Consider the following 144,179-nt stretch of genomic DNA (forward strand, 5'->3'; position numbering starts at 1 on the left):
TATGCCCCCAATCTCTATAGGCCGCCCCCCATGGCACTGCTCCCTGCGTTCACCTATATGAGGCTGCGCCATATGGTGCAACAATCAATACCGCCACCTCACTGCCTGCAATTATCACAAGATAAGAAGGATGGAGAAATCAGCGTCAAGACGGGAAACAGCTGAGCATCATGGGAAACTCTTCAGTCTATGAATCCTCACTTCCATCATACAAGAATTTTGATTGCTATATTTTACTTATAAACTAAACATGCTCCAGACCATCCGTATAATGTCCCTATCCCCTCATTATATCCTCCCCTATATAAAAGAACAAGGGGTCTGGAGGAGGAGCACAAAGGAGTCTGGAGGAGGAGGACAGAGGAGTCTGCAGGGAGGAGGACAGAGGAGTCTGGAGATGAGGACAGATGAGTCTGGAAGAGGAGGAGGACAGAGGGGTCTGGAGGAGGAGGACAGAGGGGTCTGGAGGAGGAGGACAGAGGAGTCTGGAGGAGGAGGAGGACAGAGGAGTCTGGAGGAGGAGGAGGACAGAGGAGTCTGGAGGAGGAGGACAGAGGAGTCTGGAGGGAGGAGGACAGAGGAGTCTGGAGGGAGGAGGACAGAGGAGTCTGGAGGGAGGAGGACAGAGGAGTCTGGAGGAGGAGGAGGACAGAGGAGTCTGGAGGAGGAGGACAGAGGAGTCTGGAGGGAGGAGGACAGAGGAGTCTGGAGATGAGGACAGATGAGTCTGGAATAGGAGGAGGACAGAGGAGTCTGCAGGGAGGAGGACAGAGGAGTCTGGAGGAGGAGGAGGACAGAGGAGTCTGGAGGAGGAGGAGCACAGAGGAGTCTGGAGGGAGGAGGACAGAGGAGTCTGGAGGAGGAGGACAGAGGAGTCTGGAGGAGGAGGACAGAGGAGTCTGGAGGAGGAGGACAGAGGAGTCTAGAGGGAGGAGGACAGAGGAGTCTGGAGATGAGGACAGATGAGTCTGGAAGAGGAGGAGGACAGAGGGGTCTGGAGGAGGAGGACAGAGGGGTCTGGAGGAGGAGGACAGAGGAGTCTGGAGGAGGAGGAGGACAGAGGAGTCTGGAGGAGGAGGAGGACAGAGGAGTCTGGAGGAGGAGGACAGAGGAGTCTGGAGGGAGGAGGACAGAGGAGTCTGGAGGGAGGAGGACAGAGGAGTCTGGAGGGAGGAGGACAGAGGAGTCTGGAGGAGGAGGAGGACAGAGGAGTCTGGAGGAGGAGGACAGAGGAGTCTGGAGGGAGGAGGACAGAGGAGTCTGGAGATGAGGACAGATGAGTCTGGAATAGGAGGAGGACAGAGGAGTCTGCAGGGAGGAGGACAGAGGAGTCTGGAGGAGGAGGAGGACAGAGGAGTCTGGAGGAGGAGGAGCACAGAGGAGTCTGGAGGGAGGAGGACAGAGGAGTCTGAAGGAGGAGGAGGACAGAGGAGTCTGGAGGAGGAGCACAGAGGAGTCTGGAGGAGGAGCACAGAGGAGTCTGGAGGAGGAGGACAGAGGAGTCTGGAGGGAGGAGGACAGAGGAGTCTGGAGGAGGAGGACAGAGGAGTCTGGAGGAGGAGGACAGAGGAGTCTGGAAAAGGAGGAGGACAGAGGAGTCTGGAGGAGGAGGACAGAGGAGTCTGGAGGGAGGAGGACAGAGGAGTCTGGAGGGGGGAGGACAGAGGAGTCTGGAGGGAGGAGGGGGGCAGAGGAGTCTGGAGGAGGAGGACAGAGGAGTATGGAGGGAGAAGGACAGAGGAGTCTGGAGGAGGAGGACAGAGGAGTCTGGAGGAGGAGCACAGAGGAGTCTGGAGGAGGAGGACAGAGGAGTCTGGAGGGAGGAGGACAGAGGAGTCTGGAGGAGGAGGACAGAGGAGTCTGGAGGAGGAGGACAGAGGAGTCTGGAGGAGGAGGACAGAGGGGTCTGGAGGAGGAGGAGGACAGAGGAGTCTGGAGGAGAAGGAGGACAGAGGAGTCTGGAGGGAGGAGGACAGAGGAGTCTGGAGGGAGGAGGACAGAAGAGTCTGGAGGGAGGAGGACAGAGGAGTCTGGAGGGAGGAGGACAGAGGAGTCTGGAGGGGTAGGACAGAGGAGTCTGGAGGGAGGAGGGGGGCAGAGGAGTCTGGAGGAGGAGGACAGAGGAGTCTGAAGGGAGGAGGACAGAGGAGTCTGGAGGAGGAGGACAGAGGAGTCTGGAGGAGGAGAGGACAGAGGAGTCTGGAGGAGGAGGACAGAGGAGTCTGGAGGGGGAGGACAGAGGAGTCTGGAGGGAGGAGGGCAGAGGAGTCTGGAGGAGGAGGACAGAGGAGTCTGGAGGGAGGGGGACAGAGGAGTCTGGAGGGAGGAGGACAGAGGAGTCTGGAGGAGGAGGGCAGAGGAGTCTGGAGGAGGAGCACAGAGGAGTCTGGAGGGGGGAGGACAGAGGAGTCTGGAGGGGGGAGGACAGAGGAGTCTGGAGGAGGAGGAGGAGAGAGGAGTCTGGAGGAGGAGAGAGGAGTCTGGAGGAGGAGGAGAGAGGAGTCTGGAGGAGGAGGAGAGAGGAGTCTGGAGGAGGAGGACAGAGGAGTCTGGAGGAGGAGGACAGAGGAGTCTGGAGGGAGGAGGACAGAGAAGTCTGGAGATGAGGACAGATGAGTCTGGAAGAGGAGGAGGACAGAGGGGTCTGGAGGAGGAGGACAGAGGGGTCTGGAGGAGGAGGACAGAGGAGTCTGGAGGAGGAGGAGGACAGAGGAGTCTGGAGGAGGAGGAGGACAGAGGAGTCTGGAGGAGGAGGACAGAGGAGTCTGGAGGGAGGAGGACAGAGGAGTCTGGAGGGAGGAGGACAGAGGAGTCTGGAGGGAGGAGGACAGAGGAGTCTGGAGGAGGAGGAGGACAGAGGAGTCTGGAGGAGGAGGACAGAGGGGTCTGGAGGAGGAGGACAGAGGAGTCTGGAGGGAGGAGGACAGAGGAGTCTGGAGATGAGGTCAGATGAGTCTGGAATAGGAGGAGGACAGAGGAGTCTGCAGGGAGGAGAACAGAGGAGTCTGGAGGAGGAGGAGGACAGAGGAGTCTGGAGGAGGAGGAGCACAGAGGAGTCTGGAGGGAGGAGGACAGAGGAGTCTGAAGGAGGAGGAGGACAGAGGAGTCTGGAGGAGGAGCACAGAGGAGTCTGGAGGAGGAGCACAGAGGAGTCTGGAGGAGGAGGACAGAGGAGTCTGGAGGGAGGAGGACAGAGGAGTCTGGAGGAGGAGGACAGAGGAGTCTGGAGGAGGAGGACAGAGGAGTCTGGAGGAGGAGGACAGAGGAGTCTGGAAAAGGAGGAGGACAGAGGAGTCTGGAGGAGGAGGACAGAGGAGTCTGGAGGGAGGAGGACAGAGGAGTCTGGAGGGGGGAGGACAGAGGAGTCTGGAGGGAGGAGGGGGGCAGAGGAGTCTGGAGGAGGAGGACAGAGGAGTATGGAGGGAGAAGGACAGAGGAGTCTGGAGGAGGAGGACAGAGGAGTCTGGAGGAGGAGCACAGATGAGTCTGGAGGAGGAGGACAGAGGAGTCTGGAGGAGGAGCACAGAGGAGTCTGGAGGAGGAGGACAGAGGAGTCTGGAGGGAGGAGGACAGAGGAGTCTGGAGGAGGAGGACAGAGGAGTCTGGAGGAGGAGGACAGAGGAGTCTGGAGGAGGAGGACAGAGGGGTCTGGAGGAGGAGGAGGACAGAGGAGTCTGGAGAAGGAGGTCAGAGGAGTCTGGAGGGAGGAGGACAGAGGAGTCTGGAGGGAGGAGGACAGAAGAGTCTGGAGGGAGGAGGACAGAGGAGTCTGGAGGGAGGAGGACAGAGGAGTCTGGAGGGGGAGGACAGAGGAGTCTGGAGGGAGGAGGGGGGCAGAGGAGTCTGGAGGAGGAGGACAGAGGAGTCTGAAGGGAGGAGGACAGAGGAGTCTGGAGGAGGAGGACAGAGGAGTCTGGAGGAGGAGAGGACAGAGGAGTCTGGAGGAGGAGGACAGAGGAGTCTGGAGGGGGAGGACAGAGGAGTCTGGAGGGAGGAGGGCAGAGGAGTCTGGAGGAGGAGGACAGAGGAGTCTGGAGGGAGGAGGACAGAGGAGTCTGGAGGGAGGAGGACAGAGGAGTCTGGAGGAGGAGGGCAGAGGAGTCTGGAGGAGGAGCACAGAGGAGTCTGGAGGAGGAGGACAGAGGAGTCTGGAGGGGGGAGGACAGAGGAGTCTGGAGGAGGAGGAGGAGAGAGGAGTCTGGAGGAGGAGGAGGAGAGAGGAGTCTGGAGGAGGAGGACAGAGGAGTCTGGAGGAGGAGGACAGAGGAGTCTGGAGGAGGAGGAGGACAGAGGAGTCTGGAGGAGGACAGAGGAGTCTGGAGGAGGACAGAGGAGTCTGGAGGGAGGAGGACAGAGGAATCTGGAGGGGGGAGGACAGAGGAGTCTGGAGGGAGGAGGACAGAGGAGTCTGGAGGGAGGAGGACAGAGGGGTCTGGAGGGAGGACAGAGGAGTCTGGAGGGAGGACAGAGGGGTCTGGAGGAGGAGGAGGAGGAACGAGGAGTCTGGAGGGAGGACAGAGGAGTCTGGAGGAGGAGGACAGAGGAGTCTGGAGGGAGGAGGACAGAGGAGTCTGGAGGGAGGAGGACAGAGGAGTCTGGAGGAGGAGGAGGACAGAGGAGTCTGGAGGAGGAGGACAGAGGAGTCTGGAGGGAGGAGGACAGAGGAGTCTGGAGATGAGGACAGATGAGTCTGGAATAGGAGGAGGACAGAGGAGTCTGCAGGGAGGAGAACAGAGGAGTCTGGAGGAGGAGGAGGACAGAGGAGTCTGGAGGAGGAGGAGCACAGAGGAGTCTGGAGGGAGGAGGACAGAGGAGTCTGAAGGAGGAGGAGGACAGAGGAGTCTGGAGGAGGAGCACAGAGGAGTCTGGAGGAGGAGCACAGAGGAGTCTGGAGGGAGGAGGACAGAGGAGTCTGGAGGAGGAGGACAGAGGAGTCTGGAGGAGGAGGACAGAGGAGTCTGGAAAAGGAGGAGGACAGAGGAGTCTGGAGGAGGAGGACAGAGGAGTCTGGAGGGAGGAGGACAGAGGAGTCTGGAGGGGGGAGGACAGAGGAGTCTGGAGGGAGGAGGGGGGCAGAGGAGTCTGGAGGAGGAGGACAGAGGAGTATGGAGGGAGAAGGACAGAGGAGTCTGGAGGAGGAGGACAGAGGAGTCTGGAGGAGGAGCACAGATGAGTCTGGAGGAGGAGGACAGAGGAGTCTGGAGGAGGAGCACAGAGGAGTCTGGAGGAGGAGGACAGAGGAGTCTGGAGGGAGGAGGACAGAGGAGTCTGGAGGAGGAGGACAGAGGAGTCTGGAGGAGGAGGACAGAGGGGTCTGGAGGAGGAGGAGGACAGAGGAGTCTGGAGGAGGAGGACAGAGGAGTCTGGAGGGAGGAGGACAGAGGAGTCTGGAGGGAGGAGGACAGAAGAGTCTGGAGGGAGGAGGACAGAAGAGTCTGGAGGGAGGAGGACAGAGGAGTCTGGAGGGAGGAGGACAGAGGAGTCTGGAGGGGGAGGACAGAGGAGTCTGGAGGGAGGAGGGGGGCAGAGGAGTCTGGAGGAGGAGGACAGAGGAGTCTGAAGGGAGGAGGACAGAGGAGTCTGGAGGAGGAGGACAGAGGAGTCTGGAGGAGGAGAGGACAGAGGAGTCTGGAGGAGGAGGACAGAGGAGTCTGAAGGGGGAGGACAGAGGAGTCTGGAGGGAGGAGGGCAGAGGAGTCTGGAGGAGGAGGACAGAGGAGTCTGGAGGGAGGAGGACAGAGGAGTCTGGAGGGAGGAGGACAGAGGAGTCTGGAGGAGGAGGGCAGAGGAGTCTGGAGGAGGAGCACAGAGGAGTCTGGAGGAGGAGGACAGAGGAGTCTGGAGGGGGGAGGACAGAGGAGTCTGGAGGAGGAGGAGGAGAGAGGAGTCTGGAGGAGGAGGAGGAGAGAGGAGTCTGGAGGAGGAGGACAGAGGAGTCTGGAGGAGGAGGACAGAGGAGTCTGGAGGAGGAGGAGGACAGAGGAGTCTGGAGGAGGACAGAGGAGTCTGGAGGAGGACAGAGGAGTCTGGAGGGAGGAGGACAGAGGAATCTGGAGGGGGAGGACAGAGGAGTCTGGAGGGAGGAGGACAGAGGGGTCTGGAGGGAGGACAGAGGAGTCTGGAGGGAGGACAGAGGGGTCTGGAGGAGGAGGAGGAGGAACGAGGAGTCTGGAGGGAGGACAGAGGAGTCTGGAGGAGGAGGACAGAGGAGTCTGGAGGGGGAGGAGGACAGAGGAGTCTGGAGGAGGAGGAGGACAGAGGAGTCTGGGGGATGAGGATAGAGGAGTCTGGAGGAGGAGGACAGAGGAGTCTGGAGGAGGAGGATAGAGGAGTCTGGAGGGGGAGGAGGATAGAGGAGTCTGGAGGGGGAGGAGGACAGAGCAGTCTGGAGGAGGAGGAGGACAGAGGAGTCTGGAGGATGAGGATAGAGGAGTCTGGAGGAGGAGGAGGAGGACAGAGGAGTCTGGGGGAGGAGGACAGAGGAGTCTAGAGGAAGGAGGAGGACAGAGGAGTCTGGAGGGAGGACAGAGGGGTCTGGAGGAGGAGGAGGAGGAACGAGGAGTCTGGAGGGAGGACAGAGGAGTCTGGAGGAGGAGGACAGAGGAGTCTGGAGGAGGAGGACAGAGGAGTCTGGAGGGGGAGGAGGACAGAGGAGTCTGGAGGGGGAGGAGGACAGAGGAGTCTGGAGGAGGAGGACAGAGGAGTCTGGAGGGAGGACAGAGGAGTCTGGAGGAGGAGGACAGAGGAGTCTGGAGGAGGAGGACAGAGGAGTCTGGAGGGGGAGGAGGACAGAGGAGTCTGGAGGGGGAGGAGGACAGAGGAGTCTGGAGGAGGAGGAGGACAGAGGAGTCTGGGGGATGAGGATAGAGGAGTCTGGAGGAGGAGGACAGAGGAGTCTGGAGGAGGAGGATAGAGGAGTCTGGAGGGGGAGGAGGATAGAGGAGTCTGGAGGGGGAGGAGGACAGAGCAATCTGGAGGAGGAGGAGGACAGAGGAGTCTGGAGGAGGAGGAGGAGGACAGAGGAGTCTGGGGGAGGAGGACAGAGGAGTCTAGAGGGAGGAGGAGGACAGAGGAGTCTGCAGTATGATGCGGTGTATCTGTAGCACTATTGGGAGGTTACAGTATGATGCGGTGTATCTGTAGCACTATTGGGAGGTTACAGTATGATGCGGTGTATCTGTAGCACTATTGGGAGGTTACAGTATGATGCGGTGTATCTGTAGCACTATTGGGAGGTTACAGTATGATGCGGTGTATCTGTAGCACTATTGGGAGGTTACAGTATGATGCGGTGTATCTGTAGCACTATTGGGAGGTTACAGTATGATGCGGTGTATCTGTAGCACTATTAGGAGGTTACAGTATGATGCGGTGTATCTGTAGCACTATTGGGATGTTACAGTATGAGGCGGTGTATCTGTAGCACTATTGGGATGTTACAGTATGATGCGGTGTATCTGTAGCACTATTGGGAGGTTACAGTAAGATGCGGTGTATCTGTAGCACTATTGGGAGGTTACAGTATGATGCGGTGTATCTGTAGCACTATTGGGAGGTTACAGTATGATGCGGTGTATCTGTAGCACTATTGGGAGGTTACAGTATGATGCGGTGTATCTGTAGCACTATTGGGAGGTTACAGTATGATGCAGGGGATCTGTAGCACTATTGGGAGGTTACAGTATGATGCAGGGGATCTGTAGCACTATTGGGAGGTTACAGTATGATGCGGTGTATCTGTAGCACTATTGGGAGGTTACAGTATGATGCGGTGTATCTGTAGCACTATTGGGATGTTACAGTATGATGCGGTGTATATGTAGCACTATTGGGAGGTTACAGTATGATGCGGTGTATCTGTAGCACTATTGGGAGGTTACAGTATGATGCGGTGTATCTGTAGCACTATTGGGATGTTACAGTATGATGCGGTGTATCTGTAGCACTATTGGGAGGTTACAGTATGATGCGGTGTATATGTAGCACTATTGGGATGTTACAGTATGATGCGGTGTATATGTAGCACTATTGGGAGGTTACAGTATGATGCGGTGTATCTGTAGCACTATTGGGATGTTACAGTATGATGCGGTGTATATGTAGCACTATTGGGAGGTTACAGTATGATGCGGTGTATCTGTAGCACTATTGGGATGTTACAGTATGATGCGGTGTATCTGTAGCACTATTGGGAGGTTACAGTAGGATGCGGTGTATCTGTAGCACTATTGGGATGTTACAGTATGATGCAGTGTATCTGTAGCACTATTGGGAGGTTACAGTATGATGCGGTGTATCTGTAGCACTATTGGGATGTTACAGTATGATGCGGTGTATCTGTAGCACTATTGGGATGTTACAGTATGATGCGGTGTATCTGTAGCACTATTGGGAGGTTACAGTATGATGCGGTGTATCTGTAGCACTATTGGGAGGTTACAGTATGATGCAGTGTATCTGTAGCACTATCGGGAGGTTACAGTATGATGCGGTGTATCTGTAGCACTATCGGGAGGTTACAGTAGGATGCGGTGTATCTGTAGCACTATCGGGATGTTACAGTATGATGCGGTGTATCTGCAGCACTATAGGGAGGTTACAGTATGATGCGGTGTATCTGTAGCACTATTGGGATGTTACAGTATGATGCGGTGTATCTGTAGCACTATTGGGATGTTACAGTATGATGCGGTGTATCTGTAGCACTATTGGGATGTTACAGTATGATGCGGTGTATCTGTAGCACTATTGGGAGGTTACAGTATGATGCGGTGTATCTGTAGCACTATTGGGAGGTTACAGTATGATGCGGTGTATCTGTAGCACTATTGGGATGTTACAGTATGATGCGGTGTATCTGTAGCACTATTGGGAGGTTACAGTATGATGCGGTGTATCTGTAGCACTATTGGGTGGTTACAGTATGATGCGGTGTATCTGTAGCACTATTGGGAGGTTACAGTATGATGCGGTGTATCTGTAGCACTATTGGGATGTTACAGTATGATGCGGTGTATCTGTAGCACTATTGGGAGGTTACAGTATGATGCGGTGTATCTGTAGCACTATTGGGATGTTACAGTAGGATGCGGTGTATCTGTAGCACTATTGGGATGTTACAGTATGATGCGGTGTATCTGTAGCACTATTGGGATGTTACAGTATGATGCGGTGTATCTGTAGCACTATTGGGAGGTTACAGTATGATGCGGTGTATCTGTAGCACTATTGGGATGTTACAGTAGGATGCGGTGTATCTGTAGCACTATTGGGATGTTACAGTATGATGCGGTGTATCTGTAGCACTATTGGGATGTTACAGTATGATGCGGTGTATATGTAGCACTATTGGGATGTTACAGTATGATGTGGTGTATCTGTAGCACTATTGGGAGGTTACAGTATGATGCGGTGTATCTGTAGCACTATTGGGAGGTTACAGTATGATGCGGTGTATCTGTAGCACTATTGGGATGTTACAGTATGATGCGGTGTATCTGTAGCACTATTGGGAGGTTACAGTATGAGGCGGTGTATCTGTAGCACTATTGGGAGGTTACAGTATGATGCAGTGTATCTGTAGCACTATTGGGAGGTTACAGTATGATGCGATGTATCTGTAGCACTATTGGGAGGTTACAGTATGATGCGGTGTATCTGTAGCACTATTGGGAGGTTACAGTATGATGCGGTGTATCTGTAGCACTATTGGGATGTTACAGTATGATGCGGTGTATCTGTAGCACTATTGGGAGGTTACAGTATGATGCGGTGTATCTGTAGCACTATTGGGATGTTACAGTATGAGGCGGTGTATCTGTAGCACTATTGGGAGGTTACAGTATGATGCGGTGTATCTGTAGCACTATTGGGATGTTACAGTATGAGGCGGTGTATCTGTAGCACTATTGGGAGGTTACAGTATGATGCGGTGTATCTGTAGCACTATTGGGAGGTTACAGTATGATGCGGTGTATCTGTAGCACTATTGGGAGGTTACAGTATGATGCGGTGTATCTGTAGCACTATTGGGAGGTTACAGTATGATGCAGTGTATCTGTAGCACTATTGGGAGGTTACAGTATGATGCAGTGTATCTGTAGCACTATTGGGAGGTTACAGTATGATGCGGTGTATCTGTAGCACTATTGGGAGGTTACAGTATGATGCGGTGTATCTGTAGCACTATTGGGATGTTACAGTATGATGCGGTGTATATGTAGCACTATTGGGAGGTTACAGTATGATGCGGTGTATCTGTAGCACTATTGGGATGTTACAGTATGATGCGGTGTATCTGTAGCACTATTGGGAGGTTACAGTATGATGCAGTGTATCTGTAGCACTATTGGGAGGTTACAGTATGATGCGGTGTATCTGTAGCACTATTGGGATGTTACAGTATGATGCGGTGTATATGTAGCACTATTGGGAGGTTACAGTATGATGCGGTGTATATGTAGCACTATTGGGAGGTTACAGTATGATGCGGTGTATCTGTAGCACTATTGGGAGGTTACAGTATGATGCGGTGTATCTGTAGCACTATTGGGATGTTACAGTATGATGCGGTGTATATGTAGCACTATTGGGAGGTTACAGTATGATGCGGTGTATCTGTAGCACTATTGGGAGGTTACAGTATGATGCGGTGTATCTGTAGCACTATTGGGAGGTTACAGTATGATGCGGTGTATCTGTAGCACTATTGGGAGGTTACAGTATGATGCGGTGTATCTGTAGCACTATTGGGAGGTTACAGTAGGATGCGGTGTATCTGTAGCACTATTGGGATGTTACAGTATGATGCGGTGTATCTGTAGCACTATTGGGAGGTTACAGTATGATGCGGTGTATCTGTAGCACTATTGGGAGGTTACAGTATGATGCGGTGTATCTGTAGCACTATTGGGAGGTTACAGTATGATGCGGTGTATCTGTAGCACTATTGGGAGGTTACAGTATGATGCGGTGTATCTGTAGCACTATTGGGATGTTACAGTATGATGCGGTGTATCTGTAGCACTATTGGGAGGTTACAGTATGATGCGGTGTATCTGTAGCACTATTGGGATGTTACAGTATGATGCAGTGTATCTGTAGCACTATTGGGAGGTTACAGTATGATGCGGTGTATCTGTAGCACTATTGGGATGTTACAGTATGATGCGGTGTATATGTAGCACTATTGGGAGGTTACAGTATGATGCAGTGTATCTGTAGCACTATTGGGAGGTTACAGTATGATGCGGTGTATCTGTAGCACTATTGGGAGGTTACAGTATGATGCGGTGTATCTGTAGCACTATTAGGAGGTTACAGTATGATGTGGTGTATCTGTAGCACTATTGGGATGTTACAGTATGATGCGGTGTATCTGTAGCACTATTGGGATGTTACAGTATGATGCGGTGTATCTGTAGCACTATTGGGAGGTTACAGTATGATGCGGTGTATCTGTAGCACTATTGGGATGTTACAGTATGATGCGGTGTATCTGTAGCACTATTAGGAGGTTACAGTAAGATGCGGTGTATCTGTAGCACTATTGGGATGTTACAGTATGATGCGGTGTATCTGTAGCACTATTGGGATGTTACAGTATGATGCGGTGTATCTGTAGCACTATTGGGAGGTTACAGTATGATGCGGTGTATCTGTAGCACTATTGGGATGTTACAGTATGATGCGGTGTATCTGTAGCACTATTGGGAGGTTACAGTATGATGCAGTGTATCTGTAGCACTATTGGGATGTTACAGTATGATGCGGTGTATCTGTAGCACTATTGGGAGGTTACAGTATGATGCGGTGTATCTGTAGCACTATTGGGATGTTACAGTATGATGCGGTGTATCTGTAGCACTATTGGGAGGTTACAGTATGATGCAGTGTATCTGTAGCACTATTGGGATGTTACAGTATGATGCGGTGTATCTGTAGCACTATTGGGAGGTTACAGTATGATGCGGTGTATCTGTAGCACTATTAGGAGGTTACAGTATGATGCGGTGTATCTGTAGCACCATTGGGATGTTACAGTATGATGCGGTGTATCTGTAGCACTATCGGGATGTTACACTATGCTGCAGTCATGGAGCGGAGAGCAGACAGATGTTAGGGCCCCCTGGAGGGTCCGGACAGAGATGAATGAGCTCATGCCTCAGTCAGCTCCACAATGTTTATCAGCATAATGTAGAGGGCGATTTACTTGCACAGGACTGAGCCCCAAGAGAGTCTGGAGTCTTAAAATAGCAGCCGGGACGTATTCTCAGAATGTCGCCGCTTTGTTTGTGTGTGTGGATGTATGGGAAATACCTGGCACGGGATCTTCCATACTGCGCCATGACCTCAGGAGTGTATAGTAGATCTCACTGACAAGTTGTATCCTGACTACGACTACAACTTTAAGCAATCCTGTGCGCTGCAATGTCCTAGCAACCCACTACTCTGCGCTCCTCGACGCTCATATCCATGCTGCCTTCAGCTGGTATTGGGGGGGTTCACTATTGAAAGGATCTGCAGCTGGAGGGGCTCATGTCTGGAGCTGGAGGGGCTCATGTCTGGAGCTGGAGGAGCTCATGTCTGGAGCTGGAGGGGCTCATGTCTGGAGCTGGAGGGGCTCATGTCTGGAGCTGGAGGGGCTCATGTCTGGAGCTGGAGGGGCTCATGTCTGCAGCTGGAGGGGCTCATGTCTGGAGCTGGAGGGGCTCATGTCTGGAGCTGGAGGGCTCATGTCTGGAGCTGGAGGGGCTCATGTCTGCAGCTGGAGGAGCTCATGTCTGGAGCTGGAGGAGCTCATGTCTGGAGCTGGAGGGCTCATGTCTGGAGCTGGAGGGGCTCATGTCTGGAGCTGGAGGGGCTCATGTCTGGAGCTGGAGGGGCTCATGTTTGCAGCTGGAGGGGCTCATGTCTGGAGCTGGAGGGGCTCATGTCTGCAGCTGGAGGGGCTCATGTCTGGAGCTGGAGGAGCTCATGTCTGGAGCTGGAGGGGCTCATGTCTGGAGCTGGAGGGCTCATGTCTGGAGCTGGAAGGGCTCATGTCTGGAGCTGGAGGGGCTCATGTCTGGAGCTGGAGGGGCTCATGTCTGGAGCTGGATGGGCTTATGTCTGCAGCTGGAGGGCTCATGTCTGGAGCTGGAAGGGCTCATGTCTGGAGCTGGAGGAGCTCATGTCTGGAGCTGGAAGGGCTCATGTCTGGAGCTGGAGGGGCTCATGTCTGGAGCTGGAGGGGCTCATGTCTGGAGCTGGAGGGCTCATGTCTGGAGCTGGAAGGGCTCATGTCTGGAGCTGGAGGGGCTCATGTCTGGAGCTGGAGGGGCTCATGTCTGGAGCTGGATGGGCTTATGTCTGCAGCTGGAGGGGCTCATGTCTGGAGCTGGAGGGGCTCATGTCTGCAGCTGGAGGGGCTCATGTCTGGAGCTGGAGGAGCTCATGTCTGGAGCTGGAGGGGCTCATGTCTGGAGCTGGAGGGGCTCATGTCTGGAGCTGGAGGAGCTCATGTCTGGAGCTGGAGGGGCTCATGTCTGGAGCTGGAGGGGCTCATGTCTGGAGCTGGAGGGGCTCATGTCTGGAGCTGGAGGGGCTCATGTCTGCAGCTGGAGGGGCTCATGTCTGGAGCTGGAGGAGCTCATGTCTGGAGCTGGAGGGCTCATGTCTGAAGCTGGAGGGGCTCATGTCTGGAGCTGGAGGAGCTCATGTCTGGAGCTGGAGGGGCTCATGTTTGGAGCTGGAGGGGCTCATGTTTGGAGCTGGAGGAGCTCATGTCTGGAGCTGGAGGGGCTCATGTTTGGAGCTGGAGGGGCTCATGTTTGGAGCTGGAGGAGCTCATGTCTGGAGCTGGAGGGGCTCATGTCTGGAGCTGGAAGGGCTCATGTCTGGAGCTGGAGGAGCTCATGTCTGGAGCTGGAGGGCTCATCTCTGGAGCTGGAGGGGCACATGTCTGGAGCTGGAGGGGCTCATGTCTGGAGCTGGAGGGCTCATGTCTGGAGCTGGAGGGCTCATGTCTGGAGCTGGAGGGGCTCATGTCTGGAGCTGGAGGGGCTCATGTCTGGAGCTGGATGGGCTCATGTCTGGAGCTGGAGGAGCTCATGTCTGGAGCTGGAGGGGCTCATGTTTGGAGCTGGAGGGGCTCATGTTTGGAGCTGGAGGAGCTCATGTCTGGAGCTGGAGGGGCTCATGTCTGGAGCTGGAAGGGCTCATGTCTGGAGCTGGAGGAGCTCATGTCTGGAGCTGGAGGGCTCATCTCTGGAGCTGGAGGGGCACATGTCTGGAGCTGGAGGGGCTCATGTCTGGAGCTGGAGGGCTCATGTCTGGAGCTGGAGGGCTCATGTCTGGAGCTGGAGGGGCTCATGTCTGGAGCTGGAGGGGCTCATGTCTGGAGCTGGATGGGCTCATGTCTGGAGCTGGAGGGGCTCATGTCTGGAGCTGGAGGGGCTCATGTCTGGAGCTGGATGGGCTCATGTCTGGAGCTGGATGGGCTCATGTCTGGAGCTGGAGGGGCTCATGTCTGGAGCTGGAGGGCTCATGTCTGGAGCTGGATGGGCTCATGTCTGGAGCTGGAGGGGCTCATGTCTGGAGCTGGAGGGGCTCATGTCTGGAGCTGGAGGGGCTCATGTCTGGAGCTGGAGGGCTCATGTCTGGAGCTGGAGGGGCTCATGTCTGCAGCTGGAGGAGCTCATGTCTGGAGCTGGAGGAGCTCATGTCTGGAGCTGGAGGGCTCATGTCTGGAGCTGGAGGGGCTCATGTCTGGAGCTGGAGGGGCTCATGTCTGGAGCTGGAGGGGCTCATGTTTGCAGCTGGAGGGGCTCATGTCTGGAGCTGGAGGGGCTCATGTCTGCAGCTGGAGGGGCTCATGTCTGGAGCTGGAGGAGCTCATGTCTGGAGCTGGAGGGGCTCATGTCTGGAGCTGGAGGGCTCATGTCTGGAGCTGGAAGGGCTCATGTCTGGAGCTGGAGGGGCTCATGTCTGGAGCTGGAGGGGCTCATGTCTGGAGCTGGATGGGCTTATGTCTGCAGCTGGAGGGCTCATGTCTGGAGCTGGAAGGGCTCATGTCTGGAGCTGGAGGAGCTCATGTCTGGAGCTGGAAGGGCTCATGTCTGGAGCTGGAGGGGCTCATGTCTGGAGCTGGAGGGGCTCATGTCTGGAGCTGGAGGGCTCATGTCTGGAGCTGGAAGGGCTCATGTCTGGAGCTGGAGGGGCTCATGTCTGGAGCTGGAGGGGCTCATGTCTGGAGCTGGATGGGCTTATGTCTGCAGCTGGAGGGGCTCATGTCTGGAGCTGGAGGGGCTCATGTCTGCAGCTGGAGGGGCTCATGTCTGGAGCTGGAGGAGCTCATGTCTGGAGCTGGAGGGGCTCATGTCTGGAGCTGGAGGGGCTCATGTCTGGAGCTGGAGGGGCTCATGTCTGGAGCTGGAGGAGCTCATGTCTGGAGCTGGAGGGGCTCATGTCTGGAGCTGGAGGGGCTCATGTCTGGAGCTGGAGGGGCTCATGTCTGGAGCTGGAGGGGCTCATGTCTGCAGCTGGAGGGGCTCATGTCTGGAGCTGGAGGAGCTCATGTCTGGAGCTGGAGGGCTCATGTCTGAAGCTGGAGGGGCTCATGTCTGGAGCTGGAGGAGCTCATGTCTGGAGCTGGAGGGGCTCATGTTTGGAGCTGGAGGGGCTCATGTTTGGAGCTGGAGGAGCTCATGTCTGGAGCTGGAGGGGCTCATGTTTGGAGCTGGAGGGGCTCATGTTTGGAGCTGGAGGAGCTCATGTCTGGAGCTGGAGGGGCTCATGTCTGGAGCTGGAAGGGCTCATGTCTGGAGCTGGAGGAGCTCATGTCTGGAGCTGGAGGGCTCATCTCTGGAGCTGGAGGGGCACATGTCTGGAGCTGGAGGGGCTCATGTCTGGAGCTGGAGGGCTCATGTCTGGAGCTGGAGGGCTCATGTCTGGAGCTGGAGGGCTCATGTCTGGAGCTGGAGGGGCTCATGTCTGGAGCTGGAGGGGCTCATGTCTGGAGCTGGATGGGCTCATGTCTGGAGCTGGAGGAGCTCATGTCTGGAGCTGGAGGGGCTCATGTTTGGAGCTGGAGGGGCTCATGTTTGGAGCTGGAGGAGCTCATGTCTGGAGCTGGAGGGGCTCATGTCTGGAGCTGGAAGGGCTCATGTCTGGAGCTGGAGGAGCTCATGTCTGGAGCTGGAGGGCTCATCTCTGGAGCTGGAGGGGCACATGTCTGGAGCTGGAGGGGCTCATGTCTGGAGCTGGAGGGCTCATGTCTGGAGCTGGAGGGCTCATGTCTGGAGCTGGAGGGGCTCATGTCTGGAGCTGGAGGGGCTCATGTCTGGAGCTGGATGGGCTCATGTCTGGAGCTGGAGGGGCTCATGTCTGGAGCTGGAGGGGCTCATGTCTGGAGCTGGATGGGCTCATGTCTGGAGCTGGATGGGCTCATGTCTGGAGCTGGAGGGGCTCATGTCTGCAGCTGGAGGGGCTCATGTCTGGAGCTGGATGGGCTCATGTCTGGAGCTGGAGGGGCTCATGTCTGGAGCTGGAGGGGCTCATGTCTGGAGCTGGATGGGCTCATGTCTGGAGCTGGAGGAGCTCATGTCTGGAGCTGGAGGGCTCATCTCTGGAGCTGGAGGGGCTCATGTCTGCAGCTGGAGGGGCTCATGTCTGGAGCTGGAGGGGCTCATGTCTGGAGCTGGAGGGGCACATGTCTGGAGCTGGAGGGGCTCATGTCTGGAGCTGGAGGGGCTCATGTCTGCAGCTGGAGGGGCTCATGTTTGGAGCTGGAGGGCTCATGTCTGCAGCTGGAGGGGCTCATGTCTGGAGCTGGAGGAGCTCATGTCTGGAGCTGGAGGAGCTCATGTCTGGAGCTGGAAGGGCTCATGTCTGGAGCTGGAGGGGCTCATGTCTGGAGCTGGAGGGGCTCATGTCTGGAGCTGGAGGGGCTCATGTCTGCAGCTGGAGGGGCTCATGTCTGGAGCTGGAGGAGCTCATGTCTGGAGCTGGAGGGGCTCATGTCTGGAGCTGGAGGGGCTCATGTCTGGAGCTGGAGGGGCTCATGTCTGGAGCTGGAGGAGCTCATGTCTGGAGCTGGAGGGGCTCATGTCTGGAGCTGGAGGGGCTCATGTCTGGAGCTGGAGGGGCTCATGTCTGGAGCTGGAGGGGCTCATGTCTGCAGCTGGAGGGGCTCATGTCTGGAGCTGGAGGAGCTCATGTCTGGAGCTGGAGGGCTCATGTCTGAAGCTGGAGGGGCTCATGTCTGGAGCTGGAGGAGCTCATGTCTGGAGCTGGAGGGGCTCATGTTTGGAGCTGGAGGGGCTCATGTTTGGAGCTGGAGGAGCTCATGTCTGGAGCTGGAGGGGCTCATGTTTGGAGCTGGAGGGGCTCATGTTTGGAGCTGGAGGAGCTCATGTCTGGAGCTGGAGGGGCTCATGTCTGGAGCTGGAAGGGCTCATGTCTGGAGCTGGAGGAGCTCATGTCTGGAGCTGGAGGGCTCATCTCTGGAGCTGGAGGGGCACATGTCTGGAGCTGGAGGGGCTCATGTCTGGAGCTGGAGGGCTCATGTCTGGAGCTGGAGGGCTCATGTCTGGAGCTGGAGGGGCTCATGTCTGGAGCTGGAGGGGCTCATGTCTGGAGCTGGATGGGCTCATGTCTGGAGCTGGAGGAGCTCATGTCTGGAGCTGGAGGGGCTCATGTTTGGAGCTGGAGGGGCTCATGTTTGGAGCTGGAGGAGCTCATGTCTGGAGCTGGAGGGGCTCATGTCTGGAGCTGGAAGGGCTCATGTCTGGAGCTGGAGGAGCTCATGTCTGGAGCTGGAGGGCTCATCTCTGGAGCTGGAGGGGCACATGTCTGGAGCTGGAGGGGCTCATGTCTGGAGCTGGAGGGCTCATGTCTGGAGCTGGAGGGCTCATGTCTGGAGCTGGAGGGGCTCATGTCTGGAGCTGGAGGGGCTCATGTCTGGAGCTGGATGGGCTCATGTCTGGAGCTGGAGGGGCTCATGTCTGGAGCTGGAGGGGCTCATGTCTGGAGCTGGATGGGCTCATGTCTGGAGCTGGATGGGCTCATGTCTGGAGCTGGAGGGGCTCATGTCTGCAGCTGGAGGGGCTCATGTCTGGAGCTGGATGGGCTCATGTCTGGAGCTGGAGGGGCTCATGTCTGGAGCTGGAGGGGCTCATGTCTGGAGCTGGATGGGCTCATGTCTGGAGCTGGAGGAGCTCATGTCTGGAGCTGGAGGGCTCATCTCTGGAGCTGGAGGGGCTCATGTCTGCAGCTGGAGGGGCTCATGTCTGGAGCTGGAGGGGCTCATGTCTGGAGCTGGAGGAGCTCATGTCTGGAGCTGGAGGGGCTCATGTCTGGAGCTGGAGGGGCTCATGTCTGGAGCTGGAGGGGCTCATGTCTGGAGCTGGAGGGCTCATGTCTGGAGCTGGAGGGCTCATGTCTGGAGCTGGAGGGGCTCATGTTTGGAGCTGGAGGAGCTCATGTCTGGAGCTGGAGGGGCTCATGTCTGGAGCTGGAGGAGCTCATGTCTGGAGCTGGAGGGGCACATGTCTGGAGCTAGAGGGGCTCATGTCTGGAGCTGGAGGGGCTCATGTCTGGAGCTGGAGGGGCTCATGTCTGGAGCTGGAGGGGCTCATGTCTGGAGCTGGAGGGGCTCATGTCTGCAGCTGGAGGGGCTCATGTCTGGAGCTGGAGGAGCTCATGTCTGGAGCTGGAGGGGCTCATGTCTGGAGCTGGAGGGCTCATGTCTGGAGCTGGAGGGGCACATGTTTGGAGCTGGAGGGGCTCATGTCTGGAGCTGGAGGGGCTCATGTTTGGAGCTGGAGGGCTCATGTCTGGAGCTGGAGGGGCACATGTTTGGAGCTGGAGGGGCTCATGTCTGGAGCTGGAGGGGCTCATGTTTGGAGCTGGAGGAGCTCATGTCTGGAGCTGGAGGGCTCATGTCTGGAGCTGGAGGGGCTCATGTCTGGAGCTGGAGGGGCTCATGTCTGGAGCTGGAGGAGCTCATGTCTGGAGCTGGAGGGGCTCATGTTTGGAGCTGGAGGAGCTCATGTCTGGAGCTGGAGGGCTCATGTCTGGAGCTGGAGGGGCTCATGTCTGGAGCTGGAGGGGCTCATGTCTGGAGCTGGAAGGGCTCATGTCTGGAGCTGGAGGGGCTCATGTTTGGAGCTGGAGGGGCTCATGTCTGGAGCTGGAAGGGCTCATGTCTGGAGCTGGAAGGGCTCATGTCTGGAGCTGGAGGGGCTCATGTTTGGAGCTGGAGGGGCTCATGTCTGGAGCTGGAAGGGCTCATGTCTGGAGCTGGAGGGGCTCATGTTTGGAGCTGGAGGGGCTCATGTCTGGAGCTGGAGGGCTCATGTCTGGAGCTGGAGGGGCTCATGTTTGGAGCTGGAGGGCTCATGTCTGGAGCTGGAGGGGCACATGTTTGGAGCTGGAGGGGCTCATGTCTGGAGCTGGAGGGGCTCATGTTTGGAGCTGGAGGAGCTCATGTCTGGAGCTGGAGGGCTCATGTCTGGAGCTGGAGGGGCTCATGTCTGGAGCTGGAGGGGCTCATGTCTGGAGCTGGAGGAGCTCATGTCTGGAGCTGGAGGGGCTCATGTTTGGAGCTGGAGGAGCTCATGTCTGGAGCTGGAGGGCTCATGTCTGGAGCTGGAGGGGCTCATGTCTGGAGCTGGAGGGGCTCATGTCTGGAGCTGGAAGGGCTCATGTCTGGAGCTGGAGGGGCTCATGTTTGGAGCTGGAGGGGCTCATGTCTGGAGCTGGAAGGGCTCATGTCTGGAGCTGGAAGGGCTCATGTCTGGAGCTGGAGGGGCTCATGTTTGGAGCTGGAGGGGCTCATGTCTGGAGCTGGAAGGGCTCATGTCTGGAGCTGGAGGGGCTCATGTTTGGAGCTGGAGGGGCTCATGTCTGGAGCTGGAGGGCTCATGTCTGGAGCTGGAGGGCTCATGTCTGGAGCTGCCAAGAGGCTGGAAAGTTTCTGAAAGGAGGTTATATAACGCTCCCCTTATCCTTTACCCATCAATTCTAATACCCCTATTCTTGGTCTCACCAGCTATAATGTCCCCTCTTCTCACAGCCCCCAGTTATTATACCCCCTCTTCTCACAGCCCCCAGTTATTATACCCCCTCTTCTCACAGCCCCCAGTTATTATACCCCCTCTTCTCACAGCCCCCAGTTATTATACCCCTCTTCTCACAGCCCCCAGTTATTATACCCCTCTTCTCACAGCCCCCAGTTATTATACCCCCTCTTCTCACAGCCCCCAGTTATTATACCCCTCTTCTCACAGCCCCCCAGTTATCATACCCCGTCTTCTCACAGCCCCCAGTTATTATACCCCCTCTTCTCACAGCCCCCCAGTTATCATACCCCGTCTTCTCACAGCCCCCAGTTATTATACCCCTCTTCTCACAGCCCCCAGTTATTATACCCCCTCTTCTCACGGCCCCCAGTTATTATACCCCCTCTTCTCACAGCCCCCAGTTATTATACCCCTCTTCTCACAGCCCCCAGTTATTATACCCCCTCTTCTCACAGCCCCCAGTTATTATACCCCCTCTTCTCACAGCCCCCAGTTATTATACCCCCTCTTCTCACAGCCCCCAGTTATTATACCCCCTCTTCTCACAGCCCCCAGTTATTATACCCCCTCTTCTCACAGCCCCCAGTTATTATACCCCTCTTCTCACAGCCCCCAGTTATTATACCCCCTCTTCTCACAGCCTCCAGTTATTATACCCCCTCTTCTAACAGCCCCCCAGTTATTATACCCCCTCTTCTCACAGCCCCCCAGTTATTATACCCCCTCTTCTCACAGCCCCCAGTTATTATACCCCCTCTTCTCACAGCCCCCAGTTATTATACCCCCTCTTCTCACAGCCCCCAGTTATTATACCCCCTCTTCTCATAGCCCCCCAGTTATCATACCCCGTCTTCTCACAGCCCCCAGTTATTATACCCCTCTTCTCACAGCCCCCAGTTATTATACCCCCTCTTCTCACAGCCCCCAGTTATTATACCCCCTCTTCTCACAGCCCCCCAGTTATTATACCCCTCTTCTCACAGCCCCCAGTTATTATACCCCCTCTTCTCACAGCCCCCAGTTATTATACCCCCTCTTCTCACAGCCCCCAGTTATTATACCCCCTCTTCTCACAGCCCCCCAGTTATCATACCCCGTCTTCTCACAGCCCCCAGTTATTATACCCCCTCTTCTCACAGCCCCCAGTTATTATACCCCCTCTTCTCACAGCCCCCAGTTATTATACCCCCTCTTCTCACAGCCCCGTTATTATACCCCTCTTCTCACAGCCCCCAGTTATTATATCCCCTCTTCTCACAGCCCCCAGTTATTATACCCCCTCTTCTAACAGCCCCCCAGTTATTATACCCCCTCTTCTCACAGCCCACCAGTTATTATACCCCCTCTTCTCGCAGCCCCCAGTTATTATACCCCCTCTTCTCACAGCCCCCAGTTATTATACCCCCTCTTCTCACAGCCCCCAGTTATTATACCCCCTCTTCTCACAGCCCCCCAGTTATCATACCCCCTCTTCTCACAGCCCCCAGTTATTATACCCCCTCTTCTCACAGCCCCCAGTTATTATACCCCCTCTTCTCACAGCCCCCAGTTATTATACCCCTCTTCTCACAGCCCCCAGTTATATACCCCTCTTCTCACAGCCCCCCAGTTATTATACCCCCTCTTCTCACAGCCCCCAGTTATTATACCCCCTCTTCTCACAGCCCCCAGTTATTATACCCCCTCTTCTCACAGCCCCCAGTTATTATACCCCCTCTTCTCACAGCCCCCCAGTTATCATACCCCGTCTTCTCACAGCCCCCAGTTATTATACCCCCTCTTCTCACAGCCCCCAGTTATTATACCCCCTCTTCTCACAGCCCCCCAGTTATTATACCCCTCTTCTCACAGCCCCCAGTTATTATACCCCCTCTTCTCACAGCCCCCCAGTTATCATACCCCTCTTCTCACAGCCCCCAGTTATTATATCCCCTCTTCTCACAGCCCCCAGTTATTATACCCCCTCTTCTAACAGCCCCCCAGTTATTATACCCCCTCTTCTCACAGCCCACCAGTTATTAAACCCCCTCTTCTCGCAGCCCCCAGTTATTATACCCCCTCTTCTCACAGCCCCCAGTTATTATACCCCCTCTTCTCACAGCCCCCAGTTATTATACCCCCTCTTCTCACAGCCCCCAGTTATTATACCCCCTCTTCTCACAGCCCCCCAGTTATCATACCCCGTCTTCTCACAGCCCCCAGTTATTATACCCCCTCTTCTCACAGCCCCCAGTTATTATACCCCCTCTTCTCACAGCCCCCAGTTATTATACCCCTCTTCTCACAGCCCCCAGTTATATACCCCTCTTCTCACAGCCCCCCAGTTATTATACCCCCTCTTCTCACAGCCCCCAGTTATTATACCCCCTCTTCTCACAGCCCCCAGTTATTATACCCCCTCTTCTCACAGCCCCCAGTTATTATACCCCTCTTCTCACAGCCCCCCAGTTATTATACCCCCTCTTCTCACAGCCCCCAGTTATTATACCCCCTCTTCTCACAGCCCCCCAGTTATTATACCCCCTCTTCTCGCAGCCCCCAGTTATTATACCCCCTCTTCTCACAGCCCCCAGTTATTATACCCCCTCTTCTCACAGCCCCCAGTTATTATACCCCCTCTTCTCACAGCCCCCCAGTTATCATACCCCGTCTTCTCACAGCCCCCAGTTATTATACCCCCTCTTCTCACAGCCCCCCAGTTATCATACCCCGTCTTCTCACAGCCCCCAGTTATTATACCCCTCTTCTCACAGCCCCCAGTTATTATACCCCTCTTCTCACAGCCCCCAGTTATATACCCCTCTTCTCACAGCCCCCCAGTTATTATACCCCCTCTTCTCACAGCCCCCCAGTTATTATACCCCCTCTTCTCACAGCCCCCAGTTATTATACCCCCTCTTCTCACAGCCCCCAGTTATTATACCCCTCTTCTCACAGCCCCCCAGTTATTATACCCCCTCTTCTCACAGCCCCCAGGTGCGGCGGCCTGGTCCATGACGCAGGAGAGGGCTCAGTGTGCAGCTATTACCTTGTATTATCCTCTGGCTATGAGCCGGCAGCCGCAGTATCTGTCACTCTTATACCTAGCAGCAAACACAACACAGTATTATGACAAAAAATCTGATCTACGTCCCCTCACACATCAACAAGTACCTGCGTATAAGCCCCAGTTTATATACGGCGTGTTGTGACCACCCACACTGCGCACGGCGGTGTTATCCTTACAAGTAAACCCAGGCGACATACACGTCCGACCGACTCCACCCTAACACAAATATTTGCTAAAAAGGAGAATTTCCTAAAGAGACGCAAGTGTATATATCTGCCAGATACACCAGCACGGTCACCGGGTGCAAGGGGGTCAGTGCACAATCATCATCATATAGACGACAATCATCCAGGATTTTATATCAATGTATCCTGAGCCACAACAGCATTATTATTTATATGTGGGGGCACAGTGTGGTCAGTTGTGGTGTGAGGGGTATATATGATATATGTGGGGGCACAGTGTGGTCAGTTGTGGTGTGAGGGGTATATATGATATAAGTGGGGTACAGTGTGGACAGTTGTGGTGTGAGGGTTATATATGATAAATGTGGGGTACAGTGTGGTCAGTTGTGGTGTGAGGGGTATATATGATATATGTAGGGTCATGGTGTGGTCAGTTGTGGTGTGAGGGGTATATATGATATATGTGGGGGCACAGTGTGGTCAGTTGTGGTGTGAGGGTACATATGATATATGTGGGGGCACAGTGTGGTCAGTTGTGGTGTGAGGGGTATATATGATATATGTAGGGTCATGGTGTGGTCAGTTGTGGTGTGAGGGGTATATATGATATATGTGGGGACACGGTGTGGTCAGTTTTGGTGTGAGGGGTATATATGATATATGTGGGGTACTGTGTGGTCAGTTGTAATGTGAGGGGTATATATGATATATGTAGGGTCATGGTGTAGTCAGTTGTGGTGTGAGGGGTATATTTGATATATGTGGGGGCACAGTGTGGTCAGGTGTGGTGTGAGGGGTATATATGATATATGTGGGGGCACAGTGTGATCAGTTGTGGTGTGAGGGGTATATATGATATATGTGGGAGCACAGTGAGGTCAGTTGTGGTGTGAGGGGTATATATGATATATGTGGGGGCACAGTGTGGTCAGTTGTGGTGTGAGGGGTATATATGATATATGTGGGGGCACAGTGTGGTCAGTTGTGGTGTGAGGGTATATATGATATATGTGGGGGCACAGTGTGGTCAGTTGTGATGTGAGGGGTAAATATGATATATGTAGGGTCATGGTGTGGTCAGTTGTGGTGTGAGGGGTACATATGATATATGTGGGAGCACAGTTTGGTCAGTTGTGGTGTGAGGGGTATATATGATATATGTGGAGGCACAGTGTGGTCAGTTGTGGTGTGAGGGGTATATATGATATGTGGGGGCACAGTGTGGTCAGTTGTGGTGTGAGGGGTATACATGATATATGTGGGGGCACAGTGTGGTCAGTTGTGGCGCGAGGGGTATATATGATATGTGGGGGCACAGTGTGGTCAGTTGTGGTGTGAGGGGTATGTATGATATATGTAGGCGCGCAGTGTGGTCAGTTGTGGCGCGAGGGGTATATATGATATATGTGGGGGCACAGTGTGGTCAGTTTTGGCGTGAGGGTGTATATGATATATGTGGGGGCACAGTGTGGTCAGTTGTGGTGTGATGGGTATATATGATATATGTGGGGGCACAGTGTGGTCAGTTGTGGTGTGAGGGGTATATATGATACATGTGGGGGGGCACAGTGTGGTCAGTTGTGGTGTGATGGGTATATATGATATATGTGGGGGCACAGTGTGGTCAGTTGTGATGTGAGGGGTATATATGATATGTGGGGGGCACAGTGTGGTCAGTTGTGGTGTGAGGGGTATATATGATATATGTGGGGGCACATTGTGATCAGTTGTGGTGTGAGGAGTATATATGATATATGTGGAGGCACAGTGTGGTCAGTTGTGGTGTGAGGGGTATATATGATATGTGGGGGCACAGTGTGGTCAGTTGTGGTGTGAGGGGTATACATGATATATGTGGGGGCACAGTGTGGTCAGTTGTGGCGTGAGGGTGTATATGATATATGTGGGGGCACAGTGTGGTCAGTTGTGGTGTGATGGCTATATATGATATATGTGGGGGCACAGTGTGGTCAGTTGTGGTGTGAGGGGTATATATGATACATGTGGGGGGCACAGTGTGGTCAGTTGTGGTGTGAGGGGTATATATGATATGTGGGGGGCACAGTGTGGTCAGTTGTGCTGTGGGGGGCATATATGATATATGTGGGGGCACAGTGTGATCAGTTGTGGTGTGAGGAGTATATATGATATATGTGGGGGCACAGTGTGGTCAGGTGTGGTGTGAGGGGTATATATGATATATGTGGGGGCACAGTGTGGTCAGTTGTGGTGTGAGGGGTATATATGATATATGTGGGGGCACAGTGTGATCAGTTGTGGTGTGAGGGGTATATATGGTATATGTGGGGGCACAGTGTGGTCAGTTGTGGTGTGAGGGTATATATGATATGTGGGGGCACAGTGTGGTCAGTTGTGATGTGAGGCGTATATATGATATATGTAGGGTCATGGTGTAGTCATTTGTGGTGTCAGGGGTATATATGATATATGTGGGGGCACAGTGTGGTCAGTTGTGGTGTGAGGGTATATTTGATATATGTGGGGGCACAGTGTGGTCAGTTGTGATGTGAGGGGTAAATATGATATATGTAGGGTCATGGTGTGGTCAGTTGTGGTGTGAGGGTACATATGATATATGTGGGGGCACAGTGTGGTTAGTTGTGGTGTGAGGGGTATATATGACATATGTGGAGGCAGAGTGTGGTCAGTTGTGGTGTGAGGGGTATATATGATATGTGGGGGCACAGTGTGGTCAGTTGTGGTGTGAGGGGTACATATGATATATGTCGGGGCACAGTGTGGTCAGTTGGGGTGTGAGGGGTATATATGATATATGTGGGGGCACAGTGTGGTCAGTTGTGGTGTGAGGGTATATATGATATATGTGGGGGCACAGTGTGGTCAGTTGTGGTGTGAGGGGTAGATATGATATATGTGGGGGCACAGTGTGGTCAGTTGTGGTGTGAGGGGTATATATGATATATGTGGGGGCACAGTGTGATCAGTTGTGGTGTGAGGGGTATATATGATATATGTGGGGGCACAGTGTGGTCAGTTGTGGTGTGAGGGGTATATATGATATATGTGGGGGCACAGTGTGGTCAGGTGAGGAGTGAGGGTGTATATGATATACCTGGGGGCACAGTGTGGTCAGTTGTGGTGTGAGGGGTATATAAGATATATGTGGGGGCACAGTGTGGTCAGTTGTGGTGTGAGGGGTATATATGATACATGTGGGGGGCACAGTGTGGTCAGTTGTGGTGTGATGGGTATATATGATATATGTGGGGGCACAGTGTGGTCAGTTGTGATGTGAGGGGTATATATGATATGTGGGGGGCACAGTGTGGTCAGTTGTGGTGTGAGGGGTATATATGATATATGTGGGGGCACAGTGTGATCAGTTGTGGTGTGAGGAGTATATATGATATATGTGGGGGCACAGTGTGGTCAGTTGGGGTGTGAGGGGTATATATGATATATGTGGGGGCACAGTGTGGTCAGTTGTGGTGTGAGGGGTATATATGATATATGTGGGGGCACAGTGTGATCAGTTGTGGTGTGAGGGGTATACATGATATATGTGGGGGCACAGTGTGGTCAGTTGTGGTTTGAGGGTATGTATGATATATGTGGGGGCACAGTGTGGTCAGTTGTGATGTGAGGGGTATATATGATATATGTAGGGTCATGGTGTAGTCAGTTGTGGTGTGAGGGGTATATATGATATATGTGGGGGCACAGTGTGGTCAGTTGTGTGAGGGTATATATGATATATGTGGGGGCACAGTGTGGTCAGTTGTGATGTGAGGGGTATATATGATATATGTGGGGGCACAGTGTGTGCAGTTGTGGTGTGAGGGTATATATGATATATGTGGGGGCACAGTGTGGTCAGTTGTGATGTGAGGGGTAAATATGATATATGTAGGGTCACGGTGTGGTCAGTTGTGGTGTGAGGGTACATATGATATATGTGGGGGCACAGTGTGGTCAGTTGTGGTGTGAGGGGTATATATGATATATGTGGAGGCAGAGTGTGGTCAGTTGTGGTGTGAGGGGTATATATGATATGTGGGGGCACAGTGTGGTCAGTTGTGGTGTGAGGGGTATATATGATATATGTGGGGGCACAGTGTGGTCAGTTGTGGTGTGAGGGGTATATATGATATATGTGGGGGCACAGTGTGGTCAGTTGTGGTGTGAGGGTATATATGATATATGTGGGGGCACAGTGTGGTCAGTTGTGGTGTGATGGGTATATATGATATATGTGGGGGCACAGTGTGGTCAGTTGTGGTGTGAGGGGTATATATGATACATGTGGGGGCACAGTGTGGTCATTTGTGGTGTGATGGGTATATATGATATATGTGGGGGCACAGTGTGGTCAGTTGTGATGTGAGGGGTATATATGATATATGTGGGGGCACAGTATGGTCAGTTGTGGTGTGAGGGGTATATATGATATATGTGGAGGCACATTGTGGTCAGTTGTGATGTGAGGGGTATATATGATATATGTAGGGTCATGGTGTGGTCAGTTGTGGTGTGAGGGGTATATGTGATATATGTGGGAGCACAGTGTGGTCAGTTGTGCTGTGAGTGGTATATATGATATATGTGGGGGCACAGTGTGGTCAGTTGTGGTGTGAGGGGTATATATGATATATGTGGAGGCACAGTGTGGTCAGTTGTGGTGTGAGAGGTATATATGATATATGTTGGGGCACAGTGTGATCAGTTGTGGTGTGAGGGGTATACATGATATAAGTGGGGGCACAGTGTGGTCAGTTGTGGTGTGAGGGTATGTATGATATATGTGGGGGCACAGTGTGGTCAGTTGTGATGTGAGGGGTATATATGATATATGGAGGGTCATGGTGTAGTCAGTTGTGGTGTGAGGGGTATATATGATATATGTGGGGGCACAGTGTGGTCAGTTGTGTGAGGGTATATATGATATATGTGGGGGCACAGTGTGGTCAGTTGTGATGTGAGGGGTATATATGATATATGTGGGGGCACAGTGTGGTCAGTTGTGCTGTGAGGGTATATATGATATATGTGGGGGCACAGTGTGGTCAGTTGTGATGTGAGGGGTAAATATGATATATGTAGGGTCATGGTGTGGTCAGTTGTGGTGTGAGGGTACATATGATATATGTGGGGGCACAGTGTGGTCAGTTGTGGTGTGAGGGGTATATATGATATATGTGGGGGCACAGTGTGGTCAGTTGTGGTGTGAGGGGTATATATGATATATGTGGGGGCACAGTGTGGTCAGTTGTGGTGTGAGGGGTATATATGATATATGTGGGGGCACAGTGTGGTCAGTTGTGGTGTGAGGGGTATATATGATATATGTGGGGGCACAATGTGATCAGTTGTGGTGTGAGGGGTATATATGATATGTGGGGGCACAGTGTGGTCAGTTGTGGTGTGAGGGGTATATATGATACATGTGGGGGCACAGTGTGGTCAGTTGTGGTGTGAGGGGTATATATGATATATGTGGAGGCACAGTGTGGTCAGTTGTGGTGTGAGAGGTATATATGATATATGTGGGGGCACAGTGTGATCAGTTGTGGTGTGAGGGGTATACATGATATATGTGGGGGCACAGTGTGGTCAGTTGTGGTGTGAGGGTATGTATGATATATGTGGGGGCACAGTGTGGTCAGTTGTGATGTGAGGGGTATATATGATATATGTAGGGTCATGGTGTAGTCAGTTGTGGTGTGAGGGGTAAATATGATATATGTGGGGGCACAGTGTGGTCAGTTGTGTGAGGGTATATATGATATATGTGGGGGCATAGTGTGGTCAGTTGTGATGTGAGGGGTATATATGATATATGTGGGGGCACAGTGTGGTCAGTTGTGCTGTGAGGGTATATATGATATATGTGGGGGCACAGTGTGGTCAGTTGTGATGTGAGGGGTAAATATGATATATGTAGGGTCACGGTGTGGTCAGTTGTGGTGTGAGGGTACATATGATATATGTGGGGGCACAGTGTGGTCAGTTGTGGTGTGAGGGGTATATATGATATGTGGGGGCACAGTGTGGTCAGTTGTGGTGTGAGGGGTATATATGATATATGTGGGGGCACAGTGTGGTCAGTTGTGGTGTGAGGGGTATATATGATATATGTGGGGGCACAGTGTGGTCAGTTGTGGTGTGAGGGGTATATATGATATATGTGGGGGCACAATGTGATCAGTTGTGGTGTGAGGGGTATATATGATATGTGGGGGCACAGTGTGGTCAGTTGTGGTGTGAGGGGTATATATGATACATGTGGGGGCACAGTGTGGTCAGTTGTGGTGTGAGGGGTATATATGATATATGTGGAGGCACAGTGTGGTCAGTTGTGGTGTGAGAGGTATATATGATATATGTGGGGGCACAGTGTGATCAGTTGTGGTGTGAGGGGTATACATGATATATGTGGGGGCACAGTGTGGTCAGTTGTGGTGTGAGGGTATGTATGATATATGTGGGGGCACAGTGTGGTCAGTTGTGATGTGAGGGGTATATATGATATATGTAGGGTCATGGTGTAGTAAGTTGTGGTGTGAGGGGTATATATGATATATGTGGGGGCACAGTGTGGTCAGTTGTGTGAGGGTATATATGATATATGTGGGGGCATAGTGTGGTCAGTTGTGATGTGAGGGGTATATATGATATATGTGGGGGCACAGTGTGGTCAGTTGTGATGTGAGGGGTAAATATGATATATGTAGGGTCACGGTGTGGTCAGTTGTGGTGTGAGGGTACATATGATATATGTGGGGGCACAGTGTGGTCAGTTGTGGTGTGAGGGGTATATATGATATGTGGGGGCACAGTGTGGTCAGTTGTGGTGTGAGAGGTATATATGATATATGTGGGGGCACAGTGTGGTCAGTTGTGGTGTGAGGGGTATATATGATATATGTGGGGGCACAGTGTGGTCAGTTGTGGTGTGAGGGGTATATATGATATATGTGGGGGCACAATGTGATCAGTTGTGGTGTGAGGGGTATATATGATATGTGGGGGCACAGTGTGGTCAGTTGTGGTGTGAGGGATATATATGATACATGTGGGGGCACAGTGTGGTCAATTGTGGTGTGAGGGGTATATATGATATATGTGGGGGCAGAGTGTGGTCAGTTGTGGTGTGAGGGGTATATATGATATATGTGGGGACACAGTGTGATCAGTTGTGGTGTGAGGGGTATATATGATATATGTGGGGGCACAGTGTGGTCAGTTGTGATGTGAGGCGTATATATATGATATATGTAGGGTCATGGTGTAGTCATTTGTGGTGTCAGGGGTATATATGATATATGTGGGGGCACAGTGTGGTCAGTTGTGGTGTGAGGGTATATTTGATATATGTGGGGGCACAGTGTGGTCAGTTGTGATGTGAGGGGTATATATGATATATGTGGGGGCACAGTGTGGTCAGTTGTGGTGTGAGGGTATATATGATATATGTGGGGGCACAGTGTGGTCAGTTGTGATGTGAGGGGTAAATATGATATATGTAGGGTCATGGTGTGGTCAGTTGTGGTGTGAGGGTACATATGATATATGTGGGGGCACAGTGTGGTTAGTTGTGGTGTGAGGGGTATATATGATATATGTGGAGGCAGAGTGTGGTCAGTTGTGGTGTGAGGGGTATATATGATATGTGGGGGCACAGTGTGGTCAGTTGTGGTGTGAGGGGTATATATGATACATGTGGGGGGCACAGTGTGGTCAGTTGTGGTGTGATGGGTATATATGATATATGTGGGGGCACAGTGTGGTCAGTTGTGATGTGAGGGGTATATATGATATGTGGGGGGCACAGTGTGGTCAGTTGTGGTGTGAGGGGTATATATGATATATGTGGGGGCACAGTGTGATCAGTTGTGGTGTGAGGAGTATATATGATATATGTGGGGGCACAGTGTGGTCAGTTGGGGTGTGAGGGGTATATATGATATATGTGGGGGCACAGTGTGGTCAGTTGTGGAGTGAGGGGTATATATGATATATGTGGGGGCACAGTGTGATCAGTTGTGTTGTGAGGGGTATACATGATATATGTGGGGGCACAGTGTGGTCAGTTGTGGTGTGAGGGTATGTATGATATATGTGGGGGCACAGTGTGGTCAGTTGTGATGTGAGGGGTATATATGATATATGTGGGGGCACAGTGTGGTTAGTTGTGGTGTGAGGGGTATATATGATATATGTGGAGGCAGAGTGTGGTCAGTTGTGCTGTGAGGGTATATATGATATATGTGGGGGCACAGTGTGGTCAGTTGTGGTGTGAGGGGTATATATGATATATGTCGGGGCACAGTGTGGTCAGTTGGGGTGTGAGGGGTATATATGATATATGTGGGGGCACAGTGTGGTCAGTTGTGGTGTGAGGGTATATATGATATATGTGGGGGCACAGTGTGGTCAGTTGTGGTGTGAGGGGTAGATATGATATATGTGGGGGCACAGTGTGGTCAGTTGTGGTGTGAGGGGTAGACATGATATATGTGGGGGCACAGTGTGATCAGTTGTGGTGTGAGGGGTATATATGATATATGTGGGGGCACAGTGTGGTCAGTTGTGGTGTGAGGGGTATATGTGATATATGTGGGGGCACATTGTGGTCAGGTGTGGTGTGAGGGTGTATATGATATACCTGGGGGCACAGTGTGGTCAGTTGTGGTGTGAGGGGTATATAAGATATATGTGGGGGCACAGTGTGGTCAGTTGTGGTGTGAGGGGTATATATGATACATGTGGGGGGCACAGTGTGGTCAGTTGTGGTGTGATGGGTATATATGATATATGTGGGGGCACAGTGTGGTCAGTTGTGATGTGAGGGGTATATATGATATATGGAGGGTCATGGTGTAGTCAGTTGTGGTGTGAGGGTACATATGATATATGTGGGGGCACAGTGTGGTCAGTTGTGGTGTGAGGGGTATATATGATATATGTGGAGGCAGAGTGTGGTCAGTTGTGGTGTGAGGGGTATATATGATATGTGGGGGCACAGTGTGGTCAGTTGTGGTGTGAGGGGTATATATGATATATGTGGGGGCACAGTGTGGTCAGTTGTGGTGTGAGGGGTATATATGATATATGTGGGGGCACAGTGTGGTCAGTTGTGGTGTGAGGGGTATATATGATATGTGGGGGCACAGTGTGGTCAGTTGTGGTGTGAGGGGTATATATGATACATGTGGGGGCACAGTGTGGTCAGTTGTGGTGTGAGGGGTATATTTGATATATGTGGAGGCACAGTGTGGTCAGTTGTGGTGTGAGAGGTATATATGATATATGTGGAGGCAGAGTGTGGTCAGTTGTGGTGTGAGGGGTATATATGATATGTGGGGGCACAGTGTGGTCAGTTGTGGTGTGAGGGGTATATATGATATATGTGGGGGCACAGTGTGGTCAGTTGTGGTGTGAGGGGTATATATGATATATGTGGGGGCACAGTGTGGTCAGTTGTGTGAGGGTATATATGATATATGTGGGGGCACAGTGTGGTCAGTTGAGTTGTGATGGGTATATATGATATATGTGGGGGCACAGTGTGGTCAGTTGTGGTGTGAGGGGTTTTTATGATACATGTGGGGGCACAGTGTGGTCATTTGTGGTGTGATGGGTATATATGATATATGTGGGGGCACAGTGTGGTCAGTTGTGATGTGAGGGGTATATATGATATATGTGGGGGCACAGTGTGGTCAGTTGTGGTGTGAGGGTTTATATGATATATGTGGGAGCACAGTGTGGTCAGTTGTGATGTGAGGGGTATATATGATATATGTAGGGTCATGGTGTGGTCAGTTGTGGTGTGAGGGGTATATGTGATATATGTGGGAGCACAGTGTGGTCAGTTGTGGTGTGAGTGGTATATATGATATATGTGGGGGCACAGTGTGGTCAGTTGTGGTGTGAGGGGTATATATGATATATGTGGAGGCACAGTGTGGTCAGTTGTGGTGTGAGAGGTATATATGATATATGTGGGGGCACAGTGTGATCAGTTGTGGTGTGAGGGGTATACATGATACATGTGGGGGCACAGTGTGGTCAGTTGTGGTGTGAGGGTATGTATAATATATGTGGGGGCACAGTGTGGTCAGTTGTGATGTGAGGGGTATATATGATATATGGAGGGTCATGGTGTAGTCAGTTGTGGTGTGAGGGGTATATATGATATATGTGGGGGCACAGTGTGGTCAGTTGTGTGAGGGTATATATGATATATGTGGGGGCACAGTGTGGTCAGTTGTGATGTGAGGGGTATATATGATATATGTGGGGGCACAGTGTGGTCAGTTGTGCTGTGAGGGTATATATGATATATGTGGGGGCACAGTGTGGTCAGTTGTGATGTGAGGGGTAAATATGATATATGTAGGGTCACGGTGTGGTCAGTTGTGGTGTGAGGGTACATATGATATATGTGGGGGCACAGTGTGGTCAGTTGTGGTGTGAGGGGTATATATGATATATGTGGAGGCAGAGTGTGGTCAGTTGTGGTGTGAGGGGTATATATGATATGTGGGGGCACAGTGTGGTCAGTTGTGGTGTGAGGGGTATATATGATATATGTGGGGGCACAGTGTGGTCAGTTGTGGTGTGAGGGGTATATATGATATATGTGGGGGCACAGTGTGGTCAGTTGTGGTGTGAGGGGTATATATGATATGTGGGGGCACAGTGTGGTCAGTTGTGAGGTGAGGGGTATATATGATACATGTGGGGGCACAGTGTGGTCAGTTGTGGTGTGAGGGGTATATATGATATATGTGGAGGCACAGTGTGGTCAGTTGTGGTGTGAGAGGTATATATGATATATGTGGGGGCACAGTGTGATCAGTTGTGGTGTGAGGGGTATACATGATATATGTGGGGGCACAGTGTGGTCAGTTGTGGTGTGAGGGTATGTATGATATATGTGGGGGCACAGTGTGGTCAGTTGTGATGTTAGGGGTATATATGATATATGTAGGGTCATGGTGTAGTCAGTTGTGGTGTGAGGGGTATATATGATATATGTGGGGGCACAGTGTGGTCAGTTGTGTGAGGGTATATATGATATATGTGGGGGCATAGTGTGGTCAGTTGTGATGTGAGGGGTATATATGATATATGTGGGGGCACAGTGTGGTCAGTTGTGCTGTGAGGGGTAAATATGATATATGTAGGGTCACGGTGTGGTCAGTTGTGGTGTGAGGGGTATATATGATATATGTGGGGGCACAGTGTGGTCAGTTGTGGTGTGAGGGGTATATATGATATATGTGGGGGCACAGTGTGGTCAGTTGTGGTGTGAGGGTATATATGATATATGTGGGGGCACAGTGTGGTCAGTTGAGTTGTGATGGGTATATATGATATATGTGGGGGCACAGTGTGGTCAGTTGTGGTGTGAGGGGTTTTTATGATACATGTGGGGGCACAGTGTGGTCATTTGTGGTGTGATGGGTATATATGATATATGTGGGGGCACAGTGTGGTCAGTTGTGAAGTGAGGGGTATATATGATATATGTGGGGGCACAGTGTGGTCAGTTGTGGTGTGAGGGTATATATGATATATGTGGGAGCACAGTGTGGTCAGTTGTGATGTGAGGGGTATATATGATATATGTAGGGTCATGGTGTGGTCAGTTGTGGTGTGAGGGGTATATGTGATATATGTGGGAGCACAGTGTGGTCAGTTGTGGTGTGAGTGGTATATATGATATATGTGGGGGCACAGTGTGGTCAGTTGTGGTGTGAGGGATATATATGATATATGTGGAGGCACAGTGTGGTCAGTTGTGGTGTGAGAGGTATATATGATATATGTGGGGGCACAGTGTGATCAGTTGTGGTGTGAGGGGTATACATGATACATGTGGGGGCACAGTGTGGTCAGTTGTGGTGTGAGGGTATGTATGATATATGTGGGGGCACAGTGTGGTCAGTTGTGATGTGAGGGGTATATATGATATATGGAGGGTCATGGTGTAGTCAGTTGTGGTGTGAGGGGTATATATGATATATGTGGGGGCACAGTGTGGTCAGTTGTGTGAGGGTATATATGATATATGTGGGGGCACAGTGTGGTCAGTTGTGATGTGAGGGGTATATATGATATATGTGGGGGCACAGTGTGGTCAGTTGTGCTGTGAGGGTATATATGATATATGTGGGGGCACAGTGTGGTCAGTTGTGATGTGAGGGGTAAATATGATATATGTAGGGTCACGGTGTGGTCAGTTGTGGTGTGAGGGTACATATGATATATGTGGGGGCACAGTGTGGTCAGTTGTGGTGTGAGGGGTATATATGATATATGTGGAGGCAGAGTGTGGTCAGTTGTGGTGTGAGGGGTATATATGATATGTGGGGGCACAGTGTGGTCAGTTGTGGTGTGAGGGGTATATATGATATATGTGGGGGCACAGTGTGGTCAGTTGTGGTGTGAGGGGTATATATGATATATGTGGGGGCACAGTGTGGTCAGTTGTGGTGTGAGGGGTATATATGATATGTGGGGGCACAGTGTGGTCAGTTGTGAGGTGAGGGGTATATATGATACATGTGGGGGCACAGTGTGGTCAGTTGTGGTGTGAGGGGTATATATGATATATGTGGAGGCACAGTGTGGTCAGTTGTGGTGTGAGAGGTATATATGATATATGTGGGGGCACAGTGTGATCAGTTGTGGTGTGAGGGGTATACATGATATATGTGGGGGCACAGTGTGGTCAGTTGTGGTGTGAGGGTATGTATGATATATGTGGGGGCACAGTGTGGTCAGTTGTGATGTTAGGGGTATATATGATATATGTAGGGTCATGGTGTAGTCAGTTGTGGTGTGAGGGGTATATATGATATATGTGGGGGCACAGTGTGGTCAGTTGTGTGAGGGTATATATGATATATGTGGGGGCATAGTGTGGTCAGTTGTGATGTGAGGGGTATATATGATATATGTGGGGGCACAGTGTGGTCAGTTGTGCTGTGAGGGGTAAATATGATATATGTAGGGTCACGGTGTGGTCAGTTGTGGTGTGAGGGTACATATGATATATGTGGGGGCACAGTGTGGTCAGTTGTGGTGTGAGGGGTATATATGATATATGTGGAGGCAGAGTGTGGTCAGTTGTGGTGTGAGGGGTATATATGATATATGTGGGGGCACAGTGTGGTCAGTTGTGGTGTGAGGGGTATATATGATATATGTGGGGGCACAGTGTGGTCAGTTGTGGTGTGAGGGGTATATATGATATGTGGGGGCACAGTGTGGTCAGTTGTGGTGTGAGGGGTATATATGATACATGTGGGGGCACAGTGTGGTCAGTTGTGGTGTGAGGGGTATATATGATATATGTGGAGGCACAGTGTGGTCAGTTGTGGTGTGAGAGGTATATATGATATATGTGGGGGCACAGTGTGATCAGTTGTGGTGTGAGGGGTATACATGATATATGTGGGGGCACAGTGTGGTCAGTTGTGGTGTGAGGGTATGTATGATATATGTGGGGGCACAGTGTGGTCAGTTGTGATGTGAGGGGTATATATGATATATGTAGGGTCATGGTGTAGTCAGTTGTGGTGTGAGGGGTATATATGATATATGTGGGGGCACAGTGTGGTCAGTTGTGTGAGGGTATATATGATATATGTGGGGGCACAGTGTGGTCAGTTGTGATGTGAGGGGTAAATATGATATATGTAGGGTCACGGTGTGGTCAGTTGTGGTGTGAGGGTACATATGATATATGTGGGGGCACAGTGTGGTCAGTTGTGGTGTGAGGGGTATATATGATATATGTGGAGGCAGAGTGTGGTCAGTTGTGGTGTGAGGGGTATATATGATATGTGGGGGCACAGTGTGGTCAGTTGTGGTGTGAGGGGTATATATGATATATGTGGGGGCACAGTGTGGTCAGTTGTTGTGTGAGGGGTATATATGATATATGTGGGGGCACAGTGTGGTCAGTTGTGGTGTGAGGGGTATATATGATATATGTGGGGGCACAGTGTGGTCAGTTGTGGTGTGAGGGGTATATATGATATATGTGGGGGCACAGTGTGGTCAGTTGTGATGTGAGGGGTATATATGATATATGCAGGGTCATGGTGTAGTCAGTCGTGGTGTGAGGGGTATATATGATTTATGTGGGGGCACAGTGTGGTCCGTTGAGGTGTGAGGGGTATATATGATATATGTGGGAGCACAGTGTGTACAGGTGTGGTGTGAGGGGTATATATGATATATGTGGGGACACAGTGTGATCAGTTGTGGTGTGAGGGGTATATATGATATATGTGGGGGCACAGTGTGGTCAGTTGTGGTGTGAGGGGTATATATGATATATGTGGGGTACAATGTGATCAGTTGTGGTGTGAGGGGTATATATGATATATGTGGGGGCACAGTGTGGTCAGTTGTGGTGTGAGGGGTATATATGATACATGTGGGGGGCACAGTATGGTCAGTTGTGGTGTGAGGGGTATATATGATATATGTGGAGTACAATGTGATCAGTTGTGGTGTGAGGGGTATATATGATATATGTGGGGGCACAGTGTGGTCAGTTGTGGTGTGAGGGGTATATATGATACATGTGGGGGGCACAGTATGGTCAGTTGTGGTGTGAGGGGTATATATGATATATGTGGGGGCACAGTGTGGTCAGTTGTGGTGTGAGGGGTATACATGATATATGTGGGGGCACAGTGTGGTCAGTTGTGGTGTGAGGGTATATATGATATATGTGGGGGCACAGTGTGGTCAGTTGTGGTGTGAGGGGTATACATGATATATGTGGGGGCACAATGTGGTCAGTTGTGGTGTGAGGGGTATATATGATATATGTGGGGGCACAGTGTGGTCAGTTGTGGTGTGAGGGTATATATGATATATGTGGGGGCACAGTGTGGTCAGTTGTGGTGTGAGGGGTATACATGATATATGTGGGGGCACAGTGTGGTCAGGTGTGGTGTGAGGGGTATATATGATATATGTGGGGGCACAGTGTGGTCAGTTGTAGTGTGAGGGGTATATATCATATATGTGGGGGCACAGTATGGTCAGTTGTGGTGTGAGGGGTATATATGATATATGTGGGGTACAATGTGATCAGTTGTGGTGTGTGGGGTATATATGATATATGTGGGGGCACAGTGTGGTCAGTTGTGGTGTGAGGGTATATATGATATATGTGGGGGCACAGTGTGGTCAGTTGTGGTGTGAGGGGTATATATGATATATGTGGGGGCACAGTGTGGTCAATTGTGGTGTGAGGGGTATATATGATATATGTGGGGTACAATGTGATCAGTTGTGGTGTGAGGGGTATATATGATATATGTGGGGGCACAGTGTGGACAGTTGTGGTGTGAGGGGTATATATGATATATGTGGGGGCACAGTGGTCAGTTGTGGTGTGAGGGGTATATATGATATATGTGGGGCACAGTGTGGTCAGTTGTGGTGTGAGGGGTATATATGATATATGTGGGGGCACAGTGTGGTCAGTTGTGGTGTGAGGGGTATATATGATACATGTGGGGGCACAGTGTGATCAGTTGTGGTGTGAGGGGTATATATGGTATATGTGGGGGCACAGTGTGGTCAGTTGTGGTGTGAGGGGTATATATGATATATGTGGGGCACAGTGTGGTCAGTTGTGGTGTGAGGGGTATATATGATATATGTGGGGGCACAGTGTGGTCAGTTGTGATGTGAGGGGTATATATGATATATGTAGGGTCATGGTGTGGTCAGTTGTGATGTGAGGGGTATATATGATATATGTGGGGCACAGTGTGGTCAGTTGTGGTGTGAGGGGTATATATGATATATGTGGGGGCACAGTGTGGTCAGTTGTGGTGTGAGGGGTATATATGATACATGTGGGGGCACAGTGTGGTCAGTTGTGGTGTGAGGGGTATATATGATATATGTAGGGACACAGTGGGGCAAATTTACTTACCCGGTCCATTCGTGTTCCAGTGGCGGCTTCTCTGAAGAGCGTTCGGGTCTTCCGGCGATTCATGAAGGTCCTGCGCCCGATGTCCACCAGGTGGCGCTGCTGCGCCGATGTCCGCCGAGATGCCCGGGAGTTCATCCTCTTCATCGTGGTGCATGTGAGTATGGGTCGTGCGACCAATTTTTTTTTTTTTAAATGCGGCGGTTTTTCCGAATCCGTCGGGTTACCGTTCGGCCACGCCCCCCGATTTCCGTCGTGTGCATGCCAGCGCCGATGCGCCACAATCCGATCGCGTGCGCCAAAATCCCGGGGCAATTCAAGTACAATCGGTGCAAATCGGAAATATTCGGGTAACACGTCGGGAAAACGCGAATCGGGCCCTTAGTAAATGACCCCCAGTGTGGTCCATTCTCTGAGTGTCCTCCCTCTACAGCAGGAGGAAAGAGCACAGCAGTGTGAGGACACTTGCTGCGGTGTGCATGGTTCTGCCTGCAGACAGGTTCCTTTTACGTATATACTCGTGTGTAAGCCGAGTTTTTCAGCACAAAAAATGTGCTGAAAAACGTCCCCTCGGCTTATACACGAGTCTATAACAAAAAAAATGACCCACTTAAAAAAAAATAAACTTATATACTCACCCTCCGATGTCAGCGCGGCTCCCCGATGTCCCCGATGTCAGCTCGTCCCGTCTTCTTTCTTCTCTGCGGCTCCTCTTCTCTCTTCTGGCATGGAGGCGGCCATGGTTTCTTAGTGGCCGCGCATATTATGACATCAGGAGCGGCCGCGTCATAGTATGCGCATGCTAGAAGAAAGCATGGCCGCGTCCATGCCGGAAGAGAGAAGAGGAGCCGCGGAGAAGAAAGAAGACGGGACGCGCTGACATCGGGGACATCGGTAAGCCGCGCCGACATCGGAGGGTGAGTATATAAGTTTATTTTTTTAAGGGCCGTGGGGGCAGGCTGGCTGTATACTTCTAGGGGCTGCTGTATGCTACTAGGGGGCTGCTGTATACTACTAGGGGGCTGCTGTATACTTCTAGTGGCTTGCTGTATACTACTAGGGGGCTGCTGTATACTACTAGGGGGCTGCTGTATACTTCTAGGGGCTGCTGTATACTTCTAGTGGCTTGCTGTATACTACTAGGGGCTGCTGTATACTTCTAGTGGCTTGCTGTATACTACTAGGGGGCTGCTGTATACTACTAGGGGGCTGCTGTATACTTCTAGGGGCTGCTGTATACTTCTAGTGGCTTGCTGTATACTACTAGGGGGCTGCTGTATACTTCTAGTGGCTTGCTGTATACTACTAGGGGGCTTCTGTATACTACTAGGGGCTTGCTGTATACTACTAGGGGCATGCTGTATACTACTAGGGGGCTGCTGTATACTACTAGGGGGCTGCTGTATACTACTAGGGGGCTGCTGTATACTTCTAGTGGCTTGCTGTATACTACTAGGGGGCTTCTGTATACTACTAGGGGCTTGCTGTATACTACTAGGGGCATGCTGTATACTACTAGGGGGCTGCTGTATACTACTAGGGGGCTGCTGTATACTACTAGGGGCTTGCTGTATGCTACTAGGGGCTGCTGTATACTACTAGGGGGCTGCTGTATACTACTAGGGGCTTGCTGTATACTACTAGGGGCTGCTGTATACTACTAGGGGGCTGCTGTATACTACTAGGGGCTGCTGTATACTGCTAGGGGGCTGCTGTATACTACTAGGGGGCTGCTGTATACTACTAGGGGCTGCTGTATACTACTAGGGGGCTGCTGTATACTACTAGGGGCTGCTGTATACTACTAGGGGCTTGCTGTATGCTACTAGGGGCTGCTGTATACTACTAGGGGGCTGCTGTATACTACTAGGGGCTTGCTGTATACTACTAGGGGCTGCTGTATACTACTAGGGGGCTGCTGTATACTACTAGGGGCTGCTGTATACTGCTAGGGGGCTGCTGTATACTACTAGGGGCTGCTGTATACTACTAGGGGCTGCTGTATACTACTAGGGGGCTGCTGTATTCTACTAGGGGCTGCTGTATTCTACTAGGGGCTTGTTGTATACTACTAGGGGCTTGCTGTATACTGCTATGGGCTGCTGTATACTACTAGGGGCTGCTGTATACTACTAGGGGGCTGTATACTACTAGGGGGCTGCTGTATACTACTAGGGGGCTTGCTGTATACTACTAGGGGCTTGTTGTATACTTCTAGGGGCTGCTGTATACTTCTAGTGGCTTGCTGTATACTACTAGGGGGCTGCTGTATACTACTAGGGGCTTGCTGTATACTACTAGGGGCTGCTATATACTACTAGGGGTTGCTGTATACTACTAGGGGGCTGCTGTATACTACTAGGGGCTGCTGTATACTTCTAGTGGCTTGCTGTATGCTACTAGGGGGCTGCTGTATACTACTAGGGGGCTGCTGTATACTACTAGGGGCTTGCTGTATACTACTAGGGGCTTGCTGTATAATACTAGGGGGCTGCTGTATACTACTAGGGGGCTGCTGTATACTACTAGGGGCTTGTTGTATACTACTAGGGGCTTGCTGTATACTACTAGGGGCTGCTGTATATTACTAGGGGGCTGCTGTATACTACTAGGGGGCTGCTGTATACTACTAGGGGGCTGCTGTATACTACTAGGGGCTGCTGTATACTACTAGGGGGCTGCTGTATACTACTAGGGGGCTGTTGTATACTACTAGGGGCTTGCTGTATACTACTAGGGAGCTGCTGTATACTACTAGGGGCTTGTTGTATACTACTAGGGGCTTGCTGTATACTACTAGGGGCTGCTGTATACTACTAGGGGCTTGCTGTATACTGCTAGGGGGCTGCTGTATACTACTAGGGGGCTGCTGTATACTACTAGGGGCTTGCTGTTTACTACTAGGGGCATGCTGTATACTACTAGGGGGCTGCTGTATACTACTAGGGGGCTGCTGTATACTACTAGGGGCTTGTTGTATACTACTAGGGGCTGCTGTATACTGCTAGGGGCTTGCTGTATACTACTAGGGGCATGCTGTATACTACTAGGGGGCTGCTGTATACTACTAGGGGGCTGCTGTATACTACTAGGGGGCTGCTGTATACTACTAGGGGCTGCTGTATACTGCTAGGGGGCTGCTGTATACTACTAGGGGGCTGCTGTATACTACTAGGGGCTGCTGTATACTGCTAGAGGGCTGCTGTATACTACTAGGGGCTGCTGTATACTGCTAGGGGCTGCTGTACACTACTAGAGGCTGCTGTATACTACTAGGGGCTTGTTGTATACTACTAGGGGGCTGCTGTATACTACTAGGGGCATGCTGTATACTTCTAGGGGCTTGCTGTATACTACTAGGGGGCTGCTGTATACTACTTGTGGCTGCTATATACTACTAGGGGCTGCTGTATACTGCTAGGGGCTGCTGTATACTGCTAGGGGCTTGCTGTATGCTACTAGGGGCTGCTGTATACTACTAGGGGGCTGCTGTATACTACTAGGGGCTTGCTGTATACTACTAGGGGCTGCTGTATACTACTAGGGGCTGCTGTATACTACTAGGGGGCTGCTGTATACTACTAGGGGCTGCTGTATTCTACTAGGGGCTGCTGTATACTACTAGGGGGCTGCTGTATTCTACTAGGGGCTGCTGTATTCTACTAGGGGCATGCTGTATACTACTAGGGGCTTGCTGTATACTACTAGGGGGCTTGTTGTATACTTCTAGGGGCTGCTGTATACTTCTAGTGGCTTGCTGTATACTACTAGGGGGCTGCTGTATACTACTAGGGGGCTTGTTGTATACTTCTAGGGGCTGCTGTATACTACTAGGGGGCTGCTGTATACTTCTAGTGGCTTGCTGTATACTACCAGGGGGCTGCTGCATACTACTAGGGGCTTGCTGTATACTACTAGGGGCTGCTGTATACTACTAGGGGCTGCTGTATACTACTAGGGGGCTGCTGTATACTACTAGGGGCTGCTGTATACTTCTAGTGGCTTGCTGTATGCTACTAGGGGGCTGCTGTATACTACTAGGGGGCTGCTGTATACTACTAGGGGCTTGCTGTATACTACTAGGGGGCTGCTGTATACTACTAGGGGGCTGCTGTATACTACTAGGGGCTTGTTGTATACTACTAGGGGCTTGTTGTATACTACTAGGGGCTTGTTGTATACTACTAGGGGCTGCTGTATACTACTAGGGGGCTGCTGTATACTACTAGGGGCTTGCTGTATACTACTAGGGGCATGCTGTATACTACTAGGGGGCTGCTGTATACTACTAGGCGCTTGTTGTATACTACTAGGGGCTGCTGTATACTGCTAGGGGCTTGCTGTATACTACTAGGGGCATGCTGTATACTACTAGGGGCTGCTGTATATTAATAGGGGCTGCTGTATACTGCTAGGGGGCTGCTGTATTCTACTAGGGGGCTGCTGTATACTACTAGGGGCTGCTGTATGCTACTAGGGGCTGCTGTATTCTACTAGGGGCTGCTGCATACTACTAGGGGCTGCTGTATACTACTAGGGGCTGCTGTATACTACTAGGGGCTGCTGTATACTACTAGGGGCTTGCTGTATACTGCTAGGGGGCTGCTGTATACTACTAGGGGCTTGCTGTATACTACTAGGGGCATGCTGTATACTACTAGGGGGCTGCTGTATACTACTAGGCGCTTGTTGTATACTACTAGGGGCTGCTGTATACTGCTAGGGGCATGCTGTATACTGCTAGGGGCATGCTGTATACTACTAGGGGCTGCTGTATACTAATAGGGGCTGCTGTATACTGCTAGGGGCTTGCTGTATGCTACTACGGGCTGCTGTATACTACTAGGGGCTGCTGTATACTACTAGGGGCTTGTTGTATACTACTAGGGGGCTGCGTATACTACTAGGGGGCTGCTGTATACTACTAGGGGCTGCTGTATACTACTAGGGGGCTGCTGTATACTACTAGGGGGCTGCTGTATACTACTAGGGGCTGCTGTATGCTACTAGGGGCTGCTGTATTCTACTAGGGGCTGCTGCATACTACTAGGGGCTGCTGTATACTACTAGGGGCTGCTGTATACTACTAGGGGCTTGCTGTATACTGCTAGGGGGCTGCTGTATACTACTAGGGGCTGCTGTATGCTACTAGGGGCTGCTGTATTCTACTAGGGGCTGCTGCATACTACTAGGGGCTGCTGTATACTACTAGGGGCTGCTGTATTCTACTAGGGGCTGCTGTATACTACTAGGGGCTGCTGTATACTACTAGGGGGCTGCTGTATACTACTAGGGGCTGCTGTATACTACTAGGGGGCTGCTGTATACTACTAGGGGCTGCTGTATGCTACTAGGGGCTGCTGTATTCTGCTAGGGCAGTGATGGCAAACCTTTTAGACACCGAGTGCCCAAACTACAACCAAAACCCACGTATTTTTCGCAAAGTGCCAATGCGACAATTTAAGCAGTAACTTATTACTCCCTGCCCTTTTACAGGTTTAAATTGTAAAGGGACCTGAGGACGCCAATATAGTACAAAGAAGGAGAAGAAGTTTGGATTATCATTGTAGCTTCCTTCTATGGTCCTGGGCTGCCTGGGACTGCAAGAGGCCTTGAGTCCTGTCTGGCGAACCCTGCCCTGGGATGATGGCATGGGTGCCCATATAGAGGGCTCGGAGTGCCACCTCTGGCACCCGTGCCATAGGTTCGCCACCACTGTGCTAGGGGCTGCTGCATACTACTAGGGGCTGCTGTATACTACTAGGGGCTGCTGTATTCTACTAGGGGCTGCTGCATACTACTAGGGGCTGCTGTATACTACTAGGGGCTGCTGTATACTACTAGGGGCTGCTGTATACTACTAGGGGCTTGCTGTATACTGCTAGGGGGCTGCTGTATACTACTAGGGGCTTGCTGTATACTACTAGGGGCATGCTGTATACTACTAGGGGGCTGCTGTATACTACTAGGCGCTTGTTGTATACTACTAGGGGCTGCTGTATACTGCTAGGGGCATGCTGTATACTGCTAGGGGCATGCTGTATACTACTAGGGGCTGCTGTATACTAATAGGGGCTGCTGTATACTGCTAGGGGCTTGCTGTATGCTACTACGGGCTGCTGTATACTACTAGGGGCTGCTGTATACTACTAGGGGCTGCTGTATACTACTATGGGGCTGCTGTATACTACTAGGGGGCTGCTGTATACTACTAGGGGGCTGCTGTATACTAATAGGGGCTTGTTGTATAATACTAGGGGGCTGCTGTATACTACTAGGGGCTTCCTGTATACTACTAGGGGCTGCTGTATACTACTAGGGGCTGCTGTATACTGCTAGGGGCTGCTGTATACTGCTAGGGGCTTGCTGTATACTACTAGGGGCTGCTGTATACTGCTAGGGGCTGCTGTATACTACTAGGGGCTGCTGTATACTACTAGGGGCTGCTGTATACTACTAGGGGCTGCTGTATACTGCTAGGGGCTTACTGTATACTACTAGGGGCATGCTGTATACTACTAGGGGGCTGCTGTATACTACTAGGGGCTTGCTGTATACTACTAGGGGGCTGCTGTATACTACTAGGGGGCTGCTGTATACTGCTAGGGGCTTGCTGTATACTACTAGGGGCTGCTGTTTACTACTAGGGGCTGCTGTATACTACTAGGGGGCTGCTGTATACTACTAGGGGGCTTGCTGTATACTACTAGGGGCATGCTGTATACTACTAGGGGCATGCTGTATACTACTAGGGGCTGCTGTATACTGCTAGGGGCTTGCTGTATACTACTAGGGGCTGCTGTATACTACTAGGGGCTGCTCTATACTACTAGGGGCATGCTGTATACTACTAGGGGCTGCTGTATACTAATAGGGGCTGCTGTATACTGCTAGGGGGCTGCTGTATTCTACTAGGGAGCTGCTGTATACTACTAGGGGCTTGCTGTATGCTACTAGGGGCTGCTGTATACTACTAGGGGGCTGCTGTATTCTACTAGGGGGCTGCTGTATACTACTAGGGGCTGCTGTATACTACTAGGGGCTGCTGTATACTGCTAGGGGGCTTGCTGTATACTACTAGGGGCTGCTGTATACTGCTAGGGGCTGCTGTATACTGCTAGGGGCATGCTGTATACTGCTAGGGGCATGCTGTATACTACTAGGGGCTGCTGTATACTAATAGGGGCTGCTGTATACTGCTAGGGGCTTGCTGTATACTACTAGGGGCTGCTGTATACTGCTAGGGGCTTGCTGCATACTGCTAGGGGGCTTGCTGTATACTACTAGGGGCTGCTGTATGCTAATAAGGGCTGCTGTATACTACTAGGGGGCTGCTGTATACTACTAGGGGCATGCTGTATACTACTAGGGGGCTGCTGTATACTACTAGGGGCTGCTGTATACTACTAGGGGGCTGCTGTATACTACTAGGGGCTGCTGTATGCTAATAGGGGCTGCTGTATACTGCTAGGGGCTTGCTGTATACTACTAGGGGCTGCTGTATACTACTAGGGGCTGCTGTATACTACTAGGGGGCTGTTGTATACTACTAGGGGGCTGCTGTATACTACTAGGGGCATGCTGTATTCTACTAGGGGGCTGCTGTATTCTACTAGGGGCTGCTGTATACTACTAGGGGCTGCTGTATACTACTAGGGGCTGCTGTATACTACTAGGGGCTTGCTGTATACTACTAGGGGGCTGCTGTATACTACTAGTGGGCTGCGTATACTACTAGGGGCTTGCTGTATACTACTAGGGGCGGCTGTATACTACTAGGGGGCTGCTGTATACTACTAGGGGCTGCTGTATACTACTAGGGGCTTGCTGTATGCTACTAGGGGCTTGCTGTATACTACTAGGGGCTGCTGTATACTACTAGGGGCTTGCTGTATACTACTAGGGGGCTGCTGTATACTACTAGGGGGCTGCTGTATACTACTAGGGGCATGCTGTATACTACTAGGGGGCTGCTGTATACTACTAGGGGCTGCTGTATACTACTAGGGGGCTGCTGTATTCTACTAGGGGGCTGCTGTATTCTACTAGGGGCTGCTGTATACTACTAGGGGCTGCTGTATACTGCTAGGGGCTTGCTGCATACTGCTAGGGGGCTTGCTGTATACTACTAGGGGCTGCTGTATGCTAATAGGGGCTGCTGTATACTGCTAGGGGCTTGCTGTATACTACTAGGGGCTGCTGTATACTACTAGGGGCTGCTGTATACTACTAGGGGGCTGTTGTATACTACTAGGGGGCTGCTGTATACTACTAGGGGGCTGCTGTATACTACTAGGGGCATGCTGTATTCTACTAGGGGGCTGCTGTATTCTACTAGGGGCATGCTGTATACTACTAGGGGGCTGCTGTATACTACTAGGGGCTGCTGTATACTACTAGGGGCTGCTGTATACTACTAGGGGCTTGCTGTATACTACTAGGGGGCTGCTGTATACTACTAGTGGGCTGCGTATACTACTAGGGGCTTGCTGTATACTACTAGGGGCGGCTGTATACTACTAGGGGGCTGCTGTATACTACTAGGGGCTGCTGTATACTACTAGGGGCTTGCTGTATGCTACTAGGGGCTTGCTGTATACTACTAGGGGCTGCTGTATTCTTCTAGGGGGCTGCTGTATTCTACTAGGGGCTGCTGTATACTACTAGGGGCTGCTGTATACTACTAGGGGGCTGCTGTATACTACTAGGGGGCTGCGTATACTACTAGGGGCTGCTGTATACTACTAGGGGGTTGCTGTATACTGCTAGGGGCTTGCTGTATACTGCTAGGGGCTGCTGTATACTACTAGGGGCTGCTGTATACTGCTAGGGGCTTGCTGTATACTACTAGGGGCTGCTGTATACTACTAGGGGGCTGCTGTATACTACTAGGGGCATGCTGTATACTACTAGGGGCTGCTGTATACTACTAGGGGCTGCTAAATACTACATGGGGGCTGGCAGGCTGTATACTACTGGGGGCTGGCAGGCTGTATACTACTGAGGGGGTTTGACCAATGCATTTCCCACCCTCGGCTTATACTCGAGTCAGTAGTTTTTCCAGTTTTTGGTGGTAAAATTAGGGGGTCTCGGCTTATACTCGGGTCGGCTTATACTCGGGTATATATTGTTTCTCCTAGGTTTTAGCTTTGCAGCTGTCCTCTCCCATACCTGTCCATACGCCCTCAGGCCACACATATGTCTGTAAGGTAGAGACCCTGTTACAAAAGCAGAAGAATTGTGCTGTTACTGAAGGTCCTTAAAAAGTCCCCATGGAAACGGTGCAGAGTCATAATTACAGAAATTATATAGCAGCAAGCATATCATTTAATGTACGGCGACCTCCTGCCCAAATCTCGCTGCAAAGCCCTCGCTAATCTGTGCAAAAATATTCCACCGGCCCGAGCTGCCAACACTCACAATGGTGGAGGAGGTGACAGGTGTCTGCGCTAATACCAGGAAGACAGCTGCCAGGGGGGGACAAAGAGGAGCCCCCCAAAACTGACCGCAGCCCCAACACTACAGAACTGGGAGAGGGGCTTCTGTATACTACAATTACTAACAGCCCCTCCATGGTGGACAGGGCTGAAAACAGAGAGTAATAGATTGTATCCCCCCTGTACAGTCTCCTCTCCCCGGGATGTAATGGCTGATAACAGAGAGTAATAGATTGTATCCCCCCCTGTACAGTCTCCTCTCCCCGGGGTGTAATGACTGATAACAGAGAGTAATAGATTGTATCCCCCCTGTACAGTCTCCTCTCCCCGGGGTGTAATGGCTGATAACAGAGAGTAATAGATTGTATCCCCCTGTACAGTCTCCTCTCTCCGAGGTGTAATGGCTGATAACAGAGAGTAATAGATTGTATCCCCCCCTGTACAGTCTCCTCTCCCCGGGGTGTAATGGCTGATAACAGAGAGTAATAGATTGTATCCCCCCCCTGTACAGTCTCCTCTCCCCGGGATGTAATGGCTGATAACAGAGAGTAATAGATTGTACCCCCCCTGTACAGTCTCCTCTCCCCGGGATGTAATGGCTGATAACAGAGAGCAATAGATTGTATCCCCCCCCCCCTGTACAGTCTCCTCTCCCCGAGATGTAATGGCTGATAACAGAGAGTAATAGATTGTATCCCCCCCTGTACAGTCTCCTCTCCCCGGGATGTAATGGCTGATAACAGAGAGTAATAGATTGTATCCCCCCTGTACAGTCTCCTCTCCCCGGGGTGTAATGGCTGATAACAGAGAGTAATAGATTGTATCCCCCCCTGTACAGTCTCCTCTCCCCGGGATGTAATGGCTGATAACAGAGAGTAATAGATTGTATCCCCCCTGTACAGTCTCCTCTCCCCGGGGTGTAATGGCTGATAACAGAGAGTAATAGATTGTATCCCCCCTGTACAGTCTCCTCTCCCCGGGGTGTAATGGCTGATAACAGAAAGTAATAGATTGTATCCCCCCTGTACAGTCTCCTCTCCCCGAGATGTAATGGCTGATAACAGAGAGTAATAGATTGTATCCCCCCTGTACAGTCTCCTCTCCCCGGGGTGTAATGGCTGATAACAGAGAGTAATAGATTGTATCCCCCCCTGTACAGTCTCCTCTCCCCGGGATGTAATGGCTGATAACAGAGAGTAATAGATTGTATCCCCCCTGTACAGTCTCCTCTCCCCGGGGTGTAATGGCTGATAACAGAGAGTAATAGATTGTATCCCCCCCTGTACAGTCTCCTCTCCCCGGGATGTAATGGCTGATAACAGAGAGTAATAGATTGTATCCCCCCTGTACAGTCTCCTCTCCCCGGGGTGTAATGGCTGATAACAGAGAGTAATAGATTGTATCCCCCCTGTACAGTCTCCTCTCCCCGGGGTGTAATGGCTGATAACAGAAAGTAATAGATTGTATCCCCCCTGTACAGTCTCCTCTCCCCGAGATGTAATGGCTGATAACAGAGAGTAATAGATTGTATCCCCCCTGTACAGTCTCCTCTCCCCGGGGTGTAATGGCTGATAACAGAGAGTAATAGATTGTATCCCCCCCTGTACAGTCTCCTCTCCCCGGGATGTAATGGCTGATAACAGAGAGTAATAGATTGTATCCCCCCTGTACAGTCTCCTCTCCCCGGGATGTAATGGCTGATAACAGAGAGTAATAGATTGTATCCCCCCCCTGTACAGTCTCCTCTCCCCGGGATGTAATGGCTGATAACAGAGAGTAATACCGTAGATTGTATCCCCCCTGTACAGTCTCCTCTCCCCGGGATGTAATGGCTGATAACAGAGAGTAATAGATTGTATCCCCCCCTGTACAGTCTCCTCTCCCCGGGATGTAATGGCTGATAACAGAGAGTAATAGATTGTATCCCCCCCTGTACAGTCTCCTCTCCCCGGGATGTAATGGCTGATAACAGAGAGTAATAGATTGTATCGCCCCTGTACAGTCTCCTCTCCACGGGATGTAATGGCTGATAACAGAGAGTAATAGATTATATCCCCCCCTGTAAAGTCTCCTCTCCCCGGGATGTAATGGCTGATAACAGAGAGTAATAGATTGTATCCCCCCCCCCCCTGTACAGTCTCCTCTCCCCGGGGTGTAATGGCTGATAACAAAGAGTAATAGATTGTATCCTCCCCTGTACAGTCTCCTCTCCCCGGGGTGTAATGGCTGATAACAGAGAGTAATAGATTGTATCCTCCCCTGTACAGTCTCCTCTCCCCGGGGTGTAATGGCTGATAACAGAGAGTAATAGATTGTATCCCCCCTGTACAGTCTCCTCTCCCCGGGGTTTAATGGCTGATAACAGAGAGTAATAGATTGTATCCCCCCTGTACAGTCTCCTCTCTCCGGGATGTATTAGCATAGTGGCAGGTTAGTAGTTACATTGTAGCTACATGTAGTCTCCCTGTGTCCTGTAGCAGGTGATACATTGTAGCTACATGTAGTCTCCCTGTGTCCTGTAGCAGGTGATACATTGTAGCTACATGTAGTCTCCCTGTGTCCTGTAGCAGGTGATACATTGTAGCTACATGTAGTCTCCCTGTGTCCTGTAGCAGGTGATACATTGTAGCTACATGTAGTCTCCCTGTGTCCTGTAGTAGGTGATACATTGTAGCTACATGCAGTCTCCCTGTGTCCTGTAGCAGGTGATACATTGTAGCTACATGTAGTCTCCCTGTGTCCTGTAGTAGGTGATACATTGTAGCTACATGCAGTCTCCCTGTGTCCTGTAGCAGGTGATACATTGTAGCTACATGTAGTCTCCCTGTGTCCTGTAGCAGGTGATACATTGTAGCTACATGTAGTCTCCCTGTGTCCTGTAGTAGGTGATACATTGTAGCTACATGCAGTCTCCCTGTGTCCTGTAGCAGGTGATACATTGTAGCTACATGTAGTCTCCCTGTGTCCTGTAGCAGGTGATACATTGTAGCTACATGTAGTCTCCCTGTGTCCTGTAGCAGGTGATACATTGTAGCTACATGTAGTCTCCCTGTGTCCTGTAGTAGGTGATACATTGTAGCTACATGCAGTCTCCCTGTGTCCTGTAGTAGGTGATACATTGTAGCTACATGCAGTCTCCCTGTGTCCTGTAGCAGGTGATACATTGTAGCTACATGTAGTCTCCCTGTGTCCTGTAGCAGGTGATACATTGTAGCTACATGTAGTCTCCCTGTGTCCTGTAGTAGGTGATACATTGTAGCTACATGTAGTCTCCCTGTGTCCTGTAGCAGGTGATACATTGTAGCTACATGTAGTCTCCCTGTGTCCTGTAGCAGGTGATACATTGTAGCTACATGCAGTCTCCCTGTGTCCTGTAGCAGGTGATACATTGTAGCTACATGTAGTCTCCCTGTGTCCTGTAGCAGGTGATACATTGTAGCTACATGTAGTCTCCCTGTGTCCTGTAGCAGGTGATACATTGTAGCTACATGCAGTCTCCCTGTGTCCTGTAGCAGGTGATACATTGTAGCTACATGTAGTCTCCCTGTGTCCTGTAGCAGGTGATACATTGTAGCTACATGTAGTCTCCCTGTGTCCTGTAGCAGGTGATACATTGTAGCTACATGTAGTCTCCCTGTGTCCTGTAGCAGGTGATACATTGTAGCTACATGTAGTCTCCCTGTGTCCTGTAGTAGGTGATACATTGTAGCTACATGTAGTCTCCCTGTGTCCTGTAGCAGGTGATACATTGTAGCTACATGTAGTCTCCCTGTGTCCTGTAGCAGGTGATACATTGTAGCTACATGTAGTCTCCCTGTGTCCTGTAGCAGGTGATACATTGTAGCTACATGTAGTCTCCCTGTGTCCTGTAGTAGGTGATACATTGTAGTTACATGCAGTCTCCCTGTGTCCTGTAGCAGGTGATACATTGTAGCTACATGTAGTCTCCCTGTGTCCTGTAGCAGGTGATACATTGTAGCTACATGTAGTCTCCCTGTGTCCTGTAGTAGGTGATACATTGTAGCTACATGTAGTCTCCCTGTGTCCTGTAGCAGGTGATACATTGTAGCTACATGTAGTCTCCCTGTGTCCTGTAGCAGGTGATACATTGTAGCTACATGTAGTCTCCCTGTGTCCTGTAGCAGGTGATACATTGTAGCTACATGCAGTCTCCCTGTGTCCTGTAGCAGGTGATACATTGTAGCTACATGTAGTCTCCCTGTGTCCTGTAGCAGGTGATACATTGTAGCTACATGTAGTCTCCCTGTGTCCTGTAGCAGGTGATACATTGTAGCTACATGTAGTCTCCCTGTGTCCTGTAGCAGGTGATACATTGTAGCTACATGTAGTCTCCCTGTGTCCTGTAGCAGGTGATACATTGTAGCTACATGCAGTCTCCCTGTGTCCTGTAGCAGGTGATACATTGTAGCTACATGTAGTCTCCCTGTGTCCTGTAGCAGGTGATACATTGTAGCTACATGTAGTCTCCCTGTGTCCTGTAGCAGGTGATACATTGTAGCTACATGTAGTCTCCCTGTGTCCTGTAGCAGGTGATACATTGTAGCTACATGTAGTCTCCCTGTGTCCTGTAGCAGGTGATACATTGTAGCTACATGTAGTCTCCCTGTGTCCTGTAGCAGGTGATACATTGTAGCTACATGTATTCTCCCTGTGTCCTGTAGCAGGTGATACATTGTAGCTACATGCAGTCTCCCTGTGTCCTGTAGCAGGTGATACATTGTAGCTACATGCAGTCTCCCTGTGTCCTGTAGCAGGTGATACATTGTAGCTACATGTAGTCTCCCTGTGTCCTGTAGCAGGTGATACATTGTAGCTACATGTAGTCTCCCTGTGTCCTGTAGCAGGTGATACATTGTAGCTACATGTAGTCTCCCTGTGTCCTGTAGCAGGTGATACATTGTAGCTACATGTAGTCTCCCTGTGTCCTGTAGTAGGTGATACATTGTAGTTACATGCAGTCTCCCTGTGTCCTGTAGCAGGTGATACATTGTAGCTACATGTAGTCTCCCTGTGTCCTGTAGCAGGTGATACATTGTAGCTACATGTAGTCTCCCTGTGTCCAGTAGCAGGTGATACATTGTAGCTACATGTAGTCTCCCTGTGTCCTGTAGCAGGTGATACATTGTTGTTGCTGCTGCTGCTGATATCAGTGATCTCCCAGTCCTGTGAATGAGTGGCCGGTAGACACACGAGCTGGAGCTCTCCCCCTCCTGGCTGCACACAGAGAGACAATAGCTGTTTGTAGAGAGCAGGAAGGTGATTGTCAGAGAGGAGAGAAGACAGAGGAGGAGGGAGGAGCCTGTCAGGGGGAGGAGCCTGTCAGGGGGGAGGAGCTGCAGTGAATGGGAGACATAGGAGGAGGCTGCAGCATAGAGCATGTGTAGCAGAGTCCAGTAACCAGGGACAACCACACAAGCAGCTCCCGGGCAGCAGCAGCTCATCCACCGCCCGCACAGGCTCGGGGCCCGGCACCAGGGGAGGCTGAGCCGCGCACAGGCCGGGACAGGGGCTGCGCTTCATGAATTAATCATCAGGCGCCGAGACAATGGGCAAATCCAACAGCAAACTCAAGCCAGAGGTGGTGGAAGAGCTGACTAGGAAGACCTACTGTAAGTGCACCCCTGTATGGAGCTGGGCACCCTCTATTGTGGGGTGCAGGGGCATCCCCTGTATGGAGCTGGGCACCCTCTATTGTGGGGCGCAGGGGCATCCCCTGTATGGAGCTGGGCACCCTCTATTGTGGGGCGCAGGGGCATCCCTTGTATGGAGCTGGGCACCCTCTATTGTGGGGCGCAGGGGCATCCCCTGTATGGAGCTGGGCACCCTCTATTGTGGGGCGCAGGGGCATCCCCTGTATGGAGCTGGGCACCCTCTATTGTGGGGCGCAGGGGCATCCCCTGTATGGAGCTGGGCACCCTCTATTGTGGGGCGCAGGGGCATCCCTTGTATGGAGCTGGGCACCCTCTATTGTGGGGCGCAGGGGCATCCCCTGTATGGAGCTGGGCACCCTCTATTGTGGGGCGCAGGGGCATCCCTTGTATGGAGCTGGGCACCCTCTATTGTGGGGCGCAGGGGCATCCCCTGTATGGAGCTGGGCACCCTCTATTGTGGGGCGCAGGGGCATCCCCTGTATGGAGCTGGGCACCCTCTATTGTGGGGCGCAGGGGCATCCTCTGTATGGAGCTGGACATCCTCTATTGTGGGTTACAGGGGCATCCCTTGTATGGAGCTGGGCATCCTCTATTGTGGGTTACAGGGGCATCCCTTGTATGGAGCTGGGCACCCTCTATTGTGGGGTGTAGGGGCATCCCCTGTATGGAGCTGGACATCCTCTATTGTGGGGCGCAGGGGCATCCCTTGTATGGAGCTAGGCACCCTCTATTGTGGGTTACAGGGGCATCCCTTGTATGGAGCTGGGCACCCTCTATTGTGGGTTACAGGGGCATCCCCTGTATGGAGCTGGGCACCCTCTATTGTGGGGTGCAGGGGGACCCCTGTACGGAGCTGGGCATCCTCTATTGTGGTTTACAAGGGCATCCCCTGTATGGAGCTGGGCACCCTCTATTGTGGGGCGCAGGGGCATCCTCTGTATGGAGCTGGACATCCTCTATTGTGGGGTGCAGGGGCATCCCTTGTATGGAGCTGGGCACCCTCTATTGTGGGGCGCAGGGGCATCCCCTGTATGGAGCTGGGCACCCTCTATTGTGGGGTGCAGGGGCATTCCCTGTATGGAGCTGGATATCCTCTATTGTGGGGCGCAGGGGCATCCCTTGTATGGAGCTGGGCACCCTCTATTGTGGGGCGCAGGGGTATCCCCTGTATGGAGCTGGGCACCCTCTATTGTGGGGCGCAGGGGTATCCCCTGTATGGAGCTGGGCACCCTCTATTGTGGGGCGCAGGGGCATCCCCTGTATGGAGCTGGGCACCCTCTATTGTGGGGTGCAGGGGCATCCCCTGTATGGAGCTGGATATCCTCTATTGTGGGGCGCAGGGGCATCCCTTGTATGGAGCTGGGCATCCTCTATTGTGGGTTACAGGGGCATCCCCTGTATGGAGCTGGGCATCCTCTATTGTGGGGTGTGGGGGCATCCCCTGTATGGAGCTGGGCATCCTATATTGTGGGGTGTGGGGGCATCCCCTGTGTGGAGCTGGGCACCCTCTATTGTGGGGCGCGGGGGACCCCTGTGTGGAGCTGGGCACCCTCTATTGTGGGGCGCAGGGGGACCCCTGTATGGAGCTGGGCACCCTCTATTGTGGGGCGCAGGGGCATCCCCTGTATGGAGCTGGGCACCCTCTATTGTGGGGCGCAGGGGGACCCCTGTGTGGAGCTGGGCACCCTCTATTGTGGGGCGCAGGGGCATCCCCTGTATGGAGCTGGGCACCCTCTATTGTGGGGTGCAGGGGCATCCCCTGTATGGAGCTGGATATCCTCTATTGTGGGGCGCAGGGGCATCCCTTGTATGGAGCTGGGCATCCTCTATTGTGGGTTACAAGGGCATCCCCTGTATGGAGCTGGGCATCCTCTATTGTGGGTTACAGGGGCATCCCCTGTATGGAGCTGGGCATCCTCTATTGTGGGTTACAAGGGCATCCCCTGTATGGAGCTGGGCACCCTCTATTGTGGGGCGCAGGGGCATCCCCTGTATGGAGCTGGGCACCCTCTATTGAGGGGCGCAGGGGCATCCCCTGTATGGAGCTGGGCACCCTCTATTGTGGGGTGCAGGGGCATCCCCTGTATGGAGCTGGATATCCTCTATTGTGGGGCGCAGGGGCATCCCTTGTATGGAGCTGGGCATCCTCTATTGTGGGTTACAAGGGCATCCCCTGTATGGAGCTGGGCATCCTCTATTGTGGGTTACAGGGGCATCCCCTGTATGGAGCTGGGCATCCTCTATTGTGGGTTACAGGGGCATCCCCTGTATGGAGCTGGGCATCCTCTATTGTGGGTTACAAGGGCATCCCCTGTATGGAGCTGGGCACCCTCTATTGTGGGGCGCAGGGGCATCCCCTGTATGGAGCTGGGCACCCTCTATTGAGGGGCGCAGGGGCATCCCCTGTATGGAGCTGGGCACCCTCTATTGTGGGGCGCAGGGGCATCCCCTGTATGGAGCTGGGCACCCTCTATTGTGGGGCACAGGGGCATCCCCTGTATGGAGCTGCGCACCCTCTATTGTGGGGCGCAGGGGCATCCCCTGTATGGAGCTGGGCACCCTCTATTGTGGGGTGTAGGGGCATCCCCTGTACGGAGCTGGGCATCCTCTATTGTGGGGTGCAGGGGCATCACCTGCGGGTTGGACATCATCCAGTTGTGGGGTGCAGTTATGGACATCCATTGTGTAGTATCTACTTGTCGCATGTAAGACATCCTCTATTTGTGTGGTACAGGGCTAGGCATTCTCCATGCAGTGCCTACCTGTAGGTGCAGGGCTAGGCTTCCCCTGTATAGTATGTACTTGTAGGGTGCAGGGTTGGGCACCCTCTGTTTTGCAGTTGTGCCTATTTGTACGGTGCAGGACATATTTGTGGGGTGCAGAGCTAGGAATCCTCCATGCAGTGCCTACTTGTACGGTGCAGGGCTGGGCATCCCTTGTGTAGTGCCTACTTGTACGGTGCAGGGCTGGGCATCCCTTGTGTAGTGCCTACTTGTACGGTGCAGGGCTGGGCATCCCTTGTGTAGTGCCTACTTGTACGGTGCAGGGCTGGGCATCCCTTGTGTAGTGCCTACTTGTACGGTGCAGGGCTGGGCATCCCTTGTGTAGTGCCTACTTGTACGGTGCAGGGCTGGGCATCCCTTGTGTAGTGCCTACTTGTACGGTGCAGGGCTGGGCATCCCTTGTGTAGTGCCTACTTGTAGGATGCTAGGCTGGGCATCCTCTGTTTAGTAGAAGTGCCTACTTGTAGGGTGCATTACCTGAAGTGTGGAGAGTCAGATGTGGGGGTGTCCAGGGAGAGGGACTGGATGTGTGGGTGTTGTGCTCTGAGGCTTCTATGCAGCCTGGTAGTCATAGGCTACAGACCTGGGTGTGTGTGTGCTGGAGGCGGCTCGTTACTGACAGCTAACAGAGCTGTGCTTTGGGTGTCATCATGGTGACCTCCTGGATCCCACATTGCATCTTGTACAGGAAGATGATGAGGGTTATAAGCCAGGCTGTATGTGCACATCATCTATCTGTGTCTATGGTTTCCTGCTCCCCCATCATTATGACATGTAGCGCTGGAGGAGGTTTCTCGTCTTGATGGTCACGTTGTAGATCTCGGGCTTTCTGGCAGCACTCTGGCATTTCACACATTTAGGAGGAAATCATCTCTTTTCCCCCTCTGGAGGAGGCGTCCGGCGTGGGGCCTGAGTGCAGGAGCCTCTGCAGAGATTTCCTGTCCAGTCTTCCTAGTTATGGGAACACCACATGTGTAGAAGTGGAGCTGGAACACACAGTGGGAGGAATAAGTATTGGATCCCAGGACGATTTTGCAGGTTTTTCCCACCTACACAGAATGGAGAAATCTGTAATTTTATTGTTGGTCACTTCATCTGCGAGAGACAGGATCTAAAAGAAAAATTCCAGAAAATCTCATTGTATCATTTTCAAATAATGAATTAGCATTTTCTTGCATGAGACAAGTATTTCATCCCATAGGAAGCAGAATGTAATATTTAGTACAGAGAGGTCGGATGTATTTCATTGCTGCAGGGATTGTGGCCCCGTCCTCCAGACACATCTTCTCCAGATCTTACAGGGCTCCAGGCGGTCGCTGGAAAACATGGAGTTTCAGCTCCTCCAGAGATTTCTGCTTGGGTTCAGGTCTGGAGACTGAAAGGACCTTGAAATGCTTAAAACTGAGCGGCTCCAGAGTTGCCCGGGCTTTGTGTCTAGGGTCATGGTCCAACCCAACCACAACCAAAACCCATCTTCATTGCTCGGAGAGGAGGAGGTTTTTGTCCAAAATCTTGTGATACATGACCCCATACATGCCCCTCTACCATACATGCTACCTCTACCACCCCTAAACTCTGATGGTGTCACCCCAATTCTTCATATTTTGGACGGTGTTCTTGGGGTCTTTCTTCTTCCTCCAACCCGAGCAAGTGGAGTCGATACTAAAAAGTTCTATTCTGGTCTCCTCTGACCACATGACCTTCTATAATGTCTCCTCTGGATCTTCCATATGGTCAGTGGGCGCCTGTCTCAGAATCCTCCTTACCCCACGAGGCGAGATCTTGCTCGGAGGCCCAGACCAAGGAAGACTGACAGTCATCCAGTGTTTCTTCCATCTTCTAATAATTGTGCCAGAAGCTGGAGCCTATTGTCCTGTAACCATCACAGCCTCGTGTCCCTGGGCTCCTTACACAGCGCTATGGTCTTACCCCTGGTGCAGAGGTTGGACTGTGATTCAGTGTGTGGACAGGTGTCTCTATACAGGAAACAAGTGCAAATTAATACCAGTAATGAGTGCCGTGTGGGAGGGGCTGCGGGTAATGAGTGCCGTGTGGGAGGGGCTGCGGGTAATGAGTGCAGAGTGGAAGGGGCTGCGGGTAATGAGTGCAGAGTGGGAGAGGCTGCGGGTAATGAGTGCCGTGTGGGAGGGGCTGCGGGTAATGAGTGCAGAGTGGGAGGTGCTGCGGGTAATGAGTGCCGTGCGGGAGGGGCTGCGGGTAATGAGTGCAGAGTGGGAGAGGCTGCGGGTAATGAGTGCCGTGTGGGAGGGGCTGCGGGTAATGAGTGCCGTGCGGGAGGGGCTGCGGGTAATGAGTGCAGAGTGGGAGAGGCTGCGGGTAATGAGTGCCGTGTGGGAGGGGCTGCGGGTAATGAGTGCAGAGTGGGAGGGGCTGCGGGTAATGAGTGCAGAGTGGGAGGGGCTGCGGGTAATGAGTGCTGTGCGGGAGGTGCTGCGGGTAATGAGTGCCGTGCGGGAGGGGCTGCTTACAGCACTGAAAGAGACAGAATTCTTGCTTTTTAAAAAGATGAAATACTTACTTCATGCTATAAAATGGTAATTAATTATTTAAACCTCATACAATGAGATTTTCTGGATTTTTAAATTATAATTTTTTTTTCTTCGATTCTGTCTCTCACAGTTGAAGTGACCTACAATAAAAATTACAGACTTACAAATACTTATTTTCCCCACTGTATATATGTAGCAGGATAAGAATATAAATGTGTAGCTCTGCCAGAAGGATCAGAGATGAGGGAAGGCATTGGGGTCACTGCACAGGTCAGGGCGCTAATCTAGATGCAACCAGCGAGACGGGAGGCAAAAGGGTTCATCATCTATTTGTAGGCTGGACGTTGTATGAATGGAGGGTGACAACAGAGAGCAGCCGCTAACAAATACACATACCTTTCCAGAATACATTCTGTTACTCTCTGTTATCAGCCATTACATCCCGGGGAGAGGAGACTGTACAGGGGGGATACAATCTATTACTCTCTGTTATCAGCCATTACACCCCGGGGAGAGGAGACTGTACAGGGGGGATACAATCTATTACTCTCTGTTATCAGCCATTACATCCCGGGGAGAGGAGACTGTACAGGGGGGGATACAATCTATTACTCTCTGTTATCAGCCATTACACCCCGGGGAGAGGAGACTGTACAGGGGGATACAATCTATTACTCTCTGTTATCAGCCATTACATCCCGGGGAGAGGAGACTGTACAGGGGGGGATACAATCTATTACTCTCTGTTATCAGCCATTACATCCCGGGGAGAGGAGACTGTACAGGGGGGGATACAATCTATTACTCTCTGTTATCAGCCATTACACCCCGGGGAGAGGAGACTGTACAGGGGGGATACAATCTATTACTCTCTGTTATCAGCCATTACACCCCGGGGAGAGGAGACTGTACAGGGGGGATACAATCTATTACTCTCTGTTATCAGCCATTACATCCCAGGGAGAGGAGACTGTACAGGGGGGATACAATCTATTACTCTCTGTTATCAGCCATTACACCCCGGGGAGAGGAGACTGTACAGGGGGGATACAATCTATTACTCTCTGTTATCAGCCATTACATCCCGGGGAGAGGAGACTGTACAGGGGGGATACAATCTATTACTCTCTGTTATCAGCCATTACACCCCGGGGAGAGGAGACTGTACAGGGGGGATACAATCTATTACTCTCTGTTATCAGCCATTACACCCCGGGGAGAGGTGGTTGGATGTCAGCAGTTTTAGTTCCTCGCTGTCTCCTGTACTGATAAAACCTCCAGGGTCTTTCCCTTTTTCTGCATCTTCTAAGCTGCAGACAGTAGGTAAGTGGCTCTTGGGGGTCTGCAGGTACCCCCATCCATCATATTGCTCTGGCAGGTTACATGAATAGAGCTGGTAAGGTAATCATCTGGATTTGTCAGTAAGTGCTTCACCTACAATCCCCATAGATCTTCTCTTATTGCTCCAGGAGATTCCCATCGCTGCTCGCACCCTTCTCCTGACACCCGCAGATCTTGTTGAGAATCTGTGGGATTTCTCTGAGATTCTGGGCCACCAAAAACAGGCGGTTTCTATGGTAACAAGGCGTGAACGCCCCGGCAGCAGAACGTCAGATCCAGATAAAATTGTCTCCGTCATGTTTCCATTCTGCAGAAAGCAACATAAAGGAATGAGCTGCGTTCTGCGTGGCTGACCCCCCCACCCCCTCCTCTGGGGCGCACACGGGGTTAATGAATAGAAGCTGAATTATTTGCATCTGTCTACCATTGTGATGGGGATGCAGCAGCTGGTGATGCCCCTTCCTAGGGAGACGCGTGTGTGTGCATGGGCAACGGGGGCCGCACTGTGCTGCCAGATGTCCTGCTCTACTAACTGAGACCGTAGTAATAAGGTGCCCATATATACAGGATAGGAGTAGTAGTACTGTACCATATATACAGGATAGGAGTAGTAGTACTGTACCATATATACAGGATAGGAGTAGTAGTACTGTACCATATATACAGGATAGGAGTAGTAGTACTGTGCTGTGCCCATATATACAGGATAGGAGTAGTAGTACTGTACCATATATACAGGATAGGAGTAGTAGTACTGTACCATATATACAGGATAGGAGTAGTAGTACTGTACCATATATACAGGATAGGAGTAGTAGTACTGTGCTGTGCCCATATATACAGGATAGGAGTAGTAGTACTGTACCATATATACAGGATAGGAGTAGTAGTACTGTACCATATATACAGGATAGGAGTAGTAGTACTGTACCATATATACAGGATAGGAGTAGTAGTACTGTGCTGTGCCCATATATACAGGATAGGAGTAGTAGTACTGTACCATATATACAGGATAGGAGTAGTAGTACTGTGCTGTGCCCATATATACAGGATAGGAGTAGTAGTACTGTACCATATATACAGGATAGGAGTAGTAGTACTGTGCTGTGCCCATATATACAGGATAGGAGTAGTAGTACTGTACCATATATACAGGATAGGAGTAGTAGTACTGTACCATATATACAGGATAGGAGTAGTAGTACTGTGCTGTGCCCATATATACAGGATAGGAGTAGTAGTACTGTACCATATATACAGGATAGGAGTAGTAGTACTGTGCTGTGCCCATATATACAGGATAGGAGTAGTAGTACTGTACCATATATACAGGATAGGAGTAGTAGTACTGTGCAGTGTCCATATATACAGGATAGGAGTAGTAGTACTGTGCAGTGTCCATATATACAGAATAGGAGTAGTAGTACTGTACCATATATACAGGATAGGAGTAGTAGTACTGTGCTGTGCCCATATATACAGGATAGGAGTAGTAGTACTGTACCATATATACAGGATAGGAGTAGTAGTACTGTGCTGTACCCATATATACAGGATAGGAGTAGTAGTACTGTGCTGTACCCATATATACAGGATAGGAGTAGTAGTACTGTGCTGTGCCCATATATACAGGATAGGAGTAGTAGTACTGTGCTGTGCTCATATATACAGGATAGGAGTAGTAGTACTGTACCATATATACAGGATAGGAGTAGTAGTACTGTACCATATATACAGGATAGGAGTAGTAGTACTGTGCCCATATATACAGGATAGGAGTAGTAGTACTGTACCATATATACAGGATAGGAGTAGTAGTACTGTACCATATATACAGGATAGGAGTAGTAGTACTGTGCCCATATATACAGGATAGGAGTAGTAGTACTGTACCATATATACAGGATAGGAGTAGTAGTACTGTGCCCATATATACAGGATAGGAGTAGTAGTACTGTGCTGTGCCCATATATACAGGAGAGGAGTAGTAGTACTGTGCTGTGTACATATATACAGGATAGGAGTAGTAGTACTGTGCTGTGCCCATATATACAGGATAGGAGTAGTAGTACTGTGCTGTGCCCATATATACAGGATAGGAGTAGTAGTACTGTGCTGTGCCCATATATACAGGATAGGAGTAGTAGTACTGTCCTGTGCCCATATATACAGGATAGGAGTAGTAGTACTGTGCTGTGCCCATATATACAGGATAGGAGTAGTAGTACTGTGCTGTGCCCATATATACAGGATAGGAGTAGTAGTACTGTACCATATATACAGGATAGGAGTAGTAGTACTGTACCATATATACAGGATAGGAGTAGTAGTACTGTGCTGTGCCCATATATACAGGATAGGAGTAGTAGTACTGTACCATATATACAGGATAGGAGTAGTAGTACTGTACCATATATACAGGATAGGAGTAGTAGTACTGTACCATATATACAGGATAGGAGTAGTAGTACTGTGCTGTGCCCATATATACAGGATAGGAGTAGTAGTACTGTACCATATATACAGGATAGGAGTAGTAGTACTGTACCATATATACAGGATAGGAGTAGTAGTACTGTACCATATATACAGGATAGGAGTAGTAGTACTGTGCTGTGCCCATATATACAGGATAGGAGTAGTAGTACTGTACCATATATACAGGATAGGAGTAGTAGTACTGTGCTGTGCCCATATATACAGGATAGGAGTAGTAGTACTGTACCATATATACAGGATAGGAGTAGTAGTACTGTGCTGTGCCCATATATACAGGATAGGAGTAGTAGTACTGTACCATATATACAGGATAGGAGTAGTAGTACTGTACCATATATACAGGATAGGAGTAGTAGTACTGTGCTGTGCCCATATATACAGGATAGGAGTAGTAGTACTGTACCATATATACAGGATAGGAGTAGTAGTACTGTGCTGTGCCCATATATACAGGATAGGAGTAGTAGTACTGTACCATATATACAGGATAGGAGTAGTAGTACTGTGCAGTGTCCATATATACAGGATAGGAGTAGTAGTACTGTGCAGTGTCCATATATACAGAATAGGAGTAGTAGTACTGTACCATATATACAGGATAGGAGTAGTAGTACTGTGCTGTGCCCATATATACAGGATAGGAGTAGTAGTACTGTACCATATATACAGGATAGGAGTAGTAGTACTGTGCTGTACCCATATATACAGGATAGGAGTAGTAGTACTGTGCTGTACCCATATATACAGGATAGGAGTAGTAGTACTGTGCTGTGCCCATATATACAGGATAGGAGTAGTAGTACTGTGCTGTGCTCATATATACAGGATAGGAGTAGTAGTACTGTACCATATATACAGGATAGGAGTAGTAGTACTGTACCATATATACAGGATAGGAGTAGTAGTACTGTGCCCATATATACAGGATAGGAGTAGTAGTACTGTACCATATATACAGGATAGGAGTAGTAGTACTGTACCATATATACAGGATAGGAGTAGTAGTACTGTGCCCATATATACAGGATAGGAGTAGTAGTACTGTACCATATATACAGGATAGGAGTAGTAGTACTGTGCCCATATATACAGGATAGGAGTAGTAGTACTGTGCTGTGCCCATATATACAGGAGAGGAGTAGTAGTACTGTGCTGTGTACATATATACAGGATAGGAGTAGTAGTACTGTGCTGTGCCCATATATACAGGATAGGAGTAGTAGTACTGTGCTGTGCCCATATATACAGGATAGGAGTAGTAGTACTGTGCTGTGCCCATATATACAGGATAGGAGTAGTAGTACTGTCCTGTGCCCATATATACAGGATAGGAGTAGTAGTACTGTGCTGTGCCCATATATACAGGATAGGAGTAGTAGTACTGTGCTGTGCCCATATATACAGGATAGGAGTAGTAGTACTGTGCTGTGCCCATATATACAGGATAGGAGTAGTAGTACTGTGCTGTGCCCATATATACAGGATAGGAGTAGTAGTACTGTGCTGTGCCCATATATACAGGATAGGAGTAGTAGTACTGTGCTGTGCCCATATATACAGGATAGGAGTAGTAGTACTGTGCTGTGCACATATATACAGGATAGGAGTAGTAGTACTGTGCTGTGCCCATATATACAGGATAGGAGTATCATAGTATATAAGGCTGGAAGGAGACGCAAGTCCATCAAGTCCAACCTTTAAGAATTAAATAAATGTTTTATCCCCATAACCCGTGATATTTTTTCCCTCCAGAAAGTCATCCAGGCCTCTCTTGAACATGTACATAGAGTCCGCCATAACAACCTCCTGCGGCAAAGAGTTCCATAGTCTCACTGCTCTTACAGTAAAGAACCTTTGTCTATGGTGATGGTAGGACCTCCTGTCCTCTAGGTGTAGAGGATGTCCCCTGTCTATGGTGATGTAGAACCTCCTCTCCTCTAGGTGTAGAGGATGCCCCTGTCTATGGTGATGGTAGAACCTCCTCTCCTCTAGGTGTAGAGGATGCCCCCTGTCTATGGTGATGGTAGAACCTCCTCTCCTCTAGGTGTAGAGGATGTCCCCTGTCTATGGTGATGTAGAACCTCCTCTCCTCTAGGTGTAGAGGATGCCCCCTGTCTATGGTGATGGTAGAATATCCTCTCCTCTAGGTGTAGAGGATGCCCCCTGTCTATGGTGATGGTAGAACCTCCTCTCCTCTAGGTGTAGAGGATGCCCCTTGTCTATGGTGATGGTAGAACCTCCTCTCCTCTAGGTGTAGAGGATGCCCCCTGTCTATGGTGATGGTAGAACCTCCTCTCCTCTAGGTGTAGAGGATGTCCCCTGTCTATGGTGATGTAGAACCTCCTCTCCTCTAGGTGTAGAGGATGCCCCCTGTCTATGGTGATGGTAGAATATCCTCTCCTCTAGGTGTAGAGGATGCCCCCTGTCTATGGTGATGGTAGAACCTCCTCTCCTCTAGGTGTAGAGGATGCCCCTTGTCTATGGTGATGGTAGAACCTCCTCTCCTCTAGGTGTAGAGGATGTCCCCTGTCTATGGTGATGGTAAAATCTCCTCTCCTCTAGGTGTAGAGGATGTCCCCTGTCTATGGTGATGGTAGAACCTCCTCTCCTCTAGGTGTAGAGGATGTCCCCTGTCTATGGTGATGGTAGAACCTCCTCTTCTCTAGGTGTAGAGGATGCCCCCTGTCTATGGTGATGGTAGAACCTCCTCTCCTCTAGGCGTAGAGGATGCCCCCTGTCTATGGTGATGGTAGAACCTCCTCTCCTCTAGGCGTAGAGGATGCCCCCTGTCTATGGTGATGGTAGAACCTCCTCTCCTCTAGGTGTAGAGGATGCCCCCTGTCTATGGTGATGGTAGAACCTCCTCTCCTCTAGGTGTAGAGGATGTCCCCTGTATATGGTGATGGTAGAACCTCCTCTCCTCTAGGTGTAGAGGATGTCCCCTGTCTATGGTGATGGTAGAACCTCCTCTCCTCTAGGTGTAGAGGATGCCCCTGTCTATGGTGATGGTAGAACCTCCTCTCCTCTAGGTGTAGAGGATGTCCCCTGTCTATGGTGATGGTAGAACCTCCTCTCCTCTAGGTGTAGAGGATGTCCCCTGTCTATGGTGATGGTAGAACCTCCTCTCCTCTAGCTGTAGAGGATGTCCCCTGTCTATGGTGATGGCAGAGCCTCCTCTCCTCTAGGTGTAGAGGATGCCTCCTGTCTATGGTGATGGTAGAACCTCCTCTCCTCTAGGTGTAGAGGATGTCCCCTGTCTATGGTGATGGTAGAGCCTCCTCTCCTCTAGGTGTAGAGGATGCCCCTGTCTATGGTGATGATAGAACCTCCTCTCCTCTAGGTGTAGAGGATGCCCCTGTCTATGGTGATGGTAGAACCCCCTCTCCTCTAGGTGTAGAGGATGTCCCCTGTCTATGGTGATGGTAGAACCTCCCCTCCTCTAGGTGTAGAGGATGTCCCCTGTCTATGGTGATGGTAGAGCCTCCCCTCCTCTAGGTGTAGAGGATGTCCCCTGTCTATGGTGATGGTAGAACCTCCTCTCCTCTAGGTGTAGAGGATGCCCCCTGTCTATGGTGATGGTAGAATATCCTCTCCTCTAGGTGTAGAGGATGTCCCCTGTCTATGGTGATGGTAGAACCTCCTCTCCTCTAGGTGTAGAGGATGCCCCCTGTCTATGGTGATGGTAGAACCTCCTCTCCTCTAGGTGTAGAGGATGTCCCCTGTCTATGGTGATGGTAGAACCTCCTCTCCTCTAGGTGTAGAGGATGCCCCCTGTCTATGGTGATGGTAGAACCTCCTCTCCTCTAGGTGTAGAGGATGCCCCCTGTCTATGGTGATGGTAGAGCCTCCTCTCCTCTAGGTGTAGAGGATGCCCCCTGTCTATGGTGATGGTAGAACCTCCTCTCCTCTAGGTGTAGAGGATGTCCCCTGTCTATGGTGATGGTAGAGCCTCCTCTCCTCTAGGTGTAGATGATGCCCCCTTGTCTATGGTGATGGTAAAATCGCCTCTCCTCTAGGTGTAGAGGATGCTCCCTGTCTATGGTGATGGTAGAACCTCCTCTCCTCTAGGTGTAGAGGATGTCCCCTGTCTATGGTGATGATAGAACCTCCTCTCCTCTAGGTGTAGAGGATGCCCCCTGTCTATGGTGATGGTAGAACCTCCTCTCCTCTAGGTGTAGAGGATGCCCCCTGTCTATGGTGATGGTAGCACCTCCTCTCCTCTAGGTGTAGAGGATGCCCCCTGTCTATGGTGATGGTAGAACCTCCTCTCCTCTAGGTGTAGAGGATGCCCCCTGTCTATGGTGATGGTAGAATCGCCTCTCCTCTAGGTGTAGAGGATGCCCTCTGTCTATGGTGATGGTAGATCCTCCTCTCCTCTAGGTGTAGAGGATGCCCTCTGTCTATGGTGATGGTAGAATCGCCTCTCCTCTAGGTGTAGAGGATGTCTCCTGTCTATGGTGATGGTAGAACCTCCTCTCCTCTAGGTGTAGAGGATGTCCCCTGTCTATGGTGATGGTAGAGCCTCCTCTCCTCTAGGTGTAGAGGATGTTCCCTGACTATGGTGATGGTAGAACCTCCTCTCCTCTAGGTGTAGAGGATGCCCCCTGTCTATGGTGATGGTAGACCCCCCCCCTTCCTCTAGGTGTAGAGGATGCTCCCTGTCTATGGTGATGATAGAACCTCCTCTCCTCTAGGTGTAGAGGATGCCCCCTGTCTATGGTGATGGTAGAATCGCCTCTCCTCTAGGTGTAGAGGATGCCCTCTGTCTATGGTGATGGTAGATCCTCCTCTCCTCTAGGTGTAGAGGATGTCCCCTGTCTATGGTGATGATAGAACCTCCTCTCCTCTAGGTGTAGAGGATGCCCCCTGTCTATGGTGATGGTAGAACCTCCTCTCCTCTAGGTGTAGAGGATGCCCCCTGTCTATGGTGATGGTAGCACCTCCTCTCCTCTAGGTGTAGAGGATGCCCCCTGTCTATGGTGATGATAGAACCTCCTCTCCTCTAGGTGTAGAGGATGCCCCCTGTCTATGGTGATGGTAGAATCGCCTCTCCTCTAGGTGTAGAGGATGCCCTCTGTCTATGGTGATGGTAGATCCTCCTCTCCTCTAGGTGTAGAGGATGTCCCCTGTCTATGGTGATGGTAGAATCGCCTCTCCTCTAGGTGTAGAGGATGTCTCCTGTCTATGGTGATGGTAGAACCTCCTCTCCTCTAGGTGTAGAGGATGTCCCCTGTCTATGGTGATGGTAGAGCCTCCTCTCCTCTAGGTGTAGAGGATGTTCCCTGACTATGGTGATGGTAGAACCTCCTCTCCTCTAGGTGTAGAGGATGCCCCCTGTCTATGGTGATGGTAGACCCCCCCCCTTCCTCTAGGTGTAGAGGATGCTCCCTGTCTATGGTGATGATAGAACCTCCTCTCCTCTAGGTGTAGAGGATGTTCCCTGTCTATGGTGATGGTAGAACCTCCTCTCCTCTAGGTGTAGAGGATGTCCCCTGTCTATGGTGATGGTAGAACCTCCTCTCCTCTAGGTGTAGAGGATGCTCCCTGTCTATGGTGATGATAGAACCTCCTCTCCTCTAGGTGTAGAGGATGCCCCCTGTCTATGGTGATGGTAGAGCCTCCTCTCCTCTAGGTGTAGAGGATGCCCCCTGTCTATGGTGACGGTAGAACCTCCTCTCCTCTAGGTGTAGAGGATGCCCCCTGTCTATGGTGATGGTAGAACCTCATCTCCTCTAGGTGTAGAGGATGTCCCCTGTCTATGGTGATGGTAGAACCTCCTCTCCTCTAGGTGTAGAGGATGCCCCCTGTCTATGGTGATGGTAGAACCTCCTCTCCTCTAGGTGTAGAGGATGTCCCCTGTCTATGGTGATGGTAGAACCTCCTCTCCTCTAGGTGTAGAGGATGCCCCCTGTCTATGGTGATGGTAGAACCTCCTCTCCTCTAGGTGTAGAGGATGCTCCCTGTCTATGGTGATGGTAGAACCTCCTCTCCTCTAGGTGTAGAGGATGTCCCCTGTCTATGGTGATGGTAGAATATCCTCTCCTCTAGGTGTAGAGGATGCCCCTTGTCTATGGTGATGGTAAAATCGCCTCTCCTCTAGGTGTAGAGGATGCCCCCTGTCTATGGTGATGGTAGAATCGCCTCTCCTCTAGGTGTAGAGGATGCCCCCTTGTCCTGGTCACAGGCCTAGGTATAAAAAGATCTTTGGAGAGATCCTTGTACTGTCTTTTCAGGTATTTGTACATTGTAATGAGGTCTCCCCTCAGTCGTCTTTTTTCTAAACTGAATAATCCCAAATCTGTCAGTGTATTCTAGTTCCCCCATTCCCCTAATAATCCTGGTTGCTCTCCTCTGCACCCGTTCCAGCTCTACTATATCCTTTTTATACACTGGTGCCCAAAACTGTACACAATATTCCATGTGTGGTCTGACCTAGTAGTAGTACTGTGCTGTGCCCATATATACAGGATAGGAGTAGTAGTACTGTGCTGTGCCCATATATACAGGATGGGAGTAATAGTACTGTGCTGTGTACATATATACAGGATAGGAGTAGTAGTACTGTGCTGTGCCCATATATACAGGATAGGAGTAGTAGTACTGTGCTGTGCCCATATATACAGGATAGGAGTAGTAGTACTGTGCTGTGCCCATATATACAGGATGGGAGTAATAGTACTGTGCTGTGTACATATATACAGGATGGGAGTAGTAGTACTGTGCTGTGCCCATATATACAGGATGGGGGTAATAGTACTGTACTGTGCCCATATATACAGGATAGGAGTAGTAGTACTGTGCTGTGTACATATATACAGGATAGGAGTAGTAGTACTGTGCTGTGCCCATATATACAGGATGGGAGTAATAGTACTGTGCTGTGTACATATATACAGGATAGGAGTAGTAGTACTGTGCTGTGCCCATATATACAGGATAGGAGGAGTAGTAGTACTGTGCTGTGCCCATATATACAGGATAGGAGGAGGAGTAGTACTGTGCTGTCCTCATATATACAGGATAGGAGGAGTAGTACTGTGCCCTTTATATAGGATAGGAGGAGTAGTACTGTGCCCTTTATATAGGATAGGAGGAGTAGTACTGTGCCCATATATACAGGATAGGAGGAGTAGTACTGTTCCCATATATACAGGATAGGAGGAGTAGTACTGTGCTGCGCCCATATATACAGGATAGGAGTAGTAGTACTGTGCTGTTCCCATATATACAGGGTAGGAGTAGTAGTACTGTGCTGTCCACATATATACAGGATAGGAGGAGTAGTAGTACTGTGCTGTGCCCATATATACAGGATGGGAATAATAGTACTGTGCTGTGCCCATATATACAGGATGGGAATAATAGTACTGTGCTGTGCCCATATATACAGGATAGGAGTAGTAGTACTGTGCTGTGCCCATATATACAGGATAGGAGTAGTAGTACTGTGCTGTGCCCATATATACAGGATGGGAGTAATAGTACTGTGCTGTGTACATATATACAGGATGGGAGTAGTAGTACTGTGCTGTGCCCATATATACAGGATGGGAGTAATAGTACTGTACTGTGCCCATATATACAGGATAGGAGTAGTAGTACTGTGCTGTGTACATATATACAGGATAGGAGTAGTAGTACTGTGCTGTGCCCATATATACAGGATGGGAGTAATAGTACTGTGCTGTGTACATATATACAGGATAGGAGTAGTAGTACTGTGCTGTGCCCATATATACAGGATAGGAGGAGTAGTAGTACTGTGCTGTGCCCATATATACAGGATAGGAGGAGGAGTAGTACTGTGCTGTCCTCATATATACAGGATAGGAGGAGTAGTACTGTGCCCTTTATATAGGATAGGAGGAGTAGTACTGTGCCCATATATACAGGATAGGAGGAGTAGTACTGTTCCCATATATACAGGGTAGGAGGAGTAGTACTGTGCTGTTCCCATATATACAGGGTAGGAGTAGTAGTACTGTGCTGTCCACATATATACAGGATAGGAGGAGTAGTAGTACTGTGCTGTCCACATATATACAGGATGGGAATAATAGTACTGTGCTGTGCCCATATATACAGGATGGGAATAATAGTACTGTGCTGTGCCCATATATACAGGATGGGAATAATAGTACTGTGCTGTGCCCATATATACAGGATGGGAATAATAGTACTGTGCTGTGCCCATATATACAGGATAGGAGGAGTAGTACTGTGCTGTGCCCATATATACAGGATAGGAGGAGTAGTACTGTGCTGTGCCCATATATACAGGATAGGAGTAGTAGTTCTGTGCTGTGCCCATATATACAGGATAGGAGTAGTAGTACAATGCTGCACCCATATATACAGGATAGGAGTAGTAGTACTGTGCCCATATATACAGGATAGGAGGAGTAGTACTGTGCTGTGCCCATATATACAGGATAGGAGGAGTAGTACTGTGCTGTGCCCATATATACAGGATAGGAGGAGTAGTACTGTGCTGTGCCCATATATACAGGATAGGAGGAGTAGTACTGTGCTGTGCCCATATATACAGGATAGGAGGAGTAGTACTGTGCTGTGCCCATATATACAGGATAGGAGGAGTAGTACTGTGCTGTGCCCATATATACAGGATAGGAGGAGTAGTACTGTGCTGTGCCCATATATACAGGATAGGAGGAGTAGTACTGTGCTGTGCCCATATATACAGGATAGGAGGAGTAGTACTGTGCTGTGCCCATATATACAAGATAGGAGTAATAGTACTGTGCTGTGTCCATATATACAGGATAGGAGTAGTAGTACTGTGCTGTACCCATGTATACAGGATAGGAGTAGTAGTACTGTGCTGTGCCCATGTATACAGGATAGGAGGAGTAGTACTGTGCTGTGCCCATATATACAGGATAGGAGGAGTAGTACTGTGCTGTGCCCATATATACAGGATAGGAGGAGTAGTACTGTGCTGTGCCCATATATACAGGATAGGAGGAGTAGTACTGTGCTGTGCCCATATATACAGGATAGGAGGAGTAGTACTGTGCTGTGCCCATATATACAGGATAGGAGGAGTAGTACTGTGCTGTGCCCATATATACAGGATAGGAGGAGTAGTACTGTGCCCATATATACAGGATAGAAGTAGTAGTACTGTGCTGTGTCCATATATACAGGATAGGAGTAGTAGTACTGTGCCCATATATACAGGATAGGAGGAGTAGTACTGTGCTGTGCCCATATATACAGGATAGGAGGAGTAGTACTGTGCTGTGCCCATATATACAGGATAGGAGGAGTAGTACTGTGCTGTGCCCATATATACAGGATAGGAGGAGTAGTACTGTGCTGTGCCCATATATACAGGATAGGAGGAGTAGTACTGTGCTGTGCCCATATATACAGGATAGGAGGAGTAGTACTGTGCTGTGCCCATATATACAGGATAGGAGGAGTAGTACTGTGCTGTGCCCATATATACAGGATAGGAGGAGTAGTACTGTGCTGTGCCCATATATACAGGATAGGAGGAGTAGTACTGTGCTGTGTACATATATACAGGATAGGAGGAGTAGTACTGTGCCCATATATACAGGATAGAAGTAGTAGTACTGTGCTGTGTCCATATATACAGGATAGGAGTAGTAGTACTGTGCCCATATATACAGGATAGGAGGAGTAGTACTGTGCTGTGCCCATATATACAGGATAGGAGGAGTAGTACTGTGCTGTGCCCATATATACAGGATAGGAGGAGTAGTACTGTGCTGTGCCCATATATACAGGATAGGAGGAGTAGTACTGTGCTGTGCCCATATATACAGGATAGGAGGAGTAGTACTGTGCTGTGCCTATATATACAGGATAGGAGTAGTAGTACTGTGCCCATATATACAGGATAGGAGGAGTAGTACTGTGCTGTGCCCATATATACAGGATAGGAGGAGTAGTACTGTGCTGTGCCCATATATACAGGATAGGAGGAGTAGTACTGTGCTGTGCCCATATATACAGGATAGGAGGAGTAGTACTGTGCTGTGCCCATATATACAGGATAGGAGGAGTAGTACTGTGCTGTGCCCATATATACAGGATAGGAGGAGTAGTACTGTGTTGTTTTATTGCAGCCAATTCTTAATTTTTATTTTATTTCTTTTGGCTCTTTAATGTGGAATCTGCCCCCATCCTGACCCCATGTAGACATTTATGCTAATTTATTAAACAAGATAAACAAATATCACATGGTCATAAGTATTGAGCCTCTTTGCTGTGACACTGCTATATAACTCACTGTCCATTTCCTTCTGATCCTCCTTGAGATGGTTCTACTCCTTCATTGGAGTCCAGCTGTGTTTAATTACACTTACTGGACTTGATTAGGAAAGGCGCGCACCTGTCTATGCAAGACCTCACGGTGCATGTCAGAGCACATGAGAATCATGAGCTCTAAGGAACTGCCGAAGGAGCGCAGAGACAGAATTGGCAAGGCGCAGATCTGGCCACGCTTACTAAAGAATTTCTGCAGCATTCAAGGTTTTCAAAAAAAGTGGTCTCCATAATACTTAAATGGAAGACGTTTGGGACTTCTATAACTCTTACTCCACCTGGCCGTCCAGCCAAGCTAAGCAATCATGGAGGAAGAGTCTTGGCGAGAGGCAAAGAAGAACCGAAAGATCCTTGTGTCTGGGAGTCACCTATCACTGCAGCCTCCAGCAGTCGGGGCTCTATGGCAGAGTCTGGAAGCTTCTCCTCAGTGCGAGACATATGAAAGCCGCATACAAGGGGAATATTTACTTACCCGGTCCTTTTGCGATCCCCAATCCGGATTGTCCGACGAGGATGAAGTCCGGCGTGATTCACCAAGATCGTGCATCCGATACCCTGCATGTGTCGCTTCCCCGCTCAGGTCCCAGGAGTTCACCTTCTTCTTCCTGGTGCATGTAAGTGCATTGTCCATGTATAATGTGCTGTGCAGGGAGTCACTAAGATCCTGCATCCGATATCCTGCATGTGTCCCTTCCCCGCTCAGGTCCCCGGAGTTCACCTTCTTCTTCCTGGTGCATGTAAGTGCATTGTCCATGTATAATGTGCTGTGCAGGGAGTCACTAAGATCCTGCATCCGATATCCTGCATGTGTCGCTTCCCCGCTCAGGTCCCAGGAGTTCACCTTCTTCTTCCTGGTGCATGTAAGTGCATTGTCCGTGTATAATGCGCTGTGCGGGGAGTCACTAAGATCCTGCCCCGATATCCTGCATGTGTCGCTCCCCGCTCAGGTCCCCGGAGTTCACCTTCTTCTTCCTGGTGCATGTAAGTGCATTGTCCGTGTATAATGCGCTGTGCGGGAAGTCACTAAGATCGTGTGCCCGATATCCTGCATGTGTCACTTCCCCACTCAGGTCCCCGGAGTTCACCTTCTTCTTCCTGGTGCATGTCTTGCGACACAATTTGAATTTTAAATCCCGCTCTTAGTCTGTATCAGTTGGGTTGTTGGATGGCCTGCCCCCCGATTTCTGTTGCATGAAAGTCGGCGATTGCACCAAAATCCGATTGCGTGCACCAAAAAAACCCAGTTAAATGCGGTGCAAAACGGAAATAGGACATAAATGCGGTCCGTGGACCCTTAGTAAATGTGACCCACAGTGTGCAAAACACATGAAGGACCCGGTCTATGAGGAATAAGATTCTCTGCTCTGATGAGATGAAAATTGGACTTTATGGTGATAATTCTAAGCGGTGGAGAAAGCCCGGCGCCGCTCATCACCTGCCAAATACAGTCCCAGCAGTGACACATGGGGGGCAGCACCAGGCTATGAGGGGGAGGGCAGCATCGGGCTATATGGGGTGGGGGCAGCATCAGGCTATTGGGGGGTGGGGGCAGCATCAGGCTATTGGGGGGTGGGGGCAGCATCAGGCTATATGGGGGGTGGGGGCAGCATCAGGCTATATGGGGGGGGGCAGCATCAGGCTATGGGGGGGAAGCGGCAGCATCAGGCTATGGGGGGGAGGGCAGCATCGGGCTATGAGGGGGGAGGGCAGCATCGGGCTATATGGGGTGGGGGCAGCATCAGGCTATTGGGGGGTGGGGGCAGCATCAGGCTATTGGGGGGTGGGGGCAGCATCAGGCTATATGGGGGGTGGGGGCAGCATCAGGCTATATGGGGGGGGGCAGCATCAGGCTATGGGGGGGAGCGGCAGCATCAGGCTATGAGGGGGGAGGGCAGCATCGGGCTATGAGGGGGGAGGGCAGCATCGGGCTATGAGGGGGGAGGGCAGCATCGGGCTATATGGGGGGGGGGCAGCATCAGGCTATTGGGGGGTGGGGGCAGCATCAGGCTATTGGGGGGTGGGGGCAGCATCAGGCTATATGGGGGGTGGGGGCAGCATCAGGCTATATGGGGGGGGGGGGCAGCATCAGGCTATGGGGGGGGGCAGGACCACTGGGGGTAATGGAAGGAGAGATATCCTGGATGAGAACCTCTTCAAAAGGCTCTGGACCTCAGACTGGGCCGAACCTTCCAACAAGACACTGACCCTAAGCACAAGCTAAAATACCACAGCAGAGGCTTCAGAACATCTCTGACCATTCCTGACCGGCTCAGCCAGAACCCGGACCCAAACCCAATGGAGAATCTCTGGAGAGACTGGAAAATGTCTCCACCAATGTCACCATCCAACCTGAGGACTTGGAGAGGATCTGCAAGGAAGAGCCAGAGGAATACTGCTCACCGGGGGCTGAACACTTACCACCAGGGTATGTTCCAGGTTTTCTTGTTTAATAAATTAGCAAAAATATCTACATTTCTGTGCTCAGTAATGAGCAGCCAATTGGTAAGATCAAGCAGTACGAAATGTAAAGGTGTGAATACTTCGTGTAGCCACTGTACATGTGGATGGCAGTAGTGGTGCTGTATATACAGGACAGGAGTAGATACAGAGACAGTTACTCTTCCTGTTATCTCTGTCCTCTGGATTTAGAAGTTGGCACTGTCCGGGTTCCTGGTGACATATGGTCTGATGTAGCTGCATTTTCTGTTGTGGTGAGAACCCCACACTAGGGAATCACTGGTGTATAATATGATCTGCAGGTTATTGGGGATCCCTCCCCAGTCCCTTCATTTCATCCTTAACCGGGACTTGTCTGCACTGTCCTATCAGAAAGGGAAGAGTTAAAGGCTGATATGATAGAATGGCAGAATGTAGCTACAGTCCTGCTAATGTCATATACCTTCATTGTGCTGCATGATGTTATACATGATGATACAGAAAGCGGATGTTTGGGCATCACTGTGATTGTCCATGAACACTAGAGTGTCAGCTCCAGCGGTTCAGGGACCCTGTCATTCAGGATGGTAAAGACACAGAAGTATTTGGTTCTCTGGTTATTTACAAAGTGATAACTTAGTATCAGTTTTCTTTCATAAGATTTGTATAGGTTTATGAGTTCTATTGTTCAAGTGGTTAAATATTGATACATTTTTAATAAATATTTTTGAATCCTTTGACACACATCTTCCTGGTCCATCCTTTGGGTACATGAATAAAGCAGGAGCACAGTAGGTGTACAGGTAGTAGTGACACTCCATTATCCTGTTCATACAGCATGGTGACAGGCTGGTGTCAGAGGTCAGGGCCAGGGTCAGCACAGGAGGCATGGGGTGACTGCCGCCTGTAGTGGAGGCGAATGACTCCCCTGGGAGTTAAATACATTAGAGGATTTGGTGTCCCTGATTGCTGTGGTCGGGGGCTATGATGGATGGGGTGGGTACAGAACTACACCCTGCATTGGATGGAGACAGATTGTGAGCTTCTGCCAGGCTCCTCAGTTTATCTATCCTACACTCCAGTCCTGTTATATGATCAGTCTAATTCCCTTACACCTTGACTTCAGGCTGCAGAGAGCACAGAGCACAGCAGTGTGAGGTCTGATTACACATCTCTCGAGGGACAATACATAACACCGGCTGCAAAGAGCCCAGAGCACAGCAGTGTGAGGTATGATTACACATCTCTCCAGGGACAATACATAACACTGGCTGCAGAGAGCACAGAGCACAGCAGCGTGAGGTCTGATTACACATCTCTCCAGGGACAATACATAACACTGGCTGCAGAGAGCACAGAGCACAGCAGCGTGAGGTCTGATTACACATCCCTCCAGGGACAATACATAACACTGGCTGCAGAGAGCACAGAGCACAGCAGTGTGAGGTCTGATTACACATCTCTCCAGGGACAATACATAACACAGGCTGCAGAGAGCACAGAGCACAGCAGTGTGAGATCTGATTACACATCTCTCCAGGGACAATGCATAACACTGGCTGCAGAGAGTACAGAGCACAGCAGTGTGAGGTCTGATTACACATCTCTCCAGGGACACTACATAACACTGGCTGCAGAGAGTACAGAGCACAGCAGTGTGAGGTCTGATTACACATCTCTCCAGGGACAGTACATAACACTGGCTGCAGAGAGCAGAGAGCACAGCAGTGTGAGGTCTGATTACACATCTCTCCAGGGACAGTACATAACACTGGCTGCAGAGAGCACAGAGCACAGCAGTGTGAGGTCTGATTACACATCTCTCCAGGGACAATACATAACACTGGCTGCAGAGAGCACAGAGCACAGCAGCGTGAGGTCTGATTACACACCTCTCCAGGGACAATACATAACACTGGCTGCAGAGAGCACAGAGCACAGCAGTGTGAGGTATGATTACACATCTCTCCAGGGACAATACATAACACTGGCTGCAGAGAGCACAGAGCACAGCAGCGTGAGGTCTGATTACACATCCCTCCAGGGACAGTACATAACACTGGCTGCAGAGAGCACAGCAGTGTGAGGTATGATTACACATCTCTCCAGGGACAGTACATAACACAGGCTGCAGAGAGCACAGAGCACAGCAGTGTGAGGTATGATTACACATCTCTCCAGGGACAATACATAACACTGGCTGCAGAGAGTACAGAGCACAGCAGTGTGAGGTCTGATTACACATCTCTCCAGGGACAGTACATAACACTGGCTGCAGAGAGCAGAGAGCACAGCAGTGTGAGGTCTGATTACACATCTCTCCAGGGACAGTACATAACACTGGCTGCAGAGAGCACAGAGCACAGCAGTGTGAGGTCTGATTACACATCTCTCCAGGGACAGTACATAACACTGGCTGCAGAGAGCACAGAGCACAGCAGTGTGAGGTCTGATTACACATCTCTCCAGGGACAGTACATAACACTGGCTGCAGAGAGCACAGAGCACAGCAGTGTGAGGTCTGATTACACATCTCTCCAGGGACAATACATAACACTATCTTTATTCTGTATGGTCACTCTTGTTGACAGATCTCGGATTACAGAAAAGTTGTGTTCTATCACCGTTTTCTTGGACTTTTATTGCAGTGTTTCTCCTGTATGTAACATTGCAGGTGTAATCTCTCCTGTAATAGTCTATGGAGATTGGATAATCAGTTCTGAATATGAGTGTGTGTGGGGGGGAGGGGTCACATATTTGATCTCAGGAGTTGAGTTCACTTTGCAGCAGGTACTAAACGGTTCTCACACGTTGATCGCTGTTAATTCAGATTAATCCTGTCGGCTTAATGCCGGGTTGTATAATCCAGTTAAGGATCATCTTCTGGATGGGAATCCGTGCCCCCGCTGCCTGTGTACACCCAGGGGTCTCCGGTCGGATCCAGCATCACATATTTTGATTAGGAACAATTCTTGGAAAACTTAGATAAAAGCTGACAGATGCATTATGTAAAGGGAAATCCGTTCCAGAGCACAAAATTACCGCAGCGCCCCTCATGTCCTCAGGCAGATTATGGTACTGCTGCTCATCATGTTCACCAGACAAAGGTTGAATGTGGCTATTAATTGAGAACAGCCATCATCTTGTGTTACCCAATCAACCCCTTTCATAGTGCAAAAAGAGGGTTGCAGAGCGAGTGGAGGTGATAAAGGGTAACAGAAGGGGGTCCCATCCAGGACAGGAGAGGTGGTATAATTTTTGCTACATTTCATTTGATTCATTCTTTTAAAATGAATATGTATACATTGTTTACAGGTAGACTTGGTCAACATTGATACAGATACGTAAACCTTTTAGTGTGTAGTCCTTCTGATCTGCTGGAGGGGTCAGTATATCCGCTGTATACACATGTAGTAATGATGGAAGGGTCAGTATACCCGCTGTATACACGTGTAGTAATGATGGAGGGGTCAGTATACCCGCTGTATACACATGTAGTAATGATGGAGGGGTCAGTATACCCGCTGTATACACGTGTAGTAATGATGGAGGGGGTCAGTATACTCGCTGTATACACATGTGGTAATGATGGAGGGGTCAGTATATCCGCTGTATACACATGTAGTAATGATGGAAGGGTCAGTATACTCGCTGTATACACATGTAGTAATGCTGGAGGGGTCAGTATATCCGCTGTATACACATGTAGTAATGATGGAGGGGTCAGTATGCCCGCTGTATACACATGTAGTAATGATGGAGGGGTCAGTATGCCCGCTGTATACACATGTAGTAATGCTGGAGGGGTCAGTATATCCGCTGTATACACATGTAGTAATGATGGAGGGGTCAGTATACCCGCTGTATACACATGTAGTAATGATGGAGGGGTCAGTATACTCGCTGTATACACATGTAGTAATGATGGAGGGGTCAGTATACTCGCTGTATACACATGTAGTAATGATGGAGGGGTCAGTATACTCGCTGTATACACATGTGGTAATGATGGAGGGGTCAGTATACTCGCTGTATACACATGTAGTAATGACGGAGGGGTCAGTATACTCGCTGTATACACATGTAGTAATGATGGAGGGGTCAGTATACCCGCTGTATACACATGTAGTAATGATGGAGGGGTCAGTATGCCCGCTGTATACACATGTAGTAATGATGGAGGGGTCAGTATGCTCGCTGTATACACATGTAGTAATGACGGAGGGGTCAGTATACTCGCTGTATACACATGTAGTAATGACGGAGGGGTCAGTATACTCGCTGTATACACATGTAGTAATGACGGAGGGGTCAGTATACTCGCTGTATACACATGTAGTAATGACGGAGGGGTCAGTATACTCGCTGTATACACATGTAGTAATGACGGAGGGGTCAGTATACTCGCTGTATACACATGTAGTAATGACGGAGGGGTCAGTATACTCGCTGTATACACATGTAGTAATGACGGAGGGGTCAGTATACTCGCTGTATACACATGTAGTAATGACGGAGGGGTCAGTATACTCGCTGTATACACATGTAGTAATGATGGAGGGGTCAGTATACTCGCTGTATACACATGTAGTAATGATGGAGGGGTCAGTATACTCGCTGTATACACATGAAGTAATGATGGAGGGGTCAGTATACTCGCTGTATACACATGTAGTAATGATGGAGGGGTCAGTATACTCGCTGTATACACATGTAGTAATGACGGAGGGGTCAGTATACTCGCTGTATACACATGTAGTAATGACGGAGGGGTCAGTATACTCGCTGTATACACATGTAGCAATGATGGAGGGGTCAGTATACTCGCTGTATACACATGCGGTGATGTTGCGGTCCAGGGGATAATTTCCGGCTTCTATGTAAGTGCTCACATTATCGCCTCATCATGACGCAGCAGAACCGCTCCAGCTGTGCTCTGGGCCTGTGCCGCTCGTCTTGTGTAATAAGTTGCCATTTTCAGTGTCTCTCACCTCCTCCTCCCCAGGGAACAGATTTCTTTATACATTTTACTTACTCCAGTGTTGGAGAAGAAATATTGTAATATCATGTGCACAGCAGCACAGAGTATTACAGGAGAGCTGTGCACAGCAGCACAGAGTATTACAGGAGAGCTGTGCACAGCAGCACAGAGTATTACAGGAGAGCTGATGTGGGGGCTCACTCATGGTGATGCGGGTGGAGGGTTGTGGGGTGCTCGGTGTGGTATACATTGCAGGTGTAGATTGCTCGGTGCCTCTGTATTCTCTCCGCTGGTGTCTCTTCTACTATTGGGAACAGTTTCTTGTGTATATAGTGTGTGTGTGTAATTACTTTTCTCCTCCCGTGGGACGTCGCCCCCTCCTCGCCCTTATCGCTTCCAGGACTCTGGATTTCTCTATCCTGAGATAATATGCAAAACTTGCAAATACGATCATCATCTGATGCTACATGTGATCCTGCAGGGTCCGAAATCTAATCAGAAGATTCTGGTGATGCTGCAAAGGGACGCGAGACAAACATTGGATCATGTTGGGGTACACTTGCTAAGTGTCCGAACGCCGTTTCGCGATTTTTTTATTCCGTTTTGTGCTGAATTGCCTCGGGTTTTTGGTGCACACGATCGGATTTTGGTGCATTGGTGTCGGCTTGCACGCGACACAAATCGGGGGCCATGGACGTCGGGTAACCCCACTGATTCGGACAAAACGCGGAATTTAAAAAGCAAATTGTGTCGCAAGATCAGCACTCACATGCACCGGGAAGAAGGTGAACTCCGGCGGATCTCAGCGGGGGAAGCAACACATGCAGGAACTCGGACGCACAACCTTAGTGAATCACGGCAGACCCGAATCCTTGTCAGACAACGCATGGCGGGGATTGTGACGGGACCGGGTAAGTAAATCCATATGTAGTGCACATAATACGGCCATAAGAGCAGTGGGAGTCCACTATTCCCACTGTGTGATGACTCCTTTCCTGAAATACACTTCCTCTAAAAATTCTCTCTTTTGTTTCCTCCCACAATGACAGCATGGAGCTCTGCTGAAATACTCTGTGCTGCTCTCTATTCCTCTCGGTCTATGACCTCCCACAATGACAGCATGGAGCTCTGCTGAAATACTCTGTGCTGCTCTCTATTCCTCTAGGTATATGACCTCCCACAGTGACAGCATGGGGCTCTGCTGAAATACTCTGTGCTGCTCTCTATTCCTCTCGGTCTATGACCTCCCACAATGTCAGCATGGAGCTCTGCTGAAATACTCTGTGCTGCTCTCTATTCCTCTAGGTATATGACCTCCCACAGTGACAGCATGGAGCTCTGCTGAAATACTCTGTGCTGCTCTCTATTCCTCTAGGTATATGACCTCCCACAATGACAGCATGGAGCTCTGCTGAAATACTCTGTGCTGCTCTCTATTCCTCTAGGTATATGACCTCCCACAGTGACAGCATGGGGCTCTGCTGAAATACTCTGTGCTGCTCTCTATTCCTCTCGGTCTATGACCTCTCACTATTACAGCATGGAGCTCTGCTGAAATACTCTGTGCTGCTCTCTATTCCTCTAGGTATATGACCTCCCACAATGACAGCATGGAGCTCTGCTGAAATACTCTGTGCTGCTCTCTATTCCTCTCGGTCTATGACCTCCCACAGTGACAGCATGGGGCTCTGCTGAAATACTCTGTGCTGCTCTCTATTCCTCTCGGTCTATGACCTCCCACAATGACAGCATGGAGCTCTGCTGAAATACTCTGTGCTGCTCTCTATTCCTCTAGGTATATGACCTCCCACAATGACAGCATGGAGCTCTGCTGAAATACTCTGTGCTGCTCTCTATTCCTCTCGGTCTATGACCTCCCACAATGACAGCATGGGGCTCTGCTGAAATACTCTGTGCTGCTCTCTATTCCTCTAGGTATATGACCTCTCACTATTACAGCATGGAGCTCTGCTGAAATACTCTGTGCTGCTCTCTATTCCTCTAGGTATATGACCTCTCACTATTACAGCATGGAGCTCTGCTGAAATACTCTGTGCTGTTCTCTATTCCTCTAGGTATATGACCTCCCACAATGACAGCATGGAGCTCTGCTGAAATACTCTGTGCTGCTCTCTATTCCTCTCGGTCTATGACCTCCCACAATGACAGCATGGAGCTCTGCTGAAATACTCTGTGCTGCTCTCTATTCCTCTCGGTCTATGACCTCTCACTATTACAGCATGGAGCTCTGCTGAAATACTCTGTGCTGCTCTCTATTCCTCTAGGTATATGACCTCCCACAGTGACAGCATGGGGCTCTGCTGAAATACTCTGTGCTGCTCTCTATTCCTCTCGGTCTATGACCTCCCACAATGACAGCATGGGGCTCTGCTGAAATACTCTGTGCTGCTCTCTATTCCTCTAGGTATATGACCTCTCACTATTACAGCATGGAGCTCTGCTGAAATACTCTGTGCTGCTCTCTATTCCTCTAGGTATATGACCTCCCACAGTGACAGCATGGGGCTCTGCTGAAATACTCTGTGCTGCTCTCTATTCCTCTAGGTATATGACCTCCCACAGTGACAGCATGGAGCTCTGCTGAAATACTCTGTGCTGCTCTCTATTCCTCTCGGTCTATGACCTCCCACAATGACAGCATGGGGCTCTGCTGAAATACTCTGTGCTGCTCTCTATTCCTCTAGGTATATGACCTCTCACTATTACAGCATGGAGCTCTGCTGAAATACTCTGTGCTGCTCTCTATTCCTCTAGGTATATGACCTCTCACTATTACAGCATGGAGCTCTGCTGAAATACTCTGTGCTGCTCTCTATTCCTCTAGGTATATGACCTTCCACAATGACAGCATGGGGCTCTGCTGAAATACTCTGTGCTGCTCTCTATTCCTCTAGGTATATGACCTCCCACAATGACAGCATGGGGCTCTGCTGAAATACTCTGTGCTGCTCTCTATTCCTCTAGGTATATGACCTCCCACAATGACAGCATGGAGCTCTGCTGAAATACTCTGTGCTGCTCTCTATTCCTCTCGGTCTATGACCTCCCACAATGACAGCATGGGGCTCTGCTGAAATACTCTGTGCTGCTCTCTATTCCTCTAGGTATATGACCTCCCACAATGACAGCATGGAGCTCTGCTGAAATACTCTGTGCTGCTCTCTATTCCTCTCGGTCTATGACCTCCCACAATGACAGCATGGAGCTCTGCTGAAATACTCTGTGCTGCTCTCTATTCCTCTAGGTATATGACCTCCCACAGTGACAGCATGGAGCTCTGCTGAAATACTCTGTGCTGCTCTCTATTCCTCTCGGTCTATGACCTCCCACAATGACAGCATGGAGCTCTGCTGAAATACTCTGTGCTGCTCTCTATTCCTCTAGGTATATGACCTCCCACAGTGACAGCATGGAGCTCTGCTGAAATACTCTGTGCTGCTCTCTATTCCTCTAGGTATATGACCTCCCACAATGACAGCATGGAGCTCTGCTGAAATACTCTGTGCTGCTCTCTATTCCTCTAGGTATATGACCTCCCACAGTGACAGCATGGGGCTCTGCTGAAATACTCTGTGCTGCTCTCTATTCCTCTCGGTCTATGACCTCTCACTATTACAGCATGGAGCTCTGCTGAAATACTCTGTGCTGCTCTCTATTCCTCTAGGTATATGACCTCCCACAATGACAGCATGGAGCTCTGCTGAAATACTCTGTGCTGCTCTCTATTCCTCTCGGTCTATGACCTCCCACAGTGACAGCATGGGGCTCTGCTGAAATACTCTGTGCTGCTCTCTATTCCTCTCGGTCTATGACCTCCCACAATGACAGCATGGAGCTCTGCTGAAATACTCTGTGCTGCTCTCTATTCCTCTAGGTATATGACCTCCCACAATGACAGCATGGAGCTCTGCTGAAATACTCTGTGCTGCTCTCTATTCCTCTAGGTATATGACCTCTCACTATTACAGCATGGAGCTCTGCTGAAATACTCTGTGCTGCTCTCTATTCCTCTAGGTATATGACCTCTCACTATTACAGCATGGAGCTCTGCTGAAATACTCTGTGCTGCTCTCTATTCCTCTAGGTATATGACCTCCCACAATGACAGCATGGAGCTCTGCTGAAATACTCTGTGCTGCTCTCTATTCCTCTAGGTCTATGACCTCCCACAATGACAGCATGGAGCTCTGCTGAAATACTCTGTGCTGCTCTCTATTCCTCTCGGTCTATGACCTCTCACTATTACAGCATGGAGCTCTGCTGAAATACTCTGTGCTGCTCTCTATTCCTCTAGGTATATGACCTCCCACAATGACAGCATGGAGCTCTGCTGAAATACTCTGTGCTGCTCTCTATTCCTCTAGGTATATGACCTCTCACTATTACAGCATGGGGCTCTGCTGAAATACTCTGTGCTGCTCTCTATTCCTCTCGGTCTATGACCTCCCACAGTGACTGCATGGAGCTCTGCTGAAATACTCTGTGCTGCTCTCTATTCCTCTAGGTATATGACCTTCCACAATGACAGCATGGGGCTCTGCTGAAATACTCTGTGCTGCTCTCTATTCCTCTAGGTATATGACCTCCCACAATGTCAGCATGGAGCTCTGCTGAAATACTCTGTGCTGCTCTCTATTCCTCTCGGTCTATGACCTCCCACAATGACAGCATGGGGCTCTGCTGAAATACTCTGTGCTGCTCTCTATTCCTCTAGGTATATGACCTCCCACAATGTCAGCATGGGGCTCTGCTGAAATACTCTGTGCTGCTCTCTATTCCTCTCGGTCTATGACCTCCCACAATGACAGCATGGAGCTCTGCTGAAATACTCTGTGCTGCTCTCTATTCCTCTAGGTATATGACCTCCCACAATGACAGCATGGGGCTCTGCTGAAATACTCTGTGCTGCTCTCTATTCCTCTCGGTCTATGACCTCACTATTACAGCATGGAGCTCTGCTGAAATACTCTGTGCTGCTCTCTATTCCTCTCGGTATATGACCTCCCACAATGACAGCATGGGGCTCTGCTGAAATACTCTGTGCTGCTCTCTATTCCTCTAGGTATATGACCTCCCACAATGACAGCATGGAGCTCTGCTGAAATACTCTGTGCTGCTCTCTATTCCTCTAGGTATATGACCTCCCACAATGACAGCATGGAGCTCTGCTGAAATACTCTGTGCTGCTCTCTATTCCTCTCGGTCTATGACCTCTCACTATTACAGCATGGAGCTCTGCTGAAATACTCTGTGCTGCTCTCTATTCCTCTAGGTATATGACCTCCCACAATGACAGCATGGAGCTCTGCTGAAATACTCTGTGCTGCTCTCTATTCCTCTTGGTCTATGACCTCTCACTATTACAGCATGGGGCTCTGCTGAAATACTCTGTGCTGCTCTCTATTCCTCTAGGTATATGACCTCCCACAATGACAGCATGGAGCTCTGCTGAAATACTCTGTGCTGCTCTCTATTCCTCTCGGTCTATGACCTCTCACTATTACAGCATGGAGCTCTGCTGAAATACTCTGTGCTGCTCTCTATTCCTCTCGGTCTATGACCTCTCACTATTACAGCATGGAGCTCTGCTGAAATACTCTGTGCTGCTCTCTATTCCTCTAGGTATATGACCTCCCACAATGACAGCATGGAGCTCTGCTGAAATACTCTGTGCTGCTCTCTATTCCTCTCGGTCTATGACCTCTCACTATTACAGCATGGAGCTCTGCTGAAATACTCTGTGCTGCTCTCTATTCCTCTCGGTCTATGACCTCTCACTATTACAGCATGGGGCTCTGCTGAAATACTCTGTGCTGCTCTCTATTCCTCTAGTTATATGACCTCCCACAATGACAGCATGGAGCTCTGCTGAAAAACTCTGTGCTGCTCTCTATTCCTCTCGGTCTATGACCTCTCACAGTGACAGCATGGAGCTCTGCTGAAATACTCTGTGCTGCTCTCTATTCCTCTAGGTATATGACCTCCCACAATGACAGCATGGGGCTCTGCTGAAATACTCTGTGCTGCTCTCTATTCCTCTAGGTATATGACCTCCCACAGTGACAGCATGGAGCTCTGCTGAAATACTCTGTGCTGCTCTCTATTCCTCTCGGTCTATGACCTCTCACTATTACAGCATGGAGCTCTGCTGAAATACTCTGTGCTGCTCTCTATTCCTCTCGGTCTATGACCTCCCACAATGACTGCATGGGGCTCTGCTGAAATACTCTGTGCTGCTCTCTATTCCTCTCGGTCTATGACCTCCCACAGTGACAGCATGGAGCTCTGCTGAAATACTCTGTGCTGCTCTCTATTCCTCTAGGTATATGACCTCCCACAGTGACAGGATGGAGCTCTGCTGAAATACTCTGTGCTGCTCTCTATTCCTCTCGGTATATGACCTCCCACAGTGACAGCATGGAGCTCTGCTGAAATACTCTGTGCTGCTCTCTATTCCTCTTGGTCTATGACCTCTCACTATTACAGTATGGAGCTCTGCTGAAATACTCTGTGCTGCTCTCTATTCCTCTCGGTCTATGACCTCCCACAATGACAGCATGGAGCTCTGCTGAAATACTCTGTGCTGCTCTCTATTCCTCTTGGTCTATGACCTCCCACAATGACAGCATGGGGCTCTGCTGAAATACTCTGTGCTGCTCTCTATTCCTCTAGGTATATGACCTCTCACTATTACAGCATGGAGCTCTGCTGAAATACTCTGTGCTGCTCTCTATTCCTCTAGGTATATGACCTCCCACAATGACAGCATGGGGCTCTGCTGAAATACTCTGTGCTGCTCTCTATTCCTCTCGGTCTATGACCTCCCACAGTGACTGCATGGAGCTCTGCTGAAATACTCTGTGCTGCTCTCTATTCCTCTAGGTATATGACCTCCCACAATGACAGCATGGGGCTCTGCTGAAATACTCTGTGCTGCTCTCTATTCCTCTCGGTCTATGACCTCCCACAATGACAGCATGGAGCTCTGCTGAAATACTCTGTGCTGCTCTCTATTCCTCTAGGTATATGACCTCCCACAATGACAGCATGGAGCTCTGCTGAAATACTCTGTGCTGCTCTCTATTCCTCTCGGTCTATGACCTCTCACTATTACAGCATGGAGCTCTGCTGAAATACTCTGTGCTGCTCTCTATTCCTCTAGGTATATGACCTCCCACAGTGACAGCATGGAGCTCTGCTGAAATACTCTGTGCTGCTCTCTATTCCTCTAGGTATATGACCTCCCACAGTGACAGCATGGAGCTCTGCTGAAATACTCTGTGCTGCTCTCTATTCCTCTCGGTCTATGACCTCTCACAGTGACAGCATGGAGCTCTGCTGAAATACTCTGTGCTGCTCTCTATTCCTCTTGGTCTATGACCTCTCACTATTACAGCATGGAGCTCTGCTGAAATACTCTGTGCTGCTCTCTATTCCTCTAGGTATATGACCTCCCACAATGACAGCATGGAGCTCTGCTGAAATACTCTGTGCTGCTCTCTATTCCTCTCGGTCTATGACCTCTCACTATTACAGCATGGAGCTCTGCTGAAATACTCTGTGCTGCTCTCTATTCCTCTAGGTATATGACCTCTCACTATTACAGCATGGAGCTCTGCTGAAATACTCTGTGCTGCTCTCTATTCCTCTAGGTATATGACCTCTCACTATAACAGCATGGAGCTCTGCTGAAATACTCTGTGCTGCTCTCTATTCCTCTAGGTATATGACCTCCCACAATGACAGCATGGAGCTCTGCTGAAATACTCTGTGCTGCTCTCTATTCCTCTAGGTCTATGACCTCCCACAATGACAGCATGGGGCTCTGCTGAAATACTCTGTGCTGCTCTCTATTCCTCTAGGTATATGACCTCTCACTATTACAGCATGGAGCTCTGCTGAAATACTCTGTGCTGCTCTCTATTCCTCTAGGTATATGACCTCCCACAATGACAGCATGGAGCTCTGCTGAAATACTCTGTGCTGCTCTCTATTCCTCTAGGTATATGACCTCTCACTATTACAGCATGGGGCTCTGCTGAAATACTCTGTGCTGCTCTCTATTCCTCTCGGTCTATGACCTCCCACAATGACAGCATGGAGCTCTGCTGAAATACTCTGTGCTGCTCTCTATTCCTCTAGGTATATGACCTCCCACAATGTCAGCATGGGGCTCTGCTGAAATACTCTGTGCTGCTCTCTATTCCTCTAGGTATATGACCTCCCACAATGACAGCATGGGGCTCTGCTGAAATACTCTGTGCTGCTCTCTATTCCTCTCGGTCTATGACCTCTCACTATTACAGCATGGAGCTCTGCTGAAATACTCTGTGCTGCTCTCTATTCCTCTCGGTATATGACCTCCCACAATGACAGCATGGGGCTCTGCTGAAATACTCTGTGCTGCTCTCTATTCCTCTAGGTATATGACCTCCCACAATGACAGCATGGAGCTCTGCTGAAATACTCTGTGCTGCTCTCTATTCCTCTAGGTATATGACCTCCCACAATGACAGCATGGAGCTCTGCTGAAATACTCTGTGCTGCTCTCTATTCCTCTAGGTATATGACCTCCCACAGTGACAGCATGGAGCTCTGCTGAAATACTCTGTGCTGCTCTCTATTCCTCTCGGTCTATGACCTCCCACAGTGACAGCATGGAGCTCTGCTGAAATACTCTGTGCTGCTCTCTATTCCTCTAGGTATATGACCTCCCACAATGACAGCATGGAGCTCTGCTGAAATACTCTGTGCTGCTCTCTATTCCTCTCGGTCTATGACCTCTCACTATTACAGCATGGAGCTCTGCTGAAATACTCTGTGCTGCTCTCTATTCCTCTAGGTATATGACCTCCCACAATGACAGCATGGAGCTCTGCTGAAATACTCTGTGCTGCTCTCTATTCCTCTAGGTATATGACCTCCCACAGTGACAGCATGGAGCTCTGCTGAAATACTCTGTGCTGCTCTCTATTCCTCTTGGTCTATGACCTCTCACTATTACAGCATGGAGCTCTGCTGAAATACTCTGTGCTGCTCTCTATTCCTCTTGGTCTATGACCTCTCACTATTACAGCATGGAGCTCTGCTGAAATACTCTGTGCTGCTCTCTATTCCTCTTGGTCTATGACCTCTCACTATTACAGCATGGAGCTCTGCTGAAATACTCTGTGCTGCTCTCTATTCCTCTAGGTATATGACCTCCCACAGTGACAGCATGGAGCTCTGCTGAAATACTCTGTGCTGCTCTCTATTCCTCTTGGTCTATGACCTCTCACTATTACAGCATGGAGCTCTGCTGAAATACTCTGTGCTGCTCTCTATTCCTCTAGGTATATGACCTCCCACAATGACAGCATGGGGCTCTGCTGAAATACTCTGTGCTGCTCTCTATTCCTCTTGGTCTATGACCTCTCACTATTACAGCATGGAGCTCTGCTGAAATACTCTGTGCTGCTCTCTATTCCTCTAGGTATATGACCTCCCACAATGACAGCATGGAGCTCTGCTGAAATACTCTGTGCTGCTCTCTATTCCTCTAGGTATATGACCTCCCACAGTGACAGCATGGAGCTCTGCTGAAATACTCTGTGCTGCTCTCTATTCCTCTCGGTCTATGACCTCTCACTATTACAGCATGGAGCTCTGCTGAAATACTCTGTGCTGCTCTCTATTCCTCTCGGTCTATGACCTCCCACAATGACAGCATGGAGCTCTGCTGAAATACTCTGTGCTGCTCTCTATTCCTCTAGGTATATGACCTCCCACAATGTCAGCATGGAGCTCTGCTGAAATACTCTGTGCTGCTCTCTATTCCTCTAGGTATATGACCTCCCACAATGATAGCATGGAGCTCTGCTGAAATACTCTGTGCTGCTCTCTATTCCTCTAGGTATATGACCTCCCACAGTGACAGCATGGGGCTCTGCTGAAATACTCTGTGCTGCTCTCTATTCCTCTAGGTATATGACCTCCCACAGTGACAGCATGGGGCTCTGCTGAAATACTCTGTGCTGCTCTCTATTCCTCTAGGTATATGACCTCCCACAGTGACAGCATGGAGCTCTGCTGAAATACTCTGTGCTGCTCTCTATTCCTCTCGGTATATGACCTCCCACAATGACAGCATGGGGCTCTGCTGAAATACTCTGTGCTGCTCTCTATTCCTCTCGGTCTATGACCTCTCACTATTACAGCATGGAGCTCTGTTGAAATACTCTGTGCTGCTCTCTATTCCTCTAGGTCTATGACCTCCCACAGTGACAGCATGGAGCTCTGCTGAAATACACTGTGCTGCTCTCTATTCCTCTAGGTATATGACCTCCCACAGTGACAGCATGGGGCTCTGCTGAAATACTCTGTGCTGCTCTCTATTCCTCTCGGTCTATGACCTCCCACAATGACAGCATGGAGCTCTGCTGAAATACTCTGTGCTGTTCTCTATTCCTCTAGGTATATGACCTCCCACAGTGACAGGATGGAGCTCTGCTGAAATACTCTGTGCTGCTCTCTATTCCTCTCGGTCTATGACCTCTCACTATTACAGCATGGGGCTCTGCTGAAATACTCTGTGCTGCTCTCTATTCCTCTAGTTATATGACCTCCCACAGTGACAGGATGGAGCTCTGCTGAAATACTCTGTGCTGCTCTCTATTCCTCTCGGTATATGACCTCCCACAATGACAGCATGGAGCTCTGCTGAAATACTCTGTGCTGCTCTCTATTCCTCTTGGTCTATGACCTCTCACTATTACAGCATGGAGCTCTGCTGAAATACTCTGTGCTGCTCTCTATTCCTCTAGGTATATGACCTCCCACAATGACAGCATGGGGCTCTGCTGAAATACTCTGTGCTGCTCTCTATTCCTCTTGGTCTATGACCTCTCACTATTACAGCATGGAGCTCTGCTGAAATACTCTGTGCTGCTCTCTATTCCTCTAGGTATATGACCTCCCACAATGACAGCATGGAGCTCTGCTGAAATACTCTGTGCTGCTCTCTATTCCTCTAGGTATATGACCTCCCACAGTGACAGCATGGAGCTCTGCTGAAATACTCTGTGCTGCTCTCTATTCCTCTCGGTCTATGACCTCTCACTATTACAGCATGGAGCTCTGCTGAAATACTCTGTGCTGCTCTCTATTCCTCTCGGTCTATGACCTCCCACAATGACAGCATGGAGCTCTGCTGAAATACTCTGTGCTGCTCTCTATTCCTCTAGGTATATGACCTCCCACAATGTCAGCATGGAGCTCTGCTGAAATACTCTGTGCTGCTCTCTATTCCTCTAGGTATATGACCTCCCACAATGATAGCATGGAGCTCTGCTGAAATACTCTGTGCTGCTCTCTATTCCTCTAGGTATATGACCTCCCACAGTGACAGCATGGGGCTCTGCTGAAATACTCTGTGCTGCTCTCTATTCCTCTAGGTATATGACCTCCCACAGTGACAGCATGGGGCTCTGCTGAAATACTCTGTGCTGCTCTCTATTCCTCTAGGTATATGACCTCCCACGGTGACAGCATGGAGCTCTGCTGAAATACTCTGTGCTGCTCTCTATTCCTCTCGGTATATGACCTCCCACAATGACAGCATGGGGCTCTGCTGAAATACTCTGTGCTGCTCTCTATTCCTCTCGGTCTATGACCTCTCACTATTACAGCATGGAGCTCTGTTGAAATACTCTGTGCTGCTCTCTATTCCTCTAGGTCTATGACCTCCCACAGTGACAGCATGGAGCTCTGCTGAAATACACTGTGCTGCTCTCTATTCCTCTAGGTATATGACCTCCCACAGTGACAGCATGGGGCTCTGCTGAAATACTCTGTGCTGCTCTCTATTCCTCTCGGTCTATGACCTCCCACAATGACAGCATGGAGCTCTGCTGAAATACTCTGTGCTGTTCTCTATTCCTCTAGGTATATGACCTCCCACAGTGACAGGATGGAGCTCTGCTGAAATACTCTGTGCTGCTCTCTATTCCTCTCGGTCTATGACCTCTCACTATTACAGCATGGGGCTCTGCTGAAATACTCTGTGCTGCTCTCTATTCCTCTAGTTATATGACCTCCCACAGTGACAGGATGGAGCTCTGCTGAAATACTCTGTGCTGCTCTCTATTCCTCTCGGTATATGACCTCCCACAATGACAGCATGGAGCTCTGCTGAAATACTCTGTGCTGCTCTCTATTCCTCTAGGTATATGACCTCCCACAATGACAGCATGGAGCTCTGCTGAAATACTCTGTGCTGCTCTCTATTCCTCTCGGTCTATGACCTCTCACTATTACAGCATGGGGCTCTGCTGAAATACTCTGTGCTGCTCTCTATTCCTCTAGGTATATGACCTCCCACAATGACAGCATGGGGCTCTGCTGAAATACTCTGTGCTGCTCTCTATTCCTCTCGGTCTATGACCTCCCACAATGACAGCATGGAGCTCTGCTGAAATACTCTGTGCTGCTCTCTATTCCTCTAGGTATATGACCTCCCACAATGACAGCATGGAGCTCTGCTGAAATACTCTGTGCTGTTCTCTATTCCTCTAGGTATATGACCTCCCACAGTGACAGGATGGAGCTCTGCTGAAATACTCTGTGCTGCTCTCTATTCCTCTAGGTCTATGACCTCCCACAATGACAGCATGGGGCTCTGCTGAAATACTCTGTGCTGCTCTCTATTCCTCTAGGTCTATGACCTCCCACAATGACAGCATGGAGCTCTGCTGAAATACTCTGTGCTGTTCTCTATTCCTCTAGGTATATGACCTCCCACAGTGACAGGATGGAGCTCTGCTGAAATACTCTGTGCTGCTCTCTATTCCTCTAGGTATATGACCTCCCACAGTGACAGCATGGAGCTCTGCTGAAATACTCTGTGCTGCTCTCTATTCCTCTCGGTCTATGACCTCTCACTATTACAGCATGGGGCTCTGCTGAAATACTCTGTGCTGCTCTCTATTCCTCTAGTTATATGACCTCCCACAGTGACAGGATGGAGCTCTGCTGAAATACTCTGTGCTGCTCTCTATTCCTCTTGCTGCAGCCTGTCCCCTTGCGGGTAGAATTGTCCTTCAGGGTCCTAGTGATGTTGGCGACACATCTGTCTGTCGGTGATCAGTGTCTTGCAGTCCTTTTCCAGTGCCCTGGGGCATGGTGCTTACATCTATTTTGGGGTGTGGGTGGTCAGCCAAGCATTCAGTCTCCATCTATGCACCACAGCCCCCATTCGTCCGGAGTCCTGATCTCACACGTGTCCTGGGGTATAACTTATAGAAATGGTTGGCAGGGGTAATGTCCCTGGTCTGGTGACACTGTTGGACCCTAGAGACCCTAGGAGCATGTGGCACCCATTGTATGTGGGGAGCACAGCATGGTATACAGCAATGGTGGCACATGGTAAGAGGGGTCCGTAGCAGTCATTGTACGTGGGAAGCACAACGTGGCACATGGTAAGAGGGGCTGTGGCAGCCTTTGTATGTGGGGTGCACAATGTGGCACATGGTAAGAGGAGCCTGTGGCAGTCATTGTATGTGGGGTGCACAGCGTGGCACACACCAATGGTGGCACATGGTAAGTGGGGCCTGTGGCAGTCATTGTGGCTAGTATCATAAGGTAACATGTGGTCACCGGTTGTTGAATGGGGCATTGGTCAGCAATGTATGAAATAACTACAACCCCCATTAGCCCAGCGTCTGTGCACACACCTGCGGCATGCTGGGAGCTGTAGTTCTGCAGCTTCTGGAGGAGGCGGCAGTAAATGTGAAGTCTGGGAGCTGATCCCGGATGAGTGTGAGATGGATGTGACTCATAACACAGAGACTTTGTATGTGATGGCGGCTGCCCGGACGCTGACAGTTTCCCTTCTCCTTAAGTTTGGATTTGGATGATCCATGTTTTTATAAGTTTTTCCAGAAAGCTCAGTGATTCATTGATAAAAACTTCCTGGGGTGTTAATGATTAATCCTAAAATAGATCTGACGTGGGCCTGGGCTCGCTGTGAGGTCTGGTGTGGGGGATGGGGGGCGCTATACGCACAGGTCTAATTTTGTGAATCTTCTTGTCTTGCAGTTACAGAGAAGGAGGTGCAGCAGTGGTGAGTCCCTCTTATCGTCTTTATTGCATGCACAAACCTTAATACTGATGGAAAATACAATTGTCAAGCCCCCACCTCTGGTTATAGGCTCCACACTGAGAGGGCATCACTCAATGGTCACATGTGAATAAATGTGCCCCAGGATGCGTTCACACGTTAAGTTTACATTATGTCAACTATGTGTTAACATTGTTTACATAGACACAGTGTTAACATAATGTGTAACCGTTCCCTCTGATAAGTGCCCCCTGATCACCCACAGTTCCATGTCCAGTTTGCCATTGTCCCTCAGTTGCCCTTGACCCCTGTAATGCCCTTCCTGTTCCCCTGCAGGTCACTGACCCCTTCTTAGCTTTATGACTGGTCTATGGGCTGGCGCACATAGTGACGTCCTTGTACTGTATGCGGCACAGGTGGGTCTTCCATCTTATGGGGGGGCTGCAGCACAGGTGGGGGGCATTTCTAGTTGCACCCAGCGATACATTGCTGCGGGGCCCCTACAATGTATTGTGCGCTAGATGATGGTTTGGGTGAGTGCTCAGATAATGAAGACTAACCCTAACCCTGAAGTCCCTGGGATGAGGATGAGGGGTCTTGGTCCCAGAATTTGGGGGCATTTGTGTGGAATGTTTTGGTAGTTATAATCTTATATTTTGCTATTTATTCCATTTTTGTAACATTACCGTCACCCCTCAGAGATTGTAGGGTCATCTGTCATACAGGAATATGCGCAGGAGTTCTGTGATTGAATGCAGCCGTCCGTGTCCTGAGAGCGCTGCGATCATTCCCGGGGACTGGCGGCCGGGTATTCCAGGGGATGTAGAGAAATGTAATGTACTGATCCAACACTAATCTGCAGAGCGCTGATGCCACGGATATGTATCGGGGGCCCTGCGCTAGTACAGGAGCCACAGACCCACATGGAATGGAGGAAGGAGCAGAGGGCAACAATATTACACTCCAATACCTGCACATCCCCCACACATAGGACACACCAGGAGTCCCCTGCTCAATAACTTCATAGTATCGTAGTAGATAATGTCCCTCTATCAGGTCCAACCTCCTCAATGGGGTTTATCAAGATTACTTACTCCAGTACAACCCTCCGGATCCGCCATTGTTAGAAGTGATCCAGAGAATGGAGCCATAGGCACAGCTGTGTAGTGGGAGAGCTGGGTGTGTGCCTAGAAGCTGAGCTGCAGTTACCTGCCCTGGCCACTATATGGGAGTGGAGCTATAGGCACAGCGATATCTACCTGTGTAGTGGGAGAGATGGGTGTGTGCCTAGAAGCTGAGCTGCAGTTACCTGCCCTGGCCACTATATAGGGAGTGGAGCTATAGGCACAGCGATATCTACCTGTGTGGTGGGAGAGATGGGTGTGTGCCTAGAAGCTGAGCTGCAGTTACCTGCCCTGGCCACTATATAGGGAGTGGAGCTATAGGCACAGCTGTGTAGTGGGAGAGCTGGGTGTGTGCCTAGAAGCTGAGCTGCAGTTACCTGCCCTGGCCACTATATGGGAGTGGAGCTATAGGCACAGCGATATCTACCTGTGTAGTGGGAGAGATGGGTGTGTGCCTAGAAGCTGAGCTGCAGTTACCTGCCCTGGCCACTATATAGGGAGTGGAGCTATAGGCACAGCGATATCTACCTGTGTGGTGGGAGAGATGGGTGTGTGCCTAGAAGCTGAGCTGCAGTTACCTGCCCTGGCCACTATATAGGGAGTGGAGCTATAGGCACAGCGATATCTACCTGTGTAGTGGGAGAGATGGGTGTGTGCCTAGAAGCTGAGCTGCAGTTACCTGCCCTGGCCACTATATAGGGAGTGGAGCTATAGGCACAGCTGTGTAGTGGGAGAGCTGGGTGTGTGCCTAGAAGCTGAGCTGCAGTTACCTGCCCTGGCCACTATATAGGGAGTGGAGCTATAGGCACAGCGATATCTACCTGTGTAGTGGGAGAGATGGGTGTGTGCCTAGAAGGTGAGCTGCAGTTACCTGCCCTGGCCACTATATGGGAGTGGAGCTATAGGCACAGCGATATCTACCTGTGTAGTGGGAGAGATGGGTGTGTGCCTAGAAGCTGAGCTGCAGTTACCTGCCCTGGCCACTATATAGGGAGTGGAGCTATAGGCACAGCGATATCTACCTGTGTAGTGGGAGAGATGGGTGTGTGCCTAGAAGGTGAGCTGCAGTTACCTGCCCTGGCCACTATATGGGAGTGGAGCTATAGGCACAGCGATATCTACCTGTGTAGTGGGAGAGATGGGTGTGTGCCTAGAAGGTGAGCTGCAGTTACCTGCCCTGGCCACTATATGGGAGTGGAGCTATAGGCACAGCGATATCTACCTGTGTAGTGGGAGAGATGGGTGTGTGCCTAGAAGCTGAGCTGCAGTTACCTGCCCTGGCCACTATATAGGGAGTGGAGCTATAGGCACAGCTGTGTAGTGGGAGAGATGGGTGTGTGCCTAGAAGCTGAGCTGCAGTTACCTGCCCTGGCCACTATATAGGGAGTGGAGCTATAGGCACAGCGATATCTACCTGTGTGGTGGGAGAGATGGGTGTGTGCCTAGAAGCTGAGCTGCAGTTACCTGCCCTGGCCACTATATAGGGAGTGGAGCTATAGGCACAGCGATATCTACCTGTGTAGTGGGAGAGATGGGTGTGTGCCTAGAAGCTGAGCTGCAGTTACCTGCCCTGGCCACTATATAGGGAGTGGAGCTATAGGCACAGCTGTGTAGTGGGAGAGCTGGGTGTGTGCCTAGAAGCTGAGCTGCAGTTACCTGCCCTGGCCACTATATAGGGAGTGGAGCTATAGGCACAGCGATATCTACCTGTGTAGTGGGAGAGATGGGTGTGTGCCTAGAAGGTGAGCTGCAGTTACCTGCCCTGGCCACTATATGGGAGTGGAGCTATAGGCACAGCGATATCTACCTGTGTAGTGGGAGAGATGGGTGTGTGCCTAGAAGCTGAGCTGCAGTTACCTGCCCTGGCCACTATATAGGGAGTGGAGCTATAGGCACAGCGATATCTACCTGTGTGGTGGGAGAGATGGGTGTGTGCCTAGAAGCTGAGCTGCAGTTACCTGCCCTGGCCACTATATAGGGAGTGGAGCTATAGGCACAGCGATATCTACCTGTGTAGTGGGAGAGATGGGTGTGTGCCTAGAAGCTGAGCTGCAGTTACCTGCCCTGGCCACTATATAGGGAGTGGAGCTATAGGCACAGCTGTGTAGTGGGAGAGCTGGGTGTGTGCCTAGAAGCTGAGCTGCAGTTACCTGCCCTGGCCACTATATAGGGAGTGGAGCTATAGGCACAGCGATATCTACCTGTGTAGTGGGAGAGATGGGTGTGTGCCTAGAAGGTGAGCTGCAGTTACCTGCCCTGGCCACTATATGGGAGTGGAGCTATAGGCACAGCGATATCTACCTGTGTAGTGGGAGAGATGGGTGTGTGCCTAGAAGCTGAGCTGCAGTTACCTGCCCTGGCCACTATATAGGGAGTGGAGCTATAGGCACAGCTGTGTAGTGGGAGAGATGGGTGTGTGCCTAGAAGCTGAGCTGCAGTTACCTGCCCTGGCCACTATATAGGGAGTGGAGCTATAGGCACAGCGATATCTACCTGTGTGGTGGGAGAGATGGGTGTGTGCCTAGAAGCTGAGCTGCAGTTACCTGCCCTGGCCACTATATAGGGAGTGGAGCTATAGGCACAGCGATATCTACCTGTGTAGTGGGAGAGATGGGTGTGTGCCTAGAAGCTGAGCTGCAGTTACCTGCCCTGGCCACTATATAGGGAGTGGAGCTATAGGCACAGCTGTGTAGTGGGAGAGCTGGGTGTGTGCCTAGAAGCTGAGCTGCAGTTACCTGCCCTGGCCACTATATAGGGAGTGGAGCTATAGGCACAGCGATATCTACCTGTGTAGTGGGAGAGATGGGTGTGTGCCTAGAAGGTGAGCTGCAGTTACCTGCCCTGGCCACTATATGGGAGTGGAGCTATAGGCACAGCGATATCTACCTGTGTAGTGGGAGAGATGGGTGTGTGCCTAGAAGCTGAGCTGCAGTTACCTGCCCTGGCCACTATATAGGGAGTGGAGCTATAGGCACAGCTGTGTAGTGGGAGAGATGGGTGTGTGCCTAGAAGCTGAGCTGCAGTTACCTGCCCTGGCCACTATATAGGGAGTGGAGCTATAGGCACAGCGATATCTACCTGTGTGGTGGGAGAGATGGGTGTGTGCCTAGAAGCTGAGCTGCAGTTACCTGCCCTGGCCACTATATAGGGAGTGGAGCTATAGGCACAGCGATATCTACCTGTGTAGTGGGAGAGATGGGTGTGTGCCTAGAAGCTGAGCTGCAGTTACCTGCCCTGGCCACTATATAGGGAGTGGAGCTATAGGCACAGCTGTGTAGTGGGAGAGCTGGGTGTGTGCCTAGAAGCTGAGCTGCAGTTACCTGCCCTGGCCACTATATAGGGAGTGGAGCTATAGGCACAGCGATATCTACCTGTGTAGTGGGAGAGCTGGGTGTGTGCCTAGAAGCTCAGCTGCAGTTACCTGCCCTGGCCACTATATAGGGCGTGGAGCTATAGGCACAGCGATATCTACCTGTGTAGTGGGAGAGCTGGGTGTGTGCCTAGAAGCTGAGCTGCAGTTACCTGCCCTGGCCACTATATAGGGAGTGGAGCTATAGGCACAGCTGTGTAGTGGGAGAGATGGGTGTGTGCCTAGAAGCTGAGCTGCAGTTACCTGCCCTGGCCACTATATAGGGAGTGGAGCTATAGGCACAGCTGTGTAGTGGGAGAGCTGGGTGTGTGCCTAGAAGCTGAGCTGCAGTTACCTGCCCTGGCCACTATATAGGGAGTGGAGCTATAGGCACAGCTGTGTAGTGGGAGAGCTGGGTGTGTGCCTAGAAGCTGAGCTGCAGTTACCTGCCCTGGCCACTATATGGGAGTGGAGCTATAGGCACAGCTGTGTAGTGGGAGAGATGGGTGTGTGCCTAGAAGCTGAGCTGCAGTTACCTGCCCTGGCCACTATATGGGAGTGGAGCTATAGGCACAGCGATATCTACCTGTGTAGTGGGAGAGATGGGTGTGTGCCTAGAAGCTGAGCTGCAGTTACCTGCCCTGGCCACTATATAGGGAGTGGAGCTATAGGCACAGCTGTGTAGTGGGAGAGCTGGGTGTGTGCCTAGAAGCTGAGCTGCAGTTACCTGCCCTGGCCACTATATAGGGAGTGGAGCTATAGACACAGCGATATCTACCTGTGTAGTGGGAGAGATGGGTGTGTGCCTAGAAGCTGAGCTGCAGTTACCTGCCCTGGCCATTATATAGGGAATGGAGCTATAGGCACAGCGATATCTACCTGTGTAGTGGGAGAGATGGGTGTGTGCCTAGAAGCTGAGCTGCAGTTACCTGCCCTGGCCACTATATAGGGAGTGGAGCTATAGGCACAGCGATATCTACCTGTGTAGTGGGAGAGCTGGGTGTGTGCCTAGAAGCTGGGCTGCAGTTACCTGCCCTGGCCACTATATAGGGAGTGGAGCTATAGGCACAGCTGTGTAGTGGGAGAGATGGGTGTGTGCCTAGAGGTTGAGCTGCAGTTACCTGCCCTGGCCACTATATAGGGAGTGGAGCTATAGGCACAGCGATATCTACCTGTGTAGTGGGAGAGATGGGTGTGTGCCTAGAAGCTGAGCTGCAGTTACCTGCCCTGGCCACTATATAGGGAGTGGAGCTATAGGCACAGCTGTGTAGTGGGAGAGATGGGTGTGTGCCTAGAAGCTGAGCTGCAGTTACCTGCCCTGGCCACTATATAGGGAGTGGAGCTATAGGCACAGCGATATCTACCTGTGTAGTGGGAGAGCTGGGTGTGTGCCTAGAAGCTGAGCTGCAGTTACCTGCCCTGGCCACTATATAGGGAGTGGAGCTATAGGCACAGCGATATCTACCTGTGTAGCGGGTGAGCTGGGTGTGTGCCTAGAAGCTGAGCTGCAGTTACCTGCCCTGGCCACTATATAGGGAGTGGAGCTATAGGCACAGCGATATCTACCTGTGTAGTGGGAGAGATGGGTGTGTGCCTAGAAGGTGAGCTGCAGTTACCTGCCCTGGCCACTATATGGGAGTGGAGCTATAGGCACAGCGATATCTACCTGTGTAGTGGGAGAGATGGGTGTGTGCCTAGAAGCTGAGCTGCAGTTACCTGCCCTGGCCACTATATAGGGAGTGGAGCTATAGGCACAGCTGTGTAGTGGGAGAGATGGGTGTGTGCCTAGAAGCTGAGCTGCAGTTACCTGCCCTGGCCACTATATAGGGAGTGGAGCTATAGGCACAGCGATATCTACCTGTGTGGTGGGAGAGATGGGTGTGTGCCTAGAAGCTGAGCTGCAGTTACCTGCCCTGGCCACTATATAGGGAGTGGAGCTATAGGCACAGCGATATCTACCTGTGTAGTGGGAGAGATGGGTGTGTGCCTAGAAGCTGAGCTGCAGTTACCTGCCCTGGCCACTATATAGGGAGTGGAGCTATAGGCACAGCTGTGTAGTGGGAGAGCTGGGTGTGTGCCTAGAAGCTGAGCTGCAGTTACCTGCCCTGGCCACTATATAGGGAGTGGAGCTATAGACACAGCGATATCTACCTGTGTAGTGGGAGAGATGGGTGTGTGCCTAGAAGCTGAGCTGCAGTTACCTGCCCTGGCCATTATATAGGGAATGGAGCTATAGGCACAGCGATATCTACCTGTGTAGTGGGAGAGATGGGTGTGTGCCTAGAAGCTGAGCTGCAGTTACCTGCCCTGGCCACTATATAGGGAGTGGAGCTATAGGCACAGCGATATCTACCTGTGTAGTGGGAGAGCTGGGTGTGTGCCTAGAAGCTGGGCTGCAGTTACCTGCCCTGGCCACTATATAGGGAGTGGAGCTATAGGCACAGCTGTGTAGTGGGAGAGATGGGTGTGTGCCTAGAGGTTGAGCTGCAGTTACCTGCCCTGGCCACTATATAGGGAGTGGAGCTATAGGCACAGCGATATCTACCTGTGTAGTGGGAGAGATGGGTGTGTGCCTAGAAGCTGAGCTGCAGTTACCTGCCCTGGCCACTATATAGGGAGTGGAGCTATAGGCACAGCTGTGTAGTGGGAGAGATGGGTGTGTGCCTAGAAGCTGAGCTGCAGTTACCTGCCCTGGCCACTATATAGGGAGTGGAGCTATAGGCACAGCGATATCTACCTGTGTAGTGGGAGAGCTGGGTGTGTGCCTAGAAGCTGAGCTGCAGTTACCTGCCCTGGCCACTATATAGGGAGTGGAGCTATAGGCACAGCGATATCTACCTGTGTAGCGGGTGAGCTGGGTGTGTGCCTAGAAGCTGAGCTGCAGTTACCTGCCCTGGCCACTATATAGGGAGTGGAGCTATAGGCACAGCGATATCTACCTGTGTAGTGGGAGAGATGGGTGTGTGCCTAGAAGGTGAGCTGCAGTTACCTGCCCTGGCCACTATATGGGAGTGGAGCTATAGGCACAGCGATATCTACCTGTGTAGTGGGAGAGATGGGTGTGTGCCTAGAAGCTGAGCTGCAGTTACCTGCCCTGGCCACTATATAGGGAGTGGAGCTATAGGCACAGCTGTGTAGTGGGAGAGATGGGTGTGTGCCTAGAAGCTGAGCTGCAGTTACCTGCCCTGGCCACTATATAGGGAGTGGAGCTATAGGCACAGCGATATCTACCTGTGTGGTGGGAGAGATGGGTGTGTGCCTAGAAGCTGAGCTGCAGTTACCTGCCCTGGCCACTATATAGGGAGTGGAGCTATAGGCACAGCGATATCTACCTGTGTAGTGGGAGAGATGGGTGTGTGCCTAGAAGCTGAGCTGCAGTTACCTGCCCTGGCCACTATATAGGGAGTGGAGCTATAGGCACAGCTGTGTAGTGGGAGAGCTGGGTGTGTGCCTAGAAGCTGAGCTGCAGTTACCTGCCCTGGCCACTATATAGGGAGTGGAGCTATAGGCACAGCGATATCTACCTGTGTAGTGGGAGAGCTGGGTGTGTGCCTAGAAGCTCAGCTGCAGTTACCTGCCCTGGCCACTATATAGGGCGTGGAGCTATAGGCACAGCGATATCTACCTGTGTAGTGGGAGAGCTGGGTGTGTGCCTAGAAGCTGAGCTGCAGTTACCTGCCCTGGCCACTATATAGGGAGTGGAGCTATAGGCACAGCTGTGTAGTGGGAGAGATGGGTGTGTGCCTAGAAGCTGAGCTGCAGTTACCTGCCCTGGCCACTATATAGGGAGTGGAGCTATAGGCACAGCGATATCTACCTGTGTAGCGGGTGAGCTGGGTGTGTGCCTAGAAGCTGAGCTGCAGTTACCTGCCTTGGCCACTACACACAGAATGAAGCTGTTGTGGGCACCCAGGACGTTAAAGGGGAACTCTAGTCGTGGAATACTCCTTTAAAAATCAGGCTAGAGTATAAGTGGGGACATGCTGGGAGTTGTAGTTATGCAGTGTTGCCCTATAAGCAGTTCAGTAAGAGTCTTGGGGGCTCTGGCTCTGCCTGTAGGGACAGTACATTGGGTTATCATGGCCGCCTCTCCTGTACTTGGGAGATGAGGAGACATAATCACCGCCTTCCTACCGTCCTCTGTTATTACCCCGCTCAGCCTCGGCTATTTCAGTATCTGCCTCTTCTAATTAAAACAAATGAGAGCTCAGCGGCGCCTACGCATGGTGGGAGCAGGCATTACTAGAGGCACAGAGTGGCTATACAATCCATGACTTGCCCCTCCTAAATGATTGATGATGTCCTCATAGCCTAGAGCTTCAGGGATCTACTATGGCAGTGTGACAGTCAGGGAGCCGGATCCTGTCTCCATCCTTCCCTTATTCTGTGAGCAGATCGGCCCGAAACTCCCTGCTGTTATATGAATGGAAAGTGCGAATCACTGGCGCTGCTGTCCATCTGCCGACTACATGCATCCAGCAGGAGGCTGCCAGGACAGCAGGGGGCAGCACTGCACAGAACAGGGACAAGGTACAGAAAATGTAACAGATACAATGTAACCGGGAATCTAATATACATTGTCATGATAACTAAACTCTCCATCTCCAGGTTATACCGGCTGTACATATATCACTATATACAGGAGATCCCCAGGTTATACCAGCTGTACATATATCATTATATACAGGAGATCCCCAGGTTATACCGGCTGTACATATATCATTATATACAGGGGATCCCCAGGTTATACCGGCTGTACATATATCATTATATACAGGAGATCCCCAGGTTATACCGGCTGTACATATATGATTATATACAGGAGATCCCCAGGTTATACCGGCTGTACATATATGATTATATACAGGAGATCCCCAGGTTATACCAGCTGTACATATATGATTATATACAGGAGATCCCCAGGTTATACCGACTGTACATATATCATTATATACAGGAGATCCCCAGGTTATACCAGCTGTACATATATCATTATATACAGGAGATCCCCAGGTTATACCAGCTGTACATATACCATTATATACAGGAGATCCCCAGGTTATACCGGCTGTACATATATCACTATATACAGGAGATCCCCAGGTTATACCGGCTGTACATATATCACTATATACAGGAGATCCCCAGGTTATACCGGCTGTACATATATCACTATATACAGGAGATCCCCAGGTTATACCGGCTGTACATATATCATTATATACAGGAGATCCCCAGGTTATACCGGCTGTACATATATCATTATATACAGGAGATCCCCAGGTTATACCGGCTGTACATATATCATTATATACAGGAGATCCCCAGGTTATACCGGCTGTACATATATCATTATATACAGGAGATCCCCAGGTTATACCGGCTGGACATATATCATTATATACAGGAGATCCCCAGGTTATACCGGCTGGACATATATCATTATATACAGGAGATCCCCAGGTTATACCGGCTGTACATATATCATTATATACAGGAGATCCCCAGGTTATACCGGCTGTACATATATCATTATATACAGGAGATCCCCAGGTTATACCGGCTGTACATATATCATTATATACAGGAGATCCCCAGGTTATACCGGCTGTACATATATCATTATATACAGGAGATCCCCAGGTTATACCGGCTGTACATATATCATTATATACAGGAGATCCCCAGGTTATACCGGCTGGACATATATCATTATATACAGGAGATCCCCAGGTTATACCAGCTGGGTATCTAATCTTATCCTGTGTGATGAGTTGGTGTATTCAAGTCTGGGCCCCCAGTACCTTATTATTGATACTGTATCCAAGCCAAGCATGTGTGATACAGTCTCGGGGATGTATACAGAGCGTTGCATTACATACAATGAGAGATTAGTGAATAACTACTATAATGCGGATCATGTCTTTAGATTTTCCTCTAGATCTGCCACAGATGGACAGACTGCTCCCTCCTCCTCCCACACAACGATTGCTCCTGGCACGCTGCATTTGTTATGTTTTTTTTGTGGAGTTTAGGGTGAAATTGGGAGGTTTCCAGTTTCTGTTTAATTAGGAGCTGGAAGAAGGAAGTGAAATTTGGAGACTGGCTACTCGTAAATGGGGGAGGCAGTGATTTACTGTCATCATCCAAAGGACAGCAAAGGAACATCCATAACATATTATCTAGTGTTGGTGTGTAACATGTATATGAGGAGCTCGTGGTGGTGTATAATCTGTATGCAATGAGCTCCCCCTAGTGGTGGTGTATAATCTGTATGTAGTGAGCTCCCCCTAGTGGTGGTGTATAATGTGTATGTAGTGAGCTCCCCCTAGTGGTGGTGTATAATCTGTATGTAGTGAGCTCCCCCTAGTGGTGGTGTATAATCTGTATGTAGTGAGCTCCCCCTAGTGGTGGTGTATAATCTGTATGTAGTGAGCTCCCCCTAGTGGTGGTGTATAATCTGTATGTAGTGAGCTCCTCCTAGTGGTGGTGTATAATCTGTATGTAGTGAGCTCCTCCTAGTGGTGGTGTATAATCTGTATGTAGTGATCTCCTCCTAGTGGTGGTGTATAATCTGTATGTAGTGAGCTCCCCCTAGTGGTGGTGTATAATGTGTATGTAGTGAGCTCCCCCTAGTGGTGGTGTATAATGTGTATGTATTGAGCTCCCCCTAGTGGTGGTGTATAATGTGTATGTAGTGATCTCCTCCTAGTGGTGGTGTATAATGTGTATGTAGTGATCTCCTCCTAGTGGTGATGTATAATCTGTATGTAGTGATCTCCCCCTAGTGGTGATGTATAATGTGTATGTAGTGATCTCCTCCTAGTGGTGGTGTATAATCTGTATGTAGTGATCTCCCCCTAGTGGTGGTGTATAATCTGTATGTAGTGATCTCCCCCTAGTGGTGGTGTATAATCTGTATGTAGTGATCTCCCCCTAGTGGTGGTGTATAATGTGTATGTAGTGATCTCCCCCTAGTGGTGGTGTATAATGTGTATGTAGTGATCTCCCCCTAGTGGTGGTGTATAATCTGTATGTAGTGATCACCCCCTAGTGGTGGTGTATAATGTGTATGTAGTGATCTCCCCCTAGTGGTGGTGTATAATCTGTATGTAGTGATCACCTCCTAGTGGTGGTGTATAATGTGTATGTAGTGAGCTCCCCCTAGTGGTGGTGTATAATCTGTATGTAGTGATCTCCTCCTAGTGGTGGTGTATAATGTGTATGTAGTGATCTCCTCCTAGTGGTGGTGTATAATCTGTATGTAGTGATCTCCCCCTAGTGGTGGTGTATAATCTGTATGTAGTGATCTCCTCCTAGTGGTGGTGTATAATGTGTATGTAGTGATCACCTCCTAGTGGTGGTGTATAATGTGTATGTAGTGATCTCCCCCTAGTGGTGGTGTATAATCTGTATGTAGTGATCTCCTCCTAGTGGTGGTGTATAATGTGTATGTAGTGATCTCCTCCTAGTGGTGGTGTATAATGTGTATGTAGTGATCTCCCCCTAGTGGTGGTGTATAATCTGTATGTAGTGAGCTCCCCCTAGTGGTGGTGTATAATCTGTATGTAGTGAGCTCCCCCTAGTGGTGGTGTATAATGTGTATGTACTGATCTCCTCCTAGTGGTGGTGTATAATCTGTATGTAGTGATCTCCCCCTAGTGGTGGTGTATAATCTGTATGTAGTGATCTCCCCCTAGTGGTGGTGTATAATCTGTATGTAGTGATCTCCCCCTAGTGGTGGTGTATAATCTGTATGTAGTGATCTCCCCCTAGTGGTGATGTATAATCTGTATGTAGTGATCTCCTCCTAGTGGTGGTGTATAATGTGTATGTAGTGATCTCCCCCTAGTGGTGGTGTATAATGTGTATGTAGTGATCTCCTCCTAGTGGTGGTGTATAATGTGTATGTAGTGATCTCCTCCTAGTGGTGGTGTATAATCTGTATGTAGTGATCTCCCCCTAGTGGTGATGTATAATGTGTATGTAGTGAGCTCCCCCTAGTGGTGGTGTATAATGTGTATGTAGTGAGCTCCCCCTAGTGGTGGTGTATAATCTGTATGTAGTGAGCTCCCCCTAGTGGTGGTGTATAATGTGTATGTAGTGATCTCCCCCTAGTGGTGGTGTATAATCTGTATGTAGTGATCTCCCCCTAGTGGTGATGTATAATCTGTATGTAGTGATCTCCTCCTAGTGGTGGTGTATAATGTGTATGTAGTGATCTCCTCCTAGTGGTGGTGTATAATGTGTATGTAGTGATCTCCTCCTAGTGGTGGTGTATAATGTGTATGTAGTGATCTCCTCCTAGTGGTGGTGTATAATCTGTATGTAGTGATCTCCCCCTAGTGGTGGTGTATAATGTGTATGTAGTGATCTCCTCCTAGTGGTGGTGTATAATGTGTATGTAGTGATCTCCTCCTAGTGGTGGTGTATAATCTGTATGTAGTGATCTCCCCCTAGTGGTGGTGTATAATGTGTATGTAGTGAGCTCCCCCTAGTGGTGGTGTATAATGTGTATGTAGTGAGCTCCCCCTAGTGGTGGTGTATAATGTGTATGTAGTGAGCTCACCCTAGTGGTGGTGTATAATGTGTATGTAGTGAGCTCACCCTAGTGGTGATGTATAATCTGTATGTAGTGAGCTCCCCCTAGTGGTGGTGTATAATCTGTATGTAGTGAGCTCCCCCTAGTGGTGGTGTATAATCTGTATGTAGTGAGCTCCCCCTAGTGGTGGTGTATAATCTGTATGTAGTGAGCTCCCCCTAGTGGTGGTGTATAATCTGTATGTAGTGAGCTCCCCCTAGTGGTGACTGTCTAATAGATCATATATTCTGATCGTTCTTCTGTGTATGTGCTGGTAGCTCCTATTCGGCTGCAATCCTCACCCCATATTATAATATATATTGCTCTTCTCCTCTTATCTGTTTGTATTGATGAAATTCTGAATTGAATGTATTGGGCTGCAGTATATATGGTGACATTTAATATCCTGACCGTGTACAATCCCCAAATAGATGACATCCCCTGATAGAAGCCATGAGGGTAGAATGTGCTGCCGCTGTGTCTTACTGATGGATTACAGACGGCCGGGAATTCCGCATGTGTCATGCTTGGAATTCTGTGTATCCTGGGATAGGGTTACATGGAGCTCCCCCTTCTGATATCCTCAGGGTCATGGTGGTGATCTGTGTTGGCTATAGATGTGTAATACTCGCCTCCTCTTCCTCCTGCAGGTATAAAGGCTTCATTAAAGACTGTCCTAGCGGTCAGCTGGATGCCGCAGGGTTCCAGAAGATTTACAAACAGTTCTTCCCCTTTGGAGACCCGACAAAATTTGCCACTTTCGTCTTCAATGTTTTTGATGAGAACAAGGTAAGTCATGTGGAGTATAAGAGCGGCACCCTACACCAGTCTGCTGCTGCACCCCTGTAATCAGCCATGATGGGTGCAATCACCGACACCTGCAGCTTCTCAAGTTATAGACCTCCTCCCTCACTGCCCATAGCAGCAGCGCCAGCAGGAGAGCTCCTGGGCAGTGGGAGATGTGAAGAGCCGCAGGGAGAAGCACATGGTGGAGCGACCTCCTATGTGGCACCCAGAGGTTTTTTACCAGCAGCTCTGAGTGCCGGGACAGACAGGTTGGAATCGGTGTAAAACCGATCCCTATGTCGTCCTGTTGCCACTGACGGCACAACTTGCACAGAAGGGGAGTCCTTGCATTATAACAAAACATGATGTAAGGAATCCATCCGCACACCTGCCTGACGAGCGGCCTCTTACACATCTGTCACTGATAGGACTACCCAGCGCTTGTAAGTGCTCACAGTAGTGTTCAGCGCTTTCCTAGGGCTTGTGAGTACTCCTAGTGCAGTAGTGTTCAGCGCTTTCCTAGGGCTCGTGAGTACTCATAGTGCAGTAGTGTTCAGCGCTGTCCTAGGGCTCGTGAGTACTCCTAGTGCAGTAGTGTTCAGCGCTTTCCTAGGGCTCGTGAGTACTCATAGTGCAGTAGTGTTCAGCGCTTTCCTAGGGCTCGTGAGTACTCCTAGTGCAGTAGTGTTCGGCGCTTTCCTAGGGCTCGTGAGTACTCGTAGTGCAGTAGTGTTCAGAGCTTTCCTAGGGCTCGTGAGTACTCGTAGTGCAGTAGTGTTCGGCGCTTTCCTAGGGCTCGTGAGTACTCGTAGTGCAGTAGTGTTCGGCGCTTTCCTAGGGCTCGTGAGTACTCCTAGTGCAGTAGTGTTCGGCGCTTTCCTAGGGCTCGTGAGTACTCCTAGTGCAGTAGTGTTCAGCGCTTTCCTAGGGCTCGTGAGTACTCGTAGTGCAGTAGTGTTCAGCGCTTTCCTAGGGCTCGTAGTGCAGTAGTGTTCAGCGCTTTCCTAGGGCTCGTGAGTACTCGTAGTGCAGTAGTGTTCAGCGCTTTCCTAGGGCTCGTGAGTACTCGTAGTGCAGTAGTGTTCAGCGCTTTCCTAGGGCTCGTGAGTACTCGTAGTGCAGTAGTGTTCAGCGCTTTCCTAGGGCTCGTGAGTACTCGTAGTGCAGTAGTGTTCAGCGCTTTCCTAGGGCTCGTGAGTACTCGTAGTGCAGTAGTGTTCAGCGCTTTCCTAGGGCTCGTGAGTACTCGTAGTGCAGTAGTGTTCAGCGCTGTCCTAGGGCTCGTGAGTACTCCTAGTGCAGTAGTGTTCAGCGCTTTCCTAGGGCTCGTGAGTACTCGTAGTGCAGTAGTGTTCAGCGCTTTCCTAGGGCTCGTGAGTACTCCTAGTGCAGTAGTGTTCAGCGCTTTCCTAGGGCTCGTGAGTACTCGTAGTGCAGTAGTGTTCAGCGCTGTCCTAGGGCTCGTAGTGCAGTAGTGTTCAGCGCTTTCCTAGGGCTCGTGAGTACTCGTAGTGCAGTAGTGTTCAGCGCTTTCCTAGGGCTCGTGAGTACTCGTAGTGCAGTAGTGTTCAGCGCTTTCCTAGGGCTCGTGAGTACTCGTAGTGCAGTAGTGTTCAGCGCTTTCCTAGGGCTCGTGAGTACTCGTAGTGCAGTAGTGTTCAGCGCTGTCCTAGGGCTCGTAGTGCAGTAGTGTTCAGCGCTTTCCTAGGGCTCGTGAGTACTCGTAGTGCAGTAGTGTTCAGCGCTTTCCTAGGGCTCGTGAGTACTCGTAGTGCAGTAGTGTTCAGCGCTGTCCTAGGGCTCGTGAGTACTCGTAGTGCAGTAGTGTTCAGCGCTGTCCTAGGGCTCGTGAGTACTCGTAGTGCAGTAGTGTTCAGCGCTGTCCTAGGGCTCGTGAGTACTCGTAGTGCAGTAGTGTTCAGCGCTTTCCTAGGGCTCGTGAGTACTCGTAGTGCAGTAGTGTTCAGCGCTTTCCTAGGGCTCGTGAGTACTCCTAGTGCAGTAGTGTTCAGCGCTTTCCTAGGGCTCGTGAGTACTCGTAGTGCAGTAGTGTTCAGCGCTGTCCTAGGGCTCGTAGTGCAGTAGTGTTCAGCGCTTTCCTAGGGCTCGTGAGTACTCCTAGTGCAGTAGTGTTCAGCGCTTTCCTAGGGCTCGTGAGTACTCGTAGTGCAGTAGTGTTCAGCGCTTTCCTAGGGCTCGTGAGTACTCGTAGTGCAGTAGTGTTCAGCGCTGTCCTAGGGCTCGTGAGTACTCCTAGTGCAGTAGTGTTCAGCGCTTTCCTAGGGCTCGTGAGTACTCCTAGTGCAGTAGTGTTCGGCGCTTTCCTAGGGCTCGTGAGTACTCCTAGTGCAGTAGTGTTCGGCGCTTTCCTAGGGCTCGTGAGTACTCCTAGTGCAGTAGTGTTCGGCGCTTTCCTAGGGCTCGTGAGTACTCCTAGTGCAGTAGTGTTCGGCGCTTTCCTAGGGCTCGTGAGTACTCCTAGTGCAGTAGTGTTCAGCGCTTTCCTAGGGCTCGTGAGTACTCCTAGTGCAGTAGTGTTCGGCGCTTTCCTAGGGCTCGTGAGTACTCCTAGTGCAGTAGTGTTCGGCGCTTTCCTAGGGCTCGTGAGTACTCCTAGTGCAGTAGTGTTCGGCGCTTTCCTAGGGCTCGTGAGTACTCCTAGTGCAGTAGTGTTCGGCGCTTTCCTAGGGCTCGTGAGTACTCCTAGTGCAGTAGTGTTCGGCGCTTTCCTAGGGCTCGTGAGTACTCCTAGTGCAGTAGTGTTCGGCGCTTTCCTAGGGCTCGTGAGTACTCCTAGTGCAGTAGTGTTCGGCGCTTTCCTAGGGCTCGTGAGTACTCGTAGTGCAGTAGTGTTCGGCGCTTTCCGAGGGCTCGTGAGTACTCGTAGTGCAGTAGTGTTCGGCGCTTTCCTAGGGCTCGTGAGTACTCGTAGTGCAGTAGTGTTCAGCGCTTTCCTAGGGCTCGTGAGTACTCCTAGTGCAGTAGTGTTCAGCGCTTGCCCCTGTGCACTGCCCAGGTATACAGGGTAAATGCAGTGCAACCCAGCGGCAGCCTCCACAGCACAGCTCCTCTGCCTCCTCTCTACTATCTAGCAGTTACCACAGCACAGCTCCTCTGCCTCCTCGCTACTACCTAGCAGCCTCCACAGCACAGCTCCTCTGCCTCCTCGCTACTACCTAGCAGCCTCCACAGCACAGCTCCTCTGCCTCCTCTCTACTACCTAGCAGCCTCCACAGCACAGCTCCTCTGCCTCCTCTCTACTACCTAGCAGCCTCCACAGCACAGCTCCTCTGCCTCCTCTCTACTATCTAGCAGTTACCACAGCACAGCTCCTCTGCCTCCTCGCTACTACCTAGCAGCCTCCACAGCACAGCTCCTCTGCCTCCTCGCTACTACCTAGCAGCCTCCACAGCACAGCTCCTCTGCCTCCTCTCTACTACCTAGCAGCCTCCACAGCACAGCTCCTCTGCCTCCTCTCTACTACCTAGCAGCCTCCACAGCACAGCTCCTCTGCCTCCTCTCTACTACCTAGCAGTTCCCACAGCACAGCTCCTCTCCTCCTCGCTACTACCTAGCAATTCCCACAGCACAGCTCCTCTCCTCCTCTCTACTACCTAGCAGCCTCCACAGCACAGCTCCTCTGCCTCCTCTCTACTACCTAGCAGTTCCCACAGCACAGCTCCTCTCCTCCTCGCTACTACCTAGCAGTTCCCACAGCACAGCTCCTCTCCTCCTCTCTACTACCTAGCAGCCTCCACAGCACAGCTCCTCTGCCTCCTCTCTACTACCTAGCAGTTCCCACAGCACAGCTCCTCTCCTCCTCGCTACTACCTAGCAGTTCCCACAGCACAGCTCCTCTGCCTCCTCTCTACTACCTAGCAGCCTCCACAGCACAGCTCCTCTGCCTCCTCTCTACTACCTAGCAGCCTCCACAGCACAGCTCCTCTCCTCCTCTCTACTACCTAGCAGCCTCCACAGCACAGCTCCTCTCCTCCTCTCTACTACCTAGCAGCCTCCACAGCACAGCTCCTCTCCTCCTCTCTACTACCTAGCAGTTCCCACAGCACAGCTCCTCTCCTCCTCTCTACTACCTAGCAGCCTCCACAGCACAGCTCCTCTCCTCCTCTCTACTACCTAGCAGCCTCCACAGCACAGCTCCTCTCCTCCTCTCTACTACCTAGCAGCCTCCACAGCACAGCTCCTCTGCCTTCTCTCTACTACCTAGCAGCCTCCACAGCACAGCTCCTCTGCCTCCTCTCTACTACCTAGCAGCCTCCACAGCACAGCTCCTCTCCTCCTCTCTACTACCTAGCAGCCTCCACAGCACAGCTCCTCTCCTCCTCTCTACTACCTAGCAGCCTCCACAGCACAGCTCCTCTCCCTCCTCTCTACTACCTAGCAGCCTCCACAGCACAGCTCCTCTGCCTTCTCTCTACTACCTAGCAGCCTCCACAGCACAGCTCCTCTCCTCCTCTCTACTACCTAGCAGCCTCCACAGCACAGCTCCTCTCCTGACAGGAGAAAAGTCTAAAATAATCCTGACGCATCGAAAAAATGCATAAAGAGTAAAACTGCCTGTACAAGAGTCTATGATGCCCGCACAGGTGTTTATGCGACCTCTAGTGGCACCCATTGTCCTGCCAGATCCTGCTGCTGTGTTTTTAGGAAGTCCTCTGCAATAGTTCCCAAACATTGGTTCAGAGCAGTGATGATAGGAGTCTGCTCCCGTAAGAAGTACATGCATCCTCTGCATCCCTCAGGTTACGCAGCTGTAATATCAGGGAGGTGGTAGTAACGCAGCAGCCGTCCTCCTCCTTCATCACTAATGACACTGACCTCTTCTCATCCGCAGGACGGGAGAATCGAGTTTTCGGAATTCATCCAGGCCTTGTCGGTCACTTCACGTGGGACGCTGGATGAGAAGCTGAGATGTGAGTGATCTCCATTGTGTCTGCTGAATTATTCATTGTATTATAAGCAGGAGATGTACACAGGGAAAGCATCATTACTCCAAAGGCTCAGGACACTGTATCACACAGGATAGGATTAGATACACCGCCCAGCAGACGGTATCACACAGGATGGGCTTCGATGCACAGCAGACGGTATCACACAGGATAGGATTAGATACACCGCCCAGCAGACAGTATCACACAGGATGGGATTAGATACACAGCTCAGCAGACTGTATCACCCATGATGGGATTAGATACACATCTCAGCAGACAGTATCACACAGGAGAGTATAAGATACACAGCTCAGCAGTCAGTATCACACAGGATAGGATTAGATACACAGCTCAGCAGACTGTATCACACAGGATGGGATTAGATACGCATCTCAGCAGGCAGTATCACACAGGATAGGATTAGATACACAGCTCAGCAGACAGTATCACACAGGATAGGATTAGATACACAGCTCAGGAGACTGTATCACACAGGATAGGATTAGATACACAGCTCAGCAGTATCACACAGGAGAGGATTAGATACACAGCTCAGCAGACAGTATCACACAGGATAGGATTAGATACGCATCTCAGCAGGCAGTATCACACAGGATAGGATTAGATACACAGCTCAGCAGACAGTATCACACAGGATAGGATTACATATACAGCTCAGCAGACAGTATCACACAGGATAGGATTAGATACACAGCTCAGCAGTATCACACAGGAGAGGATTAGATACACAGCTCAGCAGACAGTATCACACAGGATAGGATTAGATACACAGCTCAGCAGCCAGTATCACACAGGAGAGGATTAGATACACAGCTCAGCAGACAGTATCACACAGGATGGGATTAGATACACAGCTCAGCAGACAGTATCACACAGGAGAGGATTAGATACACAGCTCAGCAGACAGTATCGCACAGGATAGGATTAGATACACAGCTCAGCAGTATCACACAGGAGAGAATTAGATACACAGCTCAGCAGACAGTATCACACAGGATAGGATTACATATACAGCTCAGCAGGCAGTATCACACAGGACAGGATTAGATACACAGCTCAGCAGACAGTATCACACAGGATAGGATTAGATACACAGCTCAGCAGCCAGTATCACACAGGAGAGGATTAGATACACAGCTCAGCAGACAGTATCACACAGGAGAGGATTAGATACACTGCTCAGCAGACAGTATCACACAGGATAGGATTAGATACACAGCTCAGCAGACAGTATCACACAGGATAGGATTAGATACACAGCTCAGCAGACAGTATCACACAGGAGAGGATTAGATACACAGCTCAGCAGACAGTATCACACAGGATGGGATTAGATACACAGCTCAGCAGGCAGTATCACACAGGATAGGATTACATATACAGCTCAGCAGGCAGTATCACACAGGACAGGATTAGATACATTGTCCGTAGCCTTGATGTGATTATGATGATGGATCCTTGTATTTATGACTCTTTTTCCAGGGGCGTTTAAGTTGTATGACTTGGATAATGATGGGTACATCACACGGAATGAGATGCTGGACATAGTGGATGCAATCTATCAGATGGTGGTAAGATGTGGACGTGTTATTCTGGGGTTGTCCTGTGTTACAGATGATTGTAGAGTAGGACTTCCATGTGTTTCCTGCCCCATAGATTGGGTCCAGGATGGAAGTGCAGCTCTAGGGAAGCAGATGTAGCTGAAGTGCAGTACCACACATAACCTGCTCCCTGGGGGGCGCTGTGTTTATAGTAGAGCAGCCATATTTGACTGTATTTGGGTCTGATATGAATGTGTCTGTTCTGGCAGGGGAACACGGTAGAGCTTCCGGAGGAGGAGAACACCCCAGAGAAGAGAGTAGATCGGATTTTTGCCATGATGGACAAGGTGAGAAAGTGGATGTGTCTGTCTCCTGGCAGATGTTACTGGATGTGACTGGAACTGCTGTCATCTGCAGAGTTTTCGTGTCAATGTGTCCTTACAGGAGGTAATGATATTTCTCGTCCACCTTTTCCAGAACTCGGATGGTAAACTCACCCTGCAGGAGTTTCAAGAAGGATCCAAGGCCGACCCCTCCATCGTGCAAGCGCTATCACTATACGACGGGCTGGTATAGGGACCGCCGACCACAACTGTGTGTGAGTGACGTATACATGACTGCGCCATCATCAGATCCGGCTCTTCATGACTCCTGGCTGAACCTGGCACTGACCGGGCATCTGATACACTGTGGCCTCCAACCAGTGTGAACAGAGCCTTAGGATAGAGCACACAAAATAAGCCTTTTATATTAAAGGGATGATGCAAAAGCGCAGAACTGAGGGTCCCCACTGACCAGGAGTAAGGAGATTCTCTTCCCTATGGAGAAGCTCCGGGGGAAGGGGGGGGGGGGCAGACACCCCTCTATTACACGGATAGGTTCAGTATTCACCCCTTCACTTCATGCACTAGTTGGGACCCCCATTCTTGTCCCCTGCAGGGGTCCCAGCGGTCATACCCCTAATGATACTGGAGATATTGGGGAAGGATGTGGTCCCCATCCTATCCGCACACGTCTGCATTGCCCTACATGGCACCTAAGTAAGAATTTAGGTGCTAATTTCAGAGGAAATAGTTTTCGCTGATGTCATCGGAGGCTTCTGGCAACAGGAATCTTTAATGTGATAGAAGGAAATCCCCGCGAATGTTCTGCCCCATGGGTCACATAATTGTCCCTAACTGAACTGGAGAACAGGGATTACACCACCACCAGGGGGAGCCACAGGGAAGCGGCAGATGCATTGGAAAGGTTTATATATATATTATGTAATAGAGATGATGGAGGGAAGGAGCGCAGCTACACATCTGACTACAGGCACCCCAGCGAGGATGGAATGAAGGGGGGGGGGATCCCGAGGATGGAATGGGAGGGGGGGGGGTCCTGAGGATAGGATGGGAGGGGGGGGGGTCCTGAGGATAGGATGGGAGGGGGGGGGGGGTCCCGAGGATAGGATGGGAGGGGGGGGGGGGGACCCGAGGATAGGATGGGAGGGGGGGGGGGGGACCCGAGGATAGGATGGGAGGGGGGGGGGGTCCCCGAGGATAGGATGGGAGGGGGGGGGGGTCCCGAGGATAGAATGGGGGGGGGGGGGTCCTGAGGATGGAATGGGAGGAGGGGGGGGGGGGGTCCTGAGGATGGAATGGGAGGAGGGGGGGGGGGGGTCCTGAGGATGGAATGGGAGGAGGGGGGGGGGGGTCCTGAGGATGGAATGGGAGGAGGGGGGGGGGTCCTGAGGATGGAATGGGAGGGGGTTGTGAGGGTAAGGGGTGCAGTGCCATGACTGGAGATACAATTGTATAACCCTGTAATGTAGCAGTGGAATCTAGTGGCAGGAAACCTGTTCTAGACATTAGAACAATAACTGATCTCCTGTGTATGGGGGGCCCTGATTATCCCCCTTGTCAGGGCGCTGGGGTATGATTGATTTCCCAGAGATGAGCAGTGACCAGAATGTTCTGTGCTTCTCTGGGTTTGGATTTTCCCGTAGTCCAGATTTGTTCCTCCTCCTGATGTTATGGCTAATGTTTCTGTATTTTCTGGATCTTTTTCAGATGCCCTAGGTAATAGTATCTTTCCTGTGCCACCAGACCAATGTCAGCAGCTTATGTCCCTCTTCTCAGTCACTCCCATACAGCCCAAGGATGAGGACGTCCATTGTGACATCGCGCCCCCTTCTTCCCTGCTCATGGGGGGCCGGCAGGCCGGGGGGCTACCCTGGTACTGGACATGCTTGGATTTTTACAGCGTCTCATTCCCTTCTTGCTGCTTCTTTTGTTATCGGAGAGGATTGCTTATTCACAAGGCAGAGCTAACCCCAGGACCCAGGGGGCTAGGGGGAGCCCCCCAGACCTTCACAAATCCTCAAACTGTCCCTTGTGTAGAGGATTGTCAGAGATCCCAGGCGAGGCCGTCCTACTCCTGCAGTATTCTGAGACTTGTGGAAGGACAGGATCGCTCCCACGCCATGCCTCAGGCTACATCATGCTGAATTGTGCTTTTTTTTTGTGAATAAGTGATTTTTTTATACATATCTATTGTATAGTATATCTTTTTTTAATTTATTTTTATGTAGTTGTTGTGTCACCTGCTTTGGACGCTTATTGGATGCAATTCACTTTTTTTCCGTTTTTTTTTTTTGGCATCTATGGTACATTTTTGCTTTTTTAACCTTCTACAGCAAATTGGGTTAACAAATAATGGTACCGAACCTGTTCTGAATCTGATCGTCTGCAAGTAAATTATTTTTTTTTTATTCTACAACAACTATTATATTTGGGGAGGAATAAATAAAGAAAGAAGCTTTACCTTTGTATTATGTGGGTACCTGTCAGTAGGTGTGATTTTGATTTATGCCGTGCTCTCTGCAGCCTGTATTTGGTATTGACCCTGGAGAGATGTGTAATCACACCTCACACTGCTGTGCTCTGTGCTCTCTGCAGCCAGTGTTATGTACTGTCCCTGGAGAGATGTGTAATCAGACCTCACACTGCTGTGCTCTGTGCTCTCTGCAGCCAGTGTTATGTACTGTCCCTGGAGAGATGTGTAATCATACCTCACACTGCTGTGCTCTGTGCTCTCTGCAGCCAGTGTTATGTATTGTCCCTGGAGAGATGTGTAATCACACCTCACACTGCTGTGCTCTGTGCTCTCTGCAGCCAGTGTTATGTACTGTCCCTGGAGAGATGTGTAATCAGACCTCACACTGCTGTGCTCTGTGCTCTCTGCAGCCAGTGTTATGTACTGTCCCTGGAGAGATGTGTAATCACACCTCACACTGCTGTGCTCTCTGCAGCCAGTGTTATGTACTGTCCCTGGAGAGATGTGTAATCAGACCTCACACTGCTGTGCTCTGTGCTCTCTGCAGCCAGTGTTATGTATTGTCCCTGGAGGGATGTGCAATCAGACCTCACACTGCTGTGCTCTTTGCTCTCTGCAGCCAGTGTTATGTATTGTCACTGGAGAGATGTGTAATCAGACCTCACACTGCTGTGCTCTGTGCTCTCTGCAGCCAGTGTTATGTATTGTCACTGGAGAGATGTGTAATCAGACCTCACACTGCTGTGCTCTGTGCTCTCTGCAGCCAGTGTTATGTATTGTCACTGGAGAGATGTGTAATCAGACCTCACACTGCTCTGCTCTGTGCTCTCTGCAGCCAGTGTTATGTATTGTCCCTGGAGGGATGTTTAATCATACCTCACACTGCTGTGCTCTGTGCTCTCTGCAGCCTGTATTTGGTATTGACCCTGGAGAGATGTGTAATCAGACCTCACACTGCTGTGCTCTGTGCACTCTGCAGCCAGTGTTATGTATTGATCCGGGAGAGATGTGTAATCATACCTCACACTGCTGTGCTCTGTGCACTCTGCAGCCAGTGTTATGTATTGTCCCTGGAGAGATGAGTAATCAGACCTCTTACTGCTGTGCTCTGTGCACTCTGCAGCCAGTGTTATGTATTGATCCGGGAGAGATGTGTGAGGCCTGATTACACATCTCTCCATGGACACTACATAACACTGGCTGCAGAGAGCACAGAGCACAGCAGTGTGAGGTCTGATTACACATCTCTCCAGGGACACTACATAACACTGGCTGCAGAGTGCACAGAGCACAGCAGTGTGAGGTCTGATTACACATCTCTCCATGGACACTACATAACACTGGCTGCAGAGAGCACAGAGCAGAGCAGTGTGAGGTCTGATTACACATCTCTCCAGGGACAATACATAACACTGGCTGCACAGAGCACAGCAGTGTGAGGTCTGATTACACATCTCTCCATGGACACTACATAACACTGGCTGCAGAGAGCACAGAGCACAGCAGTGTGAGGTGTGATTACACATCTCTCCAGGGACAATACATAACACTGGCTGCAGAGAGCACAGAGCACAGCAGTGTGAGGTCTGATTACACATCTCTCCAGGGACAGTACATAACACTGGCTGCAGAGAGCACAGAGCACAGCAGTGTGAGGTCTGATTACACATCTCTCCATGGACACTACATAACACTGGCTGCAGAGTGCACAGAGCACAGCAGTGTGAGGTCTGATTACACATCTCTCCAGGGACAATACATAACCCTGGCTGCACAGAGCACAGAGTACAGCAGTGTGAGGTATGATTACACATCTCTCCAGGGACAATACATAACACTGGCTGCAGGGAGCACAGAGCACAGCAGTGTGAGGTCTGATTACACATCTCTCCAGGGACAGTACATAACACTGGCTGCAGAGAGCACAGAGCACAGCAGGGGGTCATGTGTCCTTGCACCCATTTGCAAATGTAACGCCAAAGCCTATGCCAGAGATGCAGTGTGAGTGTGAGCTCGGGTTCATACAGCTACAGTGTGTAGTAAAGGCGTAATACACAGAGCTCATTATTCCACAGATGAATGTGAGGTTGGTAGTTGGACTGGTCGCTGCTGTGTTTGCTATACGGGGTGTTATGTCCTGGAGGTCTTGCACATTCCAGGACTAGAGAATCAAGGGGTTAATTTTGGAGATGGAACACCTATCTCCTCACTGTATGCGGTCACCAGTGACATCACTGAGTAGTCTGGTGGATAGAGGTAGTAAAGCTACAATCAGGGATCCTCTGGTATTGTGTTAATCACAGATATAATGATTGTATCGTTGAACATTATGCAACTTTTGTAACAAGCTTTATGATTCAATTCAGTTGTCAGGACCTCTGCTTACTGTCAGTATTCTTAAACTTGATTCCCTAGGAGCTGAACACCTCTGTGTGGCCAATAAGCAAGAGAGACCTGATCTCAGCTGCTGAGTGGAGCCGGACATTACACCAATATCAGCTGAACCCATACGGGTGAGGGGGTCAGTGACCGGGCGGAACATGTAGTCCATAGCATATTGGGCTACCCCAGGGCTCTGCAGGAGGTCCAAACTATCTAGACAGGCACTAAGGGGTCTGCAGGAACCAGAGATGCATAGAGGTGGGACAGGGGGATTATTCACATGAAGGCGTCGTCTGCGTCCACATACGGTTTGCGTAAACTCCGCCTCCAATGTGAACACGGTCTCCAGGCCGCTGCATGTGAACCAGGTCAGTGACCCCCTGGTTGCAGTGGGTTCTCCCGGTGAGTCTGTGACGGCAGAAGATACAACATGGGAGCCCATTTATCTGTCTGGCCGCTGATGGTAGACTAGCAATGACCTAGTATAGGTTTATGATAAGGGTTAATAATATAACAGAGCTCTATCTATATCCAGTGACCTGAATCTGATGCCGCTCGCACCCCTCATGTGTGCACAGGGTCCTAACAGACGCAGCTGTGCGGTACTCCTGGGGTCAAAGAAAGATCCAACATGTGGGACAAGTAACAGCAGCAGCTTATTAATAATAATTCCTTACACAGAGCGGCCCAATCGCTCCCTGCCTCCATGGAGCTCACAATCTAATCAACCTACCAGTATGTTTTGGAGTGTGAGAGGAAACCAGAGGACCCGGAGGAAACCCACACAAACAGCTTCCCTTCTTTTATGTAACATACAGGTCACTGGGGGCAATGGGGTCTGAATACTGGATTATGTGTATGGTGCTCTGTGCTCTCTCCATCCAGTGTAATGTTCTTGGAACGATGTGTAACTATACCTCACTCTGCTGTGCTCTGTGCTCTCTGCAGCCAGTGTTATGTACTGTCCCTGGAGAGATGTGTAATCAGACCTCACACTGCTGTGCTCTGTGCTCTCTGCAGCCAGTGTTATGTACTGTCCCTGGAGAGATGTGTAATCAGACCTCACACTGCTGTGCTCTGTGCTCTCTGCAGCCAGTGTTATGTATTGTCCCTGGAGGGATGTGTAATCAGACCTCACTCTGCTGTGCTCTGTGCTCTCTGCAGCCAGTGTTATGTACTGTCCCTGGAGAGATGTGTAATCAGACCTCACACTGCTGTGCTCTGTGCTCTCTGCAGCCAGTGTTATGTACTGTCCCTGGAGAGATGAGTAATCAGACCTCACACTGCTGTGCTCTGTGCTCTCTGCAGCCAGCGTTATGTATTGTCCCTGGAGAGATGTGTAATCACATCTCACACTGCTGTGCTCTGTGCTCTCTGCAGCCAGTGTTATGTATTGTCCCTGGAGAGATTTGTAATCAGACCTCACACTGCTGTGCTCTGTACTCTCTGCAGCCAGTGTTATGTACTGTCCCTGGAGAGATGTGTAATCAGACCTCACACTGCTGTGCTCTGTGCTCTCTGCAGCCAGTGTTATGTATTGTCCCTGGAGAGATGTGTAATCAGACCTCACACTGCTGCGCTCTGTGCTCTCTGCAGCCAGTGTTATGTATTGTCCATGGAGAGATGTGTAATCAGGCCTCACACTGCTGTGCTATCTGCAGCCAGTGTTATGTATTGTCCCTGGAGAGATGTGTAACCAGACCTCACACTGCTGTGTTCTGTGCTCTCTGCAGCCAGTGTTATGTATTGTCCCTGGAGAGATGTGTAATCAGACCTCACACTGCTCTGCTCTGTGCTCTCTCCATCCAGTGTAATGTAATGTAATGTTCTTGGAACAATGTGTAACTATACCTCACACTGCTGTCCTCTGTGCTCTCTGCAGCCAGTGTTACATATAGCCCATTGAGAAAGGTAATCAGACCTTTCTGTATGTTGTAAGTAGCAGCAGGACTGTGATATTTGCATTTATATTCCAGATTTAGAGTGCATTGAGGGGATCTCCTCACACTGCTTTGTTCTCTGTTCACTGCTGTGAGTGTAGTGGGGAGGGGCTAAGAGGTATGATTACACATTTCTCCAGGGCCAATGGCTGAAGAGGGAACAGGGAACAGCAGTGTGAGGACACTTCCCCTGTGCTTTTGGATAAGCTACAATCCTGGAATATAAATCTCGTATATCAGTCCTGCTGCTACTAAAAACATACACAAAGGTATGTATATCACATGTCTCCACTGGCTGCACAGAGCACAGCAGTGTGAGGTATGATTACACATCTCTCTCCATGGACACTACATAACACTGGCTGCAGAGAGCACAGAGCACAGCAGTGTGAGGTATGATTACACATCTCTCCAGGGACAATACATAACACTGGCTGCAGAGAGCACAGAGCACAGCAGTGTGAGGTCTGATTACACATCTCTCCAGGGACAGTACATAACACTGGCTGCAGAGAGCACAGAGCACAGCAGTGTGAGGTCTGATTACACATCTCTCCAGGGACAGTACATAACACTGGCTGCAGAGAGCACAGAGCACAGCAGTGTGAGGTCTGATTACACATCTTTCCAGTGACAATACATTTGCTGCGATCTCTCTGGGTCCTCAATAATTTCTCTCTAAAATATTTTCCACGTTCCGGAGCTCCCACTCCTCTGCATAGACCTGCATGTCACGAGAATGGCATAACATTTTGGCTGCCTGCTGCCACCACTAGAGGGCACTATGGAGCTTAAGATAAAATTTGGGAACTTGCTTGGATCAGAGATTACGGAGGGGCACGGTCATTTTAATGTGGGTGTGGCTTAAAGCATGGGGTCGGGGATGGCGCGCAGGAGGCGGATCCTCTTGTGATGTCTCTTTTGCATGTCTTGTTGCCTTGTCTACAGTGTCCGGCTGCGGAGTCTCATCTTAATAAACGCTCGTCTGTCAGTGTTACAATCCGCATGTGGGAAATGCTACAAATATCTGGGGAAAGGAGAGGCGGCACTGTCTGTGCAATGCTCACGTGTGGTTTGGTATCAGAGGGAAGAAACAAATGTACAATATTTATAAATTGTATTTTTATTTCATTTTATTTGAATTTTATTTTATTTTTTATAAATGTTCAATAAAACACGTCATTCGGCACTTTAACACTGACGTCCCCTGTCATTACTGTCTCTGCGAGGGATTGTACAAAGGTATTGGGTAACATCAGTCCGTCTATGGGAGAGGGGAGGATATAGCAGGAGTTCAGTGATAGAAGAGGAACACAGGCAGAGGCTGCTGGAGATAACGGGAGGTTTCTGTCTCACCCCAAGTGCTTTAGTCTCATTATTATAGATTATTAGTTCTCTATAATGTCCTATATGATCCCGCTGATGCTATCGATGGAGAGGGAAGAGACACACAGGCACAAGCAGAGGCTGCTGGAGATAACAGGTCGTTTCTATCTCTCCCCAAGTGCTTTATTCACCTTGTTATGGATCAATAATTCTCTATAATGTCCTATGTGATCCTGCTGATGCTATAGGGTTAAACATTTTAAGCATTTTTTTTTTTTTCACATCGGTGATTTCTCCCTAAACCCATTTTGGCTTATGGACACGTACAGATTGGGTTTTCTCTTACTGGTTTCAGTGATTTGTTGCTGATGGATTACTGAACCTTTATTTTCGAGGGGCTTTTGCACACTTCTATTTTTATTTTCCCTGATCAGTTTAGAACTTGCTCTTTTTGTGTTCACTGGCATTTGATCAGGGGAAAAAAAAACTGAAGTGTGAAAATGCCCATTGAAAAGAATGGGGCAGATTTACTTACCCGGTCCATTCGCGATCCAGCGGCGCGTTCTCTGCGGTGGATTGGGTTCCGGCCGGGATTCACTAAGGCAGTTCCTCCGACGTCCACCAGGTGGCGCTGCTGTGCTGAAGTCAGCCGAGGCCCGCCAGAATGCCCTGAAGTACACCGTCCTATTCCTGGGTGAAGGTAAGCGCGAGTCCAGCTTGGCGCCTATGCGTCACAATCCGATCGCATGCGCCAAAATCCCAGGGCAATTCAGGGAAAAACAGCGCAAATCGGAAATATTAGGGTAACACGTCGGGAAAACGCGAATTGGGCCCTTAGTAAATGACCCCCCCCCCATGGGTCAGTAAGGGATCTGTGACAAATCCGTGAAGCCAGGAAGAGAAAACCAATCTGTACGTGTCCGTAAGCCAAAATGGGATCCGTGAGAAATCAGTGGTGTGAAAACCACCCGTAGATGGAGAGACACAAACACAGGCTCTGCTGGAGATAACAGGAGGTTTCTATCTCACCCCAAGTCCTTTATTCCCATAATTACCGGTCAGAACTACTCTATAATGTCCTATATGATCCTGCTCTTCCTTCTGAGTGATCGAGGAGAGACAAAGGCAGGGGCTGATAGAGATAATAGGACGTTTCTATCTCACCCCAAGTGCTTTATTCCCATAATTACAGGTGAGTAATTCTCTGTAAGGACGAGCACAGATATGGGCTGCTGGAGATATGAAGTTTCTTTCTCGTCCCAATTGATTTGTACCCATCAGTTCTTCTTTCTAATGTCCTACATGATCCTGCTTTGTGAGTGATAGTTATGGAGCAGATCATTTCTATGTGCAGTATACGGGAGACATCACAGCCGCTGGTCTCCAGCCACAACCTCTGAGACTTAGAACCTGCAGAGGGGAAAACTGCTAAACAATGTAGAATACAAGTCCGGAATAGACCGGGAATGTGCCTCCAATTTATGCTACGGAGGAAAACCCTAGCAATGGCTTCTAGGAATCCTAAACCCTACAGTATAGTTCTGGTGATGACATTATGTGGTCATGTCCTCTATTAGTAAGATTCGGAGCGATGATTTGCCACCATTAACCACAGGAGGTCACTCTTACTCCACAGGGGGCAGGCACATTGTCCATTAGTCTGCGAGACTACGGAAAGGGACTTCTGATGGAGCTGCAGTCACACATCATACAGACAGGAGGGAATGGACAGCATGGAGGAGGAAGAGGAGGAGGATCCCTAAAATTGAAGAAGATCTCTACATTTCACAAAGCAGACCCACAGTTACCCGGATTTTATGAGAGTTAAAGTGTCACAAAGGTTACACAAAGTTCTAGTGGGTGCCCAAGTAGTGTTCCCAGCTGCCTATGCCCCATGAGAAGACTGCAGCATTGTATAGGGCACTTGGCAGGATAAGTCCCTGGTAAAGGTTCTGCACTGGGCCCAGGAGCTTACAGTCTTGACTCTGGTGACAGACTCTAATAATTCAGGGTCCTTTACTAAGGGCCTGATTCGCGTTTTTTTTGTCGGGTTTCCCGAAAATTACCGATTTGCGCCAAATTGCCCTGGGTTTTTGGTGCACGTGATCGGATTGTGGCACACCGGTGCCGGCATGGACGCGATGGAAATCGGAGGGCGTGGCCGTCAGAAAACCTGATGAATTCGGAAAAAACGCCGTATTTTTTATTTTTTTTTTTAAATGTGTCGCTCGACACGCACTTACCTGCACCCAGCATAGCTTGGTGAACTCCAGCAGACTCCGGCGGACTTCAGCGCAGCAGTGACACCTGGTGGACATCGGGCGCACGGACCTTAGTGAATTGCCGGAAGACCCGAATCAGCGTCGGAGAACCCACCACTGGATTGCGAAGTAAATCTGCCCCAATGTGTCAAACTCCTTTGCACCGGGGGTCACATCAGACTCGTCATGGTTACCCTACAAGGGCGAAATGTCATTTTGTATAAAGGCCCTTTTTTATTTTTGTGGGTTTTTTTTTCACTCCCCACCTTCAAGAACCTATAAAAAAAATTTTTGTGTACATAGCTGTGAGAGGGCTTGTTTTCTGCATAATAATTTGTACTTTATAGCTATGATATTTTATATTCCACGCCGTGTACTGGGAAGAAGAATCCAAATGCAATGGGCGCTAATTTCCTGTGGGCTCCATATGACGCCTCTTTTATTTCTTTGGGTCGGTACAATCTTGGGGATACCAAATTTACACAGGTTTTATTGTGTCAAAACCTTCTGTACAATAAAAAAATCTTTGTTGCTGCATATTCTGGCGCTAACACTTTGGTGTACGGAGCTGTGTCACGTTTTTCGAGATGAGCGACTTTTTCATTGCTACAATTTTGGAGACTGTTTGACCTGTTGATCAATTTTTTTTGTTTTGGAAAATGGCAAAAAAGTGGTGTTTCAGACATTTGGAAACTATTTTCAGTAAACGCTTTTATTTTCTCATATAGAATATAGGACTTTTTGGATGCGGTGATACTTAATAGAGCACAATTATTAAACTGTTTTCACCAGGATTCTGTCTGACTTTGCACCAGAGAGAACGTGTAAACTGCTTGTACATGTATTTATAAAGTCCGACAAGACAGAAAAACTGATGTGAGATGTGTAATCAGACCTCACTCTGCTGTGCTCTGTGCAGCCAGTGTTATGTACTGTCCCTGGAGAGATGTGTAATCAGACCTCACACTGCTGTGCTCTGTGCTCTCTGCAGCCAGTGTTATGTAGTGTCCCTGGAGCGATGTGTAATCATTCCTCACACTACTGTGCTCTGTGCTCTCTGCAGCCAGTGTTATGTATTGTCCCTGGAGAGATGTGTAATCAGACCTCACTCTGCTGTGCTCTGTGCAGCCAGTGTTATGTACTGTCCCTGGAGAGATGTGTAATCAGACCTCACACTGCTGTGCTCTGTGCTCTCTGCAGCCAGTGTTATGTATTGTCCCTGGAGAGATGTGTAATCAGACCTCACACTGCTGTGCTCTGTGCTCTCTGCAGCCAGTGTTATGTACTGTCCCTGGAGAGATGTGTAATCAGACCTCACACTGCTGTGCTCTGTGCTCTCTGCAGCCAGTGTTATGTATTGTCCCTGGAGAGATGTGTAATCAGACCTCACACTGCTGTGCTCTGTGCTCTCTGCAGCCAGTGTTATGTACTGTCCCTGGAGAGATGTGTAATCAGACCTCACACTGCTGTGCTCTGTGCTCTGTGCAGCCAGTGTTATGTACTGTCCCTGGAGAGATGTGTAATCATACCTCACACTGCTGTGCTCTGTGCTCTCTGCAGCCAGTGTTATGTACTGTCCCTGGAGAGATGTGTAATCAGACCTCACACTGCTGTGCTCTGTGCTCTGTGCAGCCAGTGTTATGTACTGTCCCTGGAGAGATGTGTAATCATACCTCACACTGCTGTGCTCTGTGCTCTCTGCAGCCAGTGTTATGTATTGTCCCTGGAGAGATGTGTAATCAGACCTCACACTGCTGTGCTCTGTGCTCTCTGCAGCCAGTGTTATGTACTGTCCCTGGAGGGATGTGTAATCAGACCTCACACTGCTGTGCTCTGTGCTCTCTGCAGCCAGTGTTATGTATTGTCCCTGGAGAGATGTGTAATCATACCTCACACTGCTGTGCTCTGTGCTCTGTGCAGCCAGTGTTATGTACTGTCCCTGGAGAGATGTGTAATCATACCTCACACTGCTGTGCTCTGTGCTCTCTGCAGCCAGTGTTATGTATTGTCCCTGGAGAGATGTGTAATCAGACCTCACACTGCTGTGCTCTGTACTCTCTGCAGCCAGTGTTATGTATTGTCCCTGGAGGGATGTGTAATCAGAGATCACACTGCTGTGCTCTGTGCTCTCTGCAGCCAGTGCTATGTATTGTCCCTGGATAGATGTGTGATCAGACATCACACTGCTGTGCTCTGTGCAGCCAGTGTTATGTACTGTCCCTGGAGAGATGTGTAATCAGACCTCACACTGCTGTGCTCTGTGCTCTCTGCAGCCAGTGCTATGTATTGTCCCTGGAGAGATGTGTAATCATACCTCACACTGCTGTGCTCTGTGCTCTCTGCAGCCAGTGTTATGTATTGTCCCTGGAGAGATGTGTAATCAGACCTCACACTGCTGTGCTCTGTGCTCTGTGCTCTCTGCAGCCAGTGCTATGTATTGTCCCTGGAGAGATGTGTAATCATACCTCACACTGCTGTGCTCTGTGCTCTCTGCAGCCAGTGTTATGTATTGTCCCTGGAGAGATGTGTAATCAGACCTCACACTGCTGTGCTCTGTGCTCCCTGCAGCCAGTGTTATGTATTGTCCCTGGAGAGATGTGTAATCAGACCTCACACTGCTGTGCTCTGTACTCTCTGCAGCCAGTGTTATGTACTGTCCCTGGAGAGATGTGTAATCAGACCTCACACTGCTGTGCTCTGTGCTCTGTGCAGCCAGTGTTATGTACTGTCCCTGGAGAGATGTGTGATCAGACCTCACACTGCTGTGCTCTGTACTCTCTGCAGCCAGTGTTATCTATTGTCCCTGAAGAGATGTGTAATCAGACCTCACACTGCTGTGCTCTGTGCTCTCTGCAGCCAGTGTTATGTATTGTCCCTGGAGAGATGTGTAATCAGACCTCACACTGCTGTGCTCTGTGCTCTGTGCTCTGCAGCCAGTGTTATGTATTGTCCCTGGAGAGATGTGTAATCAGACCTCACACTGCTGTGCTCTGTGCTCTCTGCAGCCAGTGTTATGTACTGTCCCTGGAGAGATGTGTAATCAGACCTCACACTGCTGTGCTCTGTGCTCTCTGCAGCCAGTGTTATGTATTGTCCCTGGACAGATGTATAATCAGACCTCACACTGCTGTGCTCTGTGCTCTCTGCAGCCAGTGCTATGTATTGTCCCTGGAGAGATGTGTAATCATACCTCACACTGCTGTGCTCTGTGCTCTCTGCAGCCAGTGTTATGTATTGTCCCTGGAGAGATGTGTAATCAGACCTCACACTGCTGTGCTCTGTGCTCTGTGCTCTCTGCAGCCAGTGCTATGTATTGTCCCTGGAGAGATGTGTAATCATACCTCACACTGCTGTGCTCTGTGCTCTCTGCAGCCAGTGTTATGTATTGTCCCTGGAGAGATGTGTAATCAGACCTCACACTGCTGTGCTCTGTGCTCCCTGCAGCCAGTGTTATGTATTGTCCCTGGAGAGATGTGTAATCAGACCTCACACTGCTGTGCTCTGTACTCTCTGCAGCCAGTGTTATGTACTGTCCCTGGAGAGATGTGTAATCAGACCTCACACTGCTGTGCTCTGTGCTCTGTGCAGCCAGTGTTATGTACTGTCCCTGGAGAGATGTGTGATCAGACCTCACACTGCTGTGCTCTGTACTCTCTGCAGCCAGTGTTATCTATTGTCCCTGAAGAGATGTGTAATCAGACCTCACACTGCTGTGCTCTGTGCTCTCTGCAGCCAGTGTTATGTATTGTCCCTGGAGAGATGTGTAATCAGACCTCACACTGCTGTGCTCTGTGCTCTGTGCTCTGCAGCCAGTGTTATGTATTGTCCCTGGAGAGATGTGTAATCAGACCTCACACTGCTGTGCTCTGTGCTCTCTGCAGCCAGTGTTATGTATTGTCCCTGGAGAGATGTGTAATCAGACCTCACACTGCTGTGCTCTGTGCTCCCTGCAGCCAGTGTTATGTATTGTCCCTGGAGAGATGTGTAATCAGACCTCACACTGCTGTGCTCTGTACTCTCTGCAGCCAGTGTTATGTACTGTCCCTGGAGAGATGTGTAATCAGACCTCACACTGCTGTGCTCTGTGCTCTGTGCAGCCAGTGTTATGTACTGTCCCTGGAGAGATGTGTGATCAGACCTCACACTGCTGTGCTCTGTACTCTCTGCAGCCAGTGTTATCTATTGTCCCTGAAGAGATGTGTAATCAGACCTCACACTGCTGTGCTCTGTGCTCTCTGCAGCCAGTGTTATGTATTGTCCCTGGAGAGATGTGTAATCAGACCTCACACTGCTGTGCTCTGTGCTCTGTGCTCTGCAGCCAGTGTTATGTATTGTCCCTGGAGAGATGTGTAATCAGACCTCACACTGCTGTGCTCTGTGCTCTCTGCAGCCAGTGTTATGTACTGTCCCTGGAGAGATGTGTAATCAGACCTCACACTGCTGTGCTCTGTGCTCTCTGCAGCCAGTGTTATGTATTGTCCCTGGACAGATGTATAATCAGACCTCACACTGCTGTTCTCTGTGCTCTCTGCAGCCAGTGTTATGTATTGTCCCTGGAGAGATGTGTAATCAGACCTCACACTGCTGTGCTCTGTGCTTTCTTCATTGACCTTCTGCACAGTCCCTCCCGTCTGCAATGAGTTACTATTTGTGCATTAAAGCATTAGCCTGCTATCGCTTTGCTCTGGAACGGGCAGCAGCGTGAGGACATGTGCATTTTCAGAAGCTCTAATCCTGGAATATAAATCCATATATCACAGTCCTGCTGCTACCAACCACATACACAAAGCTATTTATTACACATCTCTCCAGGGCCTGTACCAAACACAGACTACAGAGAGCACAGCAGTGTGAGGATACACACCCAATATACTTGGAGAAGCTACAACCCTGGAATATAATCCATATTTCACAGCCCTGCTTCTACTAATAGCATACACAAATGCATGATTACATATCTGCCCTCTTGAAAAATTACCAGCACAGGAGCAGAAAAGGAAACATTGGCGCAAGTTTATGGAGCCATGACTCTCGAAAAAGAGTCTGGAGGGTGGGACTCACTCGTTGTCACTGAAGAGTCTGGGAGGTGTGGCTCACTTGTTGTCAGTGAAGAGTCTGGGGGGTGGGGCTCACTCTTTATCAGAGAAGAGTCTGGGGGTGGGGCTCACTCGTTGTCAGTAAAGAGTCTGGGGGGTGGGGCTCACTCGTTGTCAGTGAAGAGTCTGGGAGGTGGGGCTCACTCGTTGTCAGTGAAGAGTCCGGGGGGTGGGGCTCACTCTTTATCAGAGAAGAGTCTGGGGGGTGGGGCTCACTCGTTTTCAGAGAAGAGTCTGGGGGGTGGGGCTCACTCGTTATCAGTGATCTTTTACTTCGAATGAATGGGGTGTAACTTTGTCTTGCTGACAGGTTCTCTTTTGCCGGGAGGTGATGTGTGCAGTACTATGTTGCACTGGTGTTTACATCTTCCTTTCCAGGTCCTTATCACGGAGCCATGATGGGAGAGGCTGCTATGTGATAGATGGAGGGAGGGAGGGGGCTGTTCCGGAGACAGGAGAGAGAACGCAGCCAGAGGGGGAGTCGTAAAAGAGAGAGGACACGAGAGCGGCCACGCCGGGGGGGGGGGGGGGGGGGTCTTACATGTGGAGGTGCAGGTTATTTTCAAGGTTATGTCTGCAATTACTTTCTGGCAGGCAGGTATATATCAGGGTGGAGGAACAGCTCACTATCTCCGCCATAAACCTGCAACCTATGGAGGGCGAGGAAGATATGCAGAAAATATTCCAAATATGTAGAATGGGAAAATAGTAAGAGAGAGGCCTGGGCCTTGGTGCCGACCCATAAGCCCCCCCAGCAATGGCACCGAGGAGGCCGCCCGAGGCTCAGGAGAGGAGGATAACCAGGCGGCAGTCACACATCTCCATTATATGTACAACACATTCCCTCCAGGTATCCGACCGATCATTACATTTCCTCCAAGACCAGGAGGCTTAGATACATGGCAGGGCCCCATGGCAGGCTTCGGCTTAGGGCCCCCCTTCCCACTTCAAAATGATACATATTTGTATACTCACACATGCAAGTTACAATCACACATTTATACACTTATACACACACATACAGTGACATATACAAACACACAGCATACATACACTCATACAGTATATGCAGACGCCATACACCGTATACACATCACAGATGCAGCATTTATACATCACATATTTGTAATATACATATTATTATGTACAAAGTGCAGCATAATATGGATATAATGATGCACAACCTCCACTCTTTAGTGTGTCAGGTCTGATGATGGGGCCCCCTGACACTGTGGGCCCCATAGCGGTTGCTATGGCTGCTACCACTGTAGTTACGCCCCTGCTTAGATACAAAGCTCAGCAGACTGCATCACACAGGGTAGGATTAGATACACAGCTCAGCAGACTGTATCACACAGGATATGATTAGATACACAGCTCAGCAGACAGTATCACACAGGATTGGATTACATACACATCTCAGCAGCCAGTATCACACAGGATAGGATTAGATACACAGCTCAGCAGACAGTATCACACAGGGTAGGATTAGATACACAGCTCAGCAGACTGTATCACACAGGATAGGATTAGATACACAGCTCAGCAGACTGTATCACACAGGATAGGCTTAGATACACAGCTCAGCAGACTGGATCACACAGGATAGGATTCGATACACAGCTCAGCAGCCAGTATCACACAGGATAGGATTAGATACACAGCTCAGCAGACAGTATCACACAGGGTAGGATTAGATACACAGCTCAGCAGACTGTATCACACAGGATAGGATTAGATACACAGCTCAGCAGACTGTATCACACAGGATAGGCTTAGATACACAGCTCAGCAGACTGGATCACACAGGATAGGATTAGATACACAGCTCAGCAGCCAGTATCACACAGGATAGGATTAGATACACAGCTCAGCAGACAGTATCACACAGGATAGGATTAGATACACAGCGCAGCAGGCAGTATCACACAGGGTAGGATTAAATGCACAGCTCAGCAGACAGTATCACATCGGATAGGATTAGATACACAGCTCAGCAGACTGTATCACACAGGATTGGATTACATACACATCTCAGCAGCCAGTATCACACAGGATAGGATTAGATACACAGCTCAGCAGACAGTATCACACAGGGTAGGATTAGATACACAGCTCAGCAGACTGTATCACACAGGATAGGATTAGATACACAGCTCAGCAGACAGTATCACACAGGATAGGATTAGATACACAGCTCAGCAGTCAGTATCACACAGGATAGGATTAGATACACAGCTCAGCAGGCAGTATCACACAGGGTAGGATTAGATACACAGCTCAGCAGACTGTATCACACAGGATAGGATTAGATACACAGCTCAGCAGACTGTATCACACAGGATAGGCTTAGATACACAGCTCAGCAGTCAGCATCACACAGGATAGGATTAGATACACAGCTCAGCAGTCAGTATCACACAGGATAGGATTAGATACACAGCTCAGCAGGCAGTATCACACAGGATAGGATTAGATACACAGCTCAGCAGGAAGTATCACACAGGGTAGGATTAGATACACAGCTCAGCAGACAGTATCACACAGGATAGGATTAGATACACGGCTCAGCAGACAGTATCACACAGGATATGATTAGATACACAGCTCAGCAGACTGGATCACACAGGATAGGATTCGATACACAGCTCAGCAGCCAGTATCACACAGGATAGGATTAGATACACAGCTCAGCAGACAGTATCACACAGGGTAGGATTAGATACACAGCTCAGCAGACTGTATCACACAGGATAGGCTTAGATACACAGCTCAGCAGACTGGATCACACAGGATAGGCTTAGATACACAGCTCAGCAGACTGGATCACACAGGATAGGATTAGATACACAGCTCAGCAGACTGGATCACACAGGATAGGCTTAGATACACAGCTCAGCAGACAGTATCACACAGGATAGGATTAGATACACAGCTCAGCAGTCAGTATCACACAGGATAGGATTAGATACACAGCTCAGCAGGCAGTATCACACAGGGTAGGATTAGATACACAGCTCAGCAGACTGTATCACACAGGATAGGATTAGATACACAGCTCAGCAGACTGTATCACACAGGATAGGCTTAGATACACAGCTCAGCAGTCAGCATCACACAGGATAGGATTAGATACACAGCTCAGCAGTCAGTATCACACAGGATAGGATTAGATACACAGCTCAGCAGGCAGTATCACACAGGATAGGATTAGATACACAGCTCAGCAGGAAGTATCACACAGGGTAGGATTAGATACACAGCTCAGCAGACAGTATCACACAGGATAGGATTAGATACACGGCTCAGCAGACAGTATCACACAGGATATGATTAGATACACAGCTCAGCAGACTGGATCACACAGGATAGGATTCGATACACAGCTCAGCAGCCAGTATCACACAGGATAGGATTAGATACACAGCTCAGCAGACAGTATCACACAGGGTAGGATTAGATACACAGCTCAGCAGACTGTATCACACAGGATAGGCTTAGATACACAGCTCAGCAGACTGGATCACACAGGATAGGCTTAGATACACAGCTCAGCAGACTGGATCACACAGGATAGGATTAGATACACAGCTCAGCAGACTGGATCACACAGGATAGGCTTAGATACACAGCTCAGCAGACTGGATCACACAGGATAGGCTTAGATACACAGCTCACATGACCAGCTGAATGTAATGGCACAACCTGTAGCCCGCACAGTGCCCGGTCATAGGGTGGGAGCACACGGGTGCCAGTGTATAGGAGTGGGACCGGACGTGGTAATAATATAGTTTTATAGCTGATCTCCTATACGTGTAACGGGTCATGTATCTGGATGGTCCTCGCACAGGGCTTATATCCTTGGAGGTCCTCATACTCAGCTGTACAACCAGCTCAGGGACACGCTGCCCCAAAAATGATTTCCAGGCAGGACAGGAACAGATGAGATCCAGGGCCTGGGGGTTCTGTAACGTGACCTGTGTGACCCTCATGCAGGTAGAAACCTCTGGCAGACATCACAACCCCCTGACATGTGGAGAGAGGGGGCCATGTGCTGGCGTTGTGCTGCACATCTGTACCAGCGGGTTACACCGCTGTATATATATATATATATATATATATATATATATATATATATATATATATATACCTGTATAATACCATATGATGGAAGGAGGCGCAGACACAACTAATCAGGTGCTAATCACATAATGTGAACAATTAGGCGCCAATAAACCTTCCTAATGCGTTGCCTACGCACTTCTCAGACGTGTAATAGATGCGAGTAGTGACAAAAGGCGTCGCAGGGAGCGTGCGCTCGGCTCTATCATTACACAGGTATACAGGGAATGAGGGCGCAGCGTGGGGGCTACAAGAACATTACATGGAGCTTTTACTATCCAGAGAATGAGGGCAAATCATTGAGACTAGTGAGAGGCAGGAATACTTTAAACTAGAGGAAATGTGAGAGAAATGCTAAGGCAGAGGCTAAGCTGAGGGAGCTAGAAAGTTACATTACACAAGATTTAAGTGTGAGGGTGCACCGGGCCTCTGGCTGCAGGGGGCCCTACTTCATGTATCTCCTCAGGATGTATCCACAGAGAGCAGGACCAATACTACTCCACAGCACAGTACTACTACTGCTATCCTCCATTTACAAGATGAGCAAGTGACTGTATTACTAACCTAAAACTGTATATATAGGCACAGCACAGTACTACTACTCCTATCCTGTATATATGGGCACAGCACAGTACTACTACTCCTATCCTGTGTATATGGGCACAGCACAGTACTACTACTCCTATCCTGTATATATAGGCACAGCACAGTACTACTACTCCTATCCTGTATATATGGGCACAGCACAGTACTACTACTCCTATCCTGTGTATATGGGCACAGCACAGTACTACAACTCCTATCCTGTATATATAGGCACAGCACAGTACTACTACTCCAATCCTGTATATATAGGCACAGCACAGTACTACTACTCCTATCCTGTATATATAGGCACAGCACAGTACTACTACTCCTATCCTGTATATATGGGCACAGCACAGTACTACTACTCCTATCCTGTATATATAGGCACAGCACAGTACTACTACTCCTATCCTGTATATATGGGCACAGCACAGTACTACTACTCCTATCCTGTATATATGGACACAGTACTACTACTCTTATCCTGTATATATGGGCACAGTACTATTACTCCTATCCTGTATATATGGGCACAGCACAGTACTACTACTCCTATCCTGTATATATGGGCACAGCACAGTACTACTACTCCTATCCTGTATATATAGGCACAGCACAGTACTACTACTCCTATCCTGTATATATGGGCACAGCACAGTACTACTACTCCTATCCTGTATATATGGACACAGTACTACTACTCTTATCCTGTATATATGGGCACAGTACTATTACTCCTATCCTGTATATATGGGCACAGCACAGTACTACTCCTCCTATCCTGTATATATGGGCACAGCACAGTACTACTACTCCTATCCTGTATATATGGGCACAGTACTACTACTCCTATCCTGTATATATGGGCACAGTACTATTACTCCTATCCTGTATATATGGGCACAGCACAGTACTACTACTCCTATCCTGTATATATGGGCACAGTACTACTACTCCTATCCTGTATATATGGGCACAGCACAGTACTACTACTCCTATCCTGTATATATGGGCACAGCACAGTACTACTACTCCGATCCTGTATACATGGGCACAGCACAGTACTACTACTCCTATCCTGTATTTATGGGCACAGCACAGTACTACTACTCCGATCCTGTATACATGGGCACAGCACAGTACTATTACTCCTATCCTGTATATACGGGCACAGTACTATTACTCCTATCCTGTATATATGGACACAGTACTACTACTCCTATCCTGTGTATATGGGCACAGTACTATTACTCCTATCCTGTATATATGGGCACAGTACTATTACTCCTATCCTGTATATATGGGCACAGTACTAATACTCCTATCCTGTATATATGGGCACAGCACAGTACTACTACGCCTATCCTGTATATATGAGCACAGCACAGTACTACTACTCCTATCCTGTATATATGGGTACAGCACAGTACTACTACGCCTATCCTGTATATATGGACACAGCACAGTACTACTACTCCTATCCTGTATATATGGGTACAGCACAGTACTACTACTCCTATCCTGTATATATGGGCACAGCACAGTACTACTACTCCTATCCTGTATGTATGGGCACAGTACTACTACTCCTATCCTGTATATAAGGACACAGCACAGTACTACTACTCCTATCCTGTATATATGGGCACAGCACAGTACTACTACTCCTATCCTGTATATATGGGCACAGCACAGTACTACTACTCCTATCCTGTATATATGGGCACAGCACTACTACTCCTATCCTGTATTTATGGACACAGTACTATTACTCCTATCCTGTATAAATGGACACAGCACAGTACTACTACTCCTATCCTGTATATATGGGCACAGTACTACTACTCCTATCCTGTATATACGGGCACAGTACTATTACTCCTATCCTGTATAAATGGACACAGCACAGTACTACTACTCCTATCCTGTATATATGGGCACAGTACTACTACTCCTATCCTGTATATATGGGCACAGTACTACTACTCCTATCCTGTATATATGGGCACAGTACTATTATTCCTATCCTGTATAAATGGACACAGCACAGTACTACTACTCCTATCCTGTATATATGGGCACAGCACAGTACTACTACTCCTATCCTGTATATATGGGAACAGCACAGTACTACTACTCCTATCCTGTATATATGGGCACAGCACAGTACTACTACTTCTATCCTGTATATATGAGCACAGCACAGTACTACTACTCCTATCCTGTATATATGGGCACAGCACAGTACTACTACTCCTATCCTGTATATATGGGCACAGTACTATTACTCCTATCCTGTATAAATGGACACAGCACAGTACTACTACTCCTATCCTGTATAAATGGACACAGCACAGTACTACTACTCCTATCCTGTATATATGGGCACAGTACTACTACTCCTATCCTGTATATATGGGCACATCACAGTACTACTACTCCTAGCAGCTCCACCATCAGGTATATTTGATCTTCACTCATTGATAACCTTTGCACTGGGACCACCAATCAGACTGGGCATCATCCGACAGCCGGCACCACCTAAAGGCTTTATACATTAAGCTCTGATAAAATCGTGCTCCTATAGAGGAAATACTCAGCTTAAATTTGTCCACGGGGCGCGTCATTTCCCATTAAGCTTCTTTCACTTTTAGGTGACAACATCCATTCATACGAGAGCTTAGTGACCTCCATCCCAGATTATGGGCTGACATATGTACAGCAATTCACACTAAAGCTCCCATGTCACGGCCTAATCCACAAAATGTTACAATCTACAATGTCACATTGTGTATGATGGAAAGTGAGAAGCTGGAGGGATGCCCTATCAGGGTGAGGGGCATGTTCCTAATTCACCCCCTCTCAGGTATCCAGAGACTAGTTCTGGGCCAGCGCTGTGCAGGAGGCAGGGAGGGGTCTCTTTGTTTGCTGTAAGGGGCTGAGCTTCTCTTTCCAAAAGTTTGTAAGAAGAAGCAGTGGGGGCAGGTTTCTCCTATAAAGCTGCAGTGAGAAAGCATCGCCTATCCTGGGACATGTCTGCTGCTTCTCTATAGGGGCACACACAAGGTCACACCGCTCCAGGGACCTTCTCTGTCCTAGTGTATAGGGCCACATTTGGGCTAATGGCTTCAGGAGGTCTGTACGTGTTACTAGTCACCCTCGCCTTGGCCCAGGTGGGCTGTGGAGACCCTCAGGACAATGATGCCCCTTCTCTAGCTTTCGTCTTTGATGTGACCGGCTCTATGTATGATGACCTCAGACAAGTCATTGAAGGAGCCAACCGGATTTTGGAACGCACTTTGACTCGAAGGACCAAAGCCATCAGCAGCTACGTACTAGTCCCATTCCATGACCCAGGTAAGAGATGAGTCCAAACGTTTCCTATTGGAGTGGATGCTGGGAGTTGTAGTGACGCATAGTATTTTATATGTATGATCTTGGAAGGTTTTGCATAGTGCTGAGGATGTGAAGCACCTGATTGTGAGATAATCATAATGGCCAGAAATAGACTTTACAGAACATACGTGTATGAACATCCCACATCCTACTTACTAAATTCCCGGGTGTAATCAGAATTCACTACTCAGGGGAATAATCATGATAAAGTAATGGGAATACTGACCCCCAATGTGCAGCTGTTATAGTGATCGCAGCGTCTGTGGACGTCATGTACAACACCTCCAGTGTTTGTGGGGTCATGACATGTAGATACATCAGAGTGGCCTACGACCTCTAACCCTTCAGTCTATACACAGTCCTTGGACCTATGGACTTAAATACTAGTTAAACTCTTACAAATGTTTTGATCCTAATCCCTGTGTCCAGTGCCAGGACTCAGAGAAGTCTCTGGATGTAGCTGGACTTCTGGTTACATTTACCAGTCTGTTCCTTATTGAGGCCACTAGTTGTGTCGTAGACATGGCCACGCAGAGAAGACTGACATCCTCAGACCAAAGAAAGTTTCATAGGAAGCCAATTAAAATACCAGCAATAATCTGCTGTGCACGGAGGAAATCCCCATAAACACTGGGATAACAATGAGGAACATTCCTACCACATACTATATTGTTGTTGGGGACGGCGGATCAAATCTTCCATATCCTCATAGTACAATATACACATATAACAGCTTTCATGCTGTAGAATGATACATTTTTACTCACCATATAAATAAATCATATTCCCAATGGTGCAATAATGAAGATTTGTGTTTGGTAACTGATTTCATAGATTCTTTGCTTAGTTAATAGTATTGGAAAGTTTCTGAATATCTGCAGGGACAACCGAATGGGTTCACTTTGTCCATATCACATTATAAGGTCGGCAGGAGGTTTTATAGTTATTCAGTGGTCTGCGGGTGAAACATGCTGACCTCAGGGGTCAAGCAGAAGACAACCCAATTTAGGGTCTTTTTCCCAGAATAATTGTATCTGGCAAGTCTAATATATACATCCAAATTGGCATCCGTAGCACAAGGCAGATGTGGCAAATTCCTCTTACAGGTTATAATCTGGCGTCCCCTGTGATTTGGGAGACCCCTCACTCTTGCATAGATAAAGCTCCTTACCAGCAGAGTGCAAGTACACAAACAACAAATGTGTTCTCACGCTTGTGCCCCATGATGAGCAGCTATCATCTCAGTGTGATACAATGTGTCCACATCAAACACAGCTCATTGTGTCTGTGTGTTTTGTCACTCAGTGTTTGTTCCTTTGACACGGGAGCTTTCAATCAGCGGCGTCCTGGGCCCTTTATCTCTCAGAGGATGCTGCTGTTTGAGCAGTGACACTGCTGAGAGGGTCCAATATTTACACCAATTCATCCATTGGCACATACTTTCCTGCTAAACCCTATTCACTGATGATCTAGTATAACTGTGCACCCAGAGAAGTATTGTACCCCAATTGTAAAGATGGGACTCACCATCAGTCATCACTACAGTTGTGCAACTTAGCGCCTGAATGACATTTTGTGCCACTTCTGTCAGCGAACAAAAACTTTTACGTAAAACATTCAGTAGCTGCAAACCTGTGCAGAGCCAATCCTGCTCCTGGCTGATGGCTCATAACAATCAGGGGCTTTTATCATTTACTTTCCAACAGTTTTTGCTGGACCTTTTTTTGTTTCTGTGTCATGTGTGCCATATTTATGAAGTGTCAGCGCCACAATTTAGCACTTGCGATTATTTTCCACAATCCGCCACCTTCACGCCAGTGGAGCGTGAAGCGGGCAGGGGGGAGGGGGGGGCATGACCAGGCGAGTGGTGGGCGCGGACGGCAGGGAATGGGCCGAAACGGGGCTTACTGGCACTTGCTGCAGCCGGCAAATTTTCACGTGTGAAAAGTCGCCGACTGTGTTTATTTCTATGTCAGGCAATAAGTGGTGCGCAGGACCCCGCCGGATACATCAAGAAGCAGAAGCCTCTTAATGTATCGGGCTGCGCCAGAGCAGTGGCAGGCTATCATGTGATAAATAACCCCCATTAGATGTAAATAATGGGAAGCTCCCTGCACATTCCAGATATTAGGAATCAATATTTATATAGCGCCATCATATTCTACAGACAGAAGAAGAAGAGGCAACACTTGAGGTAAAAGTGCGTGTACTATAGTCCAGCTATTCTGTATTATCATGTATAAGGAAGGGGCAGTAATATCTCCTCATCTGTGCTTTTGTCTTTCACCCTACACTCCTCTGTACTGCCACTATTATTTCTAGTCCTCTTTGATGGTGAATTCATGAGTCTCTTATTCCATACCTGTGGTGCCATCTCCTGAAATGTCATTCTCTCCTTGTTGCCCTCATCCTCTCTTATTCTACATCCTCCAGTTTAATATTGGTGATTCTCTAATACTCAGCTGAGATATTAGAGTGACTACACACAATGGTCCAAATATATAAAAATGGGTACACTGTGCATTATATTTCTTTGTACTTGCTTAGTGCAATTTGTGGCCCAAAAGGGGGTTTTCCCACAAAACAAGATAGGCCCTATCCACAGAATCGGTGGGGGTCTCAGTTATGGGAGCCCACAGATCAGTAGATAGAGGGGTCCTATGCGGTCTCGATGTACCTCAGTCAGACCCCTCGTTACTCCCTGAGATGAGCGGAGCAGCAGGACGCACATGTCCAGGCTGCCCCGTTCATCTCTATTATGATGACAGAGATTGCGAGCCCTATACTCATCCCTGAGACCCCTACCGATCAGCAAGTTAGACCCTATCCTGTGGATACGGCCAAACTTGATTGGTGGGAAAACCCCCTAAACAGTGTTGCAGGATGTGACACAGTTGCACATGCTTTCTCCTCTCAGCTTCATGTGCTGCAATAGAAATGTGTCGCAGACTAGTAACACGCACTACCATATTGACTGGCCCAGACGCAAAAAAATGTATCTGCTGCAATGATTTTTAGCATCAGTATTAACAAAAACAGATAGGAGTCTTAAACACAGGAGATGAAGAAAGCTTTTTCTCTGAATGATTCACTTCTTGTATGGTTTGCAACTGCTGCTGCAAAATACTTACCGAAATTCTTCTGCATAATTTTATCCAAAGCGCAACCCATACTATTGCTTGGGCTGCCAGAGGCCAGGAGACCTCCACAGAGTAGCAGGAAGCAGCCACATCTCCGAGACCAGCAGGATGCTCACCCCCATCCTCCAAATGTCCTCCATGAGTTACCAATACCATTTACAGCTATGGCAGACTTCCTGCTAGGCCGTTCAGAGCTACATTACTGTGCCTCGCACCCTGGAAATATGTTTGATGAGATTGGACCTATAGTTGAGCCATATTCACATGAATGGGACTGACCTGTAAATGTGCCACGTGATGAATAGATGTAACGTGGCTGGTCAGTTCAGACCTGTGTCAGGGGCTTCGCAGGGGCAATGGAAACTTAACGTTTTGTTAAACGTTGACTTCAATGTGTGGACGGTTTCTTTCTATTTCATTTATAATAGTTATAGAAAAAAGACGTTGGTTGATGCGCTATTTGATAATGAAAGGTGGGACATAACTGCCCAAATTCAGGAATGAACAAAGCTTTCGGTTGCATTTATATTTCCTCTCTCCCTCTGTTGTCAGGATGTGTGAAGGGGAGATAGCTGTCAACTAGTGTGTCATTTAATGTAGGCAGCATCAGTGAGGTGAACATTTTGTTACCTGTATCCCATGGACACAACATGCCTCCATGAACTACTACTCCTTTAATGTATTTGAAGCACATATGAAAGTCAGGAATGTCAAACCTCATTCATGAAGGGGTTTAGACCGGCTTTTTGTTGGTCTAATTAAGCAACAAAAAAGATTTGAGAAACTAAAAGTGGAGGAAAAGTGTCATAATTGAAGAGCTGCACCGGAATATAGCGACATAAACAGATGTGTGTCCAAAAAGAAGCTAAATTGTGGCACTAACACATCAAGAAACACCACAGCGCCAAATCAATGGCGCAAAAGCAATATGAATGCCCCCGAATCAAGACAAGTAAAGTACCAAGTGAAATAGAATGGCCCCCAGCTGTGTGACCTCCTTACCTTGTCTGGACAGTTCTTATAGTTCTCTGCCCAACATGTAAGGAAGAGGCCCAAGTCCCGATACTCCAGCATTAATTCTAGACACTATAGACATGTTATCCCTACAAAACAAAGGAAATACAACGAGGGAATCAGAGATCCTGTAACCATGGAGAATCATTATGCGATCGTGTAACAACATCAGGACTTTTATCAGATTGTAGCAAAATGTTACGCATTGTTCTCTGGAATCAGCCTTCAGCGGTCCCTGACAGTTTCAGTTCAATTTGTACAAGTCAAACCTGGGAGAGTTGGGTCTTTCCTTCGGGGTGCGTTCCCACGTTGTTTTTCAGATGCAGTTTTTGATGCCCAAACCAGGATTGGAGTGAAAATAGAGGAGGAGCAGCTCTCCTTAGGGCGCTATCACAC

At 49.7% G+C, this 144,179-nt stretch overlaps 2 protein-coding genes across 2 annotated transcripts in view; both read left to right on the forward strand.

Annotated features, from left to right (window-relative positions):
- Window positions 1-54,050: 54,050 nt before the first annotated feature.
- NCS1 (neuronal calcium sensor 1) lies at window positions 54,051-118,511 on the forward strand. Its single transcript, XM_072125757.1, has 8 exons — window positions 54,051-54,322; window positions 95,329-95,353; window positions 109,055-109,193; window positions 114,043-114,121; window positions 115,643-115,731; window positions 115,971-116,048; window positions 116,179-116,297; window positions 117,753-118,511. The coding sequence occupies exons 1-7, from the start codon at window positions 54,259-54,261 to the stop codon at window positions 116,275-116,277; spliced, it is 573 nt and encodes a 190-aa protein (XP_071981858.1). The 5' UTR covers window positions 54,051-54,258; the 3' UTR covers window positions 116,278-116,297; window positions 117,753-118,511.
- A 20,656-nt stretch (window positions 118,512-139,167) lies between these two features.
- HMCN2 (hemicentin 2) overlaps window positions 139,168-144,179 on the forward strand; it is a 179,889-nt gene continuing 174,877 nt past the window's right edge. The window contains exon 1 of the mRNA XM_072125758.1: window positions 139,168-139,590. Coding sequence (XP_071981859.1) covers window positions 139,356-139,590 — 235 coding nt within the window. The 5' untranslated portion in view covers window positions 139,168-139,355. The remainder of the gene's footprint in view (window positions 139,591-144,179) is intronic.

This window comes from Engystomops pustulosus, chromosome 9 (genome assembly GCF_040894005.1).
Source record: "Engystomops pustulosus chromosome 9, aEngPut4.maternal, whole genome shotgun sequence".
NCBI lineage: Eukaryota > Metazoa > Chordata > Amphibia > Anura > Leptodactylidae > Engystomops > Engystomops pustulosus.

Bases quoted from the DNA above. Each gene is read 5' to 3' on its own strand.
- NCS1 (XM_072125757.1), top strand. From the start codon at position 54,259: ATGGGCAAATCCAACAGCAAACTCAAGCCAGAGGTGGTGGAAGAGCTG. The intron at 109,194-114,042 runs GTAAGTCATGTG...TCTCATCCGCAG, and splicing joins ATGTTTTTGATGAGAACAAG to GACGGGAGAATCGAGTTTTC. The intron at 115,732-115,970 runs GTAAGATGTGGA...CTGTTCTGGCAG, and splicing joins ATGCAATCTATCAGATGGTG to GGGAACACGGTAGAGCTTCC.